The sequence below is a fragment of the Xiphophorus couchianus genome, chromosome 22 (genome assembly GCF_001444195.1).
Source record: "Xiphophorus couchianus chromosome 22, X_couchianus-1.0, whole genome shotgun sequence".
Lineage (NCBI taxonomy): Eukaryota > Metazoa > Chordata > Actinopteri > Cyprinodontiformes > Poeciliidae > Xiphophorus > Xiphophorus couchianus.
The window spans coordinates 9,411,767-9,549,856 of NC_040249.1; the positions used below are offsets into that span (position 1 = coordinate 9,411,767).

At 37.8% G+C, this 138,090-nt stretch overlaps 2 protein-coding genes across 5 annotated transcripts; both read left to right on the forward strand.

Moving 5' to 3' along the window:
• Window positions 1-22,640: 22,640 nt before the first annotated feature.
• LOC114138474 (cGMP-dependent protein kinase 1) lies at window positions 22,641-116,654 on the forward strand. 3 transcript variants are annotated; one of them, XM_028007760.1, is made up of 18 exons: window positions 22,641-23,366; window positions 32,992-33,158; window positions 58,060-58,173; window positions 79,999-80,104; window positions 84,266-84,329; window positions 87,484-87,561; window positions 91,135-91,229; window positions 101,446-101,511; window positions 103,452-103,526; window positions 109,245-109,341; window positions 109,433-109,572; window positions 110,683-110,772; window positions 110,989-111,130; window positions 111,532-111,695; window positions 112,662-112,784; window positions 112,862-112,924; window positions 113,007-113,073; window positions 113,213-116,654. In XM_028007760.1, exons 1-18 carry the CDS (start codon window positions 23,110-23,112, stop codon window positions 113,309-113,311), a joined length of 2,007 nt encoding a protein of 668 aa, XP_027863561.1. In that variant the 5' UTR covers window positions 22,641-23,109; the 3' UTR covers window positions 113,312-116,654. The 3 variants fall into 3 exon arrangements, with proteins under 3 accessions (XP_027863561.1, XP_027863559.1, XP_027863562.1); XM_028007758.1 differs by lacking the exon at window positions 22,641-23,366 and adding an exon at window positions 26,220-27,175; XM_028007761.1 differs by lacking the exons at window positions 22,641-23,366; window positions 32,992-33,158; window positions 58,060-58,173; ... (2 more) ...; window positions 87,484-87,561; window positions 91,135-91,229 and adding an exon at window positions 100,629-101,203.
• A 1,895-nt stretch (window positions 116,655-118,549) lies between these two features.
• LOC114137454 (dickkopf-related protein 1-like) lies at window positions 118,550-120,570 on the forward strand. Of its 2 annotated transcripts, none has more exons than XM_028006042.1 (4): window positions 118,550-119,004; window positions 119,097-119,241; window positions 119,403-119,537; window positions 119,640-120,570. In XM_028006042.1, the coding sequence occupies exons 1-4, from the start codon at window positions 118,765-118,767 to the stop codon at window positions 119,975-119,977; spliced, it is 858 nt and encodes a 285-aa protein (XP_027861843.1). In that variant the 5' UTR covers window positions 118,550-118,764; the 3' UTR covers window positions 119,978-120,570. The 2 variants fall into 2 exon arrangements, with proteins under 2 accessions (XP_027861843.1, XP_027861844.1); XM_028006043.1 differs by having other exon boundaries at window positions 118,551-119,004; window positions 119,100-119,241.
• Window positions 120,571-138,090: the final 17,520 nt, after the last annotated feature.

Below are 138,090 nucleotides of genomic sequence, written 5' to 3' on the forward strand. Positions count from 1 at the left end.
TTTTGCATTTTTTTATTGGATAAAAAGTAATAGTGTCAGCAGGGTGTGCAGCAACATTTGGACATCGCTGGACTTCATAATGAAAACCTTATTTCTGTGATTAAGTTGTTTTTCTTTTGCTTCAATGTTTCGATGTGCTGCTTTGATTCTTGATGTGACAAATGGATGATTAGAAGGATGGCGCTTCCTCCACCCTTACAGTACCCTTACAGATTTTCACCTTATTTCAACCTCAAATAACTTATTTGAGGTTGAAATAAGGTGAAAATCTGTTTCCTTGTAATTTATTCAAAAAGTCAAAAGCTACTCCAGTTTCACTCAACCAATGTTTTTGAACTTTCAAATTGTCACAGTTTGACCTGTTGCTGAGTGATCTTTGTGAATCCGGACCGCAGCGGCCTCTCGGTGGCGTGCAAGACCTAAATAAAAACTAATTAGATCCTGACCTCAGCCGATGAGGATAGTTTCACTTGAAGCTTTAAGTGGAGGATTATGCAGATGCCTGCCAAAAGAGAAAGAAGTCCTGATGATTTCTTGGTTTAACAGGGGCATATACGTATTTATTTTGAGCTGGCTCTGCGGCCCACTGGAGATTTAGCTGGCAGCCCAGAGAGACAGGGCTGGCCTGTCCAGCCAAACTCCCACACACTACTACTGTACAAACTGAAACGAGGGAGGAGGAAGTTTGTGCTGTATACATCTTCATGTTTTTGGCTGACTTCTTTAAGTAGGCCAAAGGCATACTCTCACTGCATCTATCAGTTGCATGTGGTAGTTTATAGTGCTGGCTTACGTCTCGGGGAGTTTACTGTTTAAATTTTAAGCTGTAAATCACTTAAAAAAAAAAATTGAGTAGTGTGATAACGTGACAAAAGAATGCAACGCTCTGGCATCCAAAATGCAGCAGCCTGTTCTCCAATCTGGCTACTCTCAGCGCTCCATCAGTCACGTTACGAACGAAAACCTCTACTCACGGCCCTTCGGTGTGTGTGAAAATTATTTTTCACATTAACATGGCAGTATCATGTTCCACTATCTTTCAGTTAAGAGTAACCCTTCCTCTTTCAGTACAACACAGCGCCAGAAGCAACATCTGTCTGATTCATGGGCTGCAGAGGAAAATTCTCAGCGGTGCTGTGGTCCTTCACCCTACTACCATACTTAGTCGGGGGAGATAATGTTGTTGGAGTGCAAATAGAGTTTTGTCTATTAATGGATAGCTCAGAAAGTGGGTGGTATGAGAAAGAGGGATTTGGCTAAGAAAACTGCCACCCTGTGCACAATATTGTGTAACACTGCAAAGCTTTTGTCCGTGACAGCCAGTAGACAAATGCTCATGGCTGCTACGTAAGGTTAAAGTGCAAGTGTCTTCATATTTTGGTGGCAGAAAACATGCAAATCTGGAAAGTGTTAAGCCTACATAAATCATGTTCAGACACTTCACAGCTCTCTCAAAAGATTTGAACGCAGAGTTTTGTACAACAAAAAGGGCATTTTGAGTCATGTTCACCAAAACTAGATGATAGATGTGTGATAACAAAGCATCTGTAAAAGCACGCTCTGGAAATCTCTCACTGTAATGACAGAACAGACAAAAAAAGAGGGGAAAAAAGCCCTCTTTTATGTCCATTGAGTGAGAGGACAGAGAACAAAGCATGGAGTGAATATCTTTGCCACAACAGTCATATACGTAGGAAACATGTGAGAGCTACATGAAGGTGAAGGGGACATTTCATTTCTTGTCAAAACAAACAAAAAACAGTCTCTCTGGTAGGTACTTGTTTTTCCTCAGGAATATAAAATAATTGGAATCTCAGATTTAAGACACAAGAGGAACAACCCAAGCCTGAGGAAAGAAAAAAATAACACAGTTTATGCTAAAGCTACAGCAGACAGCTTTAGCAGCAGGCTCACAGCCAAACCTGTTATGCTTTCTTTAACAGCAGTACTTATGTTTTTAACTTTCAGTGCCAAATGTCTGCTAATGTCAGCAGGTCGCACGAAACCAACAGCTGCTTTCTTCAAACATGCCTCAGTGTGTAAATGTGTGCATGAACGGGAATGACTTATGTCTTTGTAATGCGTCTCTGAGTATCCTGAAAAGCACTAAATATAAGTGTGATGTCATTTCATTTAATTTTATTTACATGTTTAGCTATGATGCTTAGTTGCAGTTGAATTTTTTTGTTCAAATGCAACCGAAGAGTTATCTATTATTACCTTAGAGTAGCTAAAATCTCATAAGTAACAAAGGGTCAGATTGTAGAAAATTAAGACTCGTACAACTGCAGCATTTCTAACTCATATCAAGGCTGTTCACACATATATGTTGGAAGGAATGTGCTAATGTCTGCCTGTGGATATCAGAAGCAGAGCACAAAGGGCAACATTTATCTGGACGTTGTCAGAATTTTATTCTTTTGTGCACTACTTTTACATCCCTGTATGGGGTACTGGTTTGGTAGGTTTCCAAGCTATTCCTCTCAGACAGCATTTCTACTGTCCTCCTTGTTGCTGAATAAATCAGCACACAGATCTGAATTTCATTAAATCAAATTAATGAAATCAAATATGATCTGATACTACTTTTGACATTTTGTTATGCACTGATGCTCCACTTTGAGTGTTGAACCATCAATGGGATTTTTCTTCCCTGTTACTTATTTATCCATTTCTGTCATGGAAACAAATATAACTACCATGAGTTATGAGCCTGAACACACTTGGAAAGGAAAAGTTGTAGAAAGCCCTCTAAACATGAGCTGCTTAACCCGACTTTGTGTTGTGCATCCAAATTTCAGTTCCCAGGCCTCAGGCAGCATGGAGGCTTTTACCCTCTTGCACTTTCATTTCGAGCTTCCCTCCCCCCTAGAGATGAGACATAATCGAAGTACTCAAAGTTCTGAATGAATGCGAGCGCAGGGGCTGAAGCCAATCGCAGCTGTAATGATAGCAGTTATTTTCATCACACGCATCGTTATCAGTGACAGTAAGATGCAATGCTTCACCACGAGGCTTTCACCGCATTTCCAGAGGTCACGAAATGATTGGGACTTAAAGAGGTGGCTGCATCGCCGGCCGCCCACCTTCCCTGCCAACCCGTTGGGTTTATCCTCGCTCCAGAGCTCGCTCATCTCGCCACGCTCTGTCAGTTGTGCCAGCACTTCCACCCTGAAGGCTTCGGCTGCTTGGAATTGCACAGCAGTTTTCACTCTAGCTAACATCAGAGAGGTGACTCAGTGACTCGCAGCCACTACAGCCAATATCACAAGGCGGTGATTTTCAGTGGGGGGGGGTCTTTGTTCAAGCCTGATTACACTGGTCTCTGCTGGTAAGTTGAGGAACTCTTTATTCTTATCCTAACCCCGCCGTCAGTAATCGTGCACTGCTTCTTTTTTCTCCCCCAAGCAGCAGTTGCCATAAAGAATGACATGTTTTGTGATGTAACATGTCAAAATGTCAGCTCACACAAACTGAGGGGACAGTCTGATGACTGATGGAAATAGTTTCTGTGCCATCTGTCGACACCAGTGCTGGCAAAGCAGACATTGCAGTCATGTTGTCACTCCACCTTGAAGCATGATTTTGATGTGCCGCACTTGAACGAGCACATTGATCTCCGGCTGCCAAGCCAAAATCAACCCCAGCTCGTGGATAAGGCTGCAATTATTCAGATGAAGGAGTCGTAAATTTATGTGGTGCATTTGTAACAACACCTACAAACCTACTAAAAGACTACTAGTAACAGAGTCTATATCTGTATGGTGTCTAGTGAGACAGCGAGAGAGAGGAAGATCTGAGCTAAAACAAAACTCTTTCCCCAACAATATTTTGCACTTGGAAGACATTTCACAAATATAAACATTATGCAGGATACCAGCAGCTTCCAACCTAAGACACTGACATGATGAACATTTTTTACTGAACCAATTTCAAGCTCATAAAAGCACATTACTTTGAGAAACTAGCTTGTTATTTTGTTAAATGAATGATCAAGAGTCGACACTCATCTTCAAGAAACTACTGATCAGGCCTGAAATCTGGATGTAGCGATGATGGACTCAAACCTGAACCTTCAAAGACACATAAAGACATTTACAAAGTTGGCCTTCTATCACCTGATGAACATGTCCAGGATTAAAGGATTTATGTCCAAACAATATCTTGAGAATCTCATCCCCATATTTATTGTTAGTCGATCTGATTACTGCAACAGTCTTCAGAGGCCTGCCTCAAAAATCAAACAGCTGTAGCTGATCCAGAATGCTGCCGCCTGCATTTCCACTAAAACTAGCAAGAATATAGCATATCATCTTTAACGTCCTTTAAAACATCCTTTAAACGTCCTTTAAAATACTTTGGTTAGTTTATAAATCACTGAATGGCTTAGCACCAGAATACATGAAAGACTTGTTGTCATTGTATCAACCTTCCAGACCACCCAGGTCTTGTTCTACATCCACAGAATCAGATCCAAACATGGAGATACAACTTTCTGTTTCTATGTTTCTCTGATCTGGAACAAACTTTCAGAAAATTGCAACATTGCTAAAACACAGAGTTCTTTCAAATCAAGGCTAAAAGCCCATTTGTTTAGAGTTGCTTTTCCTAACTGGAACATAGATTACTTCTAGTTTGGATTGCAACTTTTAGTTCCTTCTCTTTATTTCACCACTGAATTGTAATGTTTTTGTTTGTTGATTGTCTTCATTTTGGCTGCACTAAGGGATTATTTTGTCTACATCATAAAATTCAACTGACTGGCTGAAGTATGCAGGAGTAAAAAAAGAAACATCATGTGCTGTTCAGTTATAAGTCCAAAAATAACAAGCAATGCCCTTTTTTAACATCAAATGAGTTTTTTTATATTGATTTGCTTTATGCTCTCCTTTTACTCTCCACAACTTATGATTTGTGAATATGCTTCGTGTTTACTATCTGTTGGCTTTGTTTACTGCGTGGAGACATAGGGTTACAGATTGATGGAGTTTTTCCATTGGCAACATTCACCTGTTATGGTTTACCACGGTGCCGTACGTGTTGGAGGCGACCCAGTTCAAGGTGTTAAAATGCTCCGTTCTTTTTCAAAGGTGCGAAAAGCATCCGACCAGTTCCCCTAAAACTCGCTAATGAACACCTTAACACTCACTGTTATGTTTGAGCAGAAATCAGAGAGTGAGTACAGGGGTGTTCTGTTCAAACCTGTTTCACCAGTCCAGTGTTCATCCACTATATATAGAGCTGACATTTCTACGTAGGACTGTAACTTGTGCATTGACCCACTTTATAATTTAAGACTTCAGTGATTCCTCAGTGCAAAATGAATTGTTTTTATTTTCTAAAACAAATATTCTTGTTTCCGGGTGTGTTGAGTCCGAGCCTAAATAAATTTCTCTCATAATGGCAGCACCTCCTGCTTTGATTCTGTTTCCCCCAGATGTGGTGATGCTCTGCAACAGCTTTTGTTTTGTGATGCTTTACATTCCGCCTCACTCCTACATGTGGATTATTTTCCAGCTCCAAAAGACTTTAACAGCCGCAGAGGGAGGGAATTCGTCTTTGAACTAAGACAACGTTGGAGCTTTTTTATCTATGGGATGGCATTTGGAGTGAATGCAGGTGAACAGGGAAAATGTCAGCAAAGAACAGAGACTCTTATGCAACCCTGTGTGTGTGACTGTCATGCTTGTTTGGTGAGCTGCAAAATTACTCAAGACAAAGTAATGACCAAATATAGCGAGTGCAGCTCAGCCTGTTACAGCGAGCGGCGATTCCACCCTGCATGTTTGGTCCCTCAGCAAATCACTGGACAACGCCCAGCTTTATAGGATACAGAGTTAATAGCAAAACCCATCTGAGGAGATTTTATTACTTCAAATGATCTTCAGGTTGTCCAACATTTAAAAATCAATTACTTGTTTATGCGTTTTTCACAAGCGGACTATTATACCGCATTTTCTGACATCTGTTTTTCGTGGGCAAATAATAAGCCTCAGAGAGAAACATGTGTTAGACCTACTTAAAACACTCAGTAATGCTACTTGCCTTAATGATTCTGGACAGGTTAAGCAGGAGTCTCAAGCTCCAGTCCTCAAGGGCCGCAGTCCTGCAACTTTTAGATGTGCTTCTGCTGCACCACACCTGAATAGAATAATTAGGTCATTAACAAGGCTGGGAGAACTGATCTACACAAGGAGGATGTAATTAAGCCATTTCACTCCAGTGCTTTGTACCTGTGGCACATCTAAAAACTGTAGGACAGCGGCCCTCGAGGACTGGACTTTGAGACCCCTGGGTTAAGGTGTTGTCACTTTGGAGGTCTTACCATCTGATTGCACGTGCAAGTGAATAACGATCTCACACCTGGAACATGAAGACTTGGAGTGTTTCCCAGCAGCCACACCGGACTTTCCGCCAAATTTCTCCCAAAGGTCTTTCAGGCTGAGTCATCCTCCAGTATTTCATCTCCTTCATTGTAAATGCTGATAAGCTCTCATCCATCAAACATGGTTGGAGTTTTGCGTTGCGTGCGCCCACTTTTTTCTTACCTGACTAAAGATTGCAGCTCATATAGTGAAGGGACTAGTTCTGTAACCCTCTGTGATTCTTGAGAAGAGGGACAAAACAGGTCCTATGGATAAAGCACACAATTAGAATAAATTATACACAAAATATATTTTTTTCCAAATCATCATGTCATGGACCTGATGAGCTACAATATGTCCTCCTCCTATAACGAAATATAAATTGAGGTAGTTTGGCATTTTGTCAACTCCATCAGTTTTTAACTGACAGTGTGTCTCTTTCAGTGATAGTGTTGACAAATCTAACTTAAATGTGTAGTTAATTCATTTTAATGTATTTTACATAAATGGCCTGACTTCACATGTATCAATTATTTCGTTTTACTCACTAGTTTGTCAGCACCTTCAGTTCTGTGTCAACTCTGTCATGCACTGTCAACTCTGTCAGATGGACATTATCTTGTTTTTTGTTTTAATTTATTCTTTTGTTTCTTCAGAAGGAATTGCCTGTAAAACTGAGTAAAAATATCACTAATGGGGTCATTAAAAAATAATTTTATATTTATTTTTGTTAGATAGTGATGACAAGGTTCTGGGTCAGGTCCATTAAAAATGTAATTTTCAAAAATATGTTGCAAATGGGAGCCTGCACCTTAGCTTCTTTACATTTCCAAAACATTAATTGTCATATTTTAATTTATAAGCTTGAGCAATAATTCAATTTTTGGGGGGGAAAATTTAAACCCATTTTGTCCCTCTTCTCAGAAAAGTTACTGCGTTGACGATAAAAATTGTATTTTATGACAAAAAGTTGTAAGTAGTGTTTTACCTGCAGCACAGCAGCATCTCATCTGGAGAGGCATGAGCTCGTGGAATCGCAATGGCAGTACACATACTTTCATAAATATTTAAGTATTGATCCAATTTAGAAATGCCTTATTTTTATTATGTTTTTTCCATAGTATTTTATTTTCGTATTTAGATTGCATGCTATTAAATTCATGGTATAAAGAATCTTTGTGTAATGCTATGGGTATTTATAGTATCATTCTAGTTTGTCCCAGGTTTTCCAGATCAAAAATAAAAAGATTTTCGAGTTTGTGCTGGCACAAGGTGATTGAAAGTACAGTATGTGTCATGGTGGAGCATGTCCATGCCCCCTAGTGGTGGTGTAGGGCGTATTTTGCAGGGGTTGTTGGGTGTATATGTGTTGCACACAATGTAGTCCGTCAATCCACAACAGGTGGTGATGATCTCAATGCCTAATGTTTGTAAAGCACATTCTGTCTACATAATACATTTCTTCATTTTCAACCTCTCCACTGACATGAGTAAGACCAAAAGGATCTCAAAAGACATTAGGGACAAAATAGTAAAGTATTATACTTGCAGGCTATTTTCTCCTAATGCCCTCCCCCTGTGGTCTCAGTGCGACGCTCAGGAGGAGTGCGGCAAATGTCACGGTCAGACAGCGGTAAGTGGAGACACACACACAAAAAAAAAACTCGTAATATGGGGTCAGCATGACCACACAATAAAAAACTTGTGACCCCATCTTCTAAGACCGCGGGAGAGTTAAATCTACTGGGCAGCTTCCCCATATTCACTATATTAGAAAATATGCTTGTCATCCATATTTGATTGGTTGACGTCAAAAGTTGACGCTGATATCTTTCCATCTTAGCATTGTGTTAACACAGACACAAATGCCCCAGACCTGCAAATTGTGAAAATCTTGGATGTAAACCTTTTTCACTCAGATGATGATGAGTCATGGATGAGCCTTCCTGCATGACAGAGGCAATAAAGAGGTAAATGAAGAAAAAGTAGCAGCCTAGCCGGTCTCTAGTCCTCAGTGGAATACAGAAAATCTGTGCAGACACTTCAAACTGCCTCAGAGACTCTAAAGGATTCAGAAAGGTAAGAAAAACAATCTCCCCTGAGGTTTTACAAAAACATATTAAGTCATGTTTTGATTTGGTATCGTGTTTTTTACTCAATCAAATGTAAACTTTTGTGTTCTTAATTTTTAGGTTGATTTTCAGATTCCACATTAAATAGAAACAACCATAAAAAATGTTGCCTATTTATTTGAAAGTGATAAAACTAAAAAAAAAAAAGCACAGAATAAAATACTACTGTTATTTTCAGTTTTTTCACGTGACCTTGTGTAATATTTTTGGACTCTTTTTCAATGATCTTCATTTGTTTTATAAGAGCTTGTGTTTTAGATATTCATTAGGGAAATAATGCTTCTCTTTTTCTGTTATTATATCTTACATAAGCAAACGCTTTATACAGAGATGGCCAGTTGAGTTGGTATAATTAATTTATTGAGGAGCTCCCAATGGAGGCCTGGCCAGTCAGTCCCGTTGGCGCCATGCGACGTTGATCCTAAATGATTCCCGAAGAAGGAGCTGACTCTGGCTACCAGGCAACTGCAAATGCAACCCAAATCAACAACAAACCCAAGAGGAGCAGCTCATAAGATCTAGCACTGCTGTCTTTGATATGCAAATCTTTAAATTATATTTGCACAAAATCAACAGTGAGACAGCTCCTTCCGTCTGAAGGATGGATTCTTAAATCAAACATCAAAAGAGATTGTATTCAAACTAAATTAATGATGTTTTTTCATCAGTCGTTCAGTGTTTTTCAGAAAGAACTTAAAGAAGCACTCGAGCTCTCAATGGCCACCACGCACAGACTTACGCTAATCTAAGTAAGAGAGAGACAAAGCCCCGGAGAAAAACAAAACAGTTTCTGATGGGTTTATAAAAATAGCAGATGTGACAAAAGCCTCGGTGTGGGCATATTTTCCACACTGTGCAGCCTCAGAAAGTGACAGATGAAGACAGGACACCAGGCTTCTCTTTTCCCACTGCTAGCACACGCACACACACGCACACAGTCACTCACCACAGCCATGGGCTAAAATCAGGCAGACACATCTGTCTCTCATTTGCTGCTTTAACATATCTTCGAGTTTTCTCAATATCTGCTATATTATTAGGTATTTAATACATCAGGATCTATTTAGTTTGATGTGAGATTTTTCATTTTAAGCACATCTTTATAAAACAGTTTTCTTTACCACTGCTATTTCTTTCATTTATGACCTGACAGTATTTAATAACAGGTCTCATACGAGAGTCTGAGTCTTGTTTTTACTGCACCTTCCAGTTCAGGGTGACTTTAACTGGTTTTGCCTCGAAGAGGGCTGGGGGTTGGTAACCTGCGGAGTGTGTTGACATGTGCTGCAAGTGGTTGCCTGTTGAATGTCCAGCTGAGTCAGGAATGTACAGAGGCCTTTTAGGTGCAGGATCATGTTGGAAGGAGGGATCTTTTCTTTTTCATGAAAAGTACTTTTTAACCAACGGCTGCTCAGAAAATCAAATAAATAACTACAGAAATCTGAAGTGAAAAGCTATACTCTGGAAGCAGGTCTTCGGGTCATGGTATCTTGAGAGGAGTTGTTCTCAGCTGAGGCTAAAGAGCAACAGAACTGCAGGAAGCTGAACTACAGCACCTCATGACCCTTTCTCTCCAAGTGTTCACCATCATTTCTATTTATTGCAGTTCATATCACAGCCTCTGTCTATATTTAGATGCTTTCGCAAGAGCTACTGTTGTCCCAAGCTGGCTCCAGATGCTTTTTGTTATCTTTCCCTCCGTGCTGTGTCAAAGCTTGCTTTTAGTTTGCTGAGAATCCTGCGTACACACAGGCATGTGGCAAAGATATTTAAAAGTCTGTCTGTAATTGCACATAGGGTGCTTCTCAAAAGTCTTCAGACTCATTGAACCTTTTCACGTTTAGCAGAATCACTTTCCACTTTGGATCATGTTTGTCTATTTTTGTTCATTCTTCTTTGCAAAGTCATATCTGATCTGTGATGATTGCATGGAAAGTGGCTGTGAACATCACTTTTCAAGTTTTGACACACATTTTCAGTTCAGAGTTTGACTGGGCCATTCTATTTGCCTATAGCTCATTCTATTGGAGCTCTGGTTGTATTTTTGGGATCATAGCCCTTCTGGAAGAAATTTTTTTCTATAATTTTTCCACATCTTAAAGTTTTTTAGTTATCCATTGTGATAAACATAATACAATGATAAATATATACAGGACTGATTTATTTATCTAATTTAGTTATTCATTGTTCAGCCATTCATTGATTCACATTTGCTTTTGTGACAGTTTTTCTTTTTTTTTTTTGCATAAACTGTCTTTGCTGTAAGTAAACGTGGAAGAACCAGATTACTAATGTGATGGTGCCATGTCCCTCTTGGCAAAGGAGACGTTTGCTTTCAAGTCTAAGCCAGGTTTGGATTACCAGATACTCAGAGAATGCACTCAACGCATCCCAGAGAGCTTTGAAGTAAGACAGGAACGTTTCCAGAGCGACTTATGGAGAGCAGAGAGAACCTTTTATCTCGCTGAAGGCCTGTAACGACCTCTGTCTGACATGGCCATTAGCCTAAATCTCAGCTCACCTTCAGCTCATTCATAATGAACACAGGCCAGTGCAGGACAGCTTAACCTGTTTGTGTTCGCATGGTGAAAGGGAGCATTCATGTTTCTCAGGTGTTGTTTAACTTTTCTTTTTAATGCGTAGCAGGAATTTTGTGTCTACATAGATACATAATCATTTTATATAATTTCAGCAATTTTTCTTTATTTTGCTTTGTGGGTATCATTAATGGGGTGGTATCTAATTAATTTTAAAAGGCAAAAACGGAAATTATTTATATGCCTTTGTTACTCAGAAGTCAGCTATCTTTGGTTGTGATTTTATTTCTCCACAGATTACATTGGGATTTTTTTTTGTGCAGCATTAAATCACATTTACATGAGCAGTTTTACATAAAAAAGTGCTGATGAATTAATTAGCCTGGCAGATTTATATTAGTCTGACTGCTGACAAGAATGTTTTGCTATCATTTTGGAATATTTTTATTGACTTACTGATTTAGTTCAAAATAGTAAAAGTACTTTACAAAAGGTTCAAAATAGTAAAAGTACTTTACAAAAGGACAAACTAACTACATAAATTAGAACTGCAACCATCTTCTGATGTCTATTTATTTCTCATTTTGTACTATTTATTTCTTTATCTTTGTATATTACGTATATACACATATAACCCGAGTCGAGCAAATCTCAATCTCATTGTAATCTGTTGATGACAATGACAAATAAATCTTATCTTATCTTATTTTATCTTATCTTATCTTATCTTATCTTATCTAATCTTATCTTATCTTAACATAAAGACTAAATTGTCATATTACTGACCTGATTTATTTGACTGTTGCCTTTGTGTCACATTGAAGGTGGAGAAGGTATTCCAAGAGTTTACTATGGTTTTATTTGCCACATCACAAAACCACTTTTAAAAATGTATGCACTTCCAAAGTCCACAGTATTTCGAAAGGACACACCTGCCTGGTTTTAACACCATATTTTTTGCCTTCTGAGACTCAATGTCACATTAACAAAAAAGGATGTAGTATTTTTTTTAAATGGAGTTTGGTTGAGAGACAACTTTTGTCATGTTGCTTTATTTTAAAACTCCAAACCTCCATTCTCTTTGGACTTAAAGTAGCTAAGCTGTTAATGAATAAATCTAAATACATTCAAAAATAAATCATTCTAGGCTCAAACAGCATGCGACTGACAATCGATGTGTTGTGCTGAGAGTCTGCTTGGTATTGAGTTCGTTCAGCTCCGATTTGCTTGATTGCCTTGAATCCCTCAGCAGAATAAGCAGCCTGTGTTGATGTTTTGTGCCCACGGCCCCAGATTTCTCCCAGAAGAAGCCTTTGATTCTTTGGCCTGAAACCCTGACATATAGCCTCCATATGGCTTAGGCCCAAGGAGGCGTGTGCTCTGCCTCCAACAAGTCTCCATTAAACACATTCTTCCCAAACAACCTGATAATAGCATGTTAGTTGGTCCCAGCTCTTTGATAAAGTGACTCACCACTCAGGTGTGTTTCCAGCTTATCGCACAAGTACAAGTGGCCACAAACTAGCTTACTTTGCAATAGGTTTTCTAATTCTAGGGAAAAGTATTCACTTCTCAACCTATCTGACTGTTTCTCACATAAAATGTGTTGCACAGAACAACTTTTTCAAACATGTTAAGACCTACACAAACACTCAGGTTGAAATGGAGAGAGAATATTTGTTTATTTGTGCTAATAATAGTTGATGTTGACAGGGCCATAACATTTCACAAAGAACTAGTTTTACATCCCACTTTTATCATAAATTACTTTGTTGCTTTAGTACAGCAGTTTGCAGAGGGAGGCAGGAGGATTCTCCACACCTTACGTAATGCTTTAAATTCACCGCAGACGAGTCAGTGCCCATTAATAAAAATGTCTAAACAAACCAAAAAGAATTTAGTCCTTTCATAAACACATTTACAAGAGCAATAGGCATTTAATTACACTTGTGGACACAACCTGTAAGCAACCTCTGCAATAGTTTAAAATGAAACACAGGCAGAAGTCTAAAAAGAAAGCTGTTAATTTATTTCAGCAATCATAACATCGCCACTGTTTTCCCAGCGGTTCTTGATGACGCAGAGGCAGATAGTCCAGTGTGAAGACATGCCGTTGTTGTGCCTGAGAACATGAAGAATGAGGATATAATCCTGCTCTACAAGTGAGCACAAAAAGACAGACAGTATTTTTTTTTCCACAGCAGAAAGAAGCTGACAGAGTTCAGAGTCGTCTCGAGTGGCTTCAGAGGAATGACAGGGTGAGGGACAAGGACTCATGACAATAGTTGCCTGTCTACTTTTTGTCCTCTTCTCTTAACGTGTGTCCTCTCTTACGTCCATCAACCATTGAGGCTCTTTATTGACGAAGACACGTTAGCAACCCAGGTAAATTATTTTTGCATAATGGAATGTAGATTATTATTTAAGTGTTATGTGTTTTCAGCTGCAGGGTTTTGTGGGTACGTCTCTACCAGCTTTGCACATCTCTGGTAAAACATTTTTTGTATATTTTTTGGATGGAGAGCATTTTTGAGCAACAAGTTTCAAGTCACTTGTTGGTTCTGAAGTGGATTTAGGTCTGGGCGTTCACCAGGCCATTCTAACAGATTGGTGTCATTAGTGACATGTTTTGATCATAGGGTTAGGGTCAGGTATTTTGTTCTTAATGATTCCAATGTATCTCTGGCTATATGGAAAATGCTGGAAAGTGAAGCTTCACATCAGTATCAAGTATTTTGCAGCCTTTAATAGACAAGCTGTCTATCAATAATAAAAGAAAAAAATATTCTCACACCACAGTGCTGCCACCACCATGCTTCAACAGCGTTATCAGTGTTTTCGGGGATTGTGCAGTGTTTGTTGTTGACTCCAGAGAGAATTTTGTAGGTGGGTTGACCATTATAGTCACATTGGTCTTATAGCCTAATCTCTGGATCTTCTTCTCTTTCAGCCCTACCCTTCTGGGGTCACCATAACGAGTCATCTGTCTCCATTTAGTTCTATCTTCTGCATCTTCTACCCTCACACCAAGTAATATCATGTCCTCTTTCACCACATCTATAAATCTCCTTCCTGCAGGCCTCCTGCCTGGTGGCTCCAACCTCAGCTTGCTTAAACCGATATAACCATTGTCTCTCCTCTGATCATGTCCAATCCATCTCAGTCTGGCCTCTCTGATTTTATCTCCAAAACATCTAACATAAGCTTTTCTTCTGATGTACCCATCCTGATCTAATCCATCCTCATCACTCCTTAATAGAACCTCAACGTCTTGAGCTTTGCAACCTCCAGTTCTGCCTTCTGTCTTTTTCCTTGTACACATTTCTTGTCATTCCAGCTAATTCTCTTTGATCACACAAAACATCTGGCACTTTTCTTCACCCATTCTTACCTGCTTCCACAAACATGTTCACCTCTTTTCCATTCTCTCCATTCCTCTGTTGATTTTAAGTACTCAAAGGAAGGGTGTTTTTTGAGCTGTATAGCATACTGCAATGTTATTCTCTCATCAAAAACATACTTAGATGAGTGTACCATCAAGGTCTTCCTGGCCATTCGTGAATCATTATTGGTTGATTTGAAAGAGTCGTACAGATATACATACCTCCTCGCAACCTTAGACATCAGACTCATGACGCTCAGCTACCTTTCAAAATTGAAATGACAAGCAGACGTTGCATTCAAAGTTTATGTTTAGAGAAATGCAAAGAATGCCTCTAATGGGATGATACAATAAGAGATAGCTTACTTTTATGTTTTCATTACATCTTTGCCAAGTGTTGCAATAAATATAGATTGTTTGTTTAATTGTAGTCTCCCATTCTGGAAAGCCAATAAACGTCACGATAAATAAGAGGACATTAAATATTGATTTTAAGAAATTTTACCTTTAATTTTAGAGTATCTTATTTATCTTTTTTTTTTTTTTAAAGTAAAATGTCTACGGAGTTACCAGGCAACAGTGAAGCCTTCTTAGCCACAAAGTCTTTAGCTTCTGAACTACCTGAAACACCCTTTTTATAGTCCAGGTAGGTATTTGTGTGGTCTTAGTTGGGTTTGGCACATCTCCATGGAAAAAATGAGCATGAGACTCACCCCTTGACATTTTTTGCCAGTGAGGTTAAGTATTTAGGCCAGACTGGGCTTTCAGGATCGAGCACTCAGAGTGTCTGAATCTTCTCTCAGAAACAGAAACTCAAATAAAAAATTAGAATGTTTGTTTTATTATTATAATAAAGAAATAAAGAATTAGACTAGACAATTGGAAATATAATAATTACATTTGTTTTGGAAGCACTACCTGCTGTTTTTGAGTCAGCTGAATTCTGATAGCATAATTATTGAAATATGTTAATAAGAAGAAATAAATTTATTACAGTCAAATTTATCAGTCAAAGTGTCTATCACAGATTACAATGAAGAAACATCTACTTTATGTTACTGTTGAAAAAGGTTTTTCATTATTGTGAGACACACTAAAAATGTTTTTCTGATTTTTATCTCAGTTTACATATTGTCAACAGAAGATGCCACTTAAAGGCAATCCCCCCACCTCATTACGAGAATCTCATCAGAAAAGAAAATATAGCCTTATAACAGAACAGACTCAGTCTGTTATCTTACCAGAAAACTTTGTTCATGACGTTGTAGCTGCCACAGTAAAGTGTTTTATGTTCCAAATCCTTTCATAACAAGCAACAAAATTGTAACAAATCACTATTTTCTTCCATTTATTTATTTTTTTGACAAGCATTATACGTAACTCCCAGTCTGGAATGTTTTGATTTTTAAATCTGACTTTTAGAAGTCTGATATGTACGTATATCCCACCATCAATGACGCAGAGGTCTGCAAGATTAACAGCAGTGGCAGAGCACACCTGGGAGAGAGCGGGGGTGCAGCATTCCAGCCAATGAACTCTGACCTTCTGCTCACCTCACAAACACATTTGTGGTTCCTGTCACAGCAGGCTCTGCACCTATTCTCACTCTCACTGTCATGTCACCTTTACATCAATGTCTTCTTTAGATGTGTTTGAAGAAACTCTGAATTTAGTGTCTGTATGATCAAGTTAAATAAGAAAATGTCCCCACAAATACTATTAATATGATTGAAAATTCAAAAATGCTTGGGAAACTGTGAGTGACACATTTTTCTTCAGCAGTCAAAAAGCACAAAAAGCTCTGGTGGAGATAGCTGCACATTGTCCGGAAACAATAACAACAACAACAACAACAACAGAAATTACAAACCATGAAGAAGAACCTCCTGTTGTCTTCTTTGTGGCTTTCTCCAGTAGTGACATCTGGCTGTTGATCACGTGACTCGTGTTACGTGAGAAAGTGTTTCCGCTACAGTTCTGCGATGTAAGTCTATTTCGACATGACTGAAAAACCACCTCCTTCCAGTGCAACAACCTTTTATTGAAAAGCGTCAGTTTTTTCAAAATTTGCGTGCTTCCATTAACCGAATTTGCAATTTCACTTTGCGCAATTCCATGGTTAATGGAGATGCTTACTGATAGATTGCCTGGCTAACTAACCAGCTAGTATAAGCATATTTTACTTCATAAGAAATATGCTTATTTTATAACAAGCAGGACAGAACAGTGACAGAATTTTGAAAGTTTTCCTAAAAACTACAGCTAAACTTAAGCAGGTCTTAATCTGACATATTTATTCAAGTTTATATCTAAATAAAAAATAGGTGGTATGATGCATTGTGTCAAATCTGTTAACCTAAACATGAATGTATTTTCTTTCTGAAAGCTCTGCTAAGGCTGAACAGTATGCTTTGTTTTTGGATATTTTATAAGTTTTTATGTGATACTAAAAGTGCTAACACAAAAACCAATCTAGGTGACAGTCCAGTGCTGCCAATAAGTAGGATCATGATCTGATTTGAAAAAGTCTTGTATTCAGTTAAGTCCTTTACACAGACGACACTGCAACTTCATCAATTAAAGAGTCCTCATTATGGTGGACTTTATTCTCTGAAAGCTATTAAGTATTCCCTTGTTATCCATTGTTTAATACCTAATAGCTTTATTTTAAACAATTTTGCAACTTTGATTTGGAATTAGAAGTTTTTTCAAAAGGTTTTTAAATTCTGCGTAGACCTTTTAGGGTTTCTAAGCAGTCAATATCAAAGATGAATACTCTGGCATGTGGACTTCTTTGTTTAATATGACTCTAGAACAGTTTTGAGAGTCTAAATTATAGTGAGAAAGTCTAAAATTAGGCATATAAGCGTCATATAGAAGACTAAACCAAAATGCACAAAGAACAGAAACACACAAGTAAAGCAAGAAACTAAACAAACACAAAAGAAAATCAAAACAGAAACATCTGTAGAATATCTCCGACATCCATTTCTGTGGTTAAACATTAGTTGCCTTCTCTGTAAAAAAAAAAACGCAAAAAACAAAAAAACAGTTGTTTTAAGATGTTAAAAGTCTACTTTGATCTTGCCACATTTTTGCAGCCCATCAGCTTTGGCTTCAAAGACTAAACTATCTAGATTTATACAAAATGAAGAAGGACAGAAGCTATCAGACATGAAGCAGGACAAGAGATCTTAAAGAGGAACACATCCTGCTCTGAGCTAAAGAAATTCCAGATTAAATAAGAAACAAAATCACTTACATCTTTAAGTTTGGAAAAGGCTATATAACTGTTTCTAAAATAATATTTTTATAATTTTGTTGTATTTTTTATTAGGGGAAAAAAAACTGATTGAGAGAGCAAGCTAAAGGTTTGCACACACACCTTAGGACTATTTGGAGAGACGAATGAACCAAACAGCCATATCTTTGGACTGTGGGAAAACAGGAGTACCCAGAGGAAACTCACACATGCACATGGAGAACATGCAAACTCTATTCAGAAAGATCCCAGGCCAGGACTTGAACCCAGGATTTACTTGCTACAAAGCAACAGTGCTATCAATTGCTCCACTCTAGCTTTTTACAACACTATTTTTGCTGCAGGTAAAACGTTAACTGACTAATTGATCCTCTGCAGGTTTGTCCCTTTCTGTAAACACCCTCAACACAAGTGACACAAGTCATACGGCTTTCTGTATTTTGATCAAACTGTACTAAGATTAATCCATTCTTTTGCTAAGCCCCAGGATATGACTTTCTGACAAGATTATTCTTTGTTAATCACCATTCAGGCTAAGACTTGCCAAGGAAAATCAAAGAACAAAAACAAGAAATACACCTTCTTCTCATGCACTGTATCTGATTTTGATGATTCTAATGCAGGAAGACAGGAAGGAAGTATCATTATTGCATTGGCTAAGTCGATTTCCTGAACTCTACTTCTATCTATCTCCTCTGTGAGCCAAGCGATCAATCAGCAGCTCATGTTACAATGTGAGAACACATCCACTGTATGCAATGCAAAGCTTACACATGGTATTAATGTGAAAGTGCAGGATATGCTGTGTTCTTGCTGGGACTCAGGAAGCTGAAGGACAGAAATTGCTCGTGGGAAACACATCTGTCGCTTCGCATCACCTTTGTCCCAGACTTGATGTCACCTTTTGTGGGATGGAAGTCTGCCCAAGACAGGCATGGGAAAAAAAAATCACAAAACCTTTCAATAACATACTGATGCACTGATTCGACATCCACACCCATAAATATCCCTCCAAACTTCTTGAAACCAGACTGCTGGCATGATTATGTTTGTATCTGCAGGGATTATTTTGCTTTGTGATTAGCTACATAAATCTTCGTACGCAAGTGTGGGTGTGAGTGATAATGATGTGCAAGCATATGTCTGGGTATACCCAAGAAATTTCTATCCTTCGCCCTCTTCTGTGTGTGTGTGAGAGTGTATTACAGAAAAACAGTGACTAATGTTTGCCCGGCCATCTTTTCTAAGATGATCTGCCCCTGAGGCATTCGAGGGGGCACAGCATTTTTCTTCTCTTTGTGTCCAGGCACTTGGAGAAGCTGCGGAGACCCCACATGGACGCTTCGTTTGTGCACGGCAACATGAACTCTGTGACGCCCACAGTCTCGTGTGCAGTCAGAGCATCTATCTCCGGGTGCCGTGAGGTCAACTGGCTGTCCATTACCTGACCCGCAAAATCCATGGGAGATGACCCATGAAAGCGCTCGGACAACAGATGCAGAAACTGGTAATACAGCATTACTCACTCTGTGTAAACATGGAAATACTCTGGTGTGGAGGCAACGCTCCAGGCAGATGATGCTGATATAGTCATGGTGACGATATAACGACCCTCTTAGGCGTCAATGTTATATTATAAGATCAAAGACATGTTAATGAAAACCCTGATTGATGATGGACCGTATAATTTTGTCCTAATGCACAAATCCCCTTCTTTTTCTGAATAGGGTGTCACTCACATATTTTCCATTCATATGGACTGGGTGATAAAAGGTGACACTTAATTTACCACCACTAGAATGGACACAGTGTCTGCTGCATACATAATTAATCCATGACTGTTCTTTTTTATTGATTAAGGACAACCTTTGTGTTAGTCTGTCTTTCAGTACTGTTTGTTTTCAACTTCTTATAATAACGCAACAATGATCCTAATAAGAGCCAGAAAAGCAGGACTTCAGTGGGCTATCTGGAGCCTCACATGTCAGGTGAGGGTTTATTCATTCTTACACACTCCTTGAGCTTTTCCATCATTCCTTTTCCTTCCACTTTGCAAATATGTACAACTTTGTGTATGGATTATCATTAAAAAAATACATAGAACTTAGAGGTTGTAACATAACCATGCATAAAATGCTCAAACGTTCATGACAGCACTGCACAATCACCTGTAATGGTGGTATTCTTCCCACAAAGTTACAGCAAAAATAATATTGTAAAAGAAAATGGCAAACAAATCCTTGCTCCATGTATTCCAGTAACAAGCACTTGTCTTGTGACATGAACAGGAGGATTTTAGGGGAAATGCAAAGCAGTAGACAAGGGTGAAAATCTGTTGAACTTCACCAGCAAAGTGAAGATCTGTTCACTCTATTTTTAACTCTGAATCTTAATGAAACATCCGTCTCGCACCCTTGAGCCCTCCCTGCTTTTCCTCAATGAATTCATTCACTGGCAACAGATTTAGTTGGAGGGATGAAAAATGGTGCATAGACTCCTGTTCAGTTATTAATATTGCAGTGAATGTGAGAATGATGATCAGTGGGTGAAGTCAGAGAGATACTGTTACAAAATTGTTGTCACACATAAAAAAAATGCATTAATTTCACATTAAACATTAATTTCATGTTTCGTTGATGTTTACATTGGATTTTCAGTTTTGCAACAAGATAATCTGCTTTGTTTTAAACTTGCTTAACATTAAGTTTGCAATATATGGAAAATGAAATGGGGACTATGGATGGACAAAAAAGGAAGATGATCCATCGACAAATTATTCTCACTGAGGAAATCCTCATAATTTCTTATAATTGCTTGAGTCTGGGCTACAGTAACTTATCAAACTCTATTACTGTTTTTTAGTAGGTCAAAACAGAACATTAAAGACAAAATGTCATCATATCTTAGAGCTAGAAACCATGAAAATTGAAAATGTTTGAATCATACATTATATTATGCCCTGCGACAGACTGGCGACCTGTCCAGGGTGAACCCCGCCTCTCGCCCGGAACGTGGCTGGAGATGGGCACCAGCAACCCTCCCGACCCCATTAGGGACAAGGGTGAACAGAAAATGGATGGATGGATGGATGGATACATTATATTAACCACTAATTGGGTTTTTAATTATTTTTGCAAAATGAAGAAGTCATTTTAAGTTGCATGCTTAAAGCTTAAAGCACTTCCAAATATGTCCAGTTATCTCTTATCTTTTAAAACAAATTTGCAAACATTTCTATAGTTCTGCTTATTTCTGTCAAGATGGGATCCTGAGTGTACATTAATGAGAAATAACATGAACTTTTTGGATTTTAGCAAATGGCTGCAATGAAACAAGAGTGAACAATTTAAAGGGGTATGAATACTTTCTGTATATGTGTTACTTTAGCACATGGTTCATTGGAAATGGATTTTACTGTGAAGCCAGTGAAGTGGAAGCTAAGGGCCAGACGCACCTGCATGTTTTGATGACATGCTAAGCTCACAGCGTCTTATAGTGGCTCTGGCATGACAGAGGATTTAAGGTGTCTTGTCTAAACGTAGATCTTTTCCCCAATCAACTTGCGAAAATACCGGCAATTTCCAGATAGCAACCTTGGGTCAACATAACCTTAGATTTAACAGAAGCAAACATTCGAAGCTAAGGGATGATGGCACAACTTCATCTAGGACAAATATGGTCCACAGGTAAACCATCAAGTTGACTGCTAGTGTTGTTTGTGAGCATAAACGTTATCAGGTTGAAAAATGTGTTTTTTATAGAGCTTTTAGGCTTTGTTGTCACTGGTTGCGATAAGATATCTACTGATATTCTCAGATTCCCTAAAATAAATTGTCCTCCTTCAAAACAATAATTTTGTGTCCTTTACCTGAATAACTATCTTCAGTTCCAGTATTTTTCTCTGTCTGATTTATAAGGAAAGCGTTTTTCCGCAGCTGCCGTTGTATATTAGTATTTTGACTTTACTGCCAACCTACAAGTGTGTAGCGTTAGCTTCAAATGACTGGGCCAAGCATGGTTTGAAGGAGCTAACTGCAGAAGAACTTATGGTTGAAGTGAGATAAATGTTTCCTCAGAGATCTGTTTTTGCACTATAGTGAAGATAATCCCTCACCAGTAAAGAAAACTGAGACTAGCATAATCAGTGCATGGTTTCCTAATATAAACCAAGCTACTTTCAGGTCAAAATTGTTAGGAGGATTGTGCTGACTCATTCCTGTGCACATAAAAGCAACAGTATTTGTCAGAATTAAAGCAGAAATTACAACATCTAGCTGAGTGCTGCCACAAATTGCACATTTCAAATGAAAGATTACATCCCAAATAATTTTTCCCAACTGTTATGAATTACAGATAGACTGGGCTAACTACATATAACTTTTAAATCTCTGTATAAGGTGCCAGTTTGCTAGGTGTCCCACAAAGGTTTCACCTTACTATTTCCTTCTCACTGTATTCATGACGATGCAAATGTTCATTTTATGGACTCAAACTGGGTCTGGGAAGTTTACTTTAGCTGGTTTCATTGCATTATGCATTAAGTCCCACGTTTGTGCTAGAAACATACAGTCTCATCCCCCTCCACCTCCAGAATTATGATATGATTAGCTGAATTTATCCCTCAAAATGAAACTCTGCTTAGGGCCCAATATAATCTTTGACTGTCGCAGTTATTGAAGCTTAGAGCTTTTTGTGGACAAACTATTCCATAATTTTAGAGAGGTTGAAACTTGTAAACTTTTAGCAAAATGTCTTTAAATAGACTGATAAAAAAAAACAATTGCATGTACATTTGTCATATAGAGAAATTAGTACTTTCGCTTCACTGATTTCTGTTTACAAATAGGCTTAAACCCAGTTTTATGTTTGGTGACGCGAGAGCGGAACAATTGATTTTAGCTTTTTTTTTTTTTTTTTTTTTTTTTTTTTTTTTTTGCAATCGGGAGGGTCAGGGAGGTGATGTGCGCGCTATTGTAGCCCAAAAGGTATGCGCACATACATGGTAAACGAACACTGCACGGTTGGGCAGCAGCAGCAGGAGTAGGGACGGCGGAGGCGTCTGTGGTTTGGGGTGCTTCCTGCGTGGTGTGTTGGTGAACTACAGGAGTTGTCTCGGCTCTTCAGTCCCAAGTTCGACGGCCTGCTGGGAAGAAGATCTGCTGTAATTGCTTTCTCAATGAAGGCTCAGCAGCAGCAGCAGCAGCAGCTCCCTGGAGACTTGGCGGACAGTCTCCATGAATCGGCCGCTCCTCGGCTTTAAACGCCCGCTTTGCTCTTCTCCTGTGGTACAAACAAGCTGCCGGTAGAAGGGGACTGTCGGAGCATCATATCACCGTGTCGGAGATCAAAGAACGGCTGCGGAGATTGGTGCCGATTTGTCCGAGTTCCTGGGAGTTTCGTTATCTTGGAGAAGTTTAACGCGGATTTCAGCATGAGCGAGCTGGAGGATGACTTTGCCAAGATCCTGCTGCTGAAGGAGGAGAGGATACGGGACCTGGAGCGGCGGCTGGCGGACCGAGAGGACGAGATCCATGAGCTGAAGAGGAAACTGCACAAATGCCAGTCCGTCCTGCCGAGCGCGCAACTTATCGGTCCCCGGACCCGCAGGGCGCAGGGCATCTCCGCTGAGCCCCAGACGCACCAGGACCTATCCAGGCAGACGTTTCGGAAATATCCAAAATCTGACTGGTAAGAGACACTACCCTGCGTCACATGTGCTTCATGCCTGTTACATCTTTTATATTTGAGTTTTTTTCTTTTCCATCCCCACTCATTGGCAAAATCTAATATTTTCCATTAAAGGTTTAAATCAGTATAAAAGCTTTTAACGGTGGTTCAGTGTGAAAATTGATCCAACCTGTTTACAAACAAGTCAGTTTGGAGTTTAGATCCCACTTCAAATCATAATAATAATAAAACTTTTCTAACCCTTATTTATGAAAAATGAGAGCTTTGGAGCTTTGTCATGAATGGACAAGCACTTTCATTCTTAGCGTGAATGACGCAGCTTCTGAAAGAGCTTCCTAATTGATCAGACCCATCACTCCTGTCCCAAAGGACACAGACTGGAGGAAGTGATGTGCATTATTGGCTTTTAGTAGCTGAACGCTGAGGACCCAAAGTGCATGTCTGAGGATATTTAATACTCCATTAGAAAGCGCTTTGTTTGACCATATGCTTACTTCATCACCTTCAGGCGCTCGTTTTAGGTTCACATGGCCTTATTTTGAGGGGTTTCGTGAGCCTGAGGTCATCACCGTTGTTTGCGGCTTACATCACCTTCATTCAGCCTGTCTCTCTGTTGTAATCACAGAAAGAAACGTTCGGCAGTCTTTGTCTTTTAAATCAATCAACATCACAGCTGACTTGTCGTTTTGAGGTCTATCTCACACATAATGCACCCTCAGAAGAAGCATGGCTTTCTTGACACCGTGCCACAGACATTGAGGTTAATTTGATTGAAGCGGCTAGACAATTTCCAAACTTGATTTGCATCAATAAAGAGGATGCAGTTAAAGTCCACATTATGCTCATTAGAAGATAGGATGCTCATTAAAATCTATCTATCTATCTATCTATCTATCTATCTATCTATCTATCTATCTATCTATCTATCTATCTATCTATCTATCTATCTATCTATGTCTATCTGTCTTTCTGTCAACCTGTAACCAGCTTTCTTTAGCCTGAGCTGATGAGTCACAGGTAATGCTCAGATGACTTTCCAGTGAACAAACAGGTTAATTGTGTGTAATGAACATCCTGGATGTATGCAAAGACAATCACTCCTGCTGCGTCTGTAAGGAGGCTGAGCGCTGACACGGGGTCAGAGACGGTGTGTGACCTCCTCCCTCATTCTCCCCCATTAGGAGTCAGGACGTGGCACCGTGGAGCCGGCGGACCGCTCCTGCACGCTTTCTCGGGTTTCAGCAGCATGGAGATACAGATCCTATTTCTATTGATCTGTATAGGAAAAGGGCTGAGCTGGGTGGCTGAAGAGGTGAAATTTAAAGCGCAGAGGAGCTTTGAAGGACAGTAGGAGGGCCTTCTGATGTAGGATTGGATGCAGGGATGCTAAATGGTGTTTAGAGGGCCTGAAGGCAGCTGCACGCTTCCTGACATAGGAAGTCAACTTTGCTGCTTCTGAAGCTTTGTGCCTACTTCAACTGACTGGGATGAAAATGGATTTGAAGTAACATAAAGACAAGGGACCGTTGGATTAATTAAAACACTGAGCTGCTCTATTTGTGGACACGTACAAAGAAGCTAAGCTTTGGGAGAATACGTCCAGACTAACGATTTAACAACACAGGCTGGTGCGCAGCTAGTTGAACAGATGTTCCTCACAGATGCTCCTACAAAAGGCTTTCATTTAAACTCTGATGTCTGGCAACAGCTTTGGAACACTTTATAGTTTGATATCGATGTCCTTTTTTAAGAATTACACATTTCTTTTAAGGAATTCGCTTCTTTTGAACAATGTCTACTTATTAGGCCGACATGTTTTAGTGCAACTGCTAGATGTCCTGAGTCAACACTTCACAAGCAGCATATGCTAACATCTCTCGCTATGCACAGATGGCTTAATTATTTTTATTTTATTGTTTTTTAGTTCATTCATACCAGAGGAAGTCAATATTTTGGAAGGCTATTCTAAAATTCCTAGTTATGCTGTGATTGAATATGGTTGGCATTGTGTCCATAGTTGTTTTGTTTTACACTGTAATACCAGTTTAGACATATATCTCTTTCTTGTTTTCACGTTTCCCCTGATCATAATAGGATGTCAACTTTTTCCTACAAATACTAAATGAAATCCACATACAGAATTATTGTGGCATTCATAATTAATTATTTTTATTTCAAAATCAGTTTTAAGTTTATTTTTAGTTATTTAATTTCATCTAAAGTTTGTATTATTTCATTTTATTTTCCGCCAAAAAATTGAAATCCGTTTCCTTTGTCACTTCTTTAAAGCACCACAAGAGGGCAGCGGCGACCTTTCCCCCCCCCCTGCTTTCTGTCTCCGTTCTGAATTGTTTACATGCAATATGTCAGGAAAAATATGCCTTACTCACACAGGCGTATCCCACTCAGCCAGGGAAATCTCCTTTCCCCTCAGCCTCAGCTTCCTCAGGTCCATACCTGTCAGCTCTCACCTCCCAGCAGTAATTGCTGTTTTTACCCCGAGTAAACCCTCCACCCCCATCCTATCAGATTGTCCTTGGCAGTTTATTCTCTCTCCGAATTTGTCCAGCTCACACGGGGCCGAAATCTTTTTGCAGAGCTCCAGATGACTCATTGGACATGTGGACAGAGACACCAGGAGCGTTCAGAGTGCATGCACCACATTAGATTAGATGAGGTGTGCCGAGGATGCTCCTTTCCTCTTGCTCCCAGCACCTTTTACTTGCTCCAGTTGTCACAACATAATACTTGCAGGGTGGCTACCTGAAGCACAAGTTTCCAAAAATACAATAAATAAATAAATAAATAAATAAAAAACATTATTTGCATGCTTTAATATTCATCACTTGTGTAGTTGAGTTGAGATATTCAGGTTTGGGACCGGTTACAGATATTTAGACACATTCAAGCAAACAAACACAACAGGCAGAAGCAGCTGCTCATTTCTGCACAGTGGCTCATTAAGTTTTCCATCACCTCCAGCTTCCATTAAGGCTCGTCTATTTGTAACTCGGCGGCCTCGGGGCAAGTTGCCGAGGTATGATGACCGAATTGTGGCTTTTTCACTGACTTCATTATTCATGTTAGACAAAGCGCCGCTCTCTCTGGTGTATCAAACTGCACCGTGCCACAGATTCCTGTAGGCGCCCTTCTCGCCATGCGCTCTCTCCGGGTCGCAGCTTGACGCACTCGGGGAGGACGGTCCTCAAATGTCACATCGCCGAGGGAGGCAGAAGGAGAGAGACAGCGGAGGAAACTTATTTGCGCAATTGCGATTTATACATTTTATGGCATAAGAGGGAAAGCCCCAACTACGCCGGTAACCTTTACATGCTCAGCATCTGCCTGGAACCGAGGAATCCTCCCCTCTCTCAGTGGAGACAAGAGCTGCGTCCTCCCAGTCCGTTCATGCCGGATAAAGTTTGCGCGCCGCTTGGCAGAGGAGAGAGGACAAAGACTCGGCTGAACACCGTTTGTATAAACTTGTAGGAAAGTCGCACTGAAATGGGCACACTGCGCGACCTCCAGTACGCGCTCCAGGAGAAGATCGAGGAGCTGCGCCAGAGGGACGCGCTCATCGACGAGCTGGAGCTGGAGCTCGACCAGAAGGACGAGCTCATACAGAGATTGCAGAACGAATTGGACAAATACCGGTCCATCATCAAGCCGGCGACCCAGCAGGTCCACAAGCAGACCGACCTGCAGGAGCAGCAGCGGACCAAGAGGCAGGCGATCTCGGCCGAACCCACCGCCTTCGACATCCAGGATCTCAGCCATGTCACCCTACCTTTCTACGCGAAAAGCCCACAGTAGGTGTCCAGAATCGGCTTATACTCATGAGAATAATCATGCTACAATTTCGCGCTCTCTTTGTGTGCTTTACCATTTTTTTTCGCCCGCCACCTGTGGGATTCTTGTGCGTAATGTTGCGTGAGGCGTAGCAAGTGCTTCACCTGTAGCGCACACAGGAACGAGCATGGTTGGAGGGGGATGTAAACTCATCGCACTCATGCACAAATACATTATATTTGTAACTACTTTACCCAGAAATAGGAAAGTTGAAAGAAAAACGAGAATTCTTTCGTTCTTTCTTTCTTTTTTTCTTTCTTTTTTTGCAGCAAAACGACCAAGTTTTCCATATTAAAACCATACACAGAAAAATGAATTGCCCACGATAGATAATGGCAGCAGCTCTGCTTAATGTACCGCCGTCTGTTTTATACAAATTCTGACTACGTGACAGGCAGTTTAATAGCATCCCTGTTCGTGTTTACTCTAGAGGCCTCATTCTTCTCAAACTCTCAAGCAAACAGTGTCCCCTGCTCCGCTCCAAGAAGAGGTCCGAATACTCCAGCTGTGTGTGTATATGTGTGTGTGTGTGTGTGTGTGGTTTCAGCCAATGTTGAGCTCTGCACTTCCTGGTGGAAGGTGGACAGGAAGAGTCCTCTTCACTCTTCAAGCACACGGCATTTAAATAACTTTTTTTTTGAGCTTTCAATGTGAAACTGGGGGAAAGGGAGAAAATGAGTCACATTTTGGAATAAGACCATGTGTCAGATTCAGAGATGCCTGGGAACAAACCTGTATGGATATAATCAAAACAGATTAAAAATGAAAGGTGTTATTTGTTTGAACACCAAAAATGCTATTAGTCTTTGTCACGCCTGTCAGCTCTGTGCTGGAGAAAACATGAGCCAGACCTTTTCTCTTTGAATTTCTATTTTTATATCCGTATGATTCTGGTTCAGTACTGCAGAAGCAGAAAACACATAAGTGACCACTTCATTATGATAATTACTCATCACCCTGAGCCTTTTATTGTATGAGTGCGCATGTGTATCCATCTGTAAAAATTTACTGAGACGTTTAGAGAGACAATGACTTTGAGCTCGGCTAAATGACCAGAACCTGGAGGATTGTGATGCACGTTGATGGTTTTCTGACTCCTGCGCTCAACTCTTCACTATAATGCCAATTTATCATCTGAGCAATGCAGCTCAATGCTCTGGGTGCCATGTTGCTTGGGTTGAGCAGCACAAGAACAAGGACAAAAAAGAGAAAAAAAAATAAAGTTGTACATTAACAACTTTATTTTTTTTTTTATTTCTTATTGAAACATTTATTCAGTATTTTTTACAGTGTAAGCAAAGAAAGAAAAAAAATGGCAGTATGGCATAGCTAATGAAAATTGTAACTAGTCAGGAATTTCTGATTCAGACCAAAATTAATCATTAATCATTTAGACTGCATTTTAGCCCTCCTAATTTAAGATATAAAATACATGTTTGGTTAATCTGATGTCTGTATGCAGAGTCAGAATAAAATTTGTAAAAAAAAATAAAGAAAATGTGCAGTGCTTGTTTCTTATAATAATGTGCTGAAGAAAAAGAAACCTGTAAGAACTGGTTATTTATTTTAGGAATTTCAAGTTTATTTAGAGACATACTGTTAAGGCTTTACCTGGCTAATTATGTGGGTTTCTTTACTGTGACTCCAGTTTTGACTGGTTTAGATATATTTTTATCCACATAAAAAAATACTGCAGGTCCACTGATCAAGACAATACTTTGAATCTGACAGAAAATGAAGGAATTACTAGATTTCCCTCCTTCATGCATCACAGGATACATTCCTCACCTCTAACAGATTTTTGTGAAAAACAACAACAACAACAAAAAAAAACGTGCATCAAAGCATTTGTTCTTGATTGATTTGTTTATAGATTAAAAAAGGTGGGAGTTCTTAGTTTGGACACATTTGATGTGTAGTTAAAATAAATTCAATTTTTTTAGTCTTTGACCTGCCACTCACCTGTCAGAATGGATCAAGGGAAAACAGGGCGGCTGCGATCTTGGTCAGTTTACATGATGCGTCTCTTATTTTAATAAAATGAAGATAAGAGTTCAGTCAGTCAAAGTGATTGTTTTTGATATTCATGCTGCTGTTGTTTTGCATACGGATTGGCTGTTCTCTTGCTTATGCTTAAAGATTGCTCGTTTCCATCTTTTTTTTAAAGTATAGTTGTAATTTCTTTTGTACAATTTGCTGTCTTTGTGATCATGTCTCTCTTTAAAAAGACAGTGTAATCTCCTCAGCTAAGTATCAATATTACATTTAAATTTTTCTAAGGACTGTTTGTTTGAGAAACTCACTACGGGATCACATAGATTCCAGATTCTACTTTAAATAATTTAGTTTCATTCTTCTGTGTAAGCAACTTTGCTATCATTGATTTTAAAAGTACCAACCTGACAAAATGATAAGCAATTCAAGTGCACCTCTCAAGCAAAAGCAGCGTTTTCATCATGTTTTTGTAGTCCAGTGGTAATGCCTGTTGCATTTGGCTAAATGTTTGTGTTTTTCTTCCACTTTTTACCCACTCCATCTTCTTTATGAGGCCCGTGGAGCATTCTTTACACATACGTTATCCATATATCGCTTTTTGCCTGTCTCATTTCTGTCAGCCTCTCCCGCTCATTTTCCTTTTTTTTTCTTTTTAAAGAGCATAGTTTCTCCTTTTAAGGAAGACTGAACTTGCTCAGCCTAAACTTTACTGGTAGATGAAAGCAAATATGTCATTCTCACAAAGACGAGGGAGGCAGATGTTTTTATAGGGTCTGGTTGGAAGAAGTTTGCTTAACAATGGCTGCAATCAGGACCGCCAGGCTGGAGGTCTCACGGGTGGAAATATAACAGAAACAGGGTCAACAAAACTCGTTTCCAGCCCACTGGAGGTCAAATTAGAAAAAAAGACAGAAAAGGCTTACAGCTGGATCAGGGTAATTCAGTTCACTTCATCGTGAGTCTACAACAGCATGAAATTAAAACTATTGTAAGCATCACCATCTTGGCTTGTGTTATCAGAGCCAAAAAAGCAGTTTTTTTTTTTTTTTTTTTAAAGTTTACTCCCAAAATATTTAATAGGAAGTTTCAAGATTAAATCCAAGCAATCTTCCATGTCTGCCAAGAAAGACAAAGGTTTTAACAAAGATTGAAGAGTGGGAATATAAAACAGCTGCAGCACATCAGTCCTTTCTTATTAAATTTCCTGCAGCTGCATGATCAGACTTTCAAGGGCAAACTTAATGAGTCTTTTGTGATCATCCAGGTACAGTAGTAGTAGTAGTTGCAGTCCTCTACTGTGCTGTGAAAAAGTATTTGCCCCCTTTCAAATTTCTTCGTTTTTGTTTTTAGACTTTAAAGTTTCAGCTCATGATACAAATGTAATACTTTTAAGTACACTAAAGAAACAGTTTTTAGAGACTTGAGGGGGTGCACAATTTAGGATGAATTTTGAAACTAAAAATGCCATGTGGGAGCTCAACTATAAAATAAAAATACATTTCATTCTTAGGAAAAAATATAGTCTAGTAGATGAATGTAACCAAAGAAGAAACGTAAATCAGTTTAGAAGAATATACAGACTTCAAATAAATGCAAATATGTTGCATGAATGTTTGAGACTTGCATTTTGAGGTACAAAAGGAAGTTGCTCTTGAGTACAATTGAGTACAAATTGAGATCTCAAAGTATCTTTGTTGTTTTGACAGTCAATTCATGAAGACTTTAGTCTTGCTGACTGACAACACCTTTAGACCATTTATGTGGCAGCAGTTGGGTACTTGATTGATGAAAGATTTGCAAAAATTGACAAAAAACTCAAACATTAATTTTTATTTATTTATTTGGCATGATATTCTGTTTTGCAACTAAATAAAACCACTAAATTAAAAATTTTGATTGCTCTACATGTCTCAATGGCCTATTGCATTTTTGCATTTGGTGTATTTTAAGGCTATTTAAGAAAATGTTCTGATCATCACTGTTGAAATGTTGTTTCTTGGCCTGATGGGAAAAAGTTGGAGGATTTCAACACTTAAATTCTCAGAATGGACAAGCAGGTTCTTTTTACCTTAAATGTTCAACATGACGAGAAGTGCCTATAAAACACAAGATCATAAACACACGAATGTGCAGAGGAGTTTGTTTTAAAAACACAGACTCGGAGCTTAGGACAGGACTGGGAATAAATCTGGGCACTGCTGATACGGTAGCTTGACGTTCTGTTTGTGTAGCTGCAGGGTTTCTGCCGATGGCTGGTATTTCAGCGAGAGCTGCTTTATAAATGTCTTCCAGGTTGTTTGCCCTTTTAGCTATAAGTGATCCATGATCAGCCGAAACAATGCACACAGAAAGGCCAAAAAGCAAAAAAAAAACAAACCCCCCCCCCCCGAGATGTGGTCCACATTCTTTCATAATTCATACACGCTCTGGATAGGTGGCGTTTATCTAGGTTATTAGGTTAGAAAGGCCTTCTGTCTCCGTAGAAATGGTCTCATCTTTGGATTAACACAGATGCTAATTATTAACCTCATTCATTTAGCCCACATGCTGTCAGAAGCAGCCGTGCGTCGCTCGGCTGAGCGGCTCAAGCGCTGGTGATGACATACTTCAATGAATGAGCGATCCCCGCTCAACCCGTCATCTCTCCCATCTCTCTTCACCTCTTTCAGTCGGAGAGTATCAGACCGGCGTTTCCTTTGAGGTCTTGTGTTTCATTGCACCTGGCCTGCATTCACCTGCTGTCAGTGCGGACATTCTTTATAAAGAAGTATCTCCCCTCGGCAAGATAAGTGCCGTTTAATGTGTACTCTCGGATTTCAGTGATAATTTTCCCTTTCATTACGTGGCTGCCACACATTTACCCTGGTTTCCTTTTAACCTTTCCGACAAAACGTTGCATGTTAGTTATATGGTTTATATTTTCTTCCATTTTTTGCGAATTGGTTGGAGAAAGCTGTTAGAGAAGACTAATTCTTCCTCTGCAGCCTGAAGGCAAATTTGGCTTTCAGCCATGCATCCTGAATATCCACAACTCTTCTACCTTGAGGCTTGGATTTAGCCATTTATTATTTTGTATTTGAAAGGGGTTATAGCAAGTTTTACCTTGAAGTCTAATGAGGGTTTGCTTTTGAAAAGCAGCTGTGCTGTTTGATTTAGACGGTCATTACCTAATGAAAGAAAGCTACATGTTGAGCAGGTCAGTGTCCTTGAGAATATATTAATTAAGCAAAGGTTTTTTGCACTAAATTGTGCTAATTGGATCGTTTTATTGATGGTCATGTGAATCTAGTACAGTGCCTTGCAAAAGTATTCACAAACCTTTAACTTTTTTCTGTTTTGCTACATTGCTACTGCAAAATTTGAATTAATTTCCAAGCGATTGTGTACGATCGCCAAAATATTGTATGTAATTGTAATTGAAAGTAAAGGAGACATGATTTCCACCATGCTTAGCCATCAAAAATCTAAACAGGATGAATGCCTATATGTTTCACACTAGATGAAAACCAATTACCTTAGCTTTTGATCAGATTAGACCAACATCAAACTCATTCATGAACATGGAGAACACTGCATACTGAAAAGCACTCCATATTATCCTAAACACACCATTTTCAGGGTGACGCATGGGAGTGGGAGAATCATGCTTCGTGGATGACTTTGTTTTGGTCTGTTAGATAAAATCCTGGTATGTGTAAGAAAGCTAAAGCCCAATTAATATTTAAGCCACCTCTCAAATGTGTTTTTTTTTTGTTTTAACTTTGTTTTGCTTTGCTTCCAGGTCCAAGGATCTGATCAAAGAAGCCATCTTGGACAATGACTTCATGAAGAACCTGGAGCTGTCTCAGATCCAGGAGATCGTGGACTGCATGTACCCTGTGGAGTATGGGAAGGACAGCTGCATCATTAAGGAAGGCGACGTGGGATCGCTGGTGTATGTCATGGAAGGTAAAATGACACATCTGCAGAAGTAAATCGGGCATCTTGAGTCCCTAATTAGCTTAAGGAAAAAATCTTAAGATTGTGTAGAGGTGTGGAGGAACTCTTAAAAGAACAAACAAAAACAAAAAAACCCTCTTTTTCTCTTTATGTTTCTGCTTGACAAACATAACAAAATAAAATATTCAAGGGCTGTGACACATCCTAATTCACCAATGATTTTTCTGTTTTTATTTTGTATGATGTGCACCCACTGACTTGTTCATTTCCAACATCATTTTGATGTCCATTTTATTTTAAAAGAAGTGTACAATAAGCCTACGGTACATGGAAAAATGAACATAATGTCTATTTTGACTCTGGAAGGGCAGCTTCACCCCATAGTTTCTGACTAGAGGAGCTTCAGTTAAACGCTCATTGAGTCTTTGTCCCTGACAATAGATTTGACCTCAATGAAAAGTGTCTCAGTCAATGTCTGGAAGTTGGGATTGATCATTATTGGAAGGAGAACTTGGCGGATATTAACAGAGATGAAGACATAAAACAAGACTGAGCTCTCATCATCAAAGTTCCTGTTACTCGTTTACCCAAAAGTATTTTACACATTCACCCCTAACACTTTCAAATAAGAATAATATTTGTGAAATATACTTTCTCTAAGCTTTCCCATTGCATAAAGCATATACCATAAATAGCGATTCATATTTAAAAGACCTAACTAAACTCAACTTTGAATATCTGTAGACAGTTAGGAGATGTGTTCTGCGTCTCATAGATGTACATATGTTGGGTGTAAAATCTGCAAACCAACCACATAATAACAGCAAAAGACTTTGAAAAAGTGCTCACAAAAATGAATAAGAAAGCATCAATATCCAGATTAGAATGAGTCTTGATCTAACATGGGTGCAAAGGCTGAAAAGCCACTCAGAGAGGCTATTTTTCCAACAGCAATATAAAAAAACCAGATGTTTACAGCTTGTGAATGCACTCTGGGGGAAAGACTTCAATTCTCTGAGACATGTCCTGTGGTCTGGTGTCCCAAGAAGCCTGCGAACATCCTCCCAGCTGACAGAAATGTCAGGCTTTTGACAAGCATTTTCACTTTTATGCATTTCTACTTGGTTGGTTTTCCTTTTGCATAAATTACGGCATCTGGGATGTAATGGAAGCCCAGGTTGCTTCGACAGCAGCTTTCAGGTCATCTGCTTTATTGGGTCCAGTGTCCTTCATCTTTCTCCTGACAATATCTGTCATACGTTCTCTATAGGATTCAGGTCAGACCAATTAGTTGACCAAACAAGCACAATAACAACATGGTCAGCTTTAGTACCTTTGGCGTTGTGGGCTGACACAAATCCTGCTGTAAAATAAAATCAGCACCTCTTTGCAGCTTGTCAGCAGAAGGAAGCATAAAGTGCTATTAAGTTTCTGGTACGTGGCTGCATTGACTTCAAACAACACAGTGGACCAACACCACCAGATGACATGACACCCTTTTCTGGGGAAACTTCAAGCAATGTTCCTCTCCACTCTTCCTCCAGATTCTGGGACTTTGATGTCCAAATGAAATGCAAAATGTACTTTCATTTCAAAAGAGGACTTTACTTTGGACCACTGAACAACAGTCCAGTTCTTTTTCCCCTTAGCCCTGGTAAGCTGGTGTGCAGGGTTGGTTGGTGCATAGTGGATCTAGATGTTCTGACTCCAGCCTCAGTCACCTCTTTACGAGGCTCGTCCAAACCCTTGAATACATTTTACTTGATAGTTTTCTTAAGACCGCCGTTATCCATGTTGCTTGTGCACCTTTTCCCGTCACACTTTTTCTTTCCACTTAACTTTCTATGAAAATGCTTAAACACAGAGCTCAATGAGCTTCTTTAGCAACAACCTTTCGTGGCTTGACCTCTTTGTGAAGGGGTGTCATTGACTGTGTTCTGGACATTTATCCAGTCAGCTGTCTTCCTCATGACTGAGACACAAGTGAGATGCCTTTCCAAGTATTTTGAGTTAATTTGCTGGTTAGTGTGACACCATGAGTTTACAATATTTCACTTTATTACAATATTTAAAATTTAATTATCTGTAAGTCACAATCATCACAATTATATATAAACAAGCTTGAAATAGTTCCCTTTGTGCATAATGTTCACTTTCTGAAATGGTTGACAAAAATTATTTATTTTCACAATACAATATTATTTTTTTTAGATGTACTTGCAATGTTAAAGTGATTTTTTTTAGCATCTTCAAACATTACTGCTGCTAGGAAACATGGATTGTGGAAAACAAAGTTCTTGCAGCAACTCTTACAGCTACCATACTGCACTGCACTTAAGATAAGATTAGTGTTCTCATGGCTTGTGTCTAGAAGTAGTTTCCCACTGTGTTTGTTTCTGTTCTGTTCCTACACCTCCGTCTACAGGACATTTGGCTGAACAGATGGTGGCTTTGATGGAAGTGGCCCGTAATGATTTTATAATATTTGTACGTTCATTAACAGGTTGCATTTTCTTCCAGAGGGGGCAGAGGACAGCCTGTAGTCTTTTCAGCTGATTTAGCCACTTTCTGTAATCTCTTCTAGTCAGACACTGCACATCCAGTGTGCCACACATTCATTGCGTGTATTAGTACAGTTTCAATTGTTGAGCAGTTGAAGGTCATCTGGTTATTCCTCCTTTGAACCCCCAGTCGGTGAAGGTGCTGCTGAGCTTTCCTCACCACTGCTGTTGTATTTCTAGACTGCAAAATCTTATTGCAATCTAAAACATTGACTGATTATGTGTAGGAAATTGAGAGTCTTAGCAGTTTCTCTTCACTGCTGCCACTGTTCACACAACCACGGCACATCTTGCCAATAAGCTGTTCTAATGAAAGTATTTCAGGGAAGAGTGAGTGTTACTGCACCAGAGTAACAAATCCTGGTCAGAAGTTACAACTGTTACCTGAATGCTGGCAGAAATTCTCTACGCCTTAAATACGTGCAGAACATGTTTTCCTGTGTTGATTGATCAAGTGTCATAGTTCAGGTGTCACTGCATACTTGAACAGTGCACATCCACTTCAGAATCAGCTTACTATTCATAAAGGTCGTAGGTCATCATGCAGAGATTTGGATTTATTCATCTGCTTTCCTGAAACATCTATGAACATTAATCTTTCAAGGTTTCGTCTTCCAGGTCATTCAAATCTTTTTCTTTTTGTGGGAGTTCTTTTAATATTCTGACTGTGCTATGCATCTTATGATTGTTGCTGCTGGTTATAAATTCCAAATCAGTATGCTTTGGAAAGCTTTTAAATACACCCAAACCTCTACAAGTGTCATGTTCCGAGTTTTTCTGTGTATTTATTTATTGTTTTCTGCGTCCGTGAGTCTCTTCGTTGTCCTGTCCTCCCCTTGATTGTTCCCAGGTGTGTCTCATTTCTGTGATTACCCTCCCGTGTATTTAATGCCACCTGTGTGTCTGCGTCTCTGTCGGGTCCTTGTCAATTCAGTGTCTTGCAATTGTTGTATGTTCGTTCAAGTCCTTTGTGTTGTCCAGTCAAGTTACCAGTTGCTACCGGCGTTGAGCCCTGGCTTCTGTTCAGTCGTGCTGCCTGGTTGTTTGTGGACTATTTTGGACTTATTTATCATTAAAACCTTCATTTCTCACGTTACCTGGGTCTGCTGCGTTTGCCTCACCACCTCAACATGACCTCATTCATGACAACAAGCCAGTTAAAACCTGCAAGTGAAAACTTAATTAAGTGTTTATGGGTGATCGAGTGTGGTCTTTCTTTTTTTCTTTAGCATCTTGGAACAAAACAGAATTACATACCATAGTTTGATGTGCTGAAAGTGATGTTTCACCTTTTGATTTGCTTTCCTGGAAGTCAAATTGCTCACTTAAGAAGACATAAAGTAAAGAAATTAGCCCATAGAGTACCACTCAAATGTAATACTAATAAAAACACAGCAATACCGAATGTATTAAGGGACTTTCTGTTACTTAAAGACAAGCTCAAAATGTGATCAAGCACAGAGACACTCAGATAAACCAAAGGAATTGGTTTATTTTGTTGGTTGGTGTGGAGGTAGTGGCATTTAAAGGTTGATATTTTATTTAGGAGAATCAGTCATGACAATTGATTGTTTCATCTGTTGTTGGCCACCTTCTGCTTTGATGCTTGATTGAGACAAACATTGGTGAAAATAGTCTTATTGGAAACCAATGAGAAGCCAGGTAGGTAGGAACTGTTGGTATGCAGACAGCTGCTAGTTAAGCTTATAATGTCATGCTAAAACTATTAACACCCCATTGAACCTTGTTACATTTTCAAATACTAACACAACTACATGAAGATGAAGTGAAATAGTACTCATGTTTTTTTTATTATTACAACAAACAACAAAAAATCTGAAAAGTGTGACCTATTCCCTTCACACATCACCTAATTAATGAATAAATTGCAGTTGTGTTTAATTTAGTTGTCTGGAGGTTGATGGCAACTGGAGTTGATAGCTATAATTGAGGTTGGGGAATCTGTTGACAGCTAAGAACTTTGTACTGCATATACTGTAGCTACCCTTTATGAAAGAGTGGAAAGAAAAAAGTTGTTGCTGTATGAAAGCTTTGCTTCATACAGCATGAAACAAAGCTTATTTGTTTAATGTAATCTGGTCAGGGCTGATGGGGATATGAATGAAACCTAATACAGGGAGGGTCCTGTATTAGGACCCTAATACACCTGTATTAGTGTTGCAACCACAGGAAGTCTGTATTTGCAACATTGTAAAATATGAAAAGCTTCAAGGGGTTTGGATATTTTTCAACGCGGTGTACACACATGTTGATGAGAACGGTGATATTCCTCTCAAAACAAGTAATACTCAGACGGAAACTTAAAAGCGCATTTTATGGTCACTTTGTAGGAGCATGGTTAAAGTTAGATTATTTGCTGAAAATGCATTGCTGTACTTCTGCTCACATTTTAGTCTTGTTTCCTGTACCTCTGGGAAACCGTACATTATCAGCTGACCCCAGAGAGAAGTCAAATATGCAAACAGTTTATGCAAATCCCATGCAAAACCCTTCTGTGGATTGAACACCTGCGACTCGATATGGAATATCGGCAAATGGAAAAGAGCTGGGCGCTATAAAAAAAAAAGAAAAAGAGATGGACTTTTTTTTTCTTTTTATATATTTGGGCTTTCTCTCTAAAAGCCATAAGAAGCAACATCATCGTTAATTACACCTGGGGAAATGTGACTGAAGTCATCAAAAAGAAATGCTTTGCAAATGCAGCCCAAGCATCAATATCAAGCCTTTGGATCTGTAGTCAATGTATTTCAATCTCCCCCCACGATGAGGGAGACGACTGTGGCAGAGGTGACTTGTCATGGTAGGTCACCAATGAACAAGTGTCACACTGGCATGATGAATTGGTTCCTATCGAGCGCAACAAAAAGAGAGAAAAGAATGATTCAAATCTGCAAGGGAAATAATTGTAGAGGGGCTTTGTGGTTTCATCCTGGACAGAGATAGAATACTGAACTGTAACGTAGCTGGAAGTGGGACTTCAAATTCAGCTGTGGTCATTTTCCACTTTATGTTAATTGTTTGGTTAATTGTTTTTCATTTCATAGTCCCCAAGAGTGGATCGAGGATATTTATCTTCAACAAACACTGCCGTCTCTCTTTGACCGCCGTGAGGCTTTTTTTGTCTCTCTCTCTGTCAGGCTTCTTTTTCTCCGTTTTTCCCGTGCGCTCTGCTTGCAGTCTTCACTGTAGCCGTCCCCAGGCTTGCTTTGCATTAAACAAATCCCAAAAAGGCATTCACAGCCCACTGGTCGACTTTGTATCAAGGTCTTCAGAGTCTCTTTTAAATACATGCTGACAGGATGTCTGCCTGTCAAACATGCAGCTGCGTCACCTGAACACTGTACATCATTTTCCTCGCAAATGAAATGAGCAGTGCCAAGGCAGTTGTGTTATTTATTGGCATGATAGCCAATAATATCTGATTATGGAGCTGATGGCCCATTATCTGTCACAGAACATCTACAGCGTGGCTAAATTTAGCCAACAGAGGTACAATAATACTGCTAACATTAGCGGTAAATAAGAGTGCTGTGATTTTTCTATCTTTGTGATCATCTGAATCCAAATCCAATCTTAGTTTATGGGAATACAAGTGCTTTACATGCTTATTGGAACCCTGGGTAAAGATGTGTAAAAATAGGCCATTTTATTGCCAAAACAAACACGGGAAGACAGTCGTTCGGATGACACCTTCTTTAAGGAAGGTCAGTCACAAAAGATTAATAAAGAACCTCACAGTTAACAGAGCGGGATTTTCAAGCAAGCTAATGGAAAATTTAGTGGAAACAAAACATATGGGACAAAAGACCATAGGAGTGTCAGCAACTCCTCATAAGAATATACCATAACTAAAATAAATTAATCTTTCATTACATTAGCTTATTCTCACAGGGAGAATCCAACCTTTAATTTATTTTCATTTAGTAATACAATTTCCTACGGAAAAAAAAATCTTTTACAAAATCATTTGGTGCCATTTATTAAGAACACTTATTTTTAATTAAACACATTGAACTGAACCATTTCTGTTATTTATACTGTACTTTTAAAACTCATCCTTAACTTCCTGATTATCTGGTATATAAACGCCAATGCATCTCAATAAAAGATTAGAATAACTTGTACATTTATATCAACATTTAGCACACATATTTCACACATTTATTATGTTTACTTTGGTTATTATTGCTAACAGAGAAACCCCAAATTAAGTTTCTTAAAAGATTTAAATACTGTGTAACACCAACAAAGGCAAAAAATTCACACACACAAATCTTACGTTATGGCCAACGTGTCCAGCAGATGATCGTTTCCAACGTCCTGAATGAGGATTCATGACACAAGATCTTTGCTGATGATTCTGGCTCTTCTCAGAGTGCTGCCTCTATTATATTTATGGATTTGTGATTTGTCAATGTAGCAGTAAGTGCAACAGTCCTAATGGGACATTTTGATAACTTAATGCTCTCCTCTGCCTAGATCAGGGGTCTCAAACTCCAGTCCTTGAGGGCCAGTGTCCTGCAACTTTTAGATGTGCCTCTGCTGCACCACACCTGAATAGAATAATTAGGTCATTAAGGCTCGGACAACTGATCTACACAAGGAGGAGGTCATTAAGCCATTTCATTCCAGAGTTTTGTACTTGTGGCACATCTAAAAACTGTAGGACAGTGTCCCTCGAGGACTGGAGTTTGAGACCCCTAGCCTAGATGCTTCATGGGATACTAATTTTAATTTCCAGTAGCTCCTGCCCACACAACCAAAAGTAAAACTGGCTTCTTTAGCGACCATTGTATCACCGTGTTAGAGCGGTCAGCAAGTTGGCCTGACCTAAACCCAATAGAGAATCTAGAGTGTGTTGTCAAGAGGAAGGTGAAGAATCTTCACCTCCATTCTTGAATTTCAGATTTACCAAATGCATCAAGTTCAGACAAAACAGTGAAAAAATATCAGTATTCGTTTGTCGCTATGCTAAAGCCGCCTGCTAACCATCAGCTGCTGAAATAAAACTCAGCTGTATTTTGTCTGCATCCATTGGGCCGTTACCAGCATCTGTCCTTTTTAAAATACTGATCACATCTGAGACAAAGGCTCACATTTCCATAGCGAGGAGATTGGTTTTTGATTGGCAATGTCATCCCCAAAGACACATCCAGGTGGCTAATGATGATGATAATGATCAGCATAATCACATCCAATTACTAACAAGTATTTTATGCACAGTAAATCCCCACAATTTCCTTCAAAGCAATTATGCAACTTAATCCAATGAAAGTGTGTTTTCTAAAACAAACCCGTGTACTTCAGAAACACGATGGGTTAGGGCAACAGTTCTAGTATACTCTAGTATACTATGTTGTTGTTTGTCTTCTGCAGCTAATAACTTCAAAAATTAGATTTCTTTAGTGAATAGAATGGGAAGCATATGAAACATAAAAAAAGAATGTGTTTTTGACTTGCAAATATTGCTTATTTAAATTAAATAACAGATTGCTTGCATCTCAGGTAAAGATAATTTATTTGAGAAAAGCTGGCAAAAACCACACTGATTCTAAAAGCACGTTTTTACACTTATTTGTCATTTATAAGTGTAAAAATGTCTGGCCAATCATTTCTGTTTAATTAGTCATAATTTTTGAGAAACTTGTTTTGTTAAAGGACCCCAAAATACCCATTTTGCGTTATCATTCAGATGCTATATGATTTATTTTAAATATTAATAAGATTTCAAATGTCATGCCATTTGAAATCTGATTGTTTGTTGGGCTTTTGGCCCACAACGCAGATTCTCTCCAATGCTTAAAAGTGGGGATAAAGTGTTTTTGTCTCATTCTAGACCCACCTGAAGTGTTTGTTGTTGAAAATTGAATTGTCATTTGATCAAAGCACATAGTTCCACATAAAAGCCTCAGCTGCATTTAGCACACTGGATATATTTATGCCTAATGGCTGTCATAGAAACTTAGTGACTCTAAGATGCCTCTCTTTGCTGATGTTCTCTAACGGTGAGCGCTGAAGATATTGTTTAGCTCCCTCATCATCATCCTCCTCACTTCAGACTCTTTTTATTATTGTACTCACTTATATGGGCAGGCTAATGTGTGAAGTTATTTCTTTGCGACTATTTCCTGAGTGTTTTGAGGATCATCACACATCCACCTTACTTGAATTGCTTGTCCTCTTTTCCATTTTGAAGAATGGCTAAGTTAAGTGGGCCTCTCTGTGAATTGAGAGAAGTTCATAGATTCCAAATGTAAAGTTCCTAAGCACTTGTATTAGCTCAGAAAATAGTAAAAATTAAACAATGCTTCAGTTACATTTACTTCATATGAATTGTTAGATGTGCATAGAGAATTATTGTTTAAGGCAATATTAAAAATGATTTTGTTCAATATTTCTATTTAATTGGGTTTCTTTATCTCTAATTTGATTCTTTTGAACCTTCACTGCTACTATTGTTAAGTTTATGTCCTTTTTATCTAGGAAATTGTAACTTTATTAAATCGATTTTATAATTAAATCATAGTTCAAAGCAGTAAAGTGAATAAAACTTCTATTAATTTATTTTTAAAGATATTTTTTCTTATTGGAAGCTGTAGACTGTCAGCAGGGAGGAGAGAAGAAGCAGTGAAATGTAAACGAAGAGACTTTTCAAAAGAGAAAAAAGAATCAACTCCAAAGCTGAAGTGTTCACGGTACATTGGTAGCTTCTTTGACAGCCTGCTATATTCAGACCAACTGCAGTCAGGTGGACCAATTCACTCAGGTGGAGGTGTTCTGGGAATTCAGTTCTACACTCAGGATTTGACAAGTTCTTGACACAAATTAGATTGAATTCCAATTATTTTATTGACCCACTGCTTGGAAAGACAAATACAGTGTTGTCACAGGGGCCCAGGGGAGGCTTAAGTGGTCTTTTCAATGCTTCAATGTGACAGAGTCGAATGTCAATGCGCTGTTTTAAGGCTTAAGCTGTATGTCTGCTGGCAGTCTTCTCCCTCACTGCTTCAGAGATAAACCACAGAATAACAACGAACAGCAGTGTTTACCAACAGTGGCACCCTGCGTATTTGACTGAGTGAAAGCCTGACATCAATTCTTTAGTTTCCACGCATCACTTATTAAAAATGAGCAACCGCGTTGATTGAAAGCACTTGTTGTTTATATTATTTAATAAACACCAATATTTAATTTACACCTCCCTCCTGGAGTAAAAATAATTTAAAACCTTAGAGTAACTCCATTCTTTCACAGAAGCACAAAATTAAAATTTTAAAAAATTATGTAAAATATACATCATGTGATATATATGTAGTTTAATGACTGGTATAAAATTTAATAAATTGCCATAATAGAAGGAAATGAAATTCAGTACATAAAACTCTTTTGAAATCAATAAAACTCAAGATAGTAATTCAAGAAAACTGCAGATATATTTACCTCAATCTAAGCTTAAATTTAGAATAATTCATCTTATTTGTTGCAACTCAACTAAAACCCAAGTTGAAAAGCCTTTTTTGTCATAAGATCTGAAACATAAATGTTTGGAAGGTGATAAAGTCCACTGGGACTTTAACTGGAACCTTGTTCAAATAAACCTTTAACAGCAATTATTCCAGGTGGGTCCTGGGATGAAACATATCAACATGTGTAAAAGCAGCTGTTTATGTAACGATGTGGGACTGTTTCTTTTCCAAAGAACTTGTGAATCCGTACCATTCCCTCACATCAGTACATGCCAATATGAACTTTTTCCATTTCCAGGATATTTTAAACGTGAATCTGGGCACTCAGCACAAGCAAAAGAAAATCCCTGAAGTTCCCTGTTATTTTATATTTCATACTGAGATTCTGGCTTATTAAAAATTATATACTTTAAGAATTCTTTACACAACTTTACCAGGGGTGCCAATAATTGAGGGGTGTGCTTCAGACCGTGATAATCTCCCTCAGCTTCTACAAGCACCTTATCGCCTTTCTACCACCTTGTCCTCTAATTCACTAGCAGCACTTTGAAAACATGACGTGGAATCAGTTTTCTGTCTGCTATATATACATATTTTATCTCATAATTCCTTAATCTAACAAGCACCTGGAGGTAATACAATTATCATCTTAGTGGAGGACGGATGAGTCCAATAGCATGTGTAAATTGACCAGTTTCCTAAGAAAATTTATGAGACAGCATTATTGTTTCTGCCTGACATTCGGACAGCTGTTTCAGGTTGGAGGACCAGGTTGTGCTGTGGGCTGGAGTTCTCAGAAGGATCCTTTATGTGCCTGGTGTAGCAGGATAAAGGAAGGTAAACCCCTCTGCAGTCTGGAGCTTAGAGATAAAATCACTAGAGGCACCTGTGTGTGACTCCAAAAGTGTGCAAGAACACAATGTGTACAGCAAATTACATGCAGTATGAGTAAAATCCGTTAGACGTTTAACAATACTAGAGTAGCTGCTGCTAATAAACTGTCAAGTAATTTTTTTGTGTGTCATAGTTGCATATTCATAAGGTGGTGTGAAAACTGAAGAATTCGCTTGGTTACAGAAACGTGAGCTCCCAAACACATTGCAGTGCATTGTTGCCTGGCAACTTAACTTATGCAGACTTCGAATGGATGCTGCACTTGCTGTCAAAGTAGCATCTTGGGGCGGATAGACTCTGTAAAGTGAAATGTTGAGGCTCACAAATTTTTGGTTTTATTGGGCCTTCAGAACTCAGCATGTAGCAGACACTGACACGACAGGCGCTGCATTTTACAGCAGCCAATCAAATTAATAATGAACCGCAACGCTCCGCAGGGGCTCAGACTTAAAATGTCTGCTTAAAAGGCATCTTGGATAACTAAATATAAAAATTACTTGGAACTGGAATAGGCTGTATGCCTGATGTTGTCTGATTTTGTTTGAGTTTGTCTTCACTTCTAAAGCAAGAAAGAAGACGTCAATGTCATCTTAAAAATTCAGTGCAGCAAATATTTTTGAGCATTATTAATGTTTTATTTTTGTTAACTTTCTGAGAGAACAAGTGGGGGCTCATCTTGAAAAGTCCTGTGAAAGATTTGAGCGTTAAGAAGTCTTGCCGAGGTCTTCATCAATATCTTCATCAACTTTTTATCTTCATTGATAAAAAACATAAACTCTGACTCTTTGAAGCTAGTCCCTACAATCATCAGGCACTAAATAATGGCCCCATCAAGTAGGACAATTAGTACATTTTTAATGTAATGTTTTTATAATCCTTTCAATTAGATGCCAAAGAAAGTGACTGGAGTTTTTGCAAGCTGTGTACAATGTAGAGCAGCAGCAATCAAATAGCTTCAATTACTTTCACAACAAGGTTTAAATCTCATGTCTTCCACTCATTCTCATATTTTATACCTGTTAACACACCCTGCTCTCTAACAGCAACTCTCCTGGTAAATAAAAAAACATTTATGTCTTCATTTCCTTCTGGGAGACATTTGCTTTTCTCTCATACCTGTTTCCTGACCAATCTTGAGGAATCTTAGTGCCTTGATACAATTTTGGGGTCTGCAGTAGAAAATGGGGATCTTGTTTATTCTTAATTCTGTATCTCACACCAGCATGCACTTTTGTTCATTGCCCCAGATTGCCATATAACTGTTCTTGGCTGGAGAATTTCCATCCATCCATCCATCCATTTTCTGTACACCCTTGTCCCTAGTGGGGTCAGGAGCGGTGCTGGTGCCTATCTCCAGCGAACGTTTGGGGCGAGAGGCGGGGTTCACCCTGGACAGGTCGCCAGTCTGTCGCAGGGCAACACAGAGTCAGGCAGGACAAACAACCATGCACACACACACTCACACCTAGGGAGAATTGAGAGAGACCAATTAACCTGACAGTCATGTTTTTGGACTGTGGGAGGAAACCAGAGAACCTGGAGAGAACCCACACATCCAGGAGAATTTCATTAAAACAAAAAACACAGTTCTCAATCAGATTGATCATAGTTATGGTTGCAATTTACAGTTTTTAAAGGAAAGTCTTTAATGTTTATCTTCAGGCAAGTGATGTGATTGACAACAGACTGCATGCATTGATTGGCCTGTGATTTATCTCTCTGCATGCGAGAAGGCCGGACCTCGCAAACTCCAAACATCATCTCCATTGGGGCGCATGCCGTCTGCTATCAGAGAGCTGCTCAGCGTAGGGGAGCGTAATTGTGAGTTTAATCTGTAGCAGCGCCCGGAACACTTGTCAACGTTTGGAGCAGGATGACTGATTTTATTGCGTTTCACATTTTTTTGCTGCCTTCCAAGTATCATGTCTCTCTACAGAATGGGCAGTGAAGAGGCGAGAAACTGGAAGGAAAGGAAGTTTGTTAAAGGTGCCCAAAATTTTGTCGATTTCCAGATGTGTAGTTAGATTTAGGAACATGATGCACACAACCTCTCCTGACATCAGCTCACATGATAAATTTTTACAAGCTCCCAGCGGAGCCTCATTAAGATGTCACTGGGGGGGGAAAGGTGAGGGACAGTCTGTAATTGGAATTACGGTACACACAAAAGGAGATGTCACAATACCGTGATAGTAGCGCTGCATCAAATTCCCCAGTGCGCTGAAAGTCTAAAATCTAGTTATTAAGTGAATATGTGTGTAATGACAATTTTTTCTGTGAAGCTGCTGCTTCAAATGTCACAGAGAAACAGATATTAACTTGCTCAGACCATTAGAAATGCCTATTCCTGCTTTTATGTGAGTAATAGTCCTGTTACTGAGCTGATTGATGGCATTGTTGGCCCCATATTGAGGTAGTATTGCGATGAGCGCTTGCTCGCCGAGAATGTATTCACTTTCCAACATCTTGGAAATTTATTGTCTAATTTAAAGATGGTAATTGTAACCTAACCGAGCGCGAAGCCTCTGAAGGTTTAGACATGAAGTGGACAATTTCAATCTGCAGCGAAAAAAAGAGCAACGAATGAATGGGAAAGGAAGCAAGAAAAGCAAATAGACCTGTATTGGAACGTCACCAAATACAAGTGAACTGTTGACTTTGAGAATGGTTGGCTTTGTGGCAACACAGAGTGGTTCAACTGTCTGAAATACATCAATTTAGAGGAACGCAACTTCAGCTAATATCTTATTCATGTGCAAATAGTTTGAGAGTGTGTATCGCAAACCAATAATCTCAACCTACAGTGAGCGGAGCCCCATCTGCCTGTAGCACACAGAGAAAATACTCATTCTCTGGTGAGTGTCTTGTCTGATTTGCTGCCTCTGCCAGCGAGAAGTTCTTTTTGTCGCTTCTTTTCCTCTTTAATTCCCTCCTATTGTCACAGACACAGCCGTGCTGCTACAAGTTATTTCAAAACGCCCAAGCTTGAAACCGAAGACGTTTACTTCCTCACCTTACCGGCTTTGACCCCAATCTGTCCTCTTGTCACTGTCCCTCTACACATGTTCATCGCCTCTTTGTCAATTCTGTCTTATTCCCCTTCAGTAAGAAGGGGAAATTTAGCTTACCTGATTCCTATTCTGGTATTTGCTTGCAGTCTAACTATGCTTTCTCTTTTCCTTCCCACTTAGTCTCTCTTCTTTTTTTTTGAATTAATCGATCCACATCGTCCCTCCACAGAAGCCGATGAATACACCTCGGAGTAGGAGTTAATGAATAATTTGCAAATTATCCCTGAGCCTAACACTGCTTTTGCAAGTTTTTCATGTGGAAAGACAACAGCAGTGTGTGTGTGTGTGTGTGTGCATCACATTAGAGGATCGGAGTATGAAGAAGGGAAGGCAGACACTGGAAAAAAACAAGAAAAACAGCTTAAAACCATTTTATGAGTTGAATATTATGCAAATGTTTCAAACTCGACTCATTGTTTAGACTGAAATATGTACTGCATTATACGCCTGCTGTCGTGAGAGCGACTGTGGGTTTGTGTGTGTGTACAGTATGTGGAGGTGTTGCTCACAGACTGGCAGCAGTATAAAGAGTCTGCTGTGACTGGATAAGCTGTGTTTGCAGAGGTTCAGACGGAGGATACAAGACGACACAGAAGTAATCTGTTCTTTTACAGTCATGGAAGAGTCCTCGCCTGCGCAGCAAGAAAGCAAAGTCCACTGCGGACACAATGTGTATCCACACGCTGTGCACAGCTGTTCACAAAAGACAAAAAAAATATTAACTAGTTTTGCTTTAAACTGCAACTGAAGAACGTGTACAAATAAGTTTTTTGTGGATAACTGAAGGTATTTCTTGTTTTCAGTGACTCTCCTGCAGGAGAAATCCATATTTCAGAGAGCTTGTAAAGGCTAGTTTCACCAATAAATGTCTCTGGAGTCAGGTTTTACACTTCTTTTTGAAGCAGGTTCATTTTGAGTTTCTCCTCTCTCTCTTGAGACTTTTTCTTATTAGTTGCCCTTTTGTTGAAATTCATCTCTTTGATCTTTTTTTCTTAAACTTTGATTGTCTGTATCAAATACCTCACCCTAGGGAGTTTTTGGTGTTCTATTATAAATCGTATGAGTGTGTGTTCTACATATAAGCTAAGTGAAAGAATGTCCTCTCTATTCAAGAATTAATTAAAAAGTCTGGTTTTGGCATATTTGCTGAAATGTCTCAGTAAATATTTGGTAGATTATTGGAATAGTCGCAGCATTTGGAATGACAACCGCTCCCTGGTGTCGAACCCAGATCACGGTGATTGTTCACTAACGGAGTGAGTACAAAATCTTGGACGAAGATGGACTAATCCCAGAGATTAGTGTGTTGAGCCTTTCATTTTCCATCACGTTATTTCCAGCAGCCTTTAGGTGAAGTTCCAGGAATATCGCTGGATATCAGCTTCACACAAAAATATCAAAAGTAAAACACAAAAAAGAAATTTCAGCTTTTCTCGCCTTAAATTCTTATTGCCTGTGATCACAATCAGAATCAACTTAAACTGACAGCATTTTTCTTTTTCATCATCTACAGGAAATACCTAAGACTCAAAGTAGTGGCTGGACTTTTACATATTTTTGTTTCAAGAAAAAAAAAAAGAAATTTGACTTCCTTTAATTCTGACTTACTCTTATTCTTCAAAGTTTATTGACATTACAGAACAACGCAGCCAGTAGTCTACACATGGACCTTTTTGCCAAAGGCAACAGTTCACATTCAATCCCATGTTGTCTTCTAAAAATATATACCTAAATATTTTAAGTAAAACACACAATGAATGCAATCATGCAGCCACAAACCAAAGTTTTCTTAAAATGGATAGTTTAAGAAAACTAATAAGCAGCAACATATTTTCTGGAAGTTGAAGCAAAAAGGACAAAGTCTTCTGTCTTTTCTTTTCTATCCTGGAAGCAGAAAGAACAATATCTCTTTACGTGTGTCATGGACAAATCGAAAACAATTAAAAGCATTTCAAATACTTAATTATCTGATTTTTATAGGCAAAGAGGAAGCTTAAGCCATAGCAAGAACAGCTACAATAAATGGGTATATGCAGTGGCCATACAGTATGTTACTGCTTTTGATGCAAGGTGCAGTTCTTTTACACACTAGAATGATTTCTCCAGAAACGAAAGTCATTCCAGAGCTAACTTGATAAAGCACACCCTAATACGGCACAATCTTCCAAGAAAACATTATTTGTGGATTTTGAAAAGTCTTGCAGTCATATTGCTGCCTTTTTGTCAAGATTTAAGCACAAAATGAATCAAGTCTAAAAAACAAACTGTTCCTTTCCTGCTCTTCTTCATCTCTTATGTTGTTCTAGACATTGCTACTATTTCTTTTTTTTTTTTTAACTCAGGTAATGATCAATAACTATGAATAGATGTACTAACACTTGAAACTGTTCCTCCAACCACAGAAGCCTGGAAGTAGAAAGGACAGTATGTCCTTGTACCAGTGCATCATTGTTCTTTTCTCCTTCCAACTCTCTTTCTCTCTTCACTGTCTGTACATCTAATGATGTTTACCTTAGTGGTCTTATTGTTATTGCTAATGTGTTTTACTGAGAGACACAAAGAGGTGCTAGAAAGGCAGGTAGTGCAGCTTGTCTTTTTTGTTTTACAGTTGAAGGCGTATATTGAGGTCAGAAAGAATGGTTGGTGTTTTGCCATTCTGTCATCTGGAATTTCGTCCTCTCCGAGTTTCACATTTATTACTGAGAAAACCCCCCCAAAAAAACAGGACATCAAAGAAGAGAAAGGAGACTGGACATTATTTACATAATTAAAAATGCAGTTCAAACAACTGTATGTGTCTTAAAACAAATTTGAAAAGGACATATTTTTTAAATTTTGTTAAATAAACCCTGGGTGGGCCCTACTGCATTGTTTTCATAATTGTAAAAAGTAAATTAACATTATCAATAAATCATTTCTACCTCTCTCACTTACGAAGCAACTCTGAACATTATCTCTGTCAAACAAAATGGCTGCTTATGATGCTGAAGTCATCATAAGCAGAACGCCACTTAATTATCCTCATCTTGAGATAACGTCGCTTGTTTTGTTGTGACAGTTTGGTAATTTATGTTGTCATCTTTGCATTTAGTTTCTGCAGCATTTGTGCCTCATCCAACTCCTCAGTCATGGACTCCCCGTCCCACACCCCTCCCCAGCCGTCATGGCATCCATTTAGAAATCTGCATAGGATCACATGAAGCAGAGACTCATTTTCAATCTAATTTTCCACAAGATTACTGGATAATTTTGAAGGATTCGGCTAATTTCAGAAAAAAACAAAAGGAGAATTTCTCTGCGTAATGAGATAAATTAGACGGATATCAGAAGTGAATAAGATATTTTGTATTGTGCTGATATGAAGTATCAAAAAGTGTGTTTTATTGTGCTGCAAATCCCCTCTCATGTCTGAAGTGACACAGCAAGGTACTTGAAATGAGTGGATGCTAAAATCAAAGAGGTACTTTGTTTTTTTTAAGATACCACATTAATGTGTTTACTGATGTTAAAGCTTTTTAAATTGGCACATTTGCATAAAAGGAATGCTGCACATAAGATTGTTAGCTGCTAATTACAAGGCTGCACTTAATGTATGAATAAATAATCATTTTCAGTTGCCTCCCCGCTTGGCCAACCAATCAACTTGTCAACACAACAACCATAATCAGAGTTTGATGGGAAGTAGAGCAGCAGGCATGGCATCAGGCCTTTTATAATGTTTAAATGGAAGCAGAGAGCGAGAGAGAGAGAAAGAGAAGCCATAGACAAGTGGACAGCTGTGATATCTTCCCCCACATGTCCTATCACTTCCACACATTGGGACTAACTTTATGTGTGAAGATGAGCGGCCTTGAAAGGAAGACCTGAAGAGCTACAGCATATTCGTGCTGAATACTGTCTCTGAGGCACAATGATGTAAAAAGGTTGAAATCAGCTGTCCTTTCGTTTCTTTTGACAAGTCACTGAATAAAGTCTTTAGGTCTTTCTTACTCTCTCTGCGTAGCTGCAGTGCAATTTTTCTCAGTGCTGGCGGCAAGAATGCTCCTTGGTCGAGGTGAAAAAGACGGGAAGTTCTCTCAACTTCAATGATGAGATGTTCAGCTGAGTATACCTGTCGCATCAGGTGCACCTGACCTGCAGTGTCTTCCCTCATCTGCTGTTCTTATTGTCCTCTCTTCAAGTCTTTCACCTGACTCCTCTTGCTGCGCTCACCCTTCTACCCCCACCTTTCGTCACCCTGTTTTTGTAGCTTACATTTAAGAGAGACAGTTTGACGTCATCCGGTCTGCTCTCAAGGTCTGATTTACAGAGAGGTGCATAGCTGCTCCATTGCTTCTTGACAAAACACACTTTGCAAAAGTGAGGATTTTGTCCATAGGTATTTGACAAAAGATTGAAAAATAATAGTGATGCTGTTAGAGTACAAATCAAGTTGCCTTATTAATATTTTCAAACAATTATACACACCATGGGAATATCTGACCATCAAATTGCTGTGGAAGGAGGGCTTTTTGACCCCTGAGATAGACATGATTTGGTCTGAAATGTGCCAATAAACGGCAGAAGAAACATAAAATAATTTGTGAAAATGGTACCAGAAGCTGGCATGTTATTAACCACAAGGAAACAAGTGCTATGACCATGGGTTTAAAGGCCACTCATGACATAAAAAGTGTTTCTTCCAGAGGCAACATAGAAAAGACAGGGTGCAGTTTGCAAACACTTTCAGTTGCAGAGACCATATTTTTTTGGAGATATCTCCTGTTGTGTGATGAAACTGAGATTTTAGTTTATGGTCATAATGATCGTCATTATTGGAGGAAAGGAGGATGAGCTTGCAAACTTGAGAACACCATTCCAGCTGTGAAGTACAAGGGTGGCTGCATTATGTAAATAGATTGGCTTTGATGCAGGGTGACTGATGCTTTTCAGAAAAAAATAAATTATATCAAAACAAAATTGTCTGAAAACATCGCATGGTTTTGATTGTGGCATTTAGAAAACAGAAGCAATTTTGCTAATCCTAACTGACCTAAAACATGGGAAGTTTAGTTACAAAAACTTCTCTGTTAAATAGCATAAATAATTTGAAAATGTTAGCAGGCTAATAGAAGACTGTTGACACAAGGTGGCGGTGTTTAAAATATGGAAAACTCACAGCGAGATTGCTGATAGAGTCAGCTAACAGTGCTAATCTGAAAGAGAGTTTTTAAATACTCTTTTAGAAAAGTCACCATCATGTCTTTTTTATTTTTATTTTATCTTAAATGTATGTTATTGAGTTTCTGGGTGTTGCTTCTTTCACTGTCTGAAACATTGTCTCTGCTCTTGAATTAGTAGGTTGTGACCACAACAGAAAGCCTTGTAAAATGACACTATTATAAAGCCATTTTGTCACCAGATGCAGTAGTTTCTTAGTTCAAGGTAGAGGCTTTTTTGAGCTATCACTATTTTCTGAAATCAGTTAAGCTTCATTCTGAGACTTATTAACATCCTTAGAGCATCTCTAATTACTAAGAGCCTAAACAAGAAAAGGCTATTTGGTTCCCACTTTCTGTCCACAACACTGCAAAGGTTTTGACTCTTGAACATTGCCTCTCTAAGATGGACAACAGAGTTGCTTTTTCTTATACCACTAAAATGCACACTATTGTTGCTCATAGTGATTGTGATGATACAATTTTACAGTCACTGATTTGAGAAAAACACCTGGTCTAATAATGGGTTTTCTGGGTTCCTAATCTCGCAGACTGTCACAGACCTGTCATTTCAGAGGATTGTTGATGGCCAGTCACTCTTGGGGAGGCTGGGAGTTGTCCTGAATTCTCCCCATTTGAACACAATCTATCTAACAATGGGTTAGTGTGGTCAAAACTCTTCACAGTCTCAAATAGGTTTCTAACATTTTCTGGTGGCTTCAGAATCAATTCCCTTTTGGAGACTTTCTGAAATCTTTGAGCAATTGTTTACCTGTGATAATAACTAAGACTTGATCTCTTTTCTCAAGGGAAGGAGTCAGACACTTACATGTCAGATGGAAAACACCCTTTAATTTAATTTAATGTAATTATTTAAGACCAATCTTCACAGGAAAACCCTTCATTGGTTTGTTTTTTAATTATCTCTTTCCAGATGTATTTTTCCATCCTTCCAACCATGTATGCATTCTTTCCTTACACATTTCGGCTGCTACCAGATCATTGATGCTACATAATGACATGACTGGAGTAAATGCATGGAAGAACTCTGACATGCAGCACTTCTGGATGATTTGAGGAGATCAGAGAGGCACAAAAGAGGCAATGTGTTGATGCAGCCCTTTGGCTGACAGGGTTGAGTTAACGACTCACGGTTGATTAATGTTTCACCTTTAGCATTCAAAGTTTTAAGTAAAAAAAGCTCTTTCTATAGACTTCTTCAATGGCAGTCTATTGAAGCCTTGCTTCTCCTTGGTGTGTAACATCTTGCGGCTATGCTATCTGTCAGCCTACTGACACACTCGCAGAGGCTTGCTGTAACAACGTGTTTGGTTTTTTTTCCGGTAGTGTTTTGAACTAAACAAACGTCATTCTCATTTTCCTCTGTGTGATTAAAAAAACTCCAAATCTGTCAACGCTTCTTCTAGCTGCTTATCGTCTTTGTTTGCTCTTGCCCTTGGCTCAAGTCTGCATTGGTATTTTCTCAAACTTAAGGATTTATTCTATTTCTAACTTGAGGGAGGCACTTAATAGTTCATGACAAGGCCTTGTCCTTGATTTTGTCACAGCCCCGCGGTCCGAGGGACTTGGGTTTATAAATTCAGTGCGAATGTTGACCGTTTCAACTAATCATTAATTCAGAGAGAATGAGATGAGCTAATCAATGTTGAGGAAAATCTATCTCAGAGATCAGGATTCTCTGCACAGCTACCAGTAAACAATCAGGTTTGTCACAGCTGACGGGCATCAAACTCATTACAGAGCAGGACAGATCAATGTTCAACTTTAGAGCAAACCCAACATAGACTAACGCTTTTGATATCAATGATATCATACTTACCTTTATTGGAGTCAGCAGTGAACACAGTGCAAGGGTAAGCAGCTGATAGATAGATAGATAGATAGATAGATAGATAGATAGATAGATACCAAAATTGATAGATTTGATCAGAGTTAGGACCCAACCATATCAGAGAAACAGCATAATTTTTTCCTAATAAAGAACAGATTCAGTTTTTTTTTTGTAAAACTCACCATTTATGAAACACATTTCCATGGCCATTTAATATATCCCTTGCTCAAACTCAATACATGGGCTTTCAGCTTCAGTGTGGTGTTTTACTGTGGTTTTAACTGCTCTAAACCATTGAGTGCAGAGTGCGGCTTGTTTTTTTTTTTATTGCTGAGCTGAAGTCACAAGTGTAAACTTAAGTGCTGTAGCACTAAAAATCTTCATGACTTCCATTTTTGAGCTGCTGTTGCAGGATAAAAACATGCTTTGCTTCATTTAGTTTTTCTTGCAATGGTCAGATGAAAAGAAAATTTACACTGGGTAATTTGACCCCTGAACTTTGCCGGAAGATTATGGTCAATCATAATGGGATTCTGGTTGTGTTATATCCTCAGAGATTTGAACTCCCCAACATCCTGTTTCCTTATGTCCACTTTATGCTCTTAGAAAAACATAATAAAAGGAAGGCCTGGATGGAGATAAATGGTGTCTTGCTCCTTGACTTTAAAAACGTCAGAGGCAGTCTTCTGTTTTGGTTGGGAATTAATGTTTGGCCTCCTTTTCTATTTAAATTGAACTCACACTTCTTGCAAAGAAATGGCGTTTAGTCAAAAAGACAAAATTCTGTATATGAACGATTCATAAAAGGGTTCAAGACGTCCTTCGTCGCAGGAGAGAACTCAAACCCTGACTGATAGAGGTTTGATGTTTCTCATTATATGACAAGTCATCACTAGTGCATGGTGTGAGGCAGAGTTAGGCCGTTTAATCAGAAATCCAGCCAAAAAATTCATCTGATCTTGAGCCAAAGAAAAGTCTGCTCTGAGGTGTGCTCCAATGCCCCGCTATGTGAGGCACATTGCGACTCGCATTCAAATGATCAACCATTAAACCTATTCATACAGCCTGGGGGGAGGAAGACATGCTGGCGTTCACTGATAGTGATAAGCTAATAGCAGTGAACATTCTACACATGCAGCACATGCTGTTTTCTTAATGTATCACATTTCTTGTTTGCTTTTTGACATCACATCCACTGATGACAGTACATACTGTACAGCCATATCAGCTTTTTTACATAATGTGATCATTTAGTTTTGCATGTGCCTTAATTTGAATGAGGCTTCATCATGAGAGAGAGTTAAGTTTCTGGTGAATTTTTCAGTTCCACTGGATAACAAAGCAGCATGATAAAGCAGGTATTATTAGATGCAAAAACAGGAAATGAGCTGGACCCTGTGAGCATGTGTGTTTTTGTCGGGGGAGGTGCGGTGGTGGTGTGTGCATGAACTTCCCAGAGTCAGTTTAGGAAAAAAAACAAAACAAGAAACAAACAGATCATTTATGAAATTTATATAAATTAACATTGTTATTTCTATTCCTGGCAATTCCCTTGAGGTCTGCGGTCAGCGAGCTTTCCAAAATCAGGATTTTCTTTGTCACTGCTGACCTCTTTCAAGATTGCTTTCTAATGTCAAATTGTGTTTACCAATCAACAATACATTGATAAAACACAAAATACAACCGATCCCTGATGTCTATGGGGCAGAGGTGTCCAAACGTTTTGCCACATGGGCTGGAACTGTCAAGTTGAAAATAATTCATGGCCTCAGAAAATCCCCAAACAGTCAAGTTTTCCATTTTTTATTAAAATAAAAAAAGAAAAGGAGAAATAAATAAAACTTCAAATTGTATGCAAGACTAATAGAAGCTTATTTTTGAGAAGGAACTACATGGCCAACTACTGAATAGACAGCTGGGTGAGAAAGCAAAGATGCACATAATGTGGTAGTTTTAAAGGTGGATGACTAGAACAACCACATTCTGTGCATCAGGGCTTTGTAGAGGGCCGTGGGGTCGCTCTACAAAGCCACAGTCATTCTTCTTGGGCTTAAAAGTCTTTCTCCTTCTGTCTGCTTCTATAATTCATGTTTTGGGAGGTCTTAATTGACACTATAGGAATACCCGAATAGAGGAGAAAATTGCAGATGTCTTGTTATGGTGGAAAACTCATCTGTTTGACCAAAGAAGCATAGAGCCTGGGCATGAGGACTGATACCAGAAGTGATTCAGAGTATAAAACAGATACATTAACCACTGTCTTTGTCCTGTTTTTGTCCATCCCTTGGATAGCTAGTTGGATTATTTTATTTACAGCTACAATTATACACACAGCATGTTAAAATGTAGCTAAGACAAGGCTGTGGTTTTGACTGGTTCCATAGTAGCCACCCTGTAATCTCACTTATGATGTAGCATTGGCCTTTCTTCATGTCTGTCTTGGTAGTAGCCAGAAATAAATTTAAACCCCAACCACTTAATTTTATACAGCAAATTGGTAGTCATACTTCATAGTTGCTTGAAATTAAATCAGCATCTTTGCATATGAGGTGAGTGCTTTCAAGATGATAAACAGCTATCTTCAAATATTTACTGTGTTCTGAAATATGCATACTTTTTTATTTAAATCCTCTGTTAAAAGAGGAGAGGTATCTGTTTTAAAGAATAGATTTGTTTTCCTAGAATTAACCATAAGTAGCTTTCCTTTAGGCAGAGATTTTGTTCTTAACTTAGCAGAGAACTATTGTTTTGTGCTCTGTAAGACTTGGCTGATGTTACATCTATTTCAGCTATGTCAAGCTTTTGAAATATTTTGTCTATAAAATGGGAAGGAAAGAGTTTCATTTGTCCCTAGAGAAAAACCAGGGCACACTCTTAAGAGTTGATGTTACTAGCATCAGTTTTTCCAAAAGACCTAAGAATAGAGGAAGCAGATTTTGCAGATTGTTGTATTTTACTTTGTGTTTAGTTTCATGTTCTCACAAATTAAAATATTGAAGGTTTTCTCAGTTATTTTAAAAGCTCAGATTTTCATTGACATTTGAACAGTTAGTCACTATTGACAATTTGAATCTTGTTTTAATACTTCAGCTGATAATAGAAGTGCTAGTGTAAAAATTTATTAAAGGCTTAGACTGAAAGACTTTTCATTCTTTCTCTACATTTCCATCTTCATGCTACAGAAATTCTCCCTTTAGGAAACAGAGCTGTTACATAAGAACATCGAGAGTCACAGGAAGGAATCTGGTGAGATGGTGACACACTTAACGACTTCCTCTCTATGTGTAGTTTCATCCTGGGTGGGAATAGATAACATGTTGCTGACTTTGGTAAAAAAAATATACCGTGCACTTCCAATTGACTATTTTCTTGCAATAGTAAAAAATAACAAATAGAGAAGGGACTTACTCCTGAAATTAGGTGGCCTTTCATCAAAAGAAGGATCCAGTTTTCTAAGGAGATAAGTTGTGAAACTATTTTTGCATTTTCTTTTGTATATGACTTGTGTTGATCTATCACTAAAATTCAAAATAATAAATTAAGGTTTGTGGTTCTTGTGTGACAAAATGTGGAAAGGTTAATGGCAGATTCATACTTTTCGAAAGTGGTAAATAAAGATGAAAAAATTGTAATTTAGTCCTCTTAGTGTACATCACTTAAGATATACACCAATTGCCTTAATTAACATACTTATTTTGAAGCAAAATACTCAAACACTTACATCCACTCCACTTTCTCACTGAAACTTTGCCACAGAAACTTAATTTAGTGTCAAACTTGGCTTATCTACTGTGCAAGCTGAAACTATTACAATAAATGTTTTTTTGCATGTCTATGCCTTTTTCAGATGGTAAGGTGGAGGTGACAAAGGAAAGCTTGAAGCTCTGCACCATGGGGCCAGGAAAGGTGTTTGGGGAGCTGGCTATTCTCTACAACTGCACCAGGACAGCCACTGTCAAGAGTGAGTCTTCACAGACACCTTAAAACATTTCCACACAAGTCCGTGTTGAAATGTCCACATGTTGCCAAGGCGACACAAGTTGACGCATTGAACACACAACTTCAATGAAATATGCAGTCTCATTGTAGAAGACTTTAGGTCTGTTGCAGTAGGAATGTGTGTCTAGTATTGTTCTTGAGTTATCAAAAGCTGCCCATCAGCAGTGTGAGTTTTTGCAACACTTCAGCCAAGTGTGCTGCGAGACCCGGAGTGAGACGAATGTCAAGGTTTACTGCCTCTTGCTCTTTCGCATGTCAGAGCCCCAGCTCAGAGAGATGCACAGTGGGTGAGTAGGTGGTCCATCAGACTGGCAATTTGAATAATCGGCCTGATAGATTAAAGAGAGGAGACTGAGAAAGCACAGGACAGATGGTGGATTACACACATTTGAAAGCTCGCAAGATAGCATGTCAAAATGAAAAATGTGTGTTTAGGTGAGGCAAGAAATAGGAAGTAGCTCCAAATTTGTGTTTGAGCGGAATAATAAAAAGACAAAAGGTGAGACGAGGTGAGGCATGGTATAATTGATGAAAGGATATTTGTATGCATGGATTAAGATAGATGCAGGTAGGTCAGAGTTGGGGCGAACTGAAACAAAGGAACATTCTGGATATTCTGGATGTACTGAGAAGAGATTTCAATATATATTTATATCAAGAGCTGGCTCATATTTCCAAGTCTTATATAAAAAAAAAATCAGATAGTGACCTTGGATTTAATGAATACATGAAGGGCAAAGGTTCCTCCATCATCACATGTTAAAGTGTGGCGAGGCGGGGTCAACCATTTCATGGTTGGAAACTTGCGTAGCCTGTGCTGACCCTTCTCAAGTCCAACGAACCAGTCAAACCGACCAAACTCCCAGCTCTAGTTACTATGGCAACAGGTGTCCACGGGGAGATGAGCCAACTCTTACGGGATAAAATATTCCCCTTCCCACTGGCGACAGAGCGTCTGGCTTTCTCTTTTGTGTTTTATTTTGCCCATCTACCAGTCCATCGGCCCATACTTCCTGCCGCGCTTTCATAAAAATCCATGCATGGAACAAATGATGTAATTGTCTACACAGGCAAAAGTGTGTTTGGTTTAACAGGGTCACTGGCGCTGTCTCTTAGGATGACTGTCTTTACTTTAATGCGTGTCGCTACACATGAATGTACCAAGGAATTCAGCTGCCAGGGTGTCTATTAAAGGTGATAGTCTCTAATGGAAATCATGCAGCCAGTAGTGCTTACGGAGACTCACACTCCAATCAAGCAGTTTAATTTGATCTGTGCATGCAGCTCTGTAGGAGGATGTAGCCTCAGTTAATTTTAATCACATACAGTAATCTCCTAAGTCCCCCTCCGTGAATAATTATATCTTTAGAATTTGGATGAACTGCCTATTTGTGTTGAGGTAAGGCTTTTACTTAGGAGTTTACCTTACAATCTCACAATACAAGACGATAAGCAGTATTGGGTTTGCATTGGACGAGAACATCTCATAAGGCAAAGTTTGATAAGGAAAAATCTTAAACTTATGCGACTCACCAAAGTGACTTCAGCGGCTCACTGATGAAGGAACCAGCTGCTCTGAACTGAGATTATTATGAAATATTCAGTGTGATTAGATATTTTGTTTAATTTCTGTATTTGTTATTTCAAAAACCCTGCAGTTCCAACACAACGTGAAGGACAAACTTTTGCTAAGACCTTTTTTCAGACCACTAGAAGAGAAATTATATGCACAATTTTGGCCTACATGCTTATTCTACAGACAGACTGGACCTGAACAGTTAGAGTGTTCAATTACAATTTCTTTGCTGCAATTTTTAAACTCTGAGCCTTTTTAAAAATATTGATTTAACCATTTCAAGGGTGATTTGGGCAGCTGCAAACTGCTATGGTTTGTTCAATTAATTACCATTAATTCGTTAAATTACTATGCAATTATTTTAATTGCATAGTAACATTTTCCTGCATCGGCACATTGAAAAGAATATTTCCATCCCCAACCTTTCATCCTTTTAGAGTATTTGCTAGCTTGCATTCTCCCTAAAGAAACAAGCCCTTAAAATAACTTGCGCAGACATTATGAGCAGCACTACACCTTCCAGGATGCTTAGTGTCCCAGAATGCTCCTCTAATCAATATGTTATGTTTAGTTCCTAGATACAGACACTTAAGTGTAAAGCTCTGGCCTCATTTGGGGTTTGACTCAGCCAGTCTCGGCAAATGAAGTAAGATTTCACATGCAGCCGGAGACTCTCCTGAGACTCAGAAGAGTTCCTTTGTCATCAAGCTGTGTCGCATTATTTCCACATGATGGCAGTCAGGTAGATGCCGACTGGAAATAAAAGCGGAAGAAAAAGGTTTGAGTGAGAGACAAATAGAGATGATAACAGGGCAGCAGTGACAATAGAAGGAGGAAGCTCCATCAAAAGGCTGCAGACTAAATAGTTTTTATGTTGTCTTGAAACGGGAGAAGGGGACAGTAGGAAAAAATAAATTCTTTAAGCATTTAAATATCAAAGTGTTTTGAATGGATTGTGTATCAAAACATTATTCAGCATAGTACCACAAAAAGCATGAACAAATAACAGAGAAAGTATATGACAAATTAATTACCAATAAACTCTATAATAAGAAGCAGATACACAGGTATTTGAATTCTCATACCAACACTGCCGTTGAGAACCTTTCACATTAGTTTCCACTTCATAGAGAACCTGTTTGAATCTGCAGTTTACTATCCAAATTTTGTTGGCTTTAAGTTGCAAGTGCAAATTTTAAATTTAATTCTGATGCAGAAGAAATAAATCCTTCTAAATGTATGTTTCAGTCAGTCTTTGCAAACTGTTAAGTGCATCTAAGCATCGGTACGATTTGAACTTCATGTCCCCACAGAATATCAGTGGAGCTTATTTTTCTTCCACACATTTTCAGTCCTAAATTTGTAATGTGTTTGGTTATGTGCTCAATGTGGCACCAAGCTTAGAATGGAATTTGTTTCGTCTCTGTTGGGGTACACAGCCACCATGGTCACAAAACGCTCCGCTGCACACGGACATCTGCAGACATCTAGTTGGCAGATCCAGATGAAAAAATTTATGTCATACAGGCATTGCAATTGAGCGGGCAGTGGAGTAAACTGCCCACTCAGTTTACTCCAATATATTGTTACATATATTAGGTAAAAATATGTAACAAGTGGTGCTCCTTTAGTGTCAACTGAAGGATTGTTTTGGGAACCAAAAATATACCAAACAGCTGAATTTATCTTCTTTTTATGCCAGGAGTAGGAATCTTCTTTCAGCCAGCTGATCAGCCATGTGCATCAACATTTAAATGAGGGGCTACTCTGCATTACTTTCAGGACTTTAACAAGAAAGACAAAAAAATGTGTTGTTTTGAAATCGCAGTTTTTAAAACGACTTGATACATGAAACCCAAGCTTTTTAACTTGCTTTTGATGTTCAGAATAAGTTGCCAATTTGACCAAAAATGAATAATTCCTAAATTTACAGCTCAGTGCCTGCATGTAAATCAGCATGTAGAAAGTAATGGTTCTGAGCCTTGAGCGTTTCAGAAAACAGTTTCTCCTAAAATAAAAAGTCAGTCATTATCTCCTCTACTCCAAGTCAGTTTAGCTTCATAGCGACTCCAGGCTGCATATAACTAGCCTTTTGTCAAAGTTATGAGGCTATTTTATCACAGTAATGTTAAAGCAAAAACAATCTCATTTCAATCTGCTATCTTTATGAGGTGTATCTTGTTTCCTTCTGACAGCAGAGACAGTATGAATGGATGATAATCATATGAGTCGCCGACTGTCAGTTTCTCCATTTATATGCACAAAATCAGTCTAATAGAGAGGATATCCTAAGGCAAAATGACGTCTTAAAGATCATGTTAGTAATACTTCAGCTTGTGTGCACTGCTGTCAGAGTAACAAAGAGGGACGTTTTGTACTGTCACAGTGTTGATCACAACAATGGACCTGTGCTGAATCATATTCATCAGAATGAATTCACAGCTTGCATGCACAATGTTGACATACAATACCTACATGTGACCTGCATTGTGATACCCATTTAACTCCACAACACGGGGCTCACACACAAATGCATACAAGACAGACAAACACAACGATTGTTCAGTAACGCCACAGATAAAAGGCTGTTGGGAATCCAGGCCTTGTTTTCAGAGCAGTCATCTCTAAGAGAGTAATGTCTCTGCCAGTCACTCCAAATACAATCAGTGAGAGAGATTATATCTGTAAGCTCCATCTTTATAGCATTGATGGAAAAGCAAGTCTTTGTCTTCATCTCTCGGAGGACTAACTGTTACACACATGAAGATTTTAGCTCGTAAACATTGACAGTGTCATAAATCTGTGATAACTTCAAGGCTTCTTAGAGTATTTAAGGGGGGATCCAGATGACGTATAAGGGAGTGTTTGTGTATGAAAGAAGCCATTAGGGCACAGCTGGGTATTTCCAGTTAGCCGACACACATTAGCAGACAATGGATTGTGTACATTTCCTTAGGAGAGATGGCGTGTGTGCAGGTTTTAGACCTGAAGCTCTTTCCATGCATGAATTATATAATAAAAAGTCAAACATTTACTGACTTCGAGACAATTTCTGCCAATACAAAAATCAGGGCTTAGTCTTTTCTGTCCTACTTTATTGCAGATTCCCAGTGAGATGTATGTACACCCTAGCGAATACTTCTTTTTTTTGTAACGGGGTTGCTGAGAAGACTGTGTAACTGGATTATATTTGAACTAACACTCATTAAAATTGTTTCCAGATCTGACCCAGCACTTTTAGAACTACAGAGAACAACTATTAGAAAATCTATAGCTAAAAAATACCGTCACAAAGTCCACTTTAATTTGGAAATTAAGTAGGATGGATTTAGATAAAAATCTGATGTTTGTAATTGCTCTCATCAATTGAAGTCAACAATATTGCTAGGATACATTTAAAAGGGAGCAAAAACCACTGACTGCCAGATGCATACATGAATTCCATGCATATTTGTGCCAAGCAGTATATATTTGTGTTTCATATGCTCACCATCAACATTAATCTCAAACTGACATTTTCTTTCTCATAATGATCCCAGCTTTTTGACATTTATCCCTTGAATTCTCATTATGATGAAAGATTTTTATTCCCTCTACTGTTGACCATTCAAGATATAAGCAAATATATCCTTTAAGATTAACGGCTCCACTTCACAGATATGCATGTTGGCTCATTGGAGTCTGCACTGTGACTCACTGACTTATGGTTATAGAGATAGAAGTTACCCGACTCAGTATTGCTTCCAGAAGTTTAAGACCCAGAGCATCATTCTTGTTACGAAATCTTTAATCAGTTACAGTGTGCATCTTTTACTTTATGAAAGTCAATTTAAAGAGCTGTTTGCAAGCAACAAACAGCCAAAAAATACTTACTTTATTGGAAAATGTAGCATAATTCTGTAAAGTAAAAAAGTCCCTCTCCGTATTTCATTGGAAGAGACATTTTACATGATAGACCAGCACAAATACAATTTCTGTAAAGCAGAAGAAAAAGAAAGCATATTTTCTTTCTTGTCGGTAAATAAATGGAAAAAAGAAAACTGTGACAAGCATATATTGAGAAGGACAACATAAAACAAGGAACCAAAAGTCCAACAAAAGAACCAAAAGTCTAACATTAACTGTGATGCACCACACTAAAAGTGACCATTGTATCTGTATATGTGTCAATTTGTGTCAGCTATACTGGTGCAATGATCAATGCTGAGAGCATCAAAGGAAGGTAAAGGGACAGTTTCCATTCAAGAGAACTGATTGCTGTTTTGTAACCGTTTCGTAAAAATGAAAGAAGTAGAATGTACTCCAAGACCTCCAGAGAGTGCAAGGACATCTTTTACAGAACACATGTTACCATTAAACTCTGTGGTCCATCTTGACATTTTAACCAACTTTCTTTCAATAGGCCAAACAGTCGGCTTATATTTCACAACATCCAGAAAACACATCAATACTTTTAGCAGCTGTGCTCTGGAGTCTATAATAGTTACACAGACCAATGCCTCTATAAAATATAATTATCTGAGTTGTTATTTTCGAATTAGTTTTGTTCCTTTTTAAGTTGTCTGTATTTAAAAGAAAAGTATACAATTGCTCGATTGACTAAAAAACAGCAGATCATGTCACGTTGATCTGCTGTCAGTCAATGAAGCAGAAGCAACAACATGGTTCTGGAGACGTCTTTGAGTGTGTTGCTGTAATACTACCCCTCCTTCTGCCATGAGTGCAGTTGTCTTTGAAATCAGCCTCAGAGAAGAAAATGTTCATGTGTTAATGTATGAGTGTGAGTGCAGCACAGTTTGCGCAGTGTTTCAAAAAACTCACCTTGTCCACTGAGAGCGTATTTTCTTTGTAAAAACTTAAGGATGCAACTTCTAGGAGAACCAGGCTCAAAGTTAAACATGACGGCGTATGCTGACGGCGGCGAATAACGGCTTTTTTTGTTTAAATAATAAAACACAAGGCTTGTCAGATTATGTGTATGCCAGTTTCCTCTCTTTCTTTTGGTTATAGTAGCAATAATACTCCACAATTCTCTGTGGGAAACATTATCTATTGTTGCATCTCTGTCAGGTATGCTTCACATATGAGCAGTAATTCATAGATGCCACAAAATGAAACATTTTTAATATTTTCCACAAATAGTTCAGTAGCAGTAAGCAGAAGTTTTCTTTTGTCTGCCAGATTCCATCACTTCTGCATGAGCCACAGAACGTCAATTAGTATTGTAATTAAATTTTTGTGATTATTGAAACACACCATTAGCAAAATCCATTACCTATTTGTGTCTGGCTAAAAAACAAACAAAAAACAAAAACACTTTCAACTCTTTAAATGAATTTCCTTGCAAATGGTGCTACACAGAACGAAACTATGTTGTATGCATTTGCTTTTTAGTTTATTTATTTTCATTGCTGGAGATTACTACTGACTGTGCTGCAGGTTTTGCATTTTGCAATCAATTTTGTTTTGCTGGAGATAAAATACAGGAATGAGCTTTAATTTGAGGACACATATGAAACCTGACACCTGTTTATTTAACCAGGAAAAAATAACTTATTGAGATTGAAATTTCATTCATAAGAGTGTCCTTGTCTAGACACTAGCAGGAGAAGATAATAATAATAATAATAATAATAATAATAATAATACTTGCTTCAGTTCTGAAAGAATCTATCTTGCTCTTTAGTTAGTCTGGAGTTTTCTGTGCATAATAGTTCATAAACACAGAATCTAAAGCCAGTATATTAATAAAAATGATAACTCTGTGGTTCTGCTAAACTGTTAGAAACCTTTGTTTTATCTAATGTAATATTAAACCCTATGTTTTGGAGTTTTACTTGCTGTATGCTGGATTTATTCATGACCAACTTGTAAAAGTGGATAATGACCAGAGGGGCAGGTTTATCAGGAATTAAAGACGTTTAACCCTTCTTGAACCATTTTCTTTTCCAATTTTAGAGAGCTGACCTTAATTAGAGGTTGAGCCATATTTTAGTGAAATGAAGGGCTGATGAGAAAGATCTACAGACACATGAAAAGATAATGATGCAACTGCAAAATGAGTAAAATGGCAAATTGGCTGCACACTTTAGCCTTGTGCACTAACAAGCAATTAGAAAGGCAGAGAAGGAACCGAGATAACATTACTGTAGTTGTGACTGAACTGTGAGGAGAGCTACAGGAACTATAAAACAATTGCTGAAAGGAGGTTTTAGAACAGTTCTGGCCTACGATTTTTGAAAAATAGTTCATATCTGAGAGTCAAATCTTTTTTCTATGTTCATTTTATACATGCAGAGGTTTAGGATAATAATTGTCACGGGAGAAAGGATTTCAGCAGATAACCATAAACACCACTACAACAGAGAGGAGAAGACAGAAAGAATAGCTTTGGCAGATAGAAATCCTGTGGGATGAAGTAGGAAAGAAATCCGCTCCGTTTCCATGGCTGCCATGGTAGCACTGTTGCCAGCATGCAAAAAAAACCCCCCGTATGGTACCATGGTGAGGTTAGGAGCATTTTCCTTCCCCAGCTGTTTGAAGTCAGTTTGGAGTTAACTTTTTGCTTTTTCTGTCATCTGTTTCCACTTCCTCCCGTGATTCACTATACTTTTTTTGTGTTTGTGAGTAGTTGGACTGAGGGGCCCCTGCTGCTGCTGTTGTTGTCCCAGTTCTAAGTTGGTGCGCAGGTGTGAGCCTTGAGCTAGAATCTCTTCTGAGGCTATAGACAACTTGAAAGGTTAAAACACCCAGAGAGGCTGCTTCAGATGGCGATGATTTAGAAAACAGGCCTGCAGGTGCAGCTGCTTTTCTTAGACATTTTTACACTTGTCTCATGAGACAATAGGGAAAGGCTAATGAGATAATATGCACTGGAATCTTTCCATTAGACGATGTTGAGCAGCTGAAGCGACTCTATATCTTGTTGATTTACTTTTCTCGAACCCAGGACCTTCTTGCTGCAAGGCAACAGTGCTATCAACTGCGCCACTGTGCATACCAAACATACCAAAACATAGTAAGTGAAATACTGTAGATTATGCACAGAAAGACTCAAAATAGCAGTGAGCAGTAATTTAAACTGGAAAAGCAATTGGATCTGTGATAAGCATTGCTTTACAGAGATGTGTTCACACTGAGGAGGATGGTAGTGAGGCAATGAAGTACAGTTCATTGATGATCATTGTTGAAGAAATTGAACAAATCTATATTTTAAAAGCGCTGCCAGCCTTTGTTTTTTTTTATTTTTTAAAGAAAATGCCATCTGACACAGAAGGACATCCTATGTGGACAAATAAATGTTGTCTATAACAACATCATCTTGAAGCTTGTACATTTTTCTTTTTGATAAAAACAACTTTCTCAGCATAATACCAACTTTCTCTGTATCTCATAAGCCTTATAATACACTGGGGGAAACCCTGTTGTTTTTGTTATTTTGTACTGTGGAAAAATGGGACAGACTGGCCAGATAGCTTTTAAGTCCTTAGTTTAGGGTGCCAGTTTGCTAAATGTCCAAGCTGTTTCTGCCAGACAATATGTCTTCTGACTTCATCCTTCTCACTGGAAACTCACCATAAAAATGGGTATTTTATGAACTGAAATTTGACCTGCAGACTTTGCCCCTTCTACTTTTGGCTTTGAGATTCAGAATGCTGTAACATCAGAGTGGATATCAGTTTAGAGGTCAGCATTTTGGTGGAGTAACTAAATAGACAAACCACTTAACAATATGTTTTCAAACAGGTGCAGTTAGTACTGCTGTGCTGATCAAAGGGGGGAATATGGTTTCCATTCAAGAGCACTGATTGCTGTTTTTTGTAACAGTTTGATAAAAAAATGAGAGCAGCACACTTGCATGGTGTGAGGCCTGCAGTGAGTGCGATAACACTGTGAGAAAGGGACAGCACAGTACTGTTTTTTTCATAGCACACCAGTTGTTTTAGACATTACATGTCCGTCAAAGTTGTTTCATTGTGATCTTTTTCATAATAAATCTCAGGATTGTCTTCTAAATATGAATGAATTGAAAACAGTAGAAAATAAAAAATTATCATGCTGAAGAGGAACCCTTCAATATGACAGGAACCATATTTAAACTCTATTTATTTCAATATATAATTTTGTTATACTTCATAGAATAAATGTGAATGTTAAGAATCAACTCAAAAAAATAAAAAAAACATCCAAGTTTGATGCCTCAATAATATTAAGATATTCATTGGTGGTTTCTCAGAAATTATACAAGCGAATGTGGCGCGGTTGGTAGCACTGTTGCCTTGCAGCAAGAAGGTCCTGGGTTCGATTCCCGGCCGGGGTCTTTCTGCATGGAGTTTGCATGTTCTCCCTGTGCATGCGTGGGTTCTCTCCGGGTACTCCGGCTTCCTCCCACAGTCCAAAAACATGACTGTTAGGTTAATTGCTATATCTACATTCTCCCTAGGGGTGTGTGTATGGTTGTTTGTCCTGTATGTCTCTGTGTTGCCCTGCGACAGACTGGCGACCTGTCCAGGGTGAACCCCGCCTCCCGCCTGGAACGTAGCTGGAGATGGGCACCGGCAACCCTCCCGACCCCATTAGGGACGAAGGGTGAACAGAAAATGGATGGATGGATGGATGGATGGATGTAAACTCAGAGCATAAACGCCAATAAAACTTCAAAGACATAACTGGTAGAATCATGAAATTAGAAAAATTGATTATATATATTTATTTTCTCAACTACAAGCTGCTGTTATTCAAAAATATTTAGTTGTTTGTTTGTTGTACTTAATGTTACATGATTCTTTCTAACTGTTAAATCTAACATAAAAGATGTTTATTTCTTTACTAGCATAAGTATTTGTTGGCTTTTTTCAGTATTACAAAAGCTGTGTACCATCCATTATTGTCACTTAATAAGAGCAGATCCTTTAAGAAATGTATACACTAACCACTGGTTGTTGGTTTGCAACATTTCAGTCAATACAGAGAGTCCTATCTTTTGGCCTTCATTAAATAGCTTTCTGAGACTGTTGAGGGATCTGGAGGATAAAATAATGGACAGCAACTGAAAAAACCTTTTTTATTAAGGAGCAGACAGCAAATCATTGGAGAGTTAGTGGAAAAAGAAAGCATTCATATAAATAGCACATCTTTTAAAATGTTGCTATTCTTTAAAAAACATGCATAAAACAAGGCAAATGATTTAATCTCTGAAATGTTACATTATGTAGGGATAGGGCAAAGCCTCTCGCTTTGATTACACCAGTTGGTCCTCTCAGTTCCTGTAAGTGAGGAATGCGTGAGAGTTTTGCAGAATGAAGCGGTGATGCAACCCGTTGGTAAATATAAACTTGTCTAAGCTTTGTTGGAAGAGCTCACTGAACTCACTCACATTTATGGACTGTTTTCTTTGAAATAGTAGTTATAAATGGTTAGCATGTTATTGGATCCTGTTTCAAATTTACATTCTGCACAGTATATTTATAAATAGTGCAACTCCAAGCCAACCCGGGGATAGTTTTTTTTTAACATACCATTCAGTGGTTGTGGCAGCTAAGAGAAAAATAAAATCTTGAAAATATGACAAATCTCCTTGAGTTGAGCATTAGTTGGCAAGATGAATGTAACAAACATGACATTATCATATAAATAAATTCTCAATCAAATGTAATATTTGAAATATCAGAATAATTTATCCCCTCGAGCATCCTCAAACAGACATAAAGACATTAATAATCTCTGGGCCACCTGCTGACTTGGCTAATGTTTATATGATTATTCTTCTGAATGGCTTCTTTGTGGATATTACAGACACTAAGCAGAACACCGGAGTCCCACATCGTGGAGGCAGTTCTTGTCAGAATAATTGAAGTTTCATCAAAACAAGAAATAATCAAAAGTCTATTCAAACACACAACGGCACAAGCCAAGCAGTAGGTGGGAAATTCTCTCTGGATTCTCAAGTTATTTTTAGGTGAAGAGATTTGAATGTTTTTTTCCTCTCTCAGCAGGAAGCAAAGCATCTGTGTTTACTGACAGACGGCCTCATGACATGCAGCAACAAGTTATGTCTGTGCTTATTTTTGGAGAAGATGAAAAGTGCAATTCTCTTGTGCTCGCTGAATCCTCCCCCAAAAAAATAAAAATCACTCTGTTGCATGCTGTTATATGAAATCACTACAACAGACCTGGCAGTGTTTACTAAGTTGCTCTTTTTGCCTTTTTTCTAGCATGCAAAATTGGTAATTCAACACTTTTTAGTACAGGGCTTGAATTGATCCACAGAAAAAAGGCACATTTTGAAAGTTTCACCTGGTGCAACCTGGAGGTTGGACCTAAAAATAACCAGCCTGCTGATGAATAGCAAACGCGCTTCATTTCCTCCATTTGATTTTCTGCATCCGGGCAAGACTGAAATTTATAGAGTTATTCAAACTGATTTCCTCTGTGGAAAATGGTTTCTTGATGAATATCCATTATGCTGAAGACAATAAATAATTAGAATTTATCTCACAAACCAAGAAGAGGGCAATTTATATAGAACAAAGTAAGTTTTTGATTAATGTTAAGGTACAGTAGAACGGGGAAGGAAAATAGTTTTTCCTTTTTATCACAAAAGTTTTTCTTATCACTTACAGCTCTGGATATAGTAAAGAATACTTGACAGAGTTTAGATAGGTTACTCTAGATTAAATAAATGTTCTGAACACGTTACAAAGCCACATTTTTGTAAAAAAGATAACTAATAACTAAACTCTTACATTATTTATTTTATCAATTGTATGTTCTATGTTAGATGCCCTTCTGTTCATATAATGTCATTCTGTTGACCCACAAATTCATACAAATATGCCATACCACCAAAAATGAACATCAATGGTTTATCAGCAGTTTATCCCATTCTTTGCAGTTCGCATTTTGGGTGTACATGAACAGTGTGTATCCATTAATTAGATGTATCATTTCAATCTAAATCTAATTGCTGTCGTGACTCTCCTCATCATTAAACTTTAAAAACCATATCAGTCTTGCTTCATACAAAAAGTCAATTGCACAAGTTCCATTAGCTTTCTAGGAGATTGGATCAATGCTAACGAATTCTGACTTTTCCATCTGACTTGTCTTCATGCACCAGCATAAGGTTAACATTTATATTTAATGCTTACATTTCTGATGAACTTTAAGATGGATTTGTGTGACATTTGGACCTGATTCACTTGTCCCCTGGTCCAATAACCTGCACGTACACTTGACCTTTCAGGGCCATTGCTCTGAAGATCCAGTTTATCTTTAATTTTGTTCAGTATTTCCCTTTATAGACAAGTACCTTCATAATAGTGATTAGCCAACTGCCCTTTGTTACCATTATTATCACAACCATATTGCTTGCATTATTATTGCAAAGCATTCTTGTTTGCTTCTGTGCTGTTTGTCATTAGTTCTGTATATTGTAGATTCTGTCATTTTCTGTACAGCTAGTGGCTACACAAGGCACTTCTTTCTTTTTTCAGGGTGAAATAACCAATTTAAATTTTGATATGAAAAATTCAATTTAGATTTGTTGTGGATTATACATCTAATCTCTGATACATTTTTAGTTAGGTATCTCTTAGCAAGCTAAACCTCGGCACCATGAGTTTTTTGCAGACTGTTAGAGTTGCAATATGTGACAATTCTTCTCGGCAGAAAGGGTTAATTGAATTGGTTGGCTTCCTGTCATGGTGCTGCTTTATTATCCATTGCTCCTACATTTTAGGGATAAAACCCATTCAAGAAGGTCAATGTTAGCCTGTTCTTCCAAAATTTGATGTGATGTGGGATCATTGTCCTATTGGATCGCCCAGTGTTTCCTCCAAGTGGATCTGTGTCGTCAAAGGTGCCACCATTGGAAGGTTTTGCAGCCCTTCAAAGGTTTTTGTTCAGCTCTGAACACAGGTCATCGCACAAATAAGGCCCTCAGCCACACATTAGTTAATGCACATTTTAAAAAGAAATAAACAAGGCAAATGGTTTACTGCAATGATTTTAAAAAGGTGCTGAGAAATACAAATGTTCTTAATATGGAATATAATAACAGATTATAAGTAGAGGACAAATAATTCATTGGCACATTTTTTGCTTTCATTTTAATGTGATGTTAGACAAGAACACCAAAACATCCAGTCATTTTCAAAAACAGACCTTGGTGCATCCATTCGATAGACAGTAAGAGTTTTCAAAGCGTAACCTCAAAACTCTTTATAGGAAAAAAAATCATTCAGAAATAGAATTCCTTTCCTTAAATACGGAAACCATATTTAATCCGAATTTATAGATCTCTTCTCCACAAAAACACTGCTTTGTTCATTCCATTAAAAATATTATGTCTTTAATTTGTTGTTGAATATGTAAAGGTGAAAAACATAACAAATTTTTTATTTTTATTTTTATTTGGCATCACTTTTAGGCACCATTGAATCAGATGTTACGCTGAGGTGCTTCATTATTCCACCCTTTGCAGTGCATCTGTGCAGCTGACAGTGAAATAACCTCAGCATGCCGCTACTATCACCATGCTTAACAAATGCTTCATTATTCACACAGTGTTGTGTTGAGTTTTAGTTGGCAAAGGGAGTTTGAACAAAATATTGGCGCAGTTGTATTAATTACATTTGAATCTTCACACATATTTTTTAAATTCTGGAATAAAAACCAGAAGTTGTGCTCCTAGATTCTGTTCAAGATTTCTTTTAAGTTGGTTGTTGAATCATTGCTCCAGTGTTTGAAAAAAAGATTATCCAATTGCATCATCAACAGCATAAATGTAATATAGACACTGGCATCCATGAGAGGTGTCCATGTAGAACTGTATAAATTGTGAACTTTCAGTGACAGTTTTAAAGAAATGAATAGCAAAACCAAACAAGTGAAGGTAGTTTTTCAAATTACCTCAAGAATTTCTTTCAAAGCTTACAAATGATTCCTCTTTAAAAGCACATAATAATGCTTCTCTTTCATAAAATTAGAAATACAATGCTGAAGATGTGAAAGAATGAAACCTTGAAATAAGTTAGATTGTTTGCTTATTTCAACAAATAACATGCCATTTTAACCACTATTTTACTGCAGGATTTCATGGTAATACAATGTTAATTGAAACACATGACTTTCCAGTTAAGATATGCTGAAAGCAAAGGTTGAGAAGTTTGTATTATGGAGCTGGACTGGTGAATGATGTTTTAATCTTTGAAACCACCTGAGACTTACAGTATTTTTGCACTTTTAAAACAGCCCTGCTTTTAAGGCAGATAAGTTTTGGAAGTAACAAAACTTTTCTGTTTCACTTAATGTGAGAAATAAAACTTTTTGAGAAACATAAGATATTATTGGACATTTTAATGTAGCAAAAATGAAATGTGTTGCTCTTTTTTATATTTAAAAATAACAACTTTTCCTATTTTTATGTACTCTCCTTATTTCAAAGATTACTGATGAATTTGATGAGCTCAAAAAGATTCTGCCCCAACATAAAGTAACTATTTGTTAATCAGACTGTCTGGAAAGATGACCTGAAATACGAAAAGCTTCACAAAACAAATGGATTTGTTGGTTTCCTACTGTTTCAACTAAGACCTTATGATTAAAATTTTAGCAATGACTAAGTCGATCATTGATACAATTTTTTTAAATTTTTTACCCTCAAGAGTTTCTGCCGTTCTTAGTAAATGACCTGTCCTGCTTTCTCACGCTCTAAAGAACTCATGTAGATATAATCAAACTTGGCTGATGTTATTAATGACTTTAGGGGAAAGGAGATTACTTTCTTCCACCCACCCCCAGCCCTGACAGCTGTATTCCTGTGAGACTCCCCTAAACAAAACACAGAGTTCACATCACTCTGTGGCTTTGTGTACAATTGTTTGTCAAAGTCAGGAAGGGGGAAAAAAAAAAAGACTGGTGTTGACAAGTTCTTGAAAAAGAGAAAATGATGAAAGAGCAATTAATTAAAAGCAAGACTAGGACATTCACTGATCTCTTTCGCAACGTCGAAAGCAATAGTTTAACAGAATCCGAATTTAAAACCATTTTAGTGTCAAAACAATGTTCCTGACAGAAAACTCTTATGGCTGTTGCTCTCTCTAATTAGTTTGGAGACAAAAACTGTGTCTCTCGGAGTCCAGCAGCTCGAAGCTAATCATCCACAAGTGCAACGTGGATCATGACCAAGCATCAGTATGCAAACTACTCACATTTATAACTGCATTTGAGATTTTGCTGTACATTTCCTTTTCCAGGCAATTGGATAATCTCCACAGTAATATTGTAAAATCACCTGCTGCAGAAGGCAGATAGAAAAACACATCATTTCACAGCCAATGGTGTGATGAGGAAGTGAGACAGAAACTTCGTTTTAAATTGCATGTTTTGTATCCTCTGACACAGTAAGATGTGTAATTTTTCAGGTCTTTTAATATTTTAACTGAAATAAACCAATTTATGTGAAAAATACCAGTTTTAACCATATGCAATAATATTTTAGCACATACAAAATATTTCACAAGGATATTAGCAACTGACTAATGACTAATAACTAACAACTCTGAGATCCTGTGTCAGATCTGGTCATAGATTTTTTTTTTTTTTGTCTCGAAAAGACATGACTTCCAGTATGACTTAAAGTTCACAGTATGACATTAAGTCATACTGCGGAAACTACATACATATAGACTTTCACATATTGATACCCGTGACAAAATTGTGAAAAATGTCACACTAATTCGGGAATATTTTTTTTATTCCTTCCATAACAATCTCTGGATGTAAAATGTCAGGAGTACAATAAATCAATAAAATTGTTTCTCCTATGTTCATGTGATTTTAGCCATAATTGTATTACAAGAACTAACACACGTGGCACATTTGCATAATCTCTTTAGCTTAAACCAAATTACAGTGAGTTATGATTGAACTGAATACAGGAGTAACTGCTTCCTCTACATGTATCTTTTTCCTGCTTGCTTCCTTTCACTTGCAATGTCTCCTGTATTTATAATTTATCCCAACATGGGTGGGAAGCTGAAAATTTTAGCAGTACGAGCAAACTGCACTGTTGATCCATTAAAGAAGGTAACTTGAATAATTGGTTTTCAATTTTCATCCATTGTAAGGCAGAAATATGTGTAAATTAGAGGAAGTTTCCAAAACAGAAGGAAAATAGATTTTGAACGCCTGTCAACATGATGGAGTTAAGAAATGAGTTTAGCCTGTTTTAGTGGAAATTAGAAAGGACTCTAGATGACAAGAAATGGGAGAGATGAATTAACTTAAATGAGAATTCTGTCTACATAGAAATATCTGGTTTATCCAGAAAACAAACAACGAGAACGAGGAACAAACACAATGTAGAATGCCAACAACAATTTTCTGGCATAGAAAGATGGAGATTAAGAGAAGAGATACTGCTGAAAAACAGAACATATGCAATAATGTGCATACACAGCACAGACGAAAAAAGTTATGTGTGATAAAGAATTCTAAAATATTACAAAATGATTTCTATTGTTTAACGTATATTCAACCTCCTGTGAATATTCAGGGGCACATTAGGATAACGAACAAAAGGAAATCACATTCGATACTCATGTATTGTCCTTTACACTCTGTATATCACATAGAAGTCCTGGGATATTTATAAATACTGTTGATGCACATCTTCATATTTGTCCTGCTCAGGCTGTGCTAGCACAGATCCACAGAAGCAAACTGTGAAGTAAGTGGTCAGTAACCCTTGAGCCCTCATATTTATCTGTACCTTCAGCACAAGCTAACTAGTTCCCCGAGTCTCACCGCAATTTAACCATGTCCTCAAATAATACGTTTACCTACTGCTGTGCGCTGCTAGCTCCCTACATATCTTATTTCCCAGCGCTCTACACTCCCACTTTCTTCCCAAATACTTCACTGCAACCACTACACAATTGCCAATAATGTCTGACCTCCCACTCACGTTGCTTCTGGGTCAAATCATTTCTCTCCGCGGACCTATTTCTATACACAAGATTTGTTGGGTCTGTGCTCCGAGTTGGGGCAATCTGTCCCCATTTTGTGCATTACAAAGGTCCAAATAACCTTTTTGATTAGATAAGGTGTAACCAGATCCAGTTATGGCTTAAACTAGTAACACACTTGGAAGGGTTGAAAAAGTGGAAGGAGAAATGTAATATTGTGGAAAATATATTTAGACTCTATGTTTAGGATTCAAAGCAATTTGTGTGATTTCTCAGATAAAACATGTATTTGTGTGCATTCTGGGTATGATTGCCTCTCCACATAATTCTGAGATATGTGTCTGTCATTCACATTATTCACACTCTGTCTTAGATTTTCTTCTCCAGGAAACAGTATCTATCTGACAGCAGTGTCATTTTCTGTAATGAGGGCATTTCTCATGTGGTTTGACCTAATTATAAAGTGCTGCCAAATTATAGCAAGATTCAAGTGGTGAATGAGGCAGAGAATGTGTCCTTACAGACAATACAGGTGCTTCTCAAATAATTGGAATATCATAAAAATGTCACGTTTTTCATTAATTCAGCTGAAAAAGTAAGACTCAACTACATTATTTCTTCACGCAGTATATTTCTAGTGTAGCTTTTGAGACTTAAACAACCTTTACATTAACCTCATAGTTCTTCATTAAAATGTTTTACTATTGGTCACTAACTGATTTCCTAATTGCAAAGTTTATTTAAAAGATAACTTTGATCCACCAAACAACAGTGAAATTCTTTTTCATGTTTAAGTAACTCAACATTGTCTCTGTTTCAGGAATCAATTCCTGAAACAGGATTCCAAGGTTGTACCTCCTCTAGGTACAACTTCCTGTAGGTTGTAGTTATCCCTGTTGGTCCTGCAACCGTCCATTAATATGCATGGATGCAGCTCTCTGTGAGCAGCCATCTTCTTACCAATTACATCTGGCTTATCTTTTCTTGTAATAAGTGTCAGTTCTTGCCTGTTGTACGGCTATCATGTCAGCATTCATTTCCCATAACTTTACAGTGTATAACATGGCCATAACATAATTATGGTAAAATCTCTTTTTTTAAATTATCATTATTTTTATTTAACTCAGTCGTATGTAAATTTTTTATTTGCTAACAAACTTAATTGTCATTAGCTGTAAGCTACAGTCATCAAAACAACCAAAAATTAATTCTAATAACATTTTATATACCATATGATATGACTTTCACTCTTTGGTCTGCATTATTCAAGTAAAATAACTTTCTCTTTACATTAACTTTACTGATATTTACCAGTGTTGGACAGTAAATTGCATTTGATTTTCCCAGTTCAACTCCTCAGACATCGGACAAATGGAAGCATTGGTCTATGTATAAAAAATCTAAATTTTTAAAGAAATTATGTATGAATAGGAAAACCTCCGTGTAAAATAATCTTATTTATGAGTTTGGTACGGCTGTATTCTATTTAATGCCAAATGCATTCTTTTTCTTATTTTTTTTTCCTTTTAGAAGTATTACTTGTAAAACAAACCACTGCTCCCCCGTCTTCAATACCGGAGCCAGCAAGAGAAAAATAATCCCTCTATAATCAATAAACTCCAGAGCTTATCAGGAAAAAAAGCAATTTTTATCTTTAAATTTCTGAGAAATTTCATGCCTGGAGGAGGAGATAGGGTACAGCAACACTCAGACAAAATAACAAGTAGTCTGCTATCTGAACTATTATTTATTTATTTTTATTTTTTTGCAATATCACCTGATGTCCTTGTGCCCAGTTGTCACCTCCGGGGGTTTTCTGTATTCTGTTGTGGATCAGGTCATAGATTTATTTCACTTTATTGCTAATCTACTATTGAGTAGGTACACAATGGAGGTGTTGAGGCTGAAATAACATTTTCCCACAGAAGATGCTGATAATGTGGATAATTTATATGAAACAGAAAGCAATAAGATGAAGCACTGAACTAATTTTACAATTAAATCAGCCAGATAAATATTTATTTTTTCCTTTTTTTCATTCAGGTTATGACTCAATGAGCCAATGTCTTATTTAAAATGGAATTGAATTCAAGATGAATAAAAAGACTTTCAGATGTGGGTTAGAGGTTCACTGCTTTGATGAAACCCCACGTGGCCTGGATTTCAACAGAGGCTGCATGTTACACCAGTGACATTCTGACATATTCTGATCAAAAATGATGACAGAGGAGTCAAAAGAAGAAGAAAAAAACATCTGTTGAGGCTTAACGCGATGAAAAGAATCTCAAAAACTGAATTTGTGCCTGTGTGAATCAACAACAGATAGAAAGATGGCAATTGGACGAGATTCTGACAGGTTTTTTACTCTTTAGAAGTTTGGTTCTATTTAATATTTCATGTGTACGTACATGTAAGGCAGTAAACACTTATAGCCAAAGCTAATATATGGCCCCATTTTAGAATAGAATAGAATAGAATAGAATAGAGAAAAGCATTATTGTCACTCAGTTGGAGAATTTTGGTCTATCTCACGTAACATATTTTGTCATCCCAGACATACCATATAGAAACGTCGGTTGCTCACATTTGACAGGACACTTTTCTGGCTTCAGTGGTCTTTATTTAACCGTGGTCAGACAGGAAAATGGGTTGTGAGAGAGGAGGAAAAGGTCAACAGGTCAGGACTCGGGCTCACGCCATCGGCATGCCCAAGGCAGATTTTCTTTACAATTGTGTGATTCACTTTATTAAATCAAGACTATATCCAAACTCAAAGTTTACAGATCACATTGCATTAATAGTAACTTGTATTTTTACTGTACTGGTCGTTTTGGATCATTAGATTTAAATACTTGGGGTCAATCAGAGACTAAGCTTTCAAGGAAACACCACACTGATACACCTTTTAAGTATTTTAATATCAGAACTGACTTAACCAACCATGCAGTAAAAAACGCAAAACAAGACATGTTGAAAAAAAAATTTAATTTCCTTACCACCAGCAAATTAAATTAAACTGTGTGAAACACAGACCAGGATACAACTGTGGTAATCATTAATATATAAACTAAAGAGAAGGGAAAAAGTAGGGCAAGAACTGAGCCTTTGGATACATCTGCATTGAGTTTTAGAAATGAAGATTTCTAGCTGAATACAAGTACATACTTAAATACTTTCACACTTTACAAAATGTGATTTGAGTCTGTCAAAAATAAAAAATCATGTTTGGTCATTTCTGAATTAAAGTAACATGATTAATAGCAATTTCCTAAATGCAGCTCTAACTACTTTGGCCTGATCATGAGATGATTTGTTCTGTTTGGTATCAAAGTGAAAAGCTCAAGATCTCTTTAGTTGTTAAAAAACTGGTGTTGATAACAGCGCATACTGCTGGCACTGAAAAAAAGTAACAGTTTGAATATTGTAAAAAAGAATCACCCAACATTAATGTGTCAGTAGAAAAATACTGTTGCTTCCTTGTAAAATAAAATAAGAAAACAAATGGTGTTTAATACACCAGCTTCTCTCACTAATTAGTCTGAAAATGCTGCAAATGCGTTTCAAAATTTAGATAAGAAAACAACTTGCACCACTTTAGCCAAAATTTGCTTTGTATGTTGTACTGGGCTGCCGCTGCCTTGGGCCAGCACAGACAGCAGTCAGTTTGCGAATAATTAATTTTGAAATGTTACAGAAGAATATCAGAGTGACTTTCAGTCTTGTCACACATTTTGATAATTGCTCCTAGAACAAAGAGTCCAACTCAGGGGCTTAAACTAATAAAAATTGGATATTCCACAGTCAAATCATGACCCCGAACCAATATAAATGTTGTAGCATTACTCGAGGCAAACCAGCCGTGCAGTAACACGAATTAACTCCCAACTGCTGGGTGGGGAAAAAAAATAATTGTACAGAATTTTCTTCCTGTGCTCCAGACCAGAATTAAGGCAAAATAAAACACCTGGGTGATAGTTGTTTTTACACATTGCAACAAAACATAAAGGTTAACACCTCCAAGGAGCAGTTCTAGTTGTCTTGGGTTACACTACTAACTCTGATTTCTCTTCTGTTTTAAGTGCACAGCTTATTTGCTACCTTCATTTTGTGAAAGCATGAAACATAAGGCTCTTCCACAATATGCATTATGCATAAACTGCATGTACCTTTGTGTTATTCTGGTTCCCACAGGACAGAAATTGTCTTTCATGGCCTTACCTGTGTGTGGTCTTCTTTCCAGCCTTAACAAATGTGAAGCTGTGGGCCATCGACCGACAATGCTTTCAGACGATCATGATGAGGACGGGGCTCATTAAACACACGGAGTATATGGAGTTTCTGAAAAGGTGAGCAACCGCAGCGTATTGTTTCATGGTGACAGGAAACAGTATGAATAGGTCTTTGATCTGAAATTCAATGAATGAATTAACAAAATGAATTCAGGATGGTGTGTGTGTGTGTGTGTGTGTGTGGGTGTGAACTGTTTCTCAAATAATTTGTAATTCTTGATTTTCTTTGCAATAACTATGATAACTAACTTCAGAGACAGCGTCGTTTGACCATCTGAAAGGCATATCTTGTGTCTTTCTTCTAGAACGTCAGCGTTCCTATCTGTTAAGAAGCGACAAAGCACTAACCACTTTTATAAAGAGGAGCTTATTATCATTTAAAAAGGTTCCCGGAGCATGAAGTATAAGATAAAAGAAATATGAATCAAAGGGCAGAAGGAGACACACAATCTAAATCGTTTATAGACCTGCCTTTTTCTGTTCAGCTTTAATTTGCTTTGATTTTCAAGCTAATTAGGGAAATTATGTGCTACCTTTTTTCTTTTACACGTAACCCTTAATTACTATGACTTAGCTGATGTTCTTACATCATTTATATGCACTACTGTTCATATTTGTTGAAGTAAATTATTGACCCAAGGCAAATGAAAGGGATCAGTACATATTAGTATGAGCTAAGGGCTAATTTCTACTGCTGCTCACAAAGCTACAATGTTAATAAACTCCCAAACTGTCAATATGCCGTTTGGCTTTTTCTTTCAAGTGATACTTACAGCAAGGTAACAAGTGCAACTTGATTCAAAAAAGTAGATAGAAATTGCTTATGTTTGCTGGAAGTAATGTTTTATGGGTGCATAATGCTCACCACATGTACTACAAATGATTATTCACTTGAAATAAAATGCTTTTATTAACTTATTCTCGGTCAATGCACACAATGTTGCTTGCTAAGAGTTGCAATATACCTGACTGCAAAGAGGAAATGGTATGTAAAAAAATTATATACTATATAAAACACTTTTTCCATTAACCACTGTGAAAATTTCACACCCTTGGGCCAGCACAGGGTGTCTTTCTTCAACCCCGATTTTTTTTACATCCTACAGCAAAGAAATTGTTTTTTTCAACCTGGAAATTCACTATCTGCAGTAAGCTGCACAGAAAGTTCTTCGTAGAAAAAACAGAATGTAATTACTTATCTAAGAATTTAGAGATTATTTTAAAAATAAATTAATACACCTTTTTGACTTGAAAAATTCCAAAACATTTACAACCTCTTTCAGATAGGATAAGGATATACAGAATGGCAGCTCTCTTCTCCACACAGATCTTACATAAGAGTTTGAGAGATGAGTAAATATTTAATAGATCTACTCTATGTTTGGTTTATAGACGGGTGTCTTGGGGGAAATCAGAGATTAATGGTAGCATTTGTTAATAAGCTCATAATTATATTCCCTTTGCGTTCCTCGGAAGAAGATCTAATAAAAGAGCTTATAGGTTTTAGCGAACAACAAAAGCGGACTGGTTGCTGTGAGCGTTCACCCGCCCTTTAACTGCTGTGAAAATTACATATTTGCACTTATAAGTTGTGGAGGAGGAAGACTCAGGAAACATTGATCCCACATGATTTCAAATACAGCAGCTGAGTGTACTTGTCAAGAGCTTTTTCCTCTTCCAAGCGTATATTTTGAAATCACTTTCATGCATTGTGAGAGAAAAGGTAAGGGTGACACTTAGTGAACAATCTCTCACAAATTTACAAAATGCATTTTTTCTTTACTGAAAGTTTTAGAGTTGGTGGGCTAACACTCAACCTTTTCCCCTCCCACTTTAAAGAGAAGCCTTTGAGAACAATCAGCATAATTTGCTTAGTTTAGAGGTACAGAGGAATCCTATGTTATGTAACTGTTGGATTACATTACATTTTTTTATGTAATTGTTGGATCACAGTTGTACAACAGAAGCTTTTTGTTTGTGTCGACATGCTTCATAGCTCCAGCATTTCAAACTCTGTATAATTCATGTGGAGTTGGGCCGCCTCTCTAGTAAATCCAGTGTTTCTGTTGAGGAACTGGAGACATGTAGATCAGCAAAGTGGCAAAGTGGGTCTGGAGGCCGAGACAAGATGGCTAAGATTACTGTAATAAAAAATGGAAAATGAGCACAGGGTGGGGGGTGATAGGGAGCTGGAGAAACTAAGAGGAAGAGATGATATGGGAAGATAAGGCTTTGTTCAGCAACATGGCTTATTTTCTTTCGCTCTTGATAAACATTAGCCCTGTTTTATTTGGTTCGCTCAATAACAGGCAGAATGCCTTCATATAAGCTGCCTGGAAGCACCAGAACAAACATCACAGCCTCGCGTTGACATATTAATGTTTTGCAGCTGATGACGTACGCTGTAACTACACATATTAACACCAGCATACTGTAAGAATATAATATTACATGTAAGACTGAAATCTAATTACAAGGATTTCTTTTCTACCTTGCCAATACGGCTGGGTGATTGGATTAATTCATAGATGATAGGCTGCACCCTTCAGCGACTGTTCTTTTAAGAGTGATTTTTTTAGGGGGTGTATGAATTACTATTTCACACAAGGTCTTCATGTGTCTTTTGTTCTGTTTTAATTTATTAATTTTAATACTTTACAATATTCATATGTTTTTAAAATTGGTAAATATTTTCATATCCATGAGCTTTCATTGAATATCTTTTTTTCACAATGATATGCCCCAATATGCTTTTTTGTCTCTTTTTTCCTACAGGTTACGGTTTATTATTATTATGTGGCAGTTCAGAAGCTGTTATGTGTTGACAAAACAGAGCTTATCAGTTAGGTTTGATAATTATTTTTGTGCTTGAATGATTCATAGGTCAGTTGCTTAAGAAACACTAAACTGATTTTCCAAAAATAATCATCTGCAAAGACTGGATTAAAGATGGGTTGCTAAGCAATTCATAACCCTCCCAAAATAATAAAAAATTACTTGGGCCAAAAGACTTGTACTCATAACTGCTTCAATAGAAATTCTGGCTTCATGGACCAAATCATGGATGGCTTCAGATTATATAAGTATAAATCTGTAGAAAAAAGTTGAATATGTCATTCCAAACACATGTAGGGTACTTTGATATCAACAATTTATTATAATAAGTTAAGAGAACAAATATTTTTCTGGGTTTACGTTGTAAACACACCCTGAGTCTCAGACACTATGTTTTTTTGTTCCTTCTTTAGCAAAAGAAGGCACCTTGCAGAAACTCTGCCTGACATCAATAATGGTGCTCCATCTCTCAAGTAACGTCTTCATTTAAGTGCTCTACCTCGTTTGGATTTAGTTATTCAATCTACCCACATTTATCTTTTGGAGCCATTCTCTTGTAGATAGGGTCCAAAGGTAAAAATCATTATGCTGTCTGTATACACTCATTCAAAATGAGCTGTGCGTTGTTACAATAAATCAGAACTGGAAGCTTCCCTCTCTGGAAAGTGGCAGAGCCACCTTCAAATGGCTGTACTGTGTACAGGTGTACACCACCTGTACACAGTAGCATTACCAGTGTGATGCTGTTATGTTAAAATGTGGTCATTAATCTGTGCCGTATAATTCTGTTGTTAGAAATGGTTTGTCTGTCACTGTCCAAAACAAACTTTTCCTAAGACCTGGTCTTTGCCAGTAGTGATAAACTGCACTTTTACTCTAATGGTCATTTTGGACAGAGCACACATATTTTCTGGCAGACTCCCCTTGCTGGTTTATTTGTTCACTCTCTGTTTGACTGCAGATTTATGTGCTTTTGCATCATCAGTTACCACAGTTACCTGGGAGTGCAAAAGGAATTACAAAATTGAGGTCTTAGAGACCTCTGGCTTTACACAGTATGACCTCAGGCCATAGTTGCTAGGACAGCGAGCCTGTGAGTTTAAAATATTTGTTTCTGTAAATTATTTTTCTTGCAGTTGAGTGAGTGATCTGACATTTTCTCTTTACATTTTTGATGAGAGTGAGAGTAAAGAGTGTGAAGGATCTTCCTAGGTCCTTGTGTGAGGGCATCACACGTTATTATGTAAAACAATGGTCCTGGAGTTCAGATGATTAAACTTATTTAACTGCAACTTTCTAAGTGGATTAGTGGGCTAATGTACATGACAAAACATTTGAATTTTATACTATCCTGTTAAAAAAGATCCTTTTTTTCTTCTGCAGTGTCCCCACGTTTCATGACCTGCAGGAAGACATTCTGAGCAAGCTTGCTGATGTCCTCGAAGAGGTATGGAGTTGATCCATCTATCTTAAAACCCACTAGTAATACATTTACCTTAGCAGATTTTAATTCAGACCTTTGTTTTATTTAGAGAATACAATCTAATTCCTGATCATGTTTACTTGTTGAAAGCAGTTTAGGGATTATTAAGTTTGTTTAATAGAAGATAGTGCAATTGTTGCTTAGTTGCTGTGGTGATGTTGAACTAATTTGCAGACCAAGTATCTAGTGGTCTTTAATCTGTTCAGGAATTAATTATGTTGTAGACAGATGTCATTCACTTTCAACCAAGCTTTGCAAAATGAGTCAATTTTTGTGTTTTGTTCAACGGTGCATTTTGGCATCCATTATGATTTAAATCCTATTATAATGACTTTTTTTTTCTTTTCTTACTGAAGTGTGAGGTCTGAGGAAAGCATCATCAGTCGCTTTCACTGCTGCTTTCCCATTACTTCACACTGATGGAGAGATTAGCGTAATGTATGCATCAATCATAGATTTCATGAAAATTAAGAAAGATTTTGCATCATATGACAATGCAATTTAAATGCAGATTGAGATATTTTATGTTTGTCTTATATAAAAAAAACTGTAATAAAAAAAACCCATCAACTATGCTGGTGTTTAAGTTTATTTGATCTTATTTGTTTCAAATACTAATGAATAGTGAATAATTCCTGGCGGAAATAAAAACACAAAGAAAGACTAGTTGACAAGAATGCTCTCCTTTTTGTCACAAATGTGAACAAATATTCTGTTTGCCAGCTTTCTTTAGTCTGATTTGCTTGATATTTTTTTTCCAGAAATATTCTGGAGAGGAAACACAAACACTTCTACATTTAGAAATGAGTATTAATGCTTACACTGAGGCAAATAAATTGTTGAAAGTTCATGCAATAAAAGACCCATATTAAATTATAAACAAAGTATAAAATATTTAAAGTGAAATTGTTCTAAAGGTTAAAATGTTTAGTAAATAAAATCCCAAGTCTCAGAAATTTACAATATTACATGATTAAATGTCAGACTTCTGAAAGTTATGGTAATTCAATACGTGGGCCTCCTTTTACATAAATGATGGCATCAATACAGCATGACTTGGTGGAGATCAGCTTGTACTTTTGTTAAAATCACTGTTTTTTTGTGAGTTTGTTCTGTCCAAATATCTATTTAAGAAATAGTATTTATTAAATTAAATAATAAATATCCAGATGCTTTTCTATTTATAAGTAATTAAAAATCTACAAGGTATACTAATTAATCCAATTTTCTGTTTGAAATGCTTCGACAAATTACCATTAATTTTTATGTTGTATTATCAAAGGCGTTCTCTTAATTTGAGACAATAAGTCAAATGGTGCTACTAAAGTGAAGCTATAAACATCTGTTCAGTCATTCATTTAGTTTTGATTAGTCCATAAATGCGTTTTGATTAGTAAAATGAATCAGAATGTTTCATTTGCTTTGGGGAAAACTATTTATTGGGGCTAAAATAAACATCATGTGTTTTCACAAATGCACATCAGACATGTAGCACTCTGTTTGGAGAAAAAGTAAGGTTCAAACAGTGTGGAAAATGAAACATAAATTTAACAGTGTGAGGTAATTTGGTCTAACAGGAGCTGTTGATCTCAGTAGTTTCTCAGGAACAGTTACAAGATATTTCACAAGTTGAAAATATTTTAGTAAAACAAAGACTGAAACATGTCAGGTAGTCAACCTCAGGAAAGTGTTTCTGTGACTGCTTATGCTCTCAGTGTGCAGGATCAATTAGAACTTAAAATTTGTTGCCTAGGTGCTGGAAAAATGTTTTTCATGTATTAAAAGTGTCACAACTTACCTTCATCACTTTACCCTTCGAGCAGCAGACCCTTTAGAACATGTATATACTACCTAGTGCTGGAAGTTATTTCAACCAACACTTAAATGTAAGTGTGAAAGTATTTCAATAATTAATAACTAATTACTTATTGAGAAAAGTAAATGTCAATATTCAAAAGTTTAATGTAACTTCTAGAATATATTTATTTGCAACACACATATGTACAGTATATATTTTATGGAGTGGGGGAGAAAATTCTCTTTTTTTTTTGTAATTGCTGTTTGATAACTTCAGTACTTTAACTTATCCCAGTGGCCGTGTTTCTTAATTCTCATCCTCAGGGACCGCTGGCCTGCATATTTTAAATGTGACCACTTGATTGAATCGATTGCATGACTTTCTCTGCATTCCATCAAGTGGTGCAGAGGCCTGTTAATCACCCACTTATTCAAGTCAGGTGCATGGCAGAAGGGAAAGAGTGTAGAGCAGTGGTCCCTGACCACTGGAATTGAGAAACTCTGTTTATTGCAATACCACTTGCTCAATTTTCTTTTTAAATTTTACCAGCCAAACATATGGAGCTTGAACTGACCTTGACTAAAGTGAAACAGGATAGAGTGTAAAGCAGAAAGTATCATTGCATTATGCTAAACATGCTTATTTTTCACATTTCAGATAGGAAAGGTTCTGCTTGAACCCTCTCTATTACTGATTTGCTTACTAATTCAAGAAGACTTTAAATATTAATGAAGTCTAAACTACTGGCGAATATTTTTTTTAGATTGTAGATTATTTGGTTATTAAATAGTTAATAAAGTAAACACACTGATTTATAGCTGTCACCTGTGGTGAAATAAAGCCTTATTTTTTTGCATAATATTTTGTTGTAATTTCACATGACTTTTCTACTTCAGTCTGATCTGCTTTATTTTGTTCAACTTTTACTTCTGGGTTTTTCCTACAGGAATTCTGTAGACATTTTGAAGATTTTAGCCAGGAACTGTTTTCTCACACATATGATGTTTTTCCCCTTCATCTTCTATGTGGTTGACTGATGAACATTTCAAAACCCAGTTTGTACCAAGATAGTTTCCAGTATGTGCAGGAATACCAAGGATGTAGAAAATAAATGATTTTATTTATTTCACTCTTGGTTTGAACCAGTAAGTTCCCATCCATATTAGATTAAATAGTTTTGACCTGTTTTTTTCTGTTTACCTCATTTTAGGGATAAAAAACATTATTATTGATGTATGTATATATTAATAGCCTACTCTCCTATCTTTCAATAGTAGTTCTTTTTTAAGTTTGTCACCTTTTTGTCTTCTTCCCTGACAGACGCATTATGAAGAAGGAGAGTACATCATCAGACAGGGGGCCAGAGGCGACACCTTCTTCATTATCAGCAAGGGAAAGGTGAGGACAGTCACACCAGACCAGACCCTGAAGACAGTCCTCATCACAAGTCAGGGCATCCAGGCATATAAAACACAGCAACAGATGCCAATCTTTGAAGTGAAGGCGTGATATTTTTGGATGGAAGTTTGCTATCATCAGTCATCTTCAGATTGGCGGATAGGGAAAAGTGCTGCCTCTTTCATCATCCCTTTGCAGCAGTGATGGGAGTATTTGGAAAGGGGAAATGAGTCACTTTGATTTCCCCTTTCAGTAATCAACACTGGCTTTCACACTGGACTCAGTTCTGTGGGAGGGCTTTCAACTTGCCTACTGGTCTTCCTCTTTATTTTGTGACTGGGGGGGTCATGCTCATCTTCAACAGCTTTTCCACCCACTTGCATTGGAATTTGTTTACTGCGTATTTACTGGCACTCAGGTCTGTTTTGCACCTTTCACCAGCTCAACTGTAGTGATTTGATTCTCGTTGCAGGAACCAGCCACTGAAAATAATTTAAAAATGTTCTTTCTGAGCTTCAAAGAGATGTGAAAAGAAAAATTGTATAATGGAAATCAGAAACAAACCAGGAAATCCATCTGGCTGGATGTCACCATCACGAAACAAACTTGACATTAGAATTAGATTTCAAGACGAAATGTTTGAAAATGTTCCCAGTTTAAGATACATTTCCAATGAAAATTTAGAGCTGCACAGGACTGTTTTGAGCTGTTGCCTTGCTAAATATACCAGGAAAGAAAAATGTATCCATTCATCCATCTGTCCATAACATTTATAGCAGCAAAAAATAGATTGAATTGAAATATAAATTGCTCAACACTAACTTAATTCAGTTAAATAAAGAAACATATACAGTAGATCCGAAGCAAAAAGAAAACCAAAAACAACATTTTAATTACAAACAATGACAGAAAGCCCATCACACAATGCAGGTCCGAGGTTCGTCGGACAGTCGAACCTCGGATTCAGGAAGAGCAGTGTGGTTTTCGTCCTGGTCGTGGAACACTGGACCAGCTCTACACCCTCGGCAGGGTCCTGGAGGGTGCATGGGAGTTCGCCCAACCAGTCTACATGTGTTTTGTGGACTTGGAGAAGGCGTTCGACCGTGTCCCTCGGGGAGCCCTGTGGGGGGTTCTCCGGGAGTATGGGGTACCGGGCCCTTTGATACGGGCTGTCAGGTCCCTGTATGACCGGTGTCAGAGTCTGGTCCGCATTGCCGGCAGTAAGTCGGGCTCGTTTCCGGTGAGAGTTGGACTCCGCCAGGGATGCCCTTTGTCACCGATTCTGTTCATCACTTTTATGGACAGAATTTCTAGGCGCAGCCAAGGTGTTGAGGGGATCCGATTTGGTGGCCTTAGGATCTCATTTCTGCTTTTCGCAGACGATGTGGTCCTTTTGGCTTCATCAGATCGTGATCTGCAGCTCTCGCTGGAGCGGTTCGCAGCCGAGTGTGAAGCGGCCGGGATGGGGATCAGTGCCTCCAAATCCGAGGCCATGGTCTTGAGCCGGAAAAGGGTAGAGTGCCTTCTCCGGGTCAGGGGGGGTGTCCTGCCCCAAGTGGAGGAGTTTAAGTATCTCGGGATCTTGTTCACGAATGGGGGAAGAAGGGAGCGGGAGATCGACAGGCGGATTGGCGCAGCGTATACTGTCAAGCGGGCGCTGTACCGGTCCGTCGTGGTGAAGAGAGAGCTGAGCCAAAAAGCGAAGCTCTCGATTTACCGGTCGATCTACGTTCCCACCCTCATCTATGGTCATGAGCTTTGGGTCATGACCGAAAGAACGAGATCGCGGATACAAGCGGCCGAAATGGGTTTTCTCCGTAGGGTGGCTGGGCTCTCCCTTAGAGATAGGGTGAGAAGCTCAGTCATCCGGGAGGGACTCAGAGTAGAGCCGCTGCTCCTTCACATCTAGAGGAGCCAGTTGAGGTGGCTTGGGCATCTGGTCAGGATGCCTCCTGGACGCCTCCCTGGTGAGGTGTTCCGGGCACGTCCCACCGGGAGGAGGCCCCGGGGAAGACCCAGGACACGCTGGAGAGACTATGTCTCTCGGCTGGCCTGGGAACGCCTCGGGATTCCCCCGGAAGAGCTGGAAGAAGTGGCCGGGGAGAGGGAAGTCTGGGCCTCCCTTCTGAAGCTGCTACCCCCGCGACCCGACCTCGGATAAGCGGAAGAAGATGGATGGATGGATGGATGGATGGATGACAGAAAGCCTTCAGTGGTTCCACGTGTTTAATTAAAGCCTCACAGAGCTTAAAGCATGGTCTATATGTGAAAAACAATAAGCCCAACAACCTGGACATAAAACTGTACCTGAAATTGTGCAATACAGCATAACAAGAGGGTACACCAACCCTAACAAACATTTGGCCTGCATCACTCCATCTTGTCCTCTTAAACAAATGTCTCAATCTGTCATGCAGTGAGTTTTCACATATTGCATCAATCAGCCAATATACATAGGGCTACGGCATACTTTAAAAGGTCCTATCCTTACTGGTACAGAGCACACACTGAGCTTACTAATCAGCCCATTAGCCTGTGCATACATTGCTGCCCCTATTACAACATTATCTGTCTGCCTTGCATTTCAATGGTGAGATACTGTATCTCTGTCTGAGATAAATAATGCTCCGGCCTGTGGTCTCCAGCCAAAATTTGAAAAATGAAAGATTTTGTAGCATCAATTCTGAGCTGACATATGCACAAGCATATACGTGCCACTGCTGCAGAATCAATGCAAGTTTAAATGAAATGTCACCACTGTTGCGTAATGATAACACTACTTAATCACACATTGAACTATAAAGTTATTAAGTAATTGAGTTTTATTGTTAATATTGCTTTGAAAAATTACTCACAAGCTGTCCAAAGGACAAACCGTAGTACTGAAAATATGCTGGTAACCAAGGATCCACTCTCAAGGTGACAGATTCCCAAAAGCTTTTTGTAAACCAAACGCTGGATTTTCTGTCCTTCCTGTTCCACCTTCTGAACTGAAACAGACGCAGTACAACTTCTTTGGTGTACACTTTTCACTTCCTCTACTTTCTCTCTTTGCTTTTTCTCTGCGACGACAGGATTATACACGATCACGGGTAATTAGGCTGTCAATTAGCTGTTCACTACATTCAGTCATGCTGTTGCTGGATTTATGTTGCGACACCTAATGGATGAAGACGAGAGCCTTCATTAGGTGAAACAATCATCTCCATCCGCTCCCCTGAAAATGTACTCAAGTGCCAATCCTATAATTTGTAAGTCTTTGGTTCAATGCAGAGTGTCATTTCATATGTGCCATCTAGCTGATAAAGAAGTTAGCAATGCCTCTTAACTCCTGCACCATGAAAATAATTACCTGGCTGTGACAAAATATGTTTAAAGACAACTTAGTGTTTTTCAGTGTGCTCAAACCAACAAAATAATTAATATTAATTTATGTTGTTGCAGTTATTTAATCAAATGCTTCCTATCTTCCTTTAGATGCAAGACATCTTTCAGTCTAGATCTTCCTCACCTTCTTCATGCTACACCCTGCTTACCTGTTACTCTCCTCCTATTATGTCCCTCTTTCGGCAGGTTAATGTGACCAGGGAAGATTTGCCCAACGGAGAGCCTGTGTACCTCCACAGCCTAGGAAAAGGTGACTGGTTTGGAGAGAAAGCACTGCAAGGGTAAGATTGTACCTAATAACTCTCCCATTCTCCCAATTCCTACTCATTCTTAAATCTCTCCTCTCAGAATCAGGTGTTTGTCGAGGTGCATCGGTGTTTACTTGTGTCAGACATGGCAACTGAAGACAGGCAGTGTTGTTGAAAATGAGGACTAAGAAGTTGCATCCTTGCTTCTTTTTTTATACTCAAGGCTCTTTGGAATGAGCAAAAAAAAGTCTAAAGTTACAAATTCTGTTTATGTGTTGCCAAGTATTTTCCTGACTTGCTTCTTGCTTCTTGAGAGAAAATAGTAAGGTTCCCCATTGGTTTTCTTTGTAGTGCTTTGTGTTAAAATTCTAAAATGTATTCCTGTCCTTTCTTTGGCTGCAGTCTGTGATGTATGTGACAGAGCAGATTCAATGAGTGCAATGTAGAGAAGCATTAACAACTCCTGGAGTCGGCTGGGTTTCCTCACTTACAGCAGAAAGTCCATGCTCTGCTGGGCCTTTTGAAGGTGGAGTGAATGTTAGAACAGGCACTGAGAAATAAATGGAACCAGAAACTGTGTCTCCAGAGTTGATAAAGGGCTGGTGGATATTATCAGGAGGAGCTGTATTGATGGCTACCTTCAAAAGTTCGACCGTCATGTCTCCAGTCTTTTATGTGTGCTCAGGTTCTCGTTCTGACTGTATCAGCCTGAGTTGCGTAAGCTGCTGCAAAACTATGAACTCAGTGCTGTTACAGGTGGGAAACAACATTTTCTCACCAGCCACTTTGGGTTCAAGATTAATTTTTATCTTCACCAATTTTCAACATCTTATTTCATATACACAAATAGTCATTTGATAATCAATACTTGTGACAGTTTCTTTAATTTGGTATTTATGGATAAATAATTGATATCATGGAGTAATCATAAAGATGCTTAAATGTCATGTATTATCACTAAGTACTGATTACTGATATTACAAATTCTACTCTGATTTCCCATTTGGGCCAGTTGACTTGTATAACATATAACAGATTATGATCTCTAATTCAACTAAACTAACTCATTGCTTTCCTGCTTGTAAATATTAGATTCAGATAACCACATTTGCTAATATTAGGTACGGACAGATTAAAATTTTCTTTAAATCCTTGATTGTAAAAATATGTAAAAAAAGATCAAAACTGCCAGGTAGAAATTGATGATGGCCCAAAATGACCAGCAACCTGCTGAGAAACAAAACATTGGCTCATTGCTATCATCCAAAAACTATCCAGTGACATACTTCTAAAAAAAAAAAAAAGACACATTTAGCTTTAAATTTATTTGCTAGCTCTTAGTGAAAACGTTGGTTGATTTCTGGCCTCTATACACTACATATGGTGTGGCACATCACTGTTCAGTTCTTCTATAATGTACAATGGAATATGGAGAAGTCAAACTTCAGCTTGGGTTTATTGGTGCCCCTGACCAGACATTGAAACAAATGAACAACATTTTCCTGTTGTAATAGTAAACCAGCTACTGCGGGCTGTGGGTTAATCACATTTCCTGTGTGAAGTGAGCTTCACTGGCCTAAAGGAAGTGACACAGTTGTCATCAAGATAGAGCTGAAGTCATGAAGAATGAGTTGAGAAGTTTGGCATGTACATTCCCAGAGCTCTAGTCATCATATTTTTAGCCTGTGTATAAAAAGTTTGGAAGACATGACTTCTGGAGTCGTAATGTAAACTAATAGTTTATATTACGATCATTTATGCAATGGTTTCTAAGCAGGATCATTACATAAACCCCTATTCACCTGAAGCATTCCAGAATGCAATGCATTGTTCAGTTCTCTTTTAGGCAAACCACACACTACCCATTAGCTGTGCTGGGATATTTGCTAGGTAGGCTAAAACTAGTCTATCACAATGCTTGATGACCCCAAACAATAGAGTACATGGTCTGTAATCATTCGGTCTATTGATAAGACCACAATGATGGTAAAACATTTGAAGCAGGAAGGGACATCACTCCACTCCAAATATTAATTATTGATCTTTATGAGGACTGGGGTCAGATGGTCTTTTGGTTTTGCAGGAAGGGAGACTCCTTCTAGGCTTTGGGATTTCCTGATTTGTTTTCTCCTGAGAAAGAACCGACTTAAAGTATATCCTGTTAATTTATCATAAATGTTGTCTGAGTGTATGGGAGTGAAAGAAGGGGAATCACCAGAGATGTGTTGGTGACTGCTGCTTTTGGTTCGGCTAGGATGAGGGATGTGAATGTTTGTATTAGCATTTTTCATTTTATTATCATCAATAGACTCCAATTTTTTTACATGTCATTTTTGCTGCAACTCTCTTCATTTGACACCTGTAATAAACTGCCAAATGTTATTATTATTATTATTATTATTATTATTATTATTATTGTCTAGCCAGGCACACTTTTCCTTACACTGTTAATAGATGGTGTATGTTTTATATCATCCATTTTAAAATGTTCTTATATTTCATAAACTGTCAGACAAACAAAAAATAGCCTTCTGCTTTATTGATTGAGAGATACATCAGGGGAAATCCTAAAATCCAGTACAGCAAAGGCTGATATCATAAAGATGGAGTGAGATTTGGTTTGAGTCCAGCAACAACTGACATTTCTCACTTGCACTTTGTAAAAGAAGAGTGCATAACAACCTCATAACACTCAGCCAGAGATTATAATGGTGTTAAATCTGGTCTAAGAATCTTCATCTGCTAATCAACTTAATGAGATGCAACAACAGTGATGCACAGAGAAGGCTTTAGTCATTGATGTAAAATCAAGTGCCGTTGACTGCCTCAATGAAAGTTGACATTGAAAATCTTTGATGTATTATGTTGTGTTTTAGAGAATTGTTGATCAAGGGTTTACTGCTGAGTGCCGGTTTTGTTCAACTTTGACCTGTCAATGCAGACTTCAGCCAGTTCATATTTCTCTTAAAGTACTATGGTTAAAGCAACATTTTTCTCTGACGTTCATGTTGTAAGTGGCATTTGGCTTTTGAATCGTGTTTGTAAAAATTGAGTTTGCTTCGAGTTTGAGGTGAGCTCCGCAAATTGAAGTACGCCAGAGTATGTGGGAGCCTTTAAACGAACATGGTAAACTTTTGTAAATGATTAAGAAAACAATTGTGTCTAAGCGACAGCACAACAGAAAACGATGTGGTAGGTAAGGTTGCTCACATTTTGAAATCCAGCTTGTTCCTTTACAGACAGATGTTGAAAACCCAGGATAAGAGTTTATGTTGTTATGCCTTTCTGTTATCTGCTTAAGTTTCAAAACACAATCTTAATGAGCAGCAACTTTGCCAACAACACATTCTTTTTCATTTTTCTTAAAGCTATTTTGCTTCTTTATGCTTAATTTTCAAACTCATTGCTGACATTGATCATTTTTACATCAGTAAAAACCAGCCACACCATGTTATCTAGTTAGCATGACCTTACTTAGGTATGGTGTGTTTACTAACAGCAAAAAAGGACTATTATTGATGTTCATAGTAAATAATTTATATTTCTTTATTTTTGTTTGTACTTAATACAAACAGAAAACATAGGATCATGAAATCCAATAGGTTTTGTGTCTGACTTTCAAATGACGTGCTCCCATTTAAAGATAAATTTTATTTAGACAATCTTTTCTCTTTTTTCTCACTTCCTTTTTTCATTGCCAGCAAATACATCTTCATGCTGTCCTTGACTACTGTAATAAATTGTTTTTCTCTTTGTATATCTGTAATGGACATTTCTATAAAATATTTCACTGTTATTGCTTCTAATAAAAGGTAGCATTATGTGTCTGTGAGAAAAATGCATAAAATATTGAGATATAAAGCAAGACGTCCAATATTCCACATGCCTATGTCAATAAGATCTGTTATTGTTAAAAAAATAACAAAATTCAGATTCTGGTATTGAAGACCTTTGTCCAGGGCCAGGAGTGGTGTTACCCTTCTCCAGTTTGTTTAATGCTGTTATGACGTTGCTTCTCTGTGTTTAAAGTTTTACCCAAACATAGATTGTGAAGGCAGAGTGTAATCTCAAGTTTTTATCTGTAATTAGTCAGACAGAATCGTAAGATATGCACTCATGGAAATAGCCTCCATTATAAAAATAAATGCACATGTCGCCATCTGGTGGCCACTGAATGCAAGATCTGTGGCCAATCAGGTTTCAAACATTCATGTTGTCTTTAAAACATAAAAACCTTACGACAAACCTGAAGCAGGATTATGAGAAGGATGAAAGATTTTCAATTTATGTGTTGGTAAAACACACGAGTGTTTAATTTCACAGGGAGTCCTGGAGATATTGAAAGTAATGAGCTGGCAACAGCTGGAGCTACACAGATGGCTAGTCTTTCCCCATATGTTAAAAACTAATGACTGCAGGATATAAAGTAGGCTGATTATTAAAATGCATGCGAGTCAGAGGAAACATGATCTGGTGCAAGTGGAAGTATTATGTTAGAAATAAAAATGTGATCTTCTTACATTAATGACTTGTAATATGTGCTGTTTGATAAGAACATAGCAAAGTGGCTGTCAAAAAGGTGCAAATCTTGAATTAGTCGACCCTAATGTAGAACAAAAATGAGAATCTCTACAAAACAACTGATGGTAAATGAGAATCAGATGACTGCAATCAGCAACCAAAATCAAGTGCGAGGGAGGGACAGAAAGCAAGACAAATGTCAGACAGGCAGAGGGAACAACACAAATATGCAAACCAAATGTGCAAAATTAAGCCAAGGCAATGCTAAGTCAGTGTCATCTTACCACATTTTATGCAAATTTAGATATTTGCTGCAACTGCTTTTGTGTACATTTTAAATAAATGCATATGACAAAACATGAGTCCTGCAGTCAAAATGATATATTTACATAGACTGTATTAAAATAAGCCATTCTCCACTCCTTGTTTAGATCTGTTAGGATTAGGAAAATCAAATAACATTTTTAAAGAATTTTTTAAAATCAGAAATGTTAATATATTTCCTTCGTATTTGGTAGTTTTGTTTTGGATTGTATGACTTGGGTAACACATTTAGGGAATCCTTCCAAAGGTATCTCAGAATAGTTTGCTGGAATTTTGACTAATTTTCTGCTTCAAGAATGATTTTTTCTGATCGACAGTGTTACAGTCTGTTAATGTACAATAATTACTTAATGCAAAAACGTTTTGCTGACTTTGAGGGTTTTCTGGTTTAATAATCTCCTCAATATTCCTCAAGAAAACAAAATCTGTCATGATTATATGGGTCAGCTGCTTTTGTAATGTCAGACATTTTGGATTTTTCTTAGGGGTTTTCATCAAACAAGTACAGTATGTGGAAACAGTAAGTCTTATTCTATTCAGTTTATATGATGAGTGGATTGTGATCCAAACTGGATCACAATCCACATTGCTGCATTTAATTAATTTTACTTCACTTGTTTCAGTCTTTTTAAAAAATACATAATATTGAAAAGTTAATTTTCATTAAGTGAAACACATTTTTAGAGTAATTACACAGACAGATGTCTAAAAACTTTTGTTATTAATTATGATAATTTTTAGCCTGCAGCTAATGAAAACATGACATTTAGAATAAGAATATTATATCAGGCCAATTTTTTAAAATCAATGCTTAATTATAATTTGTCACCTGCTTAAATATTGCTTTTTAAATGTTCTTCATCTGAGAAATGAGCCTCATCAGAATTAATATTTAATTCAATTTAACTGAATATGACGTGAAGAGGAAGTGTTTTTTTCTATCCCAACATCTCCTTCATATTGTGTTCATCCGAGTATCATAAACGTATTTTGTAACTGAGCGTCTTGAATAAGATAAGCTCATTCAACTCCACCTTTGATAGATAAACATGTCTTGGAAATTCAAATGCTAGAGATGCTGGCCGTCTGTGCAACAAGCTTTTGATCAGAGGGCTCTTCCAAAGGGTCATCCTTGTAATTGTGAGTTCTAGTTGTGTTCTCGCTCATGAAACTCAATAGCCCATATTCACCATATTTCTGAAGATTTGGTCTTTGATCTATGAGAACAACATATTTACAAGTCAAAGTCTATTCTCCTGCTATGTATATAATCAGCTGAAACTCTTGTGAGGGCTGGTGTGAGGAAACAGTAGAAGACATAATAGATTACACACTTTCTCTTGAGAATGTCTATGTATAACCCTCAACGAACATCACTGTAGATATTTATGTATACATCCCAGTAGATGCATGTTCCAGGAAATGAAATGCATCCACTTTGGTGTGCTGTTTTGAAATAGCTTACAGCTTCTACAGGAAGAAGAGTAAAATGTTGGCTTCACAATATGTGTGACAATACTTCAAACAATCTCTGACCTTAAAACATCCACTGAGTAAATACTGTCTATGTCTGCTGATCTCAGTGACAGAATATCAGATTACATTCAGAGACCAACAACAGCGATCTCATTAATTATTACCGTCAGCCAGGGTTAGTGTTGGTATGTTGCCTCTGTCAGCCAAGTTATTATTTTTTTATTCAAACACTGTTTTATGTCACAATAACATATTTTGCAGCTTTTGCATTCATGACCAATCTATCTGTAATCAAAAAATAAAAGAAGCTGGAAGTTAGATTTACAGACTATCGAGTAGTTGCTTCTTTTCTTTTAGCTTTCTAAAGTCTGATCATTTCGTTCTGGTTTATGCATATTAGGAATATCATTTTGCAGTTTACCTTGGTATAATGAAAGACAGCAGGCACAGATCTTTTTAGCTGCTGTTTTAATTTTTTTTTCTTCCCAGAACCTGCTCGTAGAGGTACTGCTATTGTGCTGTACCAAAATATTAGGCGGAATTTGAGTGTTTTCTTTTTTTTTGTTTTTTTTTTTTGCAGTTGTGTTGCGCAAGTACAATTTTGCTAACGTTTCCTAATATGGGTTTGGTTGCAGCACAAAATGCATTGATCAAAGATGTTAGCACAGCTGTATAGAATTATCTCATTCCTTTCACTCCAACTCTTCCCATCTTATAAATCACATTCCTATCTTCTGCTGTTCATGCTTTATATTTACATTCCTGTTTTATGTCCTTGTATGTAATCCCTGGTTGTTAAACATTTGTCTAAAACATACCAAATATTTTTTAAGTCCTGTAGACATTTGCTTACATAGCTGTTGTTTGCAGTGCATGCCTCTGCAACATGATAACACACTGCACAGGAATGTTTACTGTATGACACTAACATTGGAATTATATTCAGAAATCTGCAGTTCAGTTTGGAATCGGACTATAAATGCTTTTTCTGCTGAAATACAGTTTTGAACAGGGAGTGAGTCATTAATGTTTTCATCTAATGTTGGAATCTAATAAAAGATTTGAAATAAACAGCTTTGAACTCAACATATTTAGAGTTATTTCTGTATGCCAGAAAAAAGGTTTTATTTGTGCAGAATGTGATTTTTACAGGGGGCATAATGGTTCAAAAACATGTACCTTTTAATTTTAGATAGGACTCTTCCATTTTTGCATACGTGTACTGAGCGAATGTAGCATTGTTTAAAGTTATACATATGCAGAATGTTAACATGCATAAAGTGCATAAAGCTACAGTCCACAGTGCAACTTTAAAATACAATACAAAACAAGATGACCTCCCAGATGCGACTAAAATTGAAAGTTTCTTATGTAGCTACAGTGAAAATGAGTAAACAACGAAGGTCTGACACAAATATTTGTCAGAATGTTGCAGCTCTAATCATTTCTTCAGTCACAATTTTTTATATTTACAGATTATCTCTATGTAGACATAATTGTTAGAGATAAAATCCAATAATACATAAAAATCTTGTTTTCTACTGGTTTTATTCATTTTGTTTGCAAAAGTACATATTTTGGAAAATAACCACAGATCTTCTTCAATCAACTTATCTTCTTTTTCTTTTTTGCCTCACTTAAGACCAGATATACACTTTCCACTCTACGGTCTGTGTGTGTGTGTGCACTGTTTTCACAACCCTGGTTTCAGGACAGCAGATCACTTTCCAATTATCATGTTCATTGCAGCCATGGATGGAAATCCACACCACAAGCTTCTGTATGACTCCAAAGGGCATTTCAGATTCAGCACGCAGCTGTTTTTAACGTACTGGGTTCTTGTACAAATGTGTTCGTCACCTTCCCAGGGCATTTCAATGAACGGGTTCAAAGCCATCGAGGTTGACTTAGACTCAGTAGTGTACAAATGAGTCACGGTGACAGATATTGTTTCGGGATTATATTTCATGAAGAACATTGCCAGCATCAGTGCCAGGGCGATCCAGTGTTGTTTTCCTCAGCTGCAGTTGAGCAGCAGGGGACAGGTGTAAAAATCTCCTGGTAATATGAACCTCTCTTGGTCTCCTCAGAATGTTTCATGCCCGCATGAACACAATTTCAAGACAGCCCTATGTGCTACGTTGTTTTGTTCTGTCCCCATGGTTCACTTTCTGAAGACAAGTAATTTGCATAACAAATCGTGGTGGAACCGTTGCTCATTATGACAAGCAAAAACATGTAAAGTGTGTGTTGGCGTGTGCGTGGTTGTGCTTGTATGTGAGTGAGTGGTAAATTGAATTTTGTATCAATATGTTGGAATTTCAGAAAAAGGGATTTTACCAGTGGTGGGTTCTACATGAATAGTGGACAAGGTAGATCCTCCATTTATTTCTCCCATTCAGAAATGTAGTTCAGATAATTTAGAAATTGTTAAAGATGCCCTTTGATTTTGCACCAAGTAATTTTATGTGAATCAGACACCAACTTGAGCATAGCCTGCCACCTGCAGTGTATAGTAACATATACACTGTGCACATCACAGAGATATGAATATTCTCATTATCTTAAGAAGCAACCAAAACCTGCAGGGACAAGTGATAAGTAACCTTTTATATTTGTTATTTAATAAATCTCAGGCCATGTTACATTGTTCAGAAAGTTAAATAAAAAATAAAAAAAACGCTAGTTACAGGATGACAGTTTTATCCACTGTTTGCAGCCGTCCCAATTTTGCATTTCCAGTCACCCTTTTTGTTTTTTTCACAGTAATTTAAATTGTGTTACAGGTGAGGAAACTGAGTATTATGCTGAGTATTATGCTAAGATCATGGATGCAGGTCACAGTAGCTTACCGGGGGTGAATATACCAGAGTAGGCATTATGCTAGCTGGAGAGTGTGCGTGGTCATCTGTTGATATATCCTTTACCCCCTGTCAAAGGCTGCCAACCTCTCCTCTTTCTCTGTTCTTCACTGTCGTCCTCACATTTCAAACTCTGTTCCTCTCACCAGCTGTGACCTTTTTTCAACGGGGTCAGCAGAAAGACTGAGGCCGAGTTTATGTGTGTTTGGGGAGCGAGGGGTGAGGTGTGGGTGGCCGTGCCTATGAGTGTGTTTGGACTAGGGAAAGTAGAGGCAGTAGAGATGACATGAAGAGGGATTGTCACCTCTGTTCATTGAAATAGGTCGCTCTATCTCTGGGACTTCACAGCAAACAGAGACAATGATTGCCAGTTACTGGTAGCACTTCAGCGAAATTGAATTTGCTCCCACACAATCAGGACCAACATGTGTTCTAGTTTGGATTTGCTGGAAATTAAACCATACCAATGACCTTAAATAAACCATTTTATTTTTCTTCTTTTGGAAAAGATAGGGAATTCTGTTTTCTGCTTATGGGACAATATCTGAATTTCCCCTTTTTTTGCATTTCTACTCTTTATAACAGAATTGACTGCTCTTCAACTGGACTGAATTTTTTTGATGAAAGACCACAGATGTCTTCTGTTGGAAGGCTCCCTCTGGCTCAGTTCTGCTTCTAACTTAGAACATATTGTTGTGGTTCTTCATGCACTGAAAATATTCCAGAGGGAAAGATGGATTCTTGGAATTCGGACTCGGAAGATTCATGTGACTGGGGCGACTCATCTGAAGAGGAAGATGAACTCGGTGTCAAATATGATAAAGAGTAATGCCAGTCCTGCAGGGATGTGGGATGTCTGTTGCAAATTATGCTTTTATCGCGAGCCACATTAAATTAGAGGGAATATAGCTAAATTGGACAATAATTGTGAACTGTGTCCACTCCCACAGTTGTAACAAAGCTTTTAATGATAAAAACAGAGAACTTTAATAATGACACTGCTGATTTTTATTTGCACCACTGTTTCAAAAAGGCTAATTCTTCTTTCTTTGTTTTATTTTCTCCAGCGAGGACATAAGAACAGCTAACGTCATTGCAGCAGAGGCAGTCACCTGTTTGGTTATCGATCGAGAGTAAGTAGCAACATTTATTTTGTTTTGCACTGTTGGGCACTTAAAAGAAAAGGGAATTAATTGCATCAGAAGCTGGTTCCTAAATTCTGCTGCTACTCCCGCTAAGGTCAAATCATTGCATCCACCATTTGAGATCCTTTCTGTACCCCTAACATTAAAGGTCCTCACCTTAGTCAAAATGATTCAAGATACATGTCAAGAAACAAAACACAGGTGCAGCTAAAAATACTTGAATATCATTGAAAAGTTAATTGATTTAATTATATCATTTACAAAGTGGAAGTCATTAGTTGCTGTGATGAATAAAATCATATCAATGTCCTTAAATTTAATGGATCTACATCAAAACCTTTTATGTAAATATATTTACTTTCTTGGTTTGATTACTTTGTAGGTAATACTGGTAATATTTCACATCTTCTGCTAGTAAATGTGTTTGCAAATTAGACATTTTTTTCTCTATTTTTGTTTTCCAATACAATTATTCACTAATTTTTTAGTAATGTTGATTTATAATACATCTGCAGCCAAAAATTGTGAACTTGACTGTGTTTTACTTTGCTTTCTTTGGCGATTTCTGTTGCTCTGTAACTGCAAATAGACCTAAAAGGAAGGACATTTTCTAGTGACATTTCAATGACTTAAGACAGGAAAGCTAGACAATTGTAGTTATTTTTAGTTTTACTTCTGCTATGAAAGGAAATAAGGGTGATTTTTTTGTATTATTTGGCCTCTTGATATTGTTCAGAATAGAAAAGCAGAGTAAGTTGGAGTCATCTTACCCAATACATTCAGCTGGCCTCAGAAAACAGGCACATAGTAAGGGAGTCATCCAGCATGGGTGATTGCTGCTGCCTGTCACACAGGCAGCTAATGCTTTCACAGCTCACAAAGCCAGACTAATGCCTGTGTCAAACAGCTAGGCCAGTTTTGGTGCAGAATAATTGTTTTTCAATCTTTGTTATTCTGCGCACTTTTATTCATTTTCCAAGCACCCATGGATGCTTTAAAATGAAAGCAGCTCAGCTTAAGTGGCAAAACAAAGATAACAGCGGTAGCTGTGGGAAAGAGACGTAATAAAAACAAGTGGCAGGGAGCCGCTGACTCCCTCGAAAGCAAAACTCGATCAGCCAAGTATTTAAGCAAAAGCTTCTCTTAAAAAGAGTCAGGCAACAGGAGGGTTGGTCTTGAGCATCACATGAAAACTGCCTTGTTTAGATGTTTTTTACTATAATCGTTAATAATAATTTAAAGGAAAATCTAAAAGTAACTTGCTATAAGTGTAAGTGTGTCAGATTTATTTTACAAACATGACAGGACATTCATTTTCCGAGTCAAATCCACTGCTGAATTTATTCTCATAGGATGTTAAAAAATAAATAATTTTTTTCTTTTAGCTACATTTGCATATGTAATCTTTATAAACAAAAAATGTTCAAACTAACAACTGGGACTTTAAACCTCATGATTTATAAATTGCCCAGTGGCTTTCTTATCACTCCACAGAACAGAATATATTTTAATTCTATAATTTAATCAGTGAAACATTTATGTGCTCTCTACTTTTGGTCTTAAACTTCCCACTCACTCACCATCTGCTGTCACAGGGGTTTCTTTTTACTTCTGTGGCATAGATGAGCCTTCCCTGCTGTGATTTATTTTTTTTAGAGGATCGTCTCTAAAAGCAGGCTAATGAATTTTTAATAGTAACTGGCAGTATTTTTTATGGCTGTCTGGTCATTTTCTGCTCGCAGATCACTTGCAGAGTACAAACTGCACCTTACTGCTCCCTGTAACCAGAAGCTTTTGAAATATCATATGCATTTAAAGAGAATTTTCTTGAATAATTTATCCTGAATAGGCAGTGATTTCTTGTAGCAAAATTTGTGTCAGAAAAAGTTTGCTCAGAGCTATTTTAACATTTATTGTTACTGTTCCAGTTCATTCAAGCACTTGATTGGAGGTTTGGAAGATGTTTCTAATAAAGGCCATGAGGACGCCGATGCCAAAGCCAAGTAAGTCAAATATGTCTAATTTGTATGCACAAATTTATTGCATTAATTACAGAACATCTTGGCTGCCAACGCCATGCTATTTTCATAAGATATGTGCCACAAGTGGACCTGTTTATAAATGTACCTTTAGCCATAATAAATAGCAAGAGGAGACTAGAAAGTAAAACCACATAGTGAAGCATTTACTTCTATTTCAGAGAACACTATTTTTCTATTCTACTATTTCTATTTTTCATTGTAAAAACAACAAAATAAAAAATAAAATACGCAAGCATTCATGAAATGGTTTCTAGCTCTACTTATCAAGAAGCCCCTTTGTGTTTAGTGCGTCCTCACAGGTTCTATTACCTTAGGATACTATTTAAAACAAAACTTTGTGAATGTGTACCATTCTCATTTTTCAGGCTTTTAGAAATCAACATTTTTTGATCTGTTCAATCTCATCTTTACAAATTATATGCAAGATTCAGTCCCATCTGGGCTCAAAACAGACTTAATAAAACAGAGCAATTTCAACATGGTTCCACTTTGAGATTCTGATACAAATACATTTATATGAATTAACTCCAATAAGGTGTTTATTTCTAATTCTATTCCACCTGTGCGGCATTATTCATTCAATTCAATTTTATTTATATAGCGCCAATTCTTTCTTGTTGTCTCGAGAAAGAAAATATAATTTCAATTCAACTATAGATATTTTCCAACTGATTCAAGTTATCAAATAGTACAGAAAGCACAGTTAATTATTCAAAGTAGCTTAAAGAGTGTCTATCAAAGGAAACACAGGACATTGCATCCAGTCATTGACTTGCAGCGTGTACTCCTTCTGGACGAGAACAGCAGCAGAAAATTGCTTTTTCATTAGCTCACCATAATGTTGGAGAAGAGAACTGCAGAACAAACACTAAGCAAATTTTTCGAACCTCACTTTCCAGCACATCCAACCTGATCATGCGCAATAATTATTATTCCACAAGAAAAATGCTACGGCAATAGACCATTAAATACAGGTCTATTTAATGTACGATTTTATGTGTACTATTTTGGTGTTTGCATTTTCTGAGTGATACTGTGTTTGTGCTTTTCCATTAGCACTTATGAAGGGAGCTCTTTGTTCAAATTTGTGTTTATGCTTTCTGAAAGCCAAATGAAATATTAGACTTTGCAGAAAACTAACAGTACAAATCTCCCTATTCACACCTTCCCTGCAGAAAAATATAGTACTGACTACGTCATGCTGTAAAGAGACATCTTTTTTTCATCAGGGAGGAGGGTTACAGTCAGCCGGTAGCTGAGTAAACTAAATGACAATCCTAAAAATAAAAAATCTTTAAGGCTACAACAGACTTGAGACGGGGACAGAAGTTCACCTGTCACCAGACAAAACTTACGTTTGGGTCTAGACGACTGCTGGGAATGGGATTCATCCTTCGAACGTTGGTAATATCTAGTCAGCCAATAGCAGTAAAAGGCAACAGTTACTGAGTCTAGATAAGGGCAATGAGAAAAGAGAATGGCTGTTAAACAGGGTCCAGTGGATTAATTGCGGTGTTTAGTACTGGCCAGGTACCCCAATGTCTCTGCCAGCTGAAGTGAGAATAACAAAAACCCCATTGTGCACATTGTTGACCCCATTCTTTCTGTCCTTCCCTCTTCAGAGAAACATGCTTGGTTCTGTTCAAATCAGTAGCATACTATTCTTTGGTATGATTTGGATCATGATTCCTTTTCAGAACTTCACCCTAAAATAGAATCAATTGCTCCCGTGCCTCCCTCAGATCTGTCACATCAAAGCGGGTTTTACCCTGATTAAGGCTGCTCTCCCTGCCCCGTGCCGTCTCCTGTCTTGCTGGCGCTCCCTCCCCGGCAGAGAATATTTGTGTCTTTGTGAACATGCCTGACTCAAGGTCCCACGGTGACTGAAACTGCCTCTAATTGGTCACAGAGAATCGGCACATTTCGGCAGTACTGTACCGCAACCTGCCTCTGCTCTCTGTGAGGCTGACAAGTCTTTTCTTCAAAGACTACCTCCCTGCTATGTGCCACCTGCTGATATTGTTTTTGATTGAACTCATTCTTCTGTTACGGGGAGAAGCTACGTGTTCACAAAATAAAATAGATTATTTTTAACTTTTTACTCCGCTATTTCTACGAGCATAAAAACTGGTTTATCTGAAGGCAGAGTGAAACTGTGCATACATCCCCGTCATCTCTGCTGTTGACTGCCTTGTCAATGCAAGAAAAAGAGACTATAACATTTTTTCTATTCTAAAATTAAACCTTTAATTCTGAATTTACTTAAACTGAAAAACAGCGGTTGAGGAAAACGGTGGTTGCAGCATCTGGCCGTCGAGCCGCTTTATTTGGAAAGTGATGGGGATGGTTAAAATAAATAGGAACCTGGACGGAGATGTATATACCGTCCCATCTTGAAGGAAGAACTATTCGAGGCTACGAAAGGCTTGATAACAACCATAGACATACAGCCAAATGGACTTGTTCGGATTAAAACATTTTTCTATGTTAGAAATGCCTGATCAAGCTCTAATCCATCAGAGATCTGTGACACTCTTTTAAAACTGTTGTTTACAGATGCTCTCCATCCAGTCCAACTAAGCCTGGGCTGTTTTACATTAAATAACAGGCAAAACCCTCTTGTTTCTACTTCTCTAAGGCTGTCAGAGGAAGATGGCTCTACAAAGTGTTGACTGAGGGAATATGTACAAGCTACACATCACAGATTTTTACTTTTTAAAGCATTGTTGTAAAAGATTTGTTTCCTTCCACTTCTCGGTTATTGACTACTTTGTGTTGCTTTATCATGTAAACTCCCCAAAAATTATACAAAGGGTTGTTGTTATAAAATGGAGTCAGGTTCAAGTGGTAAAAGTACTTTTGCACTGTGTATATGAAAGCACATGACTCAGCCCTGCCTCTGTCAGCTGTGCAACCATTATAGTTCAGTGAACAGTATATAGTTTTAAGCAAAACTGGCATTTAAGCTTTAAGGTCAGACTGCTTTCTTCTTGCTCTTTTTTCTGTTAGGCTGGTCCAAAAAGTTCAAGAACAAAATAAATAAGGATAATAATGGCACACACACACACACACATGCTCGCACACGCCCACACACACATTACACATAACAATCCTCTCACCAACACATCATGGGGATTACGTCATCTTTATGACCTCATCCATTCAGTAATACAGATTATCCCCCTCTAGGGTCCCACTTGACCTGTAATGAAACCCTTAGTATTACAGTACAAAGGGTTTCAGTAATGGACTTTCCAGGTAACATTAATAAGTAACATGTTGTTTTTGTTTCACGTAATGGACCTTTAAACTGTGACAGTAACCAGGATTACTTGATAGGTCTTGATCCCACTGAGCTTTGTGTTTGTCTTTAATTTTATTTTAGGTTGTGGTGCTGTTCTAGCCCCATGGGGTTTACTCACAAATGCAATTTCCGGAATTTAGCAGTTCTGTATGTTTATTTAAGAGATATGTTGCCTTGGTTTTGCACAACAAACAGTTCATGTGTGGTTGTATCTCCTTTTATGGAAAGCCTTTTAAGAATTTAATATATATGTAGAGTAGGAGACTAATGATTAATGAATAGTCTATTAATTAAAAAAAAAAAAAAAGGAAATTAACTGCACTTACTCAAAAAGGCTACAATGGACAAATGTTTTTTTGTGAAGAAGTGATTACATGTAGTTATTTTTATGGTTGAGTTTTGAGTTGCATTATTTCTTTTTTCTTCAGGCTCTTGTTCTGTGAATTCATAAGTAGAAGTGCTGCTATCTGCTGGACAAATAATGCTATTACCAGTAAATGCTTTGGATTTTCAAAAATCTTAGGTTTTTAATACCCTCCTACCTTAAAAGAACATACATTTTTTGTCTTTTACAGGACTCATCCCCAATATATTTATGAAGTACAACTAGGATCTCCCAAATCTGCAAATTTTATGTCAGGCATGTTCATCCTTACCGTTTTTTTTAATATATTCTGTCACATTTCATCCATGTGTTACAGTAGTGTTTTTATGTGATAGACCAAGACAAAATAGTGCATAACTGTAGAATAGAATAGAATGGAATGGGATACAATGGTCTTTATTGGGTTAAAACATGTTTACAAAAACAAAAAGCCTAATTGTGGCATCTACTTGTACTTGTACCCCTATGATGTTATACCCCCAAATAAAATCCAGTTTCCTTGATGTCACCTAGTGAATCGTGGTGATAGCAGCATCATGCTGTGGAGGTGCTTTTCTTCAGCAGGAGTACGTAGGAAACTGGCTAAAGTTGTGGAAAAATGGCTGAAATTCAATACAGGCCAATCCTGAAAGAAACTTTAATGAAATCTGTAGAAACCATACATCTGGATGATGATGGTATATTTCCAGATAACCCAATAGGCTTGTCACGGTGGCATAAAGTGGATCTAATGCATTGACCTAGATGGACATGCTATGAAGGCACAAATTCGTACAAGAAAACTATGTATTATTTTCCTTCCATTTAGCAGTTATGCTTTGTGTATTGTTCTCTCATAAAATCCTGATAAAATACAATGATTTTTGGGATAATACACAATAAAACTTTAAAAAATTCAATGATATGAGTAGTTTTTCAAGATGTTGTAATTTACTCCGAGTTGTTTCTTTCTTTTACAGATGCAATATTTCTTTTGACTTGCAGTGTTATCTGGGACACCCTAGATGAGGGGAGGAAGGGGCAGAAGGCTCACAGGGGAATGTCACACGATAGTAATAGTGCATACATAGACACAAATACAACGCGAGTCTCCTGGTAACCTGGTATGTTTTCTGAGAAACATCATGCTTAACTGCCTGCTAACACGTGATACCACAATGTACGTACATTTTAAATATCTGCTTTCAATAAAGTCACTCTTAAGTAAACAGTATTGCTAGTCTTTACAGCTCCACAAAAGAGCCTGTCTGAGCAATCCAATAAAATCTTCCTAGTGGGTACTTTTTAATCCTCATCAATCACAAACTGTCAGGCTGTTTTATGGTCAAACAAACAAACAAAAACTAAATAAATTAAAACCTGACACTGAAGTGATAGTCTGCTCTGAGTGACCCAGGAGGCCAGTCCAGGCTCAGATATGTCCTATGCTCACTGATCCAGAAACTGAGCTGATGAAACTCTGTCTGGATCAAACTATAGCCTGAGAAGACAGGGAGCGTTTGGGGGATAAGGCTCAGACACGTGGAAACAATCTCGGCTGCCAGCATGTTCGGGTCATCAGTGGCATATTGTGATGTTCAGTGGCGGAGCCAAAGTATGTCTCCAGTGCTAAATGAGAATCGGGAGGCTCATACAGAACTGCTAAATTCGGCGACACATATTCCAGTTTGTTCTTTCCTGCAGAGAATGGGGACGGGCTGGGGACACTTAGTCTGTGTTCAAGCGGAGGTTGAAGCAATTTGCCAGAGGACTAAGCTCAAACACATCCTGTTCATGTGTTAGTATTTATCCACTCCACATCCTCAATAACATCCTTGATAGATTACTGTGATTCTAATCCTCTAAGATTTGCAAACAAATTAGCTCAGGGAGAAACGGATATTTTTTTCCTCAGGTTGTTGATAGTGGATTATATGTTCTTTCATCCTTCAACTTGTCTCTAATCCTTCTCCAATGTTTTCTTTCCTCCCCTTTTTTTCTGCCGCAACAGGTATGAAGCAGAAAATGCATTTTTCTTCAATCTCAATCTGGCTGACTTCAACATCATAGACACCCTAGGGGTCGGGGGCTTCGGACGTGTTGAGCTGGTATGGAACAGTGCGTTGTAGTGTGAACATGAAGCATGGACATCCATACTAACAAAAATAATTAACCGTTACTCAATTCTTTTGGCCACAGGTTCAGCTAAAGAGTGATGAGAACAAGACTTTTGCCATGAAGATCTTGAAGAAACGACACATTGTTGACACAAGACAGCAGGAGCACATTCGATCTGAGAAGCTCATTATGCAAGAGGCTCACTCTGACTTTATTGTCAGGTATAACATGAGCAACCTTTTTAAGGCGAAGTAGATTATTAAAAAACACATAAGTTTGATTTGCCATTGAGATCTGATCTTTGTTTACTTGTAGCTAGAGATGTATTTGTTTGAGTACAAAACTCTGAGGACGCCACTAAGCATGTTGTTGCTACAGAGGTTCAGGTTTAGAAATGCCTAGTTTGACCCGTGTTGGCTCTTCATAAAGGTGGGGAAGAGTTTATAAAGTTGGATCAGTAGAGCTGTGCTACCAATCGATGGTTCAGTACTCACTTGTTCTTTATACAATTGGACATCTTTACTGTATTTTAGTGGCACTGGAAAATGCAATGTCTTAGGTAAATAAACATTTCCTTTTTACAAATATTCTATAGTAGCTAAGGACTTTTTTGGGTTTGTGAAAACTTTCTGTAGAATTAGCATTCAAGTGTAACACTCACGTACTGCAGACTGGTGCCACTGCCACTGAATTGACATAAGGGCTACTCCCATGTTGCAGCAATGCCATTTTAATTGCAATACTTATTCCATGCAAATGTCTGCGATGATGAATCACTCACTTTGAAATGCTTTCTGATAAATTGAGCTAATAATCATTTGACCATTTGAGGGCCATCATAGATTATATATAGTGTCATGAAGCGGTGCGGTGTGAGGTGGTGAGGCAGACGCTTGAGACCCAGGTAGAAATGAAAATGATGATTTTAATGACGGGAACACAGTCCAAACAACGAGCAGCAGGCAGATGGACACGACGACTAGACATTGACAACGACATACAACGACAAGGACCCGACGAGGAACAAGGAACACAGGTGGAGTTAAATACATGGGCGGGTAATCACAGAAACGAGACACACCTGGGAACAATCAAGGGGAGGACAGGACAACGAAGAGACTCAAGGACACAGAAAACTCTAAATAAACACAGAAAAACACAGATCCTGACATATAGAGTATATTGTATTTTCATTTCAGAACATCCATAACAAAATGTAATTAAAACTAACATGAAAATATGTCATCCTAGCGCAGTAGAACTGGATTGCTAATTGTAAATTGGATATTTCTGAATATTGTAGATATCAACTGTTTTATTATATTTTCCAGACTGTATAGAACATTCAAAGACAGCAAATACCTCTACATGTTGATGGAAGCATGTTTAGGCGGGGAACTGTGGACCATACTTCGGGACCGGTGAGAACACTTACACCCCATCCAAGTAGTTTAGTTGGATCATACATGAACACAGAATCAGTGACAAAATGCAATGTTTAGAAACCCTTAGTCTTTTTTTTTAATTGTGCAACAGGGATTTTGTTTGCAAACCTTTTCTCATTGGTGTCTGAGGAAAAACGACATTGTTACTTATGTCGATCACCATTTAGCTTTGTTGTCTTGCTGTTTTCTTAGGGGTTCTTTTGAGGACTCAACCACCAGGTTTTACACAGCTTGTGTAGTGGAAGCTTTTGCTTATCTGCATTCCAAAGGAATCATCTACAGAGACCTCAAGCCAGAGAATCTTATATTGGACCACAGGGGTTATGCCAAACTGGTAAGAAATCAATATTTAATGTCTGCCCATTTTAGCTATAACATTGTCTCTTTTTTAAACAGGTATGTTTTATGAACTGGAGAAATATCAAGTTCTTCCAAATAAATATAGAAAGAAATGTGGACCTTCTCTTAAAGTGGAAAATGACCACAAAATTGAATAAGATGAAATGTGGGTTTAATAAATTAGTGAAGTTTCCACCAGATTACTCTAATAAATATTAGTATCTTAGAAAGATGCTAACACTGTATGCACAAAAAAGCCCCATGTTGCTTTGTTTTAGTGATGTGAAAAGTATCAACGATATTGCTTCGGAATACCTGGCAATAAATATTATTTACTCTGATCAATTCTAGTTATGAAACTAGTTGCAAATTATAACTTTTTCATCTTCTCATTAGGTGGACTTTGGCTTTGCCAAAAAAATTGGGTTTGGGAAGAAAACCTGGACCTTCTGCGGGACACCGGAGTACGTAGCACCGGAGATTATTCTGAACAAAGGCCATGACATTTCGGCCGACTACTGGTCTCTTGGAATCCTGATGTTTGAGCTCTTGACTGGCAGGTACATACAAGCCTGGTCATGTTTGTCATGTTTTGGTCATGCAGATATTTCTGCAGATTTTGTGAAGCTTTGCCCTGCGTAATGCCAATTTTAGCTGACTTTGATATTGCTTTAAAAACTCTAGTTAACAAAATCATAATATGAATTATTTATTTATGATAGACGTAGAGGCAACGACACGTCAAGCATGCAAGAGAAAAATCACTATTTAAAGTTAAAACAAAGACAGTTAACAGGTTAAACTCTCATTAGCCTGTTAGTACATTTAACAAGTTTAGTACTATTGATTATAAACAAAATAAAGTCCCACGTGTAGGACAGTTGTGGGTAGCCAGAGCTGATGGAAATGCCTAGTTTATGCTGTGTTCATTAATCAAAATTAAAATGAAACTTTTGATTTTTTTGGCTTGCCAATTATTGGTCAGAGTAAACTAAAAATCTGCTCATTCCAATCAACAGACGATTCTACACTGTTCCCTGGGGTAATATACAGTCATGTCCAACAAAGTTAAATATTATTGAATATTACTTTATTTCAGTAACTAAATATACTAACTGTGACACAATGTACAGCGTAATTGAACACAGACATATTTTTTATGGGCCATTATTTCTGTTAATTGTTACACTTACAGCTAATGAAAACATTTAAAATTAAAATATTACATCAGACCAATAAAGAAACCAATTTTGAAAATAGAAGTAAAATAGAAGTATGGCAAAATGAAATGTATGCTGAATATCTGCTTAAAAATTGTGATTTGATATCTTTAATCTGGCGAGCCTCATAGAAATGCATATTCTAATTTATTGAAAGGCTGTAGATTAAATGACTGTAGATTTCTATGCAAAATTATGTTGGAAACTATTTATGTAAAGACAAAAACTTTAATTTGGAGTTACAAAAACTGCTTATTTTGATGTACTTCTTTTTACCCAACACTAATGCTGGCCTCTGTTATACAGTCCACCTTTCTCTGGCCCTGATCCAATGAAAACCTACAACATTATCCTGAGAGGCATCGATATGATTGAATTTCCAAAGAAAATCACCAAAAATGCTGCCAACCTAATCAAAAAGCTATGCAGGTAAGAGTCTGTGCTTCCAGACTCTCTCGTCTGATTATTTAGTTTAAATGCTTAATCTTTACCGGTTTTCACTTTAGGGATAATCCTTGTGAAAGACTTGGAAACTTGAAAAATGGTGTCAAAGACATCCAAAAGCACAAGTAAGCAAACTTTCATAATGGACTTCCATGTGCAGTTTCTGTTGTTCTCTTTTATGATAGCTTCTTGCTGATTTTCTTTCAGATGGTTTGAGGGCTTTAATTGGGAAGGTCTGAAAAAGGGGACATTGACGCCTCCTATTATCCCTAATGTGAGTGCACACTGCTGACATTAATTCTCATTAAAGCATTTTCCTCGCTTGTCGTCTCACACAGCCTCATATAATCAAAATCTGCTAAACGTGTTGTTGCTTTTATATGAAATGCTTTTTGTTCTTCTGTCCCGATAAGGTCACATCAGCAGTCGACACAAGTAACTTCGACAGCTTCCCTGAGGACAACGAGGACCCGCCTCCTGACGACACCTCTGGCTGGGATGTTGACTTTTGAAGTTCACCTCTCTCCACTTAAAACCAAAAGAAACTCTTCTTTTGTAGGCTTTTAACGGCTTGGAAGCCAACTCAGAGGACAACTCAGAGTTGTTTGTAGAAAAAGGAACTGCATTAAAAATGAAAGAGAAGATATGGAAATGATGATGGATGGTAAACCCTCTGGGTCTCCGATATGCCTTTATTTCACTGTGGCTCTGGATAAAGCATTTATATTGGGACTGCTGTAGCACTTCCTCAGTGTTGTCTTATACTCAAGTTTATAGGTAAAGAAAGCACAGGGATACTCAGACATTTACACACACATACAACATAGCCTGATACTGGAGCCAGGTTTTCCCCTGTAACAGGGGAAGGTGTTTATTGGATGTATGAATGTGTGACAACTTAACTAAGTTTGAATTCTAGGGTTAACAGGAGGGTGAAAACAGGGAAAGTTGCTGAGAAATAAAGCAACTTTTGTGAATTTTATTTACAAAGTCTGTCTCTGCAGAACTGTTCGCTGGACTTTGGGATAGGTTATAATGTTACTGCAGCTGCTGCCTGGTTTGTGACACGCAGCTACTTGCAACAATCTATGATACTTTCCACAGATGTACACACTATAGTTTCCAGTTATCAAGTGCTCAAGACTAACCTGAATGTCAACAATTCTCTTCTTATTTAGCATACCTGCATAACATTAAGCTATGTGTGGCACATAGTGTTTGAATATATCAGTTACATTGTCATACATGAACATAAACAAACGCTTAGTACGCTTCCTATGAGTTTTATCTACCTTGAAAAGTACAAACACTGTGCATTCAGTGGAAAGAGTCATGACTCTTTAAGTGCCCTGCTTAAAGCTTAATGAATCAAACACATCTGCACACATGACAGCTCGGCTAGCATCTCCATGAAGCAGTGTGTCATTATGCACTTAAGAAAATTAACTGAACGGTTATAAGTCTGTTTTAAACCTTAGTATGAGTCAAATTCTTTGTCGCCGTTTTATTGTGCTTCAAGATTACATTCTGCTTTTTGTTTTTAAATCCATTAAAATCCTTATTGCCGCTCACCAAATCCCGATGTTCCCCGTTTGCTCTTGTACAGCTCTGAAATAACTGTGAACCTGGTTTCAGTGTCTTTGGTGCTGTTGGTGAATTATGATCAGCAATGTTGAGATGACAGTACTGTTTATTGTTTTGTACTGTGATTCTTTCACCCTCTTTTGTTGTGCCAGATTACTTTGTGATGTAATTGATGTCATGCTATAGAGAAATGGAGACTTGTGTAAGTTTTCAAACTTGAGTGAAAATCTTGACACCATGTTACATTGTGCTAACTGTAATTTTAACTAAAATGAGTCAAATTTGACAATCTCTCCTTACCCAAATTTAACGATCTTCCCAAGCTAAATTTGACCAAACTTTCTCTTTCAGCCAGCTTCATAATGCCTTTGAGGTCAATTCAACAATAGTGAACCAGATACTTTTGTTGGCACTCTTGACAAAGATGTGTAAATGCCTTAAAATAAATTCATCGTTTATTTTAGTTTTTAAAAAAATTACAAAAAAGTAAACTTTTTATTTGACTTCATTAAGTCAGTATAAAAACCATTAAGAGTTAGTTGTTTTTAACACAACTGTTCGCACTCCAGCTACCAATGCATTATACAAAATCGCTTTATTAAATGAGACAATAGTTGGACTTATCTAATAACATTTCCCAAGGATAGAGTTTCTTCTTTGCACAATATGTCTTGATTGTCTAGAGTTCTGGATCCTCTCTTATGCCTTCATCTCTTCAGCTCATCCCCAAATTTTTCTATAAAGTTCAGGTTTGGAGATTGTGTTCGCAATGGAAGATGGTACATTTTGTCTGGGAATTATTTCTGTGGTTGCCACTTGCATTGCCTTCTAAAATATACAAATAAAATCTATTTCAGTTTTCCTGCAGAGTCCACCAGAGGCTTATTTAAGATATCCTGGAATTTCAGAGTTGGTTATGCTGTGCTCTCTAAAAATCAAACAGGTCCACAATTTAACATATCTGCCACCATACTTTACAGTGGGTCTGATGTGTTTTTCTTCATATTCATTTGTTGTTTCACACTAAACCCATTCAAAATGTTTGTTCATGCAATACCGAATCTTAATGTCCAAGACAATATTACCCAAGGTCCCAAATATGGGGCTCTTTGTAGCAATTCACTAACAGGTGAACTTTGTCTCTTTCATCTATGTGCTTACTCTTTACTGTGGCAATATAGACCAGGGATCCTCACGTTCTCTAGTGGGTTTGTGTACTATATTTTTTCACACAAAAAGTTATGGTTTATGAATTACAAGGTTGTATATATCATGATCAACTGAAAAATAAAAGTATGAGTTTATTTTTTTAAGTTATATTTATCTTTTCTTCTAGAAGACTTAGCATTACAGAGATCTGTGCCTACTGTCATTTCTTCAAAAGCAAGTACTTCCTAACATGGACTTCCCACGGATCAAATTAAAATAATTTTTTTGGAATTTTTATATTGTAAAATTATGCTTCTGTAATAGGAAATACATATGTTTTATGGCTTTTTACACATCTTTTTCAAATATGTGAACAAACCTATTCATATTTGTTCTGAAAACTAATTGCAAAAGAAGAAGAAAAAATAACTCATTTTATGAACACACAGCTGTCACAATCCCTCATTGGTCACCCAACAAGCTTCACCTCGCCACACTAAGAAAACAACTGAATTTAAAGTCAAACAGATTGTAAGTGCCTTAAGTCAATGGCATATAAAATAAACATCACATGACCTTTTCAATGCTGCATGAACACATGTACACCTCAGAAACATATGTCCTCTTTAGACTGCTATGTCTCACCCTTTGTTATAAAAAAAAAAAACAAACGCTTAATACCCAAGGAGAGAATCCAATTGTTTTAAGGCTTACAGTTGATAAATGAAAAACGTTTCTTGTTTATGATATTTAATTTCTTTTATGAAGACACTAATTTAAAAAAAATACCTGACTTGGCTGCAATGACATGCTTTTCTCTTCTTCTGTGAAATGAAGAAGTCAATCACTTATGGCCTGATATGAAACACCAGTGAGCATTAATTATAATCCAGAAGGTCCACCCATCACTTGTTACAGCCATGAAATCTTAACAATCAGAGAAGGCAAGAATGATTTGCAGTTATAACACACAATTTCAACCTGAAGTTTGTTGTTTATTAGAACTGAAATATCTGGCTTTCCTAATAAAAGTCAAGGTCATTTAATCATTATTTCTTGGGTGATGAAAAAGAATGGGAATGTTATTTGTGTAAATAAAGATTTTATGTATGCTTTTGTTTATGTTTACCACAAAGCCTTATATTTGTCCTCTCCAATCTCAAGGAGTTTTATTTTTGTTCTCAAATGCCTTTCATCAGCCCTGTGTTATTTTTTCCTGTTATTTACTTTTGCAGAGTGCCACGTGTCAGATTTTTAAAAAAAAATATATAGAGAGAGAGAATAAAAAAACAATGCTTTTGAGTCATGCTTGTCTGTTGTAGTTTTTGTCTTAACTGATTAGGGATAAGAACAAGACAAAGAAGTGGATACAAGTGCTTAATATCATCATGAAACCTTTCAGTTGGTGGGGTATAATTCAAAGCCAACATTTTGTCCTTAAAGTTGATACTTTAGAAGCAGGAAAAATGAACAGGGGACAAGGGAGATTGAAAGAAAGAAATCAAAACCTGGGCATTCACAGTTTGTGGTGCATGGGACATTTGGTCATCTGTTTAAAACATATGATACTATATAAAAACATTCTGGTTGAGTGGTTGATTGAAAAGAGTAAACCAACTACCAGTCAGTTGCAGTTTGCCGAAGCTGCCACTTGAGGGAGCGCCTGGCTAGAAAAATTTCCTTTAGGTGAAGAGCCAGGGTCTTCTGCGAACTGTAATAATCAGTCCTGGAGTTAATGACATGCACTTTAGAGGGAAATGGAAATGATTCAGCTCGATGTTTTTCGCACAACAGAAATCCGTTTGGGGGGCAGGGAACTGGCTTCGGTCATAACAACAGGGTGACATATAGGAGATCAAAGGGGATCTACTGCATCAAAGGACCTCCACCTTACCTGCTCTGACATTTAGTAAGGTGGAGATAAAAGCGCCACTTCAAAAGATATGCACCAATTCAGACGCGCAAAGTACTGCGTGTTTGTCAGATGTCCAAGGACGGCCATGCGTGCTCACACAAACGCATGCACCCCCACGCAATCCGATTGGTTCGCTCAGACACATTCTTATCGAAATTGACCAGCAGGTGACGTTCAAGAGCATATCTGTCTGTCTGTCTGTACGTCCGTCCGTTTTTTGTATATTGCTGAACACAAATCCTCTCTTCATTGACATCTGTCGCGATGCTGGAGCCCAACAGGTCATGGGGCAGATCAGAGTCGCCTTTAATCTCAAAGTGCCAGTCACTCCTTGAAGGCCTCCCCTACGGAAGTCCGTTAATTCGGCAAACTATTCACACCCCATAATGCCCCGCATATCCTAAACACATTGATGTCCGCCGCTGGTGTAATCAAGCACACTTTGGTGGATAATTGCCACCTTTTGGCAAATCAGAAGGATCAAATGAAGTGGTTAATCGACCAAAGTAACTTCAATCACTTTGGTCCTGAAAGTGCCAAAGGGTACTTTAGAGTTATCTTGGATGTGAAAGAGGCTGGAAGAATCAAATGTGCCGGTATTTTGCACCGTCACAAAGATTGCTTATGGCTGCTATTGAAACGATAGATGAAAGTTTTTTTTGTTTGTTGGTTTTAAATTTTTATTTTAAGAAAATGCTTACAATTTTACGAACTGAAAGGTGATATTTTTTTTATAATCTCAACAATCTCTATAAAAGTATAGAAAATTTAAACGTGCATATTTGATGCTGTATTTGCAAAGAGGACGGATAATACCAGCCTAAACTTTAAAATGTTGTTCAGTTTGTGTATTCAAAAGACAAATAGATCAGATATCCAATAGAGATTTTGTTGATGACTCTAAAGTCTGATCATGTCTTGTGGAATCTAGGGGTGTTGCTGAATGTCCCCTGCGCGCCGCTGATGGGTATTCAGACAGACTCTGCGGGTCATTATCTTTCCACAAACACCACGAAATGTAGTCCTGTGCAAAGGATGGCCATTTCCGTACAGTGTGGCTCTGTTTGAAATTCCTCCCCCTCCGCCTTTGTTGTGCACAGCGAGGGGCGGGAAGACAAACAGGTCTGCATGTATAAAGAGATCACCCCAGGACTTTTCTGAGTCAGGAGGCATCCGAGCATCGTGCCGAAACTAGATCAGATTTTATCTAGATTTGATCAAAGGAAACTTTGGGATACCCACGCCGTTTGGACTTTGTCACTTTTTGCTATTCAGCATAACATAAGGGATATCTTTTTTTTTTTTCGTTCTTTCTCTATGTTTGTTAAAGAATTGAAGAGAAGAATCATGCAGATGCCCCTTGCGCACCATATTTTGGCTGTGCAGCTCTTTCTGTTTGGATACTGTGGAGACGTTTACGCGGGAGCAGTCCTGATGAATTCCAACGCGATTAAAACCTTACCCGGTGCGGGGAAAGGTGCAGACACCGTCAGTCCAAGTCCGCGCACCTCACCGCCTGGTGGCATGGGACACAAATTACCCTCTGACACCTTGCAGGTAAACTAACTCTAGTATGAGTAAAAGTCAAAACCATAAGTAAGAACATAAACATGTTCGGCTTTTTTAATTAACTTTTTTTTATGCTGCAGCAGTCAGGTGCTTGCACAGATGACGAAGATTGCGGAGGTGATGAATTCTGCAACGACGCCCGGGGTGTTTGTCTCCCGTGCCGCAAGTGCCGGAAGCGCTGTGTGAGGGATTCCATGTGTTGCGCAGGAAACCGCTGCATCAATGGTGAGCAGACATCAGAGATGTGATCATTTCTGTGATTCATCTGATTCACGTAGTTTGAGTTTTCTCTGTGTTTACTTTACATGTTTATCATTCAAACTTTCTATTTGTCATCTTCTGTCGCAAACAGTTCTTTAACACTCTTATTTGCTGTCTTCTTAAAGGTGTTTGTCAGGTGAATGACATTCACAGCTCAGACTTATCTGTCACCACTGGCTGGAATAAACACAACAACACCATGGAGCATCAAGGAAAGAGGACACCCACAGCCTCTGGCTTCCAACCGAACACTGTCAAAGGTGTGTTACCTGTCAGATATGACCGGCCTCGTGTCACAGAGTCAACAAAATGTTTTCAGACGTGTTATATGTGACAAATGTCAATTCTATCCCTGTCTCCAGGCCAGGAGGGTGATGCATGTCTGAGATCCACAGACTGCTCCGAGGGTCTGTGCTGTGCCAGGCACTTTTGGTCCCGCATCTGCAAGCCTGTGCTGACAGAGGGCCAGGTGTGCACTCGCCACCGCAGGAAAGGCAATCATGGCTTGGAGCTGTTCCAGCGCTGCGACTGCGGCGAGGGCCTGGTGTGCCGGGCAGAGAAAGGAGAGCGAGACCACGGAGTCAGCCGAGACCACGGAGTCAGCCGAGACCACGGAGTCAGCCGAGACCACGGAGTCAGCCGAGACCACGGTGTCAGCAGGACTGCAGCCCGGAACTTACACACCTGTCAGAGACGCTGACACAACCACACAGGCGCATACAGGGGCATAAAAACTCACACACAAAGACACACATCGATAAATCAGTGCAGACTCTGCAGACACTGACAAATCCTCCACTCCCAATCTTGTGTTTACCAAAGATGCTGACACACACTCATATGCACGCGCGCACACACAAGACACTCTACACCTGAGACATTCTTTCCTGCTAAATTTGCTGACACCAACACATCACCCGGAAGGATGGACATGAATCCTGGAAAAACGAGACGCCCGCAGGGACACAACATTGTGAGACCAGCATCTCCGATTCCCCATCATCAGGTGAAGAATCTGAAATCAGGAAGTGACATTCCAGAAGGATTTGGGGAATCGATTTGTGTCGTCAGTGGCAGAGCTGCTTTTGTTTCTCTTTTATGGAACTTTGAGCCACTGTTATTGCAGTAAATTACTGTAGTGTAAATAATATCCTGTAAGTGGCACTTATTTGTCCCATTGAATTAAGTCAACACCAGTATTATAAAAGACATGGTGCTGCATGTTTTGTAAATATGTGACATATAAATATATTAAAATATATTGTTTTATATGAAACTATGTAAAGAAAATGTGAATATTTGTTTTATTATTAAATGTCTCATGATAACCTCACTCTTGCTGTCCATCATTTCATAAAACTTATTGCAGAACAGATTTAGCCCAAAATTTATTGGGATTAACTGTTGCCTGTGCAGGAAAGATGTGTTTACAGTAAAATAGTTACTATATTGTGGAAAGTAAAAATTTGTGAAAAAAAGAAGGGTTGGTTTAAGTACAATGTCAAGCCCTAATGGCGTTTTTATTGAAAGCAAATCAAAATTAGTTGATGTTTCAGATCAAATCTGATCTCCAAAACTTTATGCTGCTTTCTGATAATACAATTTTATGAAACTTCAAGCTATTCTGAGACTATAAATACCGATTAGAGTGTCTTAAAGGGAATCCCACAGTCTGTCAGAGGGCGACCAAGACCAAAGTGCACTTAAGCTCTTTAGAAACAACTTCAGTCTTAGAAACATCACTGTGTTTTATCCAAATGACATTTTACGTGCCTTAAATCGGTTGTCACTTTTGCCAGGGATTTAGAGAGAAGCCTATAATTATTTACACAGGAAATGGAGGAAGAAAGAAGTTCACCACCATTGATCCTTAAAAATAAAACGCTTACTGAAAACAAAACAGCAAAGTGTTTTTAATCAGAGTAATTTCCTAGTATTAAAGAAAAGCAGTGTATTATGCAAACATATTATAGTAGGTTAAATTATTATCCGTTTGCTGATTTGTATTATGCCTAACTCTTCTGACAGAGTCAAATGTGATTCTCAGTGTATCATGCAAGAGAATAATTGCTGGCACAGTTCTTCCTAGTTCCATTTGCCCTTTAAAGAAAAGATTTACATGACTCCTTTAAATGTTTGAACAAGACCTACTCCCCATTCATAACATCTGTCAAAAATATGCACTGAATATCTCCTTAAATCATCCAAAAATTAGTCACAGCAGGAGAATAAGTTGTTCATTTTAACACAACTGAATTGTAAGTGTGATTTGTGAAGGCTACATCACAGGGGAGCACAGGACAGGATGTGGTCATATCAAATGTTAACACCAAAGTGGTAATAACAAAGTATGTGTGTTGCAGTGAGTGTTTGTAACCTAAACCTTTGGTGTTGGCTAGTTTCTAATTATGACTTATTTATATGTAGCAGAACAGATAGTTGCCTATCTGGTTTAAAGCCTCTAATTACTTCATCTTTCTCAATCTGCACCAGCATTCATGAACTAAAGTGCAGAACAACACTTACATTTTTTGTGTGATGCAACCCCAAAAAGGATCTTGCCTCTCAATCTCTGTAATCTCTCGAGTTGCACAGCACAGCCTGCTTCCTGACATGTTGTGCAATCTGTGTGCTCTAATATATAGGCTATAAAACCTCTCAAATTCACATGGGTGCCTGTAATTAGGCCTGTTTAGATTAGAAGATGGTGAGAAAATGACTGTACTTTTGGCTTGATTTTCTTGTCAGATCAAAGGAAACGTGAGACTCTGTTGATATCTGAGTGTGGCAGATGACCTCTATCTGTTTGGAATCATGTAGACACAGATGTTAAGTTTTGCAAACAAAACTAGAGCGGTATTACTCTGTTATTAAAGAGCTATACAATATAAGAACTGGTCATTATTTCTATACTCTCCCCCAAACTCACCAAATTTACATGTTAAAGAGTTAGTTCAGTAAGATTCTATTTAAAGGCTGTAAACAGTTCAAATATTACCTGCCGTTGATAACTCTCTTGCTATCATGTAATATAAATCCAGATTAGAAGTTACCAGAATATGCAGTTAACAAGGACTCTGAGACAGGCCAAGAATAAGTTTCGTTTTTTGTATACTTTACACAGATTCCGATGATTAATCACATAGATAATAGAAATAGGAGGAAGTCTGTCACCAATGATTTTTCTGTGTGAAAGATTTACTTAGGACAGGACTTGTAACGCATTTATTCAGTGAATAGACCTGATTAAAAAAAGGATAGGGTGTAACACTACTCAGACTACTATATAATTTTTTCATGTCATACTTCTTTACTTTGTTGACAGTTTCTGACAGTTTATCTGAAGTTTTTCCGAAAATGCTTCTTATGATCCATTCTGCATTGGGATGTTTCACTCAAGAAGCTCATTAGTGGTGCACTAGTTCCTGCCTGTATTTCCATTATAAACATCTGTTTCTAAGTAAATTACCATTCAATGCAAATCATCTGTTTATGACTAAATATCCAATGCAAAAATTTAAATACAGAGAAATTTATGATTTTTTTTACATGGGTCTGGAGGCAGTGCACCATCAATGATCGTCCTGCTTGAAACATACTTTAGTTTCCAATTGGAGTAAGTGGAAAAATAAGGCAGTGTAAAAATCATTAGAATATTGTTCACCAAAACTGTGGTCACATTTTTAACCTTCTAAACTGCTTTACTTTTAACTCAGCTGATGCTCAGTTTTTTACATGGGAATATCACTGGTGGCACACCACCTCCATGTTCCCAGTAAATAATCAACAAAGGCTGATGGTTTAAAGGTCAATAAAATGCTATCCACTTAAACCACCATGATGTTTTTAACAATGGAGTTGTTTTGAGGCAGTAGAAGAGGGCTTTGGTCTTCACATCTTTCAGAATACCTGTTAGTCTCTGTCTACAAGGCTAACTCATATGTATTTATATCATCACAGTGATTTGAAGACTCATAAAATAGTGATTGCATAAGCCCTGATTTGTCTTGGGTCAACCTCCAACACAAACTAAACTAAATTTATAGTAAATGACAGGATAAAAAAGATACTAACTTCTTATAACCCTGGAACTGGATTGAAATATTCCAGTCTATTGGTTTAATGCATGATAAATAATTGGAAAATAGTAGAGTTTCATACACTGTCATATAATGCCAGGAGCCATTCTATCTCCGTAATGACTGTTCATGATTAAAGTGTATGGGCTCAGGCAGATTATGATTAAAGCTACCACGGATAATATTTACAATTAACTTTTCATGGAGCACTTTCACATTGTGGTATTGCTATTTTTACTCTTGTACACAAGTATGTTTTATTACTGTTGAGACACAACCATTTAAAAAATTTAATGTCCATTCTTCAGAGTAATTGAGAGTAATTAGAGCATTGTCAGCAGCACAATATACCACACGGAGGCCCAGCCAAGTCATGTGTGTGGTGGTCCTGGAATCTGTGTGCTTGTGAGCCTGTCATCATTACACCAGCCACAGTCTAAGTCAGGCCACAGGCATGTGCCCCAACTGAAGGACGGCCAGACTGTGTTTATATATTTATAAGTGTGTTTGTGAGTGTGTATACTTTATACACATAGCTATGGTACATTTCGTGGACTTTGGAAAAAGCAACAATGCACCACACACACACACAGAGCCATGTTGCTACATGCTGCTTTGCAGCATTTTACACATTTATAAACACAACTCCACAAGCTTATTGAGGTGTGAACGATTTAGGGAATAGCGCATTCACCCACACAGTGGAAAACAGCAACAGTTGATATTTTTATGCCAGAAGAATGAATCAGCTCGTCTACTGGCATGCATTTTACCTCCTTCCATGCATGTGCAATTTGGAGCTACAACAAACATCTATCTAAATAGCAGATATGCTATTTAGATAGATGTGTGATTGTCAGTCTGTTTGAAAAGACTGACAATCATTACCACAAATATTTGTTGGTTCATTTTGCATGTCAGAATAGGTGATCTACTGAGAGTGATAGAGCGCGAGAGTTCCCACATGCAACTCCAACAAGCAATGCACTTTCCAGAAGCCATAGGTACCATGCCAAACTCAGGCGCATTGCATATAGAAATCCATGCTGATATGTATATAAATATATATATATATATGTATATGTATATACACAATTCATTTGAAGAAATACCTCACAAATGACTCAACTTTATGTGCATTTCCCTACTACTCCACATGTATTTACATATTTGTGTGTATTATATGTGTTCTTATTACATCACCTTATAAGAATGCATAAACTAAAACAAACTGCACTTTGATCTAGATAGATGGGCATTCTGCAAGAATCTTGTCATGATAACACTTACTGGATTATAAAATCCAGATATTTGTTTTTATTGCAGTTGTTAAATAGAACGTTCTATCTCCCCTCATGATCTTGGACTCACAATAAACCTTTTATCTTCATTGGTGTGATGTTTGACTGTTGTTGTTGTGCTGTTAATGGTGCCAACCATTGCTGACTGACATCCAACATGTAACAAATTCATAAGTCAACCATCGGAGATCAAACGTCTAAAGAAATAAAGCCAGAGCGCACAAGTGCAATGTGTTTTATTTTGTCAGATGAAAAAGATAGGATAGATAGTGTTATGATCACAATCAAGCTCTTATGTAAACATTTCATTAGAAGGTGTCACACTTCTGGTTCCTGGCAAAGATCATGTAATAGAAATGAAACACAATGCTTGCCATTCATCTTTGAGGTATAGCAATCACCTCGATTGAGCAACTCAGGCAATCTCCCTATCCTTGGGGAAATAATAATTAAACAAAGGACAATGTGTTCAGTGTGTGAATACAGGTGAAGAACAGGTTTGCTCCACTAATTTGGGGCCTGCGTGATGTCAACACAACAGAGCAAACAAGGGTTTCACAGATCGAGGTGATGACGCGCTGTGCTTTCGTCGGGTGTCATGTTACGCTCCTGGTTCTTAGTCACTTCCTGCGTCTTTGTTTATGTTTGCTGTTGCGCACTCCTCGTCGACCCCTATCTTTTTTTTTTTTTTGTCTTTCTGTACATCCTTATCCAACTCACAGACCTAAGCACTGCTTCCGCTCGCGAGATGAGAACATCAACATCACTCATGTTAGTGGGCTAGAAAAGAGGAATCCAGATCTGCTGACCTCAGTGCTGTAAAGATGTTGGATTTAGATCTGATATTCAACCTTAACTAAAAGAAAAAAAAAGATGAATGAAAAAGATTAACGGTCTTAGTTAAAATCAAATGGGTGGGTTCTAAATACTTTGATTACAGAATGGAACCACAAACACGTTTGATAAGTTTTGTTGTGGTATTCATTTGCACATTTGTTTTTGCTTTTTGTCACATATATGTGCTTCAGATTATTAAGCACATTTTAAAATCACATCAACAGAAAAGTGAGCAAATAAAATAAAATACAGTTTTCAAATACTGAGGCTCTTACTTGTTATGTTATAAGTTAAAATTTTCACTACATGTTTTCTTAAAAATACAAAGTTTGCAAAAGTCAACTGGAGAAAAATAAGTACTTAATTGATGACATCACAAGAGACACAATAATAAACACCATGACAGATTATATTTTTTTGCAAGTCTCATCATAAATTCTGATTCCATTCCAGTCTGTCCCATTAACCTTAACAAACTTTGTCTATGTGTGATTAAAATAATTTAGGGCGTTCTACTAATTTTTCATGTCAGCTTCCCGCACATTTTCATACTTAATATTCAAAGCACTCTTAGCTGGCTAATATTTGCTATAAATACACTAGTTCAATATAAATTTAGCTAAAGATAGTTCTACAGTGTTGAGGCTGAATTAAAAAAAAGTAGCACATCTTTGTACTTTAACAATTTTTGTGTCAGCTGACACAAATATAAATTGCACATTTCACAGGATGGCTTGGCAGCTGATTGCTGAGGTAAAATTTTCAGGCTACAAAAGTTAAGTGCAAATTTACTACTCCAGTTGTAAAACATAAATTCTAGAAATGTTATTAGCATTTTTCAGAGGTCAGCAGATACATTCATAGATTTATTAACATAAAAAAGGTTTCAGCAGTATTTTTTTTTTACTGTACCTACTTTTTACTTCTATTTGAGTAGTATTGTTATGAAGTATTACTATTTTTAATTGAGTAATATTTCAGTCACTGAATAAAAAACAAGCTTTCTTTATCCTAGATATGACCAGACACAAACTTACATTTTAGGTAGAGTGAGACTTCTTGTTTGCTCACAAGCTTTGTTGTTTTAATGCTATTTTCTGTCTGCGGATGTAAATGCTAAGTTCTCTTTTGGAGGGATGTGCTTGCTCATTATCCCCAGAAAGAAAACCTAGTAGTGACAGGATTCGAGTATCATGCTGGCAACATGTACCACCTGTTGGCCTCAAATGAATTTAACTCATTGTTATTCTGTCCAATATAGTTTGCCCTTACACAGGTGTAAGAGTTAGACCATTGATTTTATGAATAATATCCCAGCATGCAATGTCTGCCTGCTCTGTCAGGCAAGCAGGGGGCAAACAGATGCACCAGGGGATATAAATGCCTACTCTTCATTATGGTTTGTCCAAAAGCTTGCTGGTGGCGGCATGAGGCTGAGACATGAGCCAGTGCCAGGGGCTGGCAAACTTCCTAGCTTCTATGTAAAGTCTGCCTCAGCCACAGGCACATTGAGAAAAGATGTCTTACACATATAATTGCATATAATTTACTCATTATTTAAGTTTCGAAGAAGTTTAAAAAAATGCTTTCGCAAAGTGGGACAGTTGTTGAAACTCCAGCAGAGTGAGTTACTACTCGGTAAGAAATAAACTTATATTAAGTCGTGCAACATAGGACGATGGCAACTTTATGGAGTCACAGTCAATTAGCCAAGATGACTGACAGCAGGTTACCGCAAAACCAGTATTCTGTGAAAAATAACTTTCTAGCTCTAAGGAGAGACAATTTAAGCAGTGACTCGCAAACCCCAACATAAGTGCATGCCATCAGTAAGAATTGCTGGTGACCGTATCTAATTCAGAATGCATAGAGCAGACTGACTATTGCTTTTATGGGGCATAAGAAATAGATGTCTCTAAGCTTGTGAATGCAAATGGAAAAGCAGTGTTTCTTAAATGTTTTTAGAGCAAATATCTCCTTGGTCAATTCAACATTCTCACAACTTCCATGGTGCAGGCAGAAATTCGAAACCTGAAAACGAGATGAAAAATGTTCCCTGCTTGACTGGTATTAGCATTCGCTGTGATTATGAGTTTTATTTCCAGTCAGAGGTTTAATTTTTCTTTCGATTTTGAATTTTGTATTCTTAACAGTACAATTTCTAGAAGTTGGAATTTTGAGTTGGAGTTATTACCAAACTCAAACCTCAGTTATTATTCATTCTTCAGGGGATTTTTATCTTATTAAATCATTTGCACCCACGGACCACTTTGGTGAAACCTTTGGTAGTATTTTGTACAACAAACAACTAGAAATGCTACCTACATCTAATGTAGCAATGTAGCAATACAGGAGATACATTAGATACTCAACTAATATCTGCTTGGTGGTCTCTGACTTTCCTACTTGAAGAAGAAGAAGAAGAATTACTTTATTCATCCCAGCAGGGAAATTATTTCGCAGTTACAGCAAGAATTTTTTATACACAGATTAACACACACACGACGGGAGCTGCGTCTGCAGGCAGCCAGCTGAGCCGGTGCCATTTTAAGGTCATTGGGACAAGGAGTCGAACCCGCGACGTCCGCGTCGAGGACTAAGGCCTCCAAACGTGGGGCGTGCTAACCCACTGCGCCACCACAGCACGCCCCTTCCAACTTCAGAAAATTCCAACTTCAGAAAATATTCTTGTGGTTCCAAAAGGAAATTCTAAAAATCCTACTTTCAGGTATCAACATATAGCCCAAGTACTGCCAGTGGTAAATTGAATCGTAACTTGAGGGCCATAGTTCTAAAGCTTCCAAAATTGGAAGTGAGTGTACTGGTTTAAGACAAAATATCTTTGGCTGAGAGCATCGAAGGCCCAAGTTGTTGTGTAATGGCAAAGGTTTACTCAATGGGGTAGCAATTTCTCAGACAAAAGCACATTAATGGCCCCAGTTCAACCATTGTCCCATTAATAGTCATCAGACCTTAATCAGAGCTTTTTGCCACTCACCACCTCCTTTCATGCCACCTTGCTCCCCCAGTCTCTCTTGTCTTGGTCAACACCCAAACTCTTTAATGTTCCTGCTTGTTTTTTCTGTCCTTTCAAAAACACTGTCTTTAACCCCGCCAAAGATAAAGGCACAATCTTATTTGTGCGGAGACTTTACAAAGGTGGAGTCCTTAGAAACAGAATGATGTGGAGGAGGCAAACGCTTTGATCTCTGTAGGGGGCAAATGGATTGGATTGTCTTGCCCCTGCTGGCGGGGCTAAGTCGAGGACAGTTTGAGTCACAGGGGGTCATATCAAAGGTAGTTATCTTCACTGGGCCTTCTCAGCAGCACATTAGTACGGTATCTAAATGTTGATTTGTTGACACCAACATCTAAGCAGCTTAAAATGAGCTGACAAAAAAGGGAGGCCTTACAAATGTAAACGAGTAAAGTGGTCAAGTTCACTCTGGAAACATGGGGTGCTCTTATCTTCTCTCTGGCAGCGTTGACTGATAAACATGACCAAAGCACAAGATTTTAAAAGGTATTCTATGAATCAAAATGTCAAACAAATTACAACCTGACTTGCATCTGCCTTTTCTTCATGTGCAGCCTGGCCTTCTACTCACAGAATCAAATCTTAATAGGACAGCATGCTTATTGTCTGTGTTGTGGGTAAGAAAATGATTAGGAACACCCTATAGCCACAGCAAACAGCTACGCTGAGGTCGCTAACTGTGTGTGTGTTCCCCCCACATTGTGTGTGGGAAACACTCTCACAACCGACTTTGGGGAAAAGTATAAATCATACATGCACACACCCCAACATTTCTTCTAGCTGCAGCCGGAGACAAAGAAGTTAGTTTATCATGCATGACAAGTTTGACCGTAATTTGGTACACTGTGGATACTGAGAGAGTTTGTTCGTTCTGCTGTTACAAACCACATACTACACATGCATTTGTTTAAGAGAGTCAATGCTGGTTTTCATGTTATCCCATTTGCTGAGCAAAAGAGCATTTCCTCAGTAAGGTAATATATAAGAATTCTTTCATTACAGCTGCTGTACAGGTTTAAGATGCTCATGTTTGTCTCCAGTACTGTGAGCTTTCAAATAATTTGCTTATTATTATTACTATTATTATTATTCCATGCTTATTTGAAAAAAAACAAACAAAGACATTGGCTGGTGTCATCACTTCCCATGCTCTGTTTACTGGTAGCTGTGGGACTGCAAAAAAAAAAACATCTCTATTTTTAGTCGTTTTATGACCAGTAGCGCCCATCTCAGGCCACTCCATGTCATTAGAAACAGCTCTGGAGATGAACATTTTCTGCTGGCACTAAAATATAATTCTGGTCCTTGAGTCTATAAAGCCTTGAATCAAAGCCAAGTCTGAAAACTCCCTGCAACCTTGGTGTTATTTTTGAATTCCTACTGAAATTTAGGCTGACGTGATGATTGAAAGGAACTTGTTCTTTGCCTATCTCATACATCAAACGTCCAACTCAGCACATGCACCGGGGGGTTGAAACAAACTAACAAACCTCAGTCTCACCCCACTGTTACTGAAATGCACATTTTAACTTCTCTAACTTTCCCAGGCTCAGTCATTAACCATGTTCCAGTCTTTTTCTTGGTAAATATTTGCTAGACAATAAGTGTAATCCAAGTTTCTACTCCTTTACTATTTACTCTGAAGGCCTATGTTGTATTATTTAAACTGACCGCATTCTGTAATTGTGTGATGTTGGCCAGGTTTTTCTTCTCAATCTCTCTAATTAGCATTCCTTCCTGATAAAACAATGATCACTCTAAGACGACTGAGGTAAGCTTGCAGGAAGTGATCTGAAGAGCTGATAGGTGCTCATGATTACCAAGCAAGTAATTCCAGTCCTCCATGCATAATGTTTTAATTCAACATCAGCCCCCAATATCATTTCGTTTTGTCCCATCTCTAATCTTAAGTTATCTTCAAACTACCGCTTTGCCTTGTGGCTACGACTCTTATCAATTATTGATTATGTCTCTAAGATTAAAGGAGCTGCTTTCATTTCCACAAGAATGTGCCCTGCTCTTTGCGTCCATATGGAAGCATTTGCCAGACAGATGGGTAATTTCTCCTTCTGGACAAGGTTCCACTGGTCAGAAAGGGATGCACAGGGCTTGTGAGGAATTGCTCTGTAGACGTTGAATTGTTGCTAAATTTGAAGTGCAAGTGCTTGGTAAAATTTTCACTTTTCATGTAAATTTACAAGACATCATTGTGATAATGCAGTGAAGTTCCAGTCATCTTAAGGATGTCAAATGGTTGCTTTTGTATTATTCAAAAACCTCCGAAGCCTCCCAGACATAATTCTATGTGCTGAGAAGCTGAATTGCCTGTAAGTGGGTTACACACAAATGACGGACATTTTGTCTTGGGGTAATTACTAATATGCCACTGTTGTTGCCCAGACTGCCCGTATCTGGTTTTTGGTTTAAATGTTTGGTTTACTCTCCCTGGGCTGTGTGGTTTGCAGCAGCTTAATCATGAAGCCACAAGCATTTCAGCCATTTTGATTGGAGCCAAACTGGGAGAACTTTATATGTAACAGTTTTTCTTTCTGTTTTTTGCTGCATCTTCATGATCATGCAGCCTTTTCTGCATTATCAGCAGAAGAATGAGGCTGAAAATTTTCCAATTCAAACAAGAAAATGTGAGTACATTATTGTAAAATTTAAATACACAAATAAGCATACTTAAGCTTTTTTGTATGTAAAAATATTAGAGATTATTGCAATTTGTTATATTTATCAAATTAACTAAAAAATTGACCTTATTTACTGTAAAGGGAGGCACACTTGAGTTTGTTGCTTTTTTAATTTTTAATTTTGTTCTTAGCCATAACTATATACATGTATTTATATGTGCATTATGTACTATTTACAAAACATCTATTAAAACAAAAACAAAATAGAAAAAAAAATACTGTGATGCTAATAGCTCTGTACTTTGCTGTTTTTTTGGCATAATGTCTTGTCTTTCTTGTCAGTAACAACAGCTGGAGCATCTGGAGACGGTTTCCGGGCACTTTCAATGTTTAAAAAAGAAGATGAGTAAGTACCCGAAGCACGGTTTTAAGATTAAAGAGAATAACGTGATGATAGATCTTCAAATGGAGATTAATGACTGCAAACTTCTACTTCTGTAAGATAGCACAAATCACCAGTCTGTAGGCACATGGATGGCATTACACTTATCAGTCTGGGACAAAATTGTGAGCATCCAAGTGTCCTGATCACACATGATATTTTCCAGCACACAGGTGCTTCCAATGGCTTTCTGCAAAAATATCTTACAAGAAAATAACAACAAGGTCAGTTGATTAAAATAGAAAAAAGGAATCTTGGGAAGAGTGTGTTTTAAAACCAGATCTGTATGTGGATGAGTGTTATGGTTGGATTAATTTTTAAACTGAAAACATAGAGATGTGTTTGTACATTTGTTAATTTGACTGTGAACTGAATTTAGGATTATGCAAATAGATTGAGAATAGTGCCTTTGCGACTCCTGCAGCGAAATCGTGCACATGCTCCTTTTTTTATTAGTATCTACACTAATTACAGTTAAAGCATTTTTGACAGAAAAAAAACAAAACAAATAACTTGACATCTTCATAAAGAGACCAAGCTTTTGCGTGAACACCAAAGGTCTCATGAACAGCAGCTGGTTTGATCTGGGTATATACTTTTTCAGGCGCTTTTGGTCATTTTGGTGTGGCCAGTTAACTAGTTAATACCACACATGGTTTTATAGTAGGGGTATTAGGGCAGTGAGGGCAAATACCAATACCATTGGACAAATAGACAATATAGGGTCAAAAGCACAATCTAAGCAAACAGCCATGTGCTGTTCTGCTTACAGCCACCTGTGATGAAACCAAAATTAACAGAATATTTACCGGACAGAAATACCTCCTGCTACTTGTGTGTAAGGGCAATCTATGACATGATTAAGTAACATTCTCCAGAGGTAGTCTGTGAAAACGGCTTTAAGCTGTTATCCATCATTTTTCCTTACATGGTACTTTCTCTTTTTACATCCCTCCTTTCCACTGATGTGTCAAATGCATTTTGAGGAAGCTGAGTCCCATGCTTTAGAGGTCTGAGACTCCATTGTGAGGAATGTGTGTCCTTCCTGGCATTACAGCGTTCTTTATCAACTAACAAGATGGGTAAGAGGGGGACCAGGAGGGAGAGAAGAGGATGTTAAGATGAGGGGGAAAAAAAGAGAGCTCTTTGTGGCTGCTTATCTGACAGGAAATGAAGCAAACCAATGGCTTTGGCATTTGACAAAATAGCTTCCTTCAAAAGGCAGCCACAGGAAGAGGCATCCATTGACATGAGGCCACATGTGTTTGAGGAGCTGATGGGTGAGGAGAGAAAGAAAGAATGAATTTTGGGGTTGGAAAAAAGATAACCAAAGGGTGTTTTAGAAGTTTCGTATTTTCTTAATTGCCCATGATAAGATGCAGAAATTAGACCAGGGGTGGGCAATCCTGGTCCTCGAGGGCCAGTGTCCTGCAACTCTTAGACATCTCCCTGGTCCAACACACTTGAATCCAGTAGCTGAATCACCTCCTAAGTGCAGTCAAGTTCTCCAAAGTCCTGCTAATGACCTCATTATTTGACTCAGGTGTGTTGAAGTAGAGATACATCTAAAAGTTGTAGGAGACCGGCCCTCGAGGCCTGGAGTTGCCCACCCCTGAATTAGACGGTAGTTGCGATGATTATCAACAGCAGCAATTTGACAGATGTTGGTGAATGGTCAGAACTTTTAATTACATCAGTCGTTCCAGTGCTGAGTGAGGACAATACTGACATGTTTGTGAATGCGGCAGCATTACTGGTGATAGACCAAGGCAAAAGCATTGCACACTTGTGAAGTGGAGGGGAAACGGAACATGGACCTATCACATATATTAAGCACCCATGTGTCAATGCTTTCCAGAACCTTGTTTTTCTTCTGTTTGAATAAGGCTTTATCTTTTACCAACTTAGCCTATCTAGAGCCTGAAATCTATACCAAATCTTTGTAAAGCAGCTCAAGCTATGTCAGATTGAGAAAAGAGTTTTGTAAGAGTTAATTTCTAAATGGTGCCACAGATCTGTATTAGACTGGGAAATTCATAACACAAATATGATTTGATCAAAGCTATTCCATTGCAGCTCTAGCTGGTGGTTAAAGGGTCATTTTTCTGCTACAAATTTAACATAAATATTTGCAACCCTTAATTGTCATTCTTCTGGGATTGCTCTATTGTGCTCCCCATCTTTCCTTTAACTGTGATCAACTTAACTGCATCTTTAAATGAAAAGTATCCCCATAGAATGATGGCTCATGGAGAGACGGAGAGATGGAGAGATGGTGGTGTTGGGATTATTCACACATTTAGCTTCCTTCTTAACATAGTGCTTTGCATGAGGCTGGAAACTTTAAAAAAAAAAATATTCTACATGACTTGTGGCTTTCTCTAATCGATTCCTTGTGGTTTTCTTTCAGCAATTTAACTTTTCCAACATAGCCAGATTTATAAAGTCATTGGCTAATAATTGTCCTGGTGACAGAGTCTCCTGGCTAAGTTGTGGGTCTCTGCAGTTCTAAACAGTCATCAGTAGATTGTACACTTTTTCTCTGATCAATCATCTCATTGTTCTGCCTGTAGATGGCTGAGTCTATGTGGGTTTATAGTTTTTTAGGACTCTTTCCATTTTTGGATGATGGACTGAGCAGTGCTCTGTTAAATGTTCAAAGTTAATTATATTGTTTTACAACCTAATCCTGCTTTAAACTTCTGAACAACTCAACTCCTACCATCACTCATGTGTTTTCTTTGGTTTTCATGACATTGTTTATTTCTCTAATATTCCCTAACAAGTTTCTGATGTCTAAGAAGAATGGGTTTATATATGATGAAATTAATTTGCATATAGAGGCCAAAACACATGTATGACACACTTTTCTAATTTTTATCTGTATATTTGCAAATAAATAAAAAGGATAAATAGGATAAATAGGTATCCCTTTACATCAACTTCCAAATTTCAAGATACTGTGATAGTGATGTGATGTGGTCTGTCACATAAATATCAATACAAAACACTGCAGTTTGTGTTTATAGCACAACATATTCTGAAATATTTCTTTGGGAATCACTTTTTGCAAAGCACTGCATGAAGTTATTTTTACACCAGTGAACATGCATAAGGCTTCTAGCACACAAATACACATACAGTATGTACACACAGATTACAACTAGAAAATATTTTTTGTTAATGGGATCCAAGAGGACATTGCTTTCCTCATGTGGTGTAATTGAAGCTGCTCTATTAAAGGGCTGCCTTCCTCTCCTGCTGCTGAGACACAAAGTAATGCAAACCTCATCCCAGTTATTAACCCAGGAAGTCCCCACAGTGCATTGCAGTCTAATGAAAGAGGCCATAATGTATTTTATTATTTTTATTTAGATGTTGCTCTTCTGACCTAGGTGAAGTTTATTCAGTACTCAGTGGTCCATGTCTGTCCCCGTGGATAGCTTATAGTATAAATTATAAAATACTTTTAAGTGGTTCCTTTAATATCTCATTTTCCATGCAATAAGGGTTTAGACAAAAAAACCCACATCATTTAAATATCCACCTTTATCCCCTTTATTCATTTATACCTTTTCTATAAAGGAAATAGTCTATAAACTTTGGCGAAAGTGAAGAATTTTGATGGTGTGGTCATTTCAGATTTTTTCCCCTTAAACTCTCAAATTTACTCAGTACTGTGTGTATTCTGTGATCTGCATGGATTCCACACACACCGGATGATTAAGATTTCATACTGAAGTGAACTGATTGTATACATTTCTTGTGACAAGTTCCTTCATTTCCCACAATCCAAATGGACGCTCGTATGATTGATGTGCTAGTTGTGTGCCTATCACTGATTCTTCTCAACCAAACAACTGTCGCACAAAAACGGTTCAATGTGAAAATGTTTTCTCACTGAGCATTTTATTATGCGACAATTTGAAGAAAAAAAAACTAGCTTTTTTTATCAAGTGAAATTAAATATATAGAACTAAAATAATGTTGCACAAAGGTGCACACTATTAAACTAATACTTTGATCTGATTTGGCCTGTTGATGCTGCTTTCAGTGTTTTTGGGAAAAAATCTTTAACCTTTCTTTATTTGAAAAAAATTAATAAAATAAAGAAATTGCCATTCTCTCACATTGTTTTGGGGGAGATTTAAAAACTGTTTTGAGAAAATTTACTTGCAACTTAGGTCTGGTTGGGTCAGTTCTCCTCTTATACATCTGCAGACTCCAGTCTTCAGCCCATCTCACAGAAGTAGATTTTTGTGCTGACTCACCATGCTGACTGACCACAACTGGTGCAGACTGACACAGACTTTCCCTGAGACAGAATCAAGTGTAGAATTAGACTGAATATCATGCAGTGTGTCCCCAGTGTCAGAAAATATCAGGAAAAAACAGAAGAACAGTGGAATACACTGTATTGTTTTATTTTAATTAATACTTTCCCTAAATAATTTTTGTTTTTCTAGATAAGAACATTTCTAATATAATAATTTGTACATGATATGGAAATCTATAACAGGCAACAGCAGATAATTTAAATGCAATGGAATATTGTTTTAAGCAGAGTAAGCAAAGAATCTGAAAGTGAAAGAGAAGAAAAGTTAATGCAGGTGTCTGCTGTACCTGTCACCAAACCAGAAGCGTTGATGTTTGAACTCCATGAGAAAGATACACAGTGGATTTACTGCAGCGTGGATCAGCCATGTCATCTCAAAGATACACACCTATAGTGTCTCATTATGTGGTTAGAGGATAATTTGTGTAACAGGCAGTCCCCATTCAGTCCTTCAGGTTTTTCAATTCGAAACGGTTCTTTTTTTTTTGTTACATTTTTACATATTTTTATTGTTCTCTTATCCAAAGTAAACCTTGTTTTAAATTAAATTTGTCAGTGGATTTCTGCGCCTTTTAACCACCCATGCTCACATATCCCCATTCATTAAGATTTTTTTTCTCATTGATGAACATAATCAGCAATAACATTCTTTCTAGACACAAATATTATTATTATTTTTATTTATTTATATATATATATATATATATATATTTTTTTTTACAAATCAATAGCCTTTTGTTTTGTTAGTTTCTTTTTTTTCCTCTAGGATAAATCCTGATTGGAGCTGTGAATTTTTGATAACATTTTGATTTTCTCTGCTATTTGTTGTCTGATCTATTTACTAATTTTTTAAAATAATTTTTCTTTATTTATTGGTTTGCTTTTTACCTCACCGTATTTATTTATTTTTTCTTTTTTTTTAGAGTGTGACTCCAGGAGAATGCCTCCACTGTTGTGTATCCAAAGAAGAGATTAACTGCACTCAAAACACTCCAGATTTTCTCACACCAGGACAAAAAAGAAAAATTCTGCTTGCAGTCGTATCGTTTCCTTTGCTTTGATGTAGGGCTTGAGCTCTGACGGACGCGCATGATCACTTACAGTCCGAATCAGGGGTGGTCCTTCACTGGTGTCAACGGCTCACGCTGCTTTTGTCACGCCAATTCCGGCAGGCCAGGTTTTTATGAAGCGATTGAACATTTACTGAATGCTTTAATTACAAGCAGATTGAGAGAAATTAATATTTGAATCATGCTGAGTAAAATCGTGGCTCCATCTGTGTTTGATAACGTCCATGAATGAATACCATCTGAAGCGTTACACTTCAAACAGTTGCATTAATTCCAGGGCACCTACTATGCTCTGACTGTGGAGTGAACAGTGAACTAATCATAAAGCAGACACATGGTTGGACGAAGTGTAGTTTCATGTTGTGAACACATTCCAGCTTGACTTGTATTGCACACCGTGAAAGAAAAAAACCCACAAGATTAAAAAACACATGGATACTGCTATAAATAGAACATAAATACAAGACCTTATTCAAACCCCCATTATTTTCTTCCCCCACTTTCTTGTCATGTTAACCTATATGTTTTTGTGGGGACATTATTTCATAGGCGAACATAAAGTACTGCAGTAAAGTAGAAAAGAAAGTTACCTATTTTTCAAAATGTACAACAATTCTGAAAATTTGACAAGTTTGTCTTAAGCTCCCTTAAATAGATATTTAGTAGAATTACCTTTCACTATAACCACAGGAGGGCATGTTTTGAAGATTTTCCATTTGTTTTCTCTAGATCCAGTTCAACCAGACTGGATGCAGAGTGAACATCAATTTCTTGCCAATGCAAAAATGCTCAATTGGATTTGAATCCAGACTTTGACTGGGTCGTTCTAAGACATGAATAGGCATTGATAGAAAGTATGCCACATCGACTATGGATGTACTTATTTCCCTGGAAGAAGAACTCCGCCCCAGTTTCAACTCATCCATTTTGTAATCAGTTCTGTCTAGCTTGGGGTGGTGTGTTCAGGGTTATGTGTATTGTTAATTGTCCCCTAGCCTGATCACTGCCTTCCTATGCAATTCTGGTCAATTCTAATCTCACTTAACTGCTCAGTGTGGGCTTTCTCCCATTGAAA

What these genes read in the sequence shown, in the direction of transcription:
- LOC114138474 (XM_028007758.1), top strand. Translation starts at nt 26,871, where the DNA reads ATGGGCACACTGCGCGACCTCCAGTACGCGCTCCAGGAGAAGATCGAG. An exon ending in CAGGACAGCCACTGTCAAGA is followed by an intron (nt 58,174 to 79,998) that starts GTGAGTCTTCAC and finishes TCTTCTTTCCAG; the next exon opens with CCTTAACAAATGTGAAGCTG. An exon ending in TTGCTGATGTCCTCGAAGAG is followed by an intron (nt 84,330 to 87,483) that starts GTATGGAGTTGA and finishes CTTCCCTGACAG; the next exon opens with ACGCATTATGAAGAAGGAGA.
- LOC114137454 (XM_028006042.1), top strand. Translation starts at nt 118,765, where the DNA reads ATGTTTGTTAAAGAATTGAAGAGAAGAATCATGCAGATGCCCCTTGCG. An exon ending in TACCCTCTGACACCTTGCAG is followed by an intron (nt 119,005 to 119,096) that starts GTAAACTAACTC and finishes TTTATGCTGCAG; the next exon opens with CAGTCAGGTGCTTGCACAGA. An exon ending in AGGAAACCGCTGCATCAATG is followed by an intron (nt 119,242 to 119,402) that starts GTGAGCAGACAT and finishes GTCTTCTTAAAG; the next exon opens with GTGTTTGTCAGGTGAATGAC.